Here is a 144,179-nt window from a genome sequence, read left to right on the forward strand (position 1 = left end):
GCAGCCGCTGAGTCCCGAGAGGGGAAAGTTCACGCGAAGAGAGAAAGAGCCCGCAGGGAGAGGGAGGCCGTTTGCGTCCCGTCGTGCGCGTCATCATCCAAGGAGCGCCGCTGACCCGTCGCTGCTGCCAGGGCCCGTCGCCATCACCGTCGCAGGCTTGAGAGGGGGAAAACGAGCAGAACGCAAGGAAGAGGAAGAGTTTTCGTCACTATTGTGTGCCCAGTCATCGCTGCTGCTTCCAATCCTGCTGTTGATGCTGCTGCCACTATCACCATTGAAGCTCGCCAAATATGCTCCTACTTCTGGTTTCTGAAATCTGACCAGAATGCACTGCTGCTGTTGGGGTTGCAGGAAAGAATAGCACGAGCGAGAGAGAGAAAACAAGGAGGTTATCGCTACGAGTGTGGCTGTCGGAGGAGGAGAGAGCTGCACCGCCGTGCTTGGCCAGCAGAAAACCTCGCTCCCGTTGCTGGGAAACTCTCCCGGTAAGGGATTTAAAGCTTTAGTTTCTTTTCTTTTGGATTACGGGAAGGTTTTTAATGTCGTGTGGTTGTTACAGTCGCCATCACTGAGGTTTTGCTAGTGAATGTCACTTGGGGTTATTGTTGGAGCTATTGTCGGGTTAATTCGGAATCGCAGCTGCTTCATTTTGTTATTTCAGTAAATAATTATGTTTTGAAAAGTCTCGCGTTAGTATTCTGTTGTGTTTGGTTAAAGAATCTGAGTTTTGGTAACGTGGGGTCGAGTCCTAATTTTTATATGTTGCGATTAGAGTCGTTGTGGTTGCTGAGAAAGTGATTTGGAGCGGAGGTTACGGCTGGCATAGTTGCGGGCCAAGAGAAAACGAGTTGTGATGAGCTTGAGTTTTCGAGTTTCGACAATCGAGGTAGGGTTTTTCTAAAAAGCTATTTTATATCTGGAATTGTTATAAACTGATATGGATGTGAGGATTATATACTTTGTAGTGATTGTATAAGTCTTAAGTATTGTCTGGCTGTTCTGGATGAATATGATTATATGTTTGATTGGATTATTGCTTGGTTTTGATAAATAGATTGTTGCTGAACTGTTTCTTTAAAGTTTTGGAAATGAGTTTAATCAGTTGACAATGATTTGATCTTGAGACGGTTTCCTTGAGATATGAAAATGAGGTGAATGTTAATGCGTAAGATAAAATCTCAAGGCCAAAACTCAAAGATATGTAGTTTATAGTTGATGCGTGAAAGAAGAAATAGAAAAATCTCCCATCTAAACTAACAATTGTAATATTTTTGCATGAAAACAGTATTAGCATGCATACCAATTTGATATAGTAATCCATTCAAGTAGAACAAGCAGTGTTAAGCAGAAAAGAACAAGCACATTCAAAGCAGAAATAGCAGAACAATATTACATAATGCTGGATCTGTAAGACCCAGAACTTTTGAAAAGTCTTATTATGAATTAATTTCAAATCATATATTTATCTACAGTTGAATTTCAGAAATCATGTTATTAAAGATTATTAAAGTAAATTTTCAAATAATTGAATTTGAAATAAGTTAAGATCCTTATTCAATTTTATAATTATTTAGTTATTTCCTATATTTAAATTATAACATTAGTAGTTATGAGGTAATGAGAATTTTATATGATTTAATTCAAATATTTAATATTTTTATAATTCGATACTTTAAGTTTTAGAAATAAAAGAAATTAATTTTATTATCTCATAATTTCGATTAAGGTATTTGATTTTAAATTAAATAGTATCTTAGTAATTTTAAAGTAATTTTAAAGTAATTTTGAAGGATTTTAATTAGAGTTTAAATGAATATTTTATGTCCCAATTTTATTAATTTACTACTCCATCCTCCAATTTTACCAAATTACCTACATTAGCCATAAAATCTCTAATTTCCACTTTTTTCCCAAAATTAAACCTAACCCTAATTTTTCCCACTCACACTCTTCCTCACTCAACACCCACAACACAATAAGCAGCTGCTGCCCCCTACCCTAGACACACACACGCAGAAAAAAAGGGAAAAGAAGGAAACAAAGAAACAAAGAAAGAAGAGGGAGACTGAGCTGGAAGAAGAGAATGAGAGGGAGAAGGGCTTGGTGCCGCCGGCAGGGTACCGCCGTCGTCCAGCTCAACGCCGCCGTTGCATCTTGCTTGCGCTGTCATTCAGGCCCATCGCCATCCAGCCGTCGCACCACCACGTCACCGTCATCGCCGAGTTGGAAGAGAGTAAGTGTTGCAGCCGCTGAGTCCCGAGAGGGAAAAGTTCACGCGAAGAGAGAAAGAGCCCGCGGGGAGAGGGAGGCCGTTTGCCTCCTGTCGCTTGCGACATCGTCCAAGGAGAGCCGCTGACTCGTCGCTGCTGCCAGGGCTCGTCGCCATCACCGTTGCAGGCTTGAGAGGGGGAAAATGAGCAGAACGCAAGGAAGAGGAAGAGTTTTCGTCACTGTTGTGTGCCCAGTCATCACTGCTGCTTCCAATCCCACTGTTGATGCTGCTGCCACTATCACCATTGAAGCTCGCCAAATATGCTCCTACTTCTGGTTTCTGGAATCTGACTAGAATACCACTGCCGCTGTTGGGGTTGCAGGGAAGAAGAGCACGAGCGAGAGAGAGAAAACAAGGAGGTTGTCGCTGCGAGTGTGGCTGTCGAAGGAGGAGGGAACTGCGTCGCAGTGCCTGGCCACCAGAAAACCTCGCTCCCATTGCCGGGAAACTCTGTCGGTAAGGGTTTTAAAGTTTTAGTTTCTGTTCTTTTGGATTACGGGAAGGTTTTTAATGTCGTGTGGTTGTTATAGTCGCCATCACCGAGGTTTTGCTCGCGAATGTCCCTTGGGGTTATTGTAGGAGCTATTGCCGGGTTGATTCGGAATCACAGCTGCTTTATTTTGTTATTTCAGTAAGTAATTATGTTTTGAAAAGCCTCGCGTTAGTATTCTGTTGTGTTTGGTTAAAGAATCTGAGTTTTGGCAACGTGGGATCGAGTCCTGATTTTTATATGTTGCGATTAGAGTTGTTGTGGTTGCTGAGAAAGTGGTTTGGAGCGGATGTTACGGCTGGCGCAATTGCGGGCCAAGAGAAAATGAGTTGTGATGAGCTTGAGTTTTCGAGTTTCGACAATCGAGGTAGGGGTTTTTCTAAAAAGCTATTTTATATCTGGAATTGTTATAAATTGATACGGATGTGAGGATTATATACTTTTTAGTGATTGTATAAGTCTTAAGTATTGTTTGGCTATTCTGGATGAATATGATTATATGTTTGATTGGATTATTGTTTGGTTTTGATAAATAAATTGTTGCTGAACTATTTCTTTAAAGTTTTAGAAATGAGTTTAATCAGTTGATAATGATTCAATCTTGAGACGGTTTCCTTTAGATATGAAAATGAGGTGAATGTTGATGCGTAAGAGAAGAAATAGAAAAATCTCCCATCTAAACTAACAATTGTAATATGTTTGCATAAAAGCAGTATTAGCATGCATACCAATTTGATATAGTAATCCATTCAAGTAGAACAAGCAGTGTTAAGCAGAAAAGAACAAGCGCATTCAAAGCAGAAATAGCAGAACAATATTATATAGTGTTGGATCTTTAAGACCCAAAACTTTTGAATAGTCTTATTATGAATTAATTTCAAATCATATATTTATTTACAGTTGAATTTCATAAATCATGTTATTAAAGATTATTAAAGTAAATTTTTAAATAATTGAATTTGAAATAAATTAAAAATCTTATTCAATTTTATAATTATTGAGTTATTTCCTATATTTAAATTATAATATTAGTAGTTATGAAATAATGAGAATTTTATATGATTTAATTCAAATAGTTAATATTTTTATAATTCGATACTTTAAGTTTTAAAAATAAAGGAAATTAATCTTAATATCTTATAATTTTGTTTAAGGTATTTGATTTTAAATTAAATAGTATTTTAGTATAACAAATGATATTTTAAAGTAATTTTTAAGGATTTTAATTAGAGTTCAAATTAATATTTTATGTCCCAATTTTTTAATTTACTACTTGATAAATTCCAATTTTGTGGTTTATCTTGTGCTTAATTTGGGGGATTTTATCACCTTTTCTCACATTTATTCAATGAAATAGCATGGTTTTGCAATTCTCCCTTATTTTTGCTTAAATGTGAAAACATGCTTTTTAGGCCTTTAAATTGGTGATTTTAATTCACTTTAATTCCATTCGATGCCTTGATGTGTTTGTTGAGTGATTTCAGCTCATAAGGCAAGTGTTGGATGGAAGAAGTGAGGAGAAAAGCATGCAAAGTGGGAGAACTCATGAAGAAATAAAGGAACCGCAAAGCTGTCAAGCCTGACCTCTTTGCACTCAATCAACCATAACTTGAGCTACAAAGGTCCAAATGAGGCGGTTCCAGTTGCGTTGGAAAGCTAACATCCGGGGCTTCGAAATGATATAAAATTTGCCATATGTTACTTCGCGTTCAGGGGAGCGCACGCGCCATGTACGCATGCGCGCCGATGCTGCTCGTGGCCCACTAAAGATGAAATCGCTTGGGGCGATTTCTGAAACACTTTGGGCCCAACCCAACTCATTTCTGATGCTATTTCATGCAGAATTCAAGCTTGGGCAAGAGGGGAGCAATTGTTTGAAGTGTTAGTATCATGTAAAGTAGTTTCTAGAGAGAGAAGCAAACAACGTCGTTTCACCAGTATTCAGCGTTGAATGTCAATTCATCACTCCGTTTGTCGAGTCACTATTGAAAAGCGTTTGAGGGACCATTATAGTACATAGAGATCAATCTTGGAAACAATAATAGCGCAATTGAAATTTCAAAAACTAAATCCATACATGACATAAATACTCTAATTGATGGAAATAAGAAGGTTAAATGTTGTTTGGATTTGTAATTTAAAATCGGACAATGTGTGATTTCTTTTTAGTAAGTTTGGCATTTCGTATAAGTTTAGCAATTCTAAGAAAATATAGTTATAATTCATTCTAATTCTATTTTTTTTATTATTGTTCACGGTATTCTCTAATTTGACTAGTAAAGGATTAATTTACTGCGAATTTGAGTTCTATTTAAAAGATTGTCATTAATTAATAAATTACTACATATATAAAACGAGATTAAATAATATTTCAATATTATTTTTAATTATTACTATATTTTTCTTGATATACCTTTTATATATATTTTAATAGTTATTATATGTGTTGTTTGTAATTATTTTAAGACTTATAAATTTGCAAGTTAAAATTTGCATAAAAATAATTATACAATAGTTAAGGATAAGAAGAGAATTAAAATAGTATTTATTTTGATGGATAAATTATTTACATAATTGTTCAATTACGTATTTTTTTTGAATAACTATTTTTATAATGGTTTTAACAAATAATTATGTTTTTAAATATAACAATACATAATAAGATACATGTATACATTTTTTGTATCAGTAATATATTAAGATCAAATTTATAAAGTAATATTATTAAAATAAGCGCAATATTTTAGTTAATTTAGGACATTTTAATACGTGTAGGTGCATCTTATGTCCTTATTCGCACATTACTCTCTTCAGGACAAAATTCTCACATTTTTTTTTTTCGTTTTTGAATATTTCAAATAGAAAGAGAAGAAAGCGACACGTGGCCCTAGTTTCCCTGTAGGTGGAAAGAAAAAACTGTTATATATGGTGTGCCTCCTTGACTCAGCCACCAACCATGGCACCCTAACCATTCAATCCTCTCACCAACAACTTCATCATTCTCCACCCATTTCCATTTTCTCTCACTCTCTAACATACACCACTGCAAACACAGTATTACACTTCACTCACAGTCACTGTGCGTGTACCGCTACTCCCACTTGCATAAATCACACAGTAGCAACCCCAACAGTACATGATCCACGCCACACCATGGCTTCCGCCTGCGTCAACAACATGGGACTCGTCCCGCCGCCCGAGAACTTCTCCTACGGCAGCTGGCTCAGTCCCCGTCTCTCATTCAGCAAAGAGGAACCTTCTGGATCCAAGTCATCAGACCCGATCCACGACCCGGATCCAGAACCCGACTTCGAGTTCCGCGGTCTCGACGGACCCCCCGCTGCGATGCTCTCCGCCGACCAGCTCTTCTCCGACGGGAAGCTCGTACCCCTCAACCTACCATCCCTAAACAGCACCACCACTACCAACCACAAAAACAACCCCTCCTCATCGCCGGAAACAACCAACATTCGCCGGAGACTCGATTCCTCCTCCTACTCCGCGGCCGGCGACTCACTCACCGGCGCGGATCCTTACCTCTTCTCTCCTAAAGCCCCGAGATGCTCTAGCCGCTGGAGGGAGCTCCTCGGCCTCAAGAAGCTCTACCAAAGCACAACCGTTTCATCTAAAGCGACGACGTCGTCGTCTTCGTCATCTAAATCATTGAAACTCTTCCTCCACCGTGGCGCCGCCTCGAAAACGACGTCGTTTTCCTCCGAAAACGCGCCGTTGCTGACGAAGGACCATTCAGATTGTGAATCCCTCTCAATCTCTTCCTCACGCCTCTCTCTATCATCCTCTTCCTCGGGCCACGAGCACGAAGAGCTTCCACGACTCTCATTAGACTCCGAAAAACCAAACCCTAACACAAACCCGAACCCGATCTCGCTCCATCGGAACCCGAACCACCCACGGATCCGGCTCGTAAAGCCCCGGGCGAACTCATTCGACGCGAAACCGGGATCTTCGGACCCGCACACGACGAACCGGGTTGGCCGGAGCCCGATCCGAAGATCAGAATCGGGTCCCGGAGCTTGCAGTAGGGGCGTGTCGGTGGACAGCCCGCGGATGAACTCTTCTGGCAAGATCGTGTTCCAGAGCTTGGAACGGAGCTCAAGCAGCCCAAGCAGCTTCAACAATGGCGGCCCAAGGTTCAAGCAGAGGGGAATGGAGCGGTCCTACTCCTCCAACGTTAGGGTCACTCCAGTTCTCAACGTTCCGGTCTGTTCTCTCCGTGGCAGTTCGAAATCCGGTTCGGTTTTCGGGTTCGGGCAGCTTTTCGGTTCACCACAGAAGAAAGAAGGTGGTTCAGTTGGCAATAATAATGTTGGAGGAGGGAGTAAGGGTAGGAACCGTTGCGATCGAAATTGAGTCAAATGACACAAAACAAAGAAAAGTAAATGAAAAGAAAAGGCGAAAAGAGAGGGTAACAGTTGCTTAGGGTTTAATTTTTATTTTGATCCTTTTTTCTGGTCCTTTTTTTTGTTACTTCTACTAATTAATCTGTGTTGTTTTTTTGGTTCTTCTAATGTTTGGAATGGAGATATTGCAGGGTATTGGTGATTGATTCGGAGAGGGGGAAGGGACTAGTTGCTTTTTTTTTGGTTGTTTTTAATTAACAGGAGCCTTAGATTCATGTAAATAATGGTCAATTTTAGATGATGCTGATAATTATGATGATGTTTTTCCTGTTTTTGTTTCTAACTTTGTTGAGATTTTTCCAGTGCAATTCTATGGCTGCTGCTTGTAATTTTTTCTGACCAGGAACACATGGAATGGAATCTACAAATTCTCTTTTGCTCTTTCTTTTTGCTAATTTATTTACTAAATGTGAATTTTTATTTTGTATTTTCTTTTTAAAATATTCAAGATCTGTAGACTGTAGTAGTATACAGTAGTAGCATCATGTTGTGCTTATCTAGTCTGTCCGCATCTAAGTTTTTTTTTACAGTTTTTAATTGATCTTTTCCTTTTAAACATATTTTTTCCTTTAGTTGTTTTTAGTGTGTGAAGTTTTGGGAAATGATGCTAAGATTCAAACAAAGGCGCCAGCTCTGCTGAATTATTTTATTGCACGTCAGTCTGATCCCAAACCTTCATGTCTACTACTATTTTATTTTTTTTACAGTGTTTGCATTCAAACTCGATTATTTACGTATGCTAAATGACAAATATTATATATATATATTGGGATTTTATTTTAGTGGTAGAATTTACTCACTGGGCTGAGTGGTCGGTGGTCCACACATGAGCTGAGTGTGTGACCTTGATGGAAGATTCAATTGAGGTGGGTCAAGTTTCTTTACTTTTAATCAAAATGTGTACTTTGATTGGGGACATGGTATAAGTTCCCAGAAGGGATTACCATCCTTCAATGAATAATTTAACATGATCTCACCATTAAGTTTACTTTTTGTGTGTGTCCCAAGATCTTGGTGGATGGATGGGAGAACATCCACAAATTTGGTCATCTTTGTTCTCACATGTTTGTTTTTCATTTTTATCTTTTTGATAAAATTGTTTCACTTCAATCTCCCATTGAAGTGAAAAGATCTAACACCCAAGAGACATGATTATCCTGGTATGGGTCCATCTCTAATTAGATATGGTAGGTCCACTTGCTGTGTGCTGCAAAGCAATATATATGCTATCCAAGTGCATTATTGAAGGATATAATGTTCAAAAGTTCATTGCCTTTGGACCCCTTCTCTTCTTTATCTTATTCTCCCCTTTGTGATGGAAATGGTTTCTTGTTCCGTGGTACTATGGGGCTAGACATGGTATCACTTGATTAACATTGAATTAGACCTTATCTAGTTAGTTGCCTTTATTGATTCACCATTCATGAATAAGCTTCCACATATCAATTCCTACCCGTTTGGAAGATTTTGAACGCTTCCTTTCCCTCTCCTACAGGACTTGGACAATAGACATCAACCTAACAATTCTCAACAAAAGAAGCCATATAAAAGAAAACAAAAATACAAGGAAAGGAAAATCGTAATCACTCTTCAATGTTTCTCAATGGCATTTTTGAACAGAAATATGCTAAAAGCCTAAAACCACGTGGCTAACATGTTGCCACACTTTTGAGCCTACCCACCGTAAGCCAGATCACATGTGGATGGTTCTGCGGGGTTTAATTATTTAATTGAGTAATTTCATATTCGGCTCTATGTATAATGAATGATAATGAATGATGACAGTATTGGTAATAAATTTTAATCAGTACTCTTCTTTTAAATCTACACAATGCAATCTATACAAATCGGATTATAAAATGAATCTTGGCTCGTTAATGACACCCTTATAAGAATGTTTTCGAGTAACTTGTTAATATAATAGATAATTCTTTAGTTATAAATGAATTCTTAACTCTTTTTTTCACACTTAATTTCTTAGCATGTTATAACTTATACGTATTATTGTTCTTCCACTAGTTATGCCTTTACTCATCGAAATAAAAAGCAAAATGTGAATTATCAATTATGTGCATACTAATATCGTTTGTAAAAGGTCTTTTCGTTTTTATTTTATTTTATTAAAACACTAACGTGGATGGGATCATAGCTTATCATCGCGAATATTAATTTTTTAATTGTGTAAAAATATTTATATGGTCCAAACACGAGTTCGTTTTGCACAAAAATCTCATTTGTCATTGTCCAGCAGAGGGTGCCGTGGTATTTGTCTAGCGGAGTCCCGTCCCATCTTTCACTTGCGCATGCTTTGGGGTTTGGGCTTAGGGTTGGCGCTATGCGGTGGCTATGGAAACTAATCCCCACTATTGATTTGACATCTTTGCATCCATGGCATAGGTACATAGCATTAGAACCTATGAATCATTTTGTTGGGTTGTATAGCTTTGCAAACTAGTAGCATTGTAGCATAGCTAGTAGATTTGCAACTTTCAAGCCTATAATTGTAGCTCATCGACACCAAAGTAAGCCGTAAGATACCCAACCTACCTTTGGCTGCTCATAGATAGCATATGCAGTGCTAATGCCACATTGCATTGCAGTAATGGATTTGTTAACTTATAGTTCCCTACTCAAATTTTTTTCTGGGTTTTAATCAAGCTCAGATTTTGATGCACTATATGATATGATACGGGTGTGGTGTTTGACCAGTCATAAGTGGTGGTACTCCTATTATACCACCCATCACATTTGTTCCCATTCGAGTTTGGGCTTTGTGACAACGTGAAAATGGATGCACCTGCCGTCACATCTTTTGATAATATATAGTTATTTTGCTTCGGGGTATATTGGTGTGTCTCAATACGGCAGCATCACAAGGGGGGCAGTTGTGTCCTTTCACCATTGGAGGAAAATGCTGTGGCCTTTGTAATGTGGCCTGTGGGGTCACTTCACTACCCTAAATGAAACCCGGTATCCAAAATAAACCCTGGATTCTTGCCAAGTTTGCTCATTAAATCCCCGTTCTTAATTGCCCCATGGAAGCCCTGGTCAGGATGGTGTGATGTGACTTATAATAGTTTGGTTCTTTTGGTTAGTGAGCTCAACTTTGTCATTACTTTCTCTTCACTTTATATAGGATTGAGGATACGTGCAATCATGTCCATCTTGCGAGGTAAATCAGCTGAAAAGCAGCCCCAGGGGAAATTAATGGAAGAGAACAACAATGTCTAACCCAGTAACAGAGGCCCCCCCCACAACTGATTAAATATTCAATAAGGGAGCGTATAGTTTCTTTGTTACGTAACGGGGGCGCGTATTTAAAGCGTGATCTTGGTGATCCGATTCTGTGTCACATAGCATATATAATACAACTTGGGTTTTGTTTGCAATTAAATAATTAAAGAGCCTGCCTGCAAAAGGCTGAAGAGAGTTTTGGGGCATCAAAGAAAGAACGTGCTAATGCACAGTCCGGGGCCTCTACATAGATTCCCCTTCCTCCAATACCTTCGACCCTATCATATGCATCACTGCCCCCCTAAACCTTTCTCTCTCTTGTATACGGAGAGTGTGGGTCATTTTACAAAAAAAGGCATGAGAAAGCGTGGGTGGCTGGGTGCTCTTGCTAAAATGCCAACGGCTAAGAAAAACGGGTGGGGTTGGTTGGTATCTAAGATGAGGAAGACAGACAAATAATTAATAATATCTTCATGGTAAAGCTATATATTAGTTAACATGCAAGTGATTAAATTAATCAAATTAGTACTATTATTAATTAGTCCTTTTCACTTTCCACAAACTTTTCTTTTTGACATAGAATTTGGGAAAAGATATGGCTTGACTTGGGAATATATCCCTATCCTTCATTTTGATCTGCATTCCAGTGTCTTTCTTTACCAGATTCAAGACCAAGTGCATGGATGATGTTTTATTAATAGAATAATGCTTATTTCCTATATGAAGTACGTACTACAGTGTGGGGGCATGTGAACTACAGAGGTCACATCACAGTATCTATATGAGCTGGACTGTGAAGTATAATTTGTTGTTGTTATGTATGCTAGAGTATGCAATAAACAGTGATGGGTTTGGGTCCCTTTGGAATTTTGTACACCATGGACAACTTTTTACGGTTTTACCGCAGATGAATCAGAAGGGTTATTTTTATTTCAGTTTATGCAACAAAGCGACAATAGTAAACCAAGCATAACTGAGGCCAATTGTTCCAAGTAATAAAGATTTGGTAATGCATCCGAAAATTTGCATGCCTCATCAAAATTGTTCGAATCTCCTGCTCCTATATATATGGCTATATGCATTGCACTTTTTTTTATCTTTTTGGTTTTTTTGGGGGGGGGGGGGGGTGGTGATAGGGGTTCGGATATATGCATTGCTTATGAGCCTATATATCCCCATCTATGGTGGACCCTAGAGTTTAATGGAACTGGGTTGAACATTGTTTCAGTAGTTCAGGAAAATTAAATGGGCCAATTTGTTACCAACCAACAGGGCATGCTACTTTAGATGGGGCACCTGCAAATAAGCCCCACCGTGTTATGGTTTCCTGTTTTCTTCATTTTATTTCGTTTTGTAGCTGTAGGGAATGAGATGACTGCTTCATGTATTAAAAGGGATACATATGAAAATACAATGACTTGGATTATAAATACCATAAAAGGTGATTAAATTTACAGATCCTTAAATGCAACAAAACTATCTGCAAGCAAATTGAATTGAGTGCAATTACTATACATTTGCAGTATAAAAAATTTTATATGGTCATCCAATTATATACTTGAGTTTGAGATTTTTAAGTAAGAGTGACTGAATCAAAGATTATCCTTCCAGCAAAGAGAGCTAGATCCCAAGGAAGCCTAGTTTAAAGTTATCGCAATTCAATTTAACACAGATTTCATTAGTAAATGAATTATAACTCTTTTTTCTTTATTTTAGAATTTAGATTGTACCAGATTTAACTAACAGGGAGTTAGGGTCATACCGTGTTGCTCTAGGCATGAAGGGAGTTACGATCACGAAACAAGCCATCCTCATCCATATAATGGATCAATGACCGCTTCAACTCCCTTTAGAAGTCTTGATCATACTAAAAAATTAAATATGAAAATCAAAAGTAACTCCTTGATCGTACTGGAAATTAAGCAATAACACTGATGATCAAAAGCAACCTGAATACACACTTGTAATGAATGCCAATTAGGAATCTTTAACTGACACCCATGCAAATACATGCCTAAGAATAATACAACTCAAGGGGTTAAGGGTGCATTACAAAAGTACACGTATGGAGATTGGAGACAATTGAAGTTGATCCAGATGTTGACGTTTCACTCAGAACCTTCAGGGGTTGTCTTCTCTGCAAAATCACAAATGAAACATCTTGGTAAACTACTAAGAATACCGGTCAAAAAAGGGATGAAGGTATACAAATTATTGTAATCAATGCATATTAGGAATCCAATGCTAGTCTATTGTTTGAAGGAGCAAAATGTGGCACAAGCCACCCATAACTGCAAAAATTAGTCTTATAACAAGTACTTAGACAATACTATCCAACTCTACATGTTTCAAAATATCTTATGAAATGTTTGCTTTCCTAGCACCTACAAAGGCATAATCTACACTTTGGTGAATTATCAGTGATCTGAATCAGATAGCCATATGCCTGGCTTTTCTGGTCAGTTTGTCTAGTAGCCTACCCACACCAGTTCAAGGTACCTTTCCTTTTACAGAGACAGTACCTCAAGTCCTTTGGTCCTCGTTAGCATGACATTGTAGACACTAACTAATAGGGATGTCAAATCTTTGGAGGATCTAGCAGGTAATTTAAGCATACAATGCAATCTGACTACTTTCCATATCAAGCCAGAGCAGCCACGAGGCTTCTGGGCTATCTGATATGATTACTATTATCATGGTGAGCTGATTGATCTGTGCTATGTCAGCTATACTGATTGATGACAGTGTTTTTACTCATGGCAAGTACATGTGGGGTTCAAGAGTTTTCTTTCAATAATAAAGCTCAATGATAGAGTAATGGGAAAAAGTTGTCAAGGAACTTTCTCAGTTTCTCTTACCAAAAGGAAGAAGGAAGCAAAGGTAATCCTGAAGTCGTACATGGTAATGCACTTCAGCTAATTTACATGACGCGACAGAAGCATTATTAATCCCGAATATATACAGGCTTTCTATACGTACTTATGTGAAGGGAGTCTTTAGTATTTCATTTATAGAGGGAAAATACATAGTCTTGGGTTCTAATTATCTTTGATGGCTACCAAGCTAGTAAGCATAGACAATCTATTCTCAGAAAACTTGCTTTCTATAGAGAAATCCAGTCAAGATGATATATGTGAATAATAATCAGATTCAAACTAAGAACAATGATAATGCAATGCACAAGAAATAGATGAAAAGATGATATAATATTAGCACTCAGAACAATGATAATGCAATGCAGAAGAAAGAGATGAAAAGCTGATATATTATTAGCACAAATTCTGAATCATTTGAGTAGAGCTACCATGCCCGCAGTTTAAAAGGAGGACAAAATTATAATAGGTCATCTCAGAGTCATCTCATTTTCCATTTTCCATGTTTTTAGCTTTCTAACTACTACAAGTATGTAATACAATGACTTGTAATATAATGTGGAAACTTCTCAAAATAAAAACTGGTTAGGAACAATAAAACTGCATATGATGAAAGGGGATGAATAATTATATATATGAAGGAAAAAAAAAAAAAACGAGGATATATGTTTTTTGTACCTAATCTTTTCGATAAGTTTCAAAATTGCCCATAACGTTTAACTTATTTCAATTTTGTCTCTAGCATTTCTAATATGTTTCAGTTATCCCATTGGGGGTTAGCGCAACGCTATATTGACGTGTTAGTGACACATCAACTTATGATTGTCACGTCATATGATGTGAATGTCCAAGGATAGAATTGAAATATATTTGAAATATTAGAGATAAAATTCAAATAAGCACGTCAATTTATGATTGTCACGTCATATGATGTCAATGTCGAAGGATAAAATTGAAATAAATTAAATGTTACCAATTTGAAACTTTTTGAAAATGTTAAGAGACAAAAATTATACTTTTATCCAAAAAATAAAAAACCAAAACTAGCACTAGTTAATATTAAGAAATGACTATAGAATTGGGCCTCTGGAGACAAGTATATACCATGAGTGGTGCCAATTGACATTATGCGGTCTATGTTATCAATCCGCCCTTGTATGGATTTTAGAAGTAAATTCAGTGATGAAACTCTCTTCCTAATACTAGAAATCTTAGCAGCATGTTGCATTATGAACGGTAAAGGTGCATCTTCAAGTAATTGATCAAGTTCTGCCAAAAGAAAGATGGATTTCGAGTCAGCAAATTGTAGACAGAGATTTAAGAAATGACATTATGGCATGACAGCAAATGGAACCAAAACAGGTATAATACAGAAGCTAGTTTAGCATGCCAACCAAGTGCATATTGCCAAGGAACAAGTTTTTATCATCATGCAGACAAGGTATATGTAAATCTTACTAGAAAATTGAAGTAATATATTATTTTCTTATGCTGTGGAAATATCTAAATCTGATTTCTGGTGCCCTAATCTTCTGGCTTAGTTAATTTTAGTACTGTAGTAGTCCTGCAGAGGATTGACGCTTCATGGTAAAGCATTCACTTAGATCAAATGAAATGTATTCTGGTGTTAGCAATGATAAGGTTAGCAAAGCTATATAAAGCCAGGACTAAAACTAACTTAAACTATCTTCTATTTGCTAAGAGACTTAATTTAACCGATACAAAAATCCATCTTCTGATACTTGTCAGAAGAACAAAAGTATAAAGTACATTAGTACTATAATAACAAGGAAAGATCTAACCATATAAATTAAAACCTTGATAGGCGCTCCATGCCTAGTATAAATTCAGAAAAGGAATAATTTAAAAGTTAAGTTAAAGGAAAACTGCGTAAAGGTAGTTATTCTATTCAAAAGCTTTATATAACCGCAATTGCGTTATTTTTTTGCTTGAAATTTAAAAGACCAAATTATAACAAAAGGGTAATTTTGAGAATATATATTATGACCAAGTGGCATTTTTTTTCCCTGGTAGGAATATATATTGTGTTCAAGTGGCAGTTCTTTTGCCCCAGCCACTTTGTTAGTGATAAATATAAAGATAAAAAAGATTAATACTATGATAACAAGGACAGATCCAACCATAGAAATCATACTTTTGTTGACCCTTGGGAATCTGAATATACTACTGACTTGTTTGGTTTACATTCCTGCAAATGGACAAAGGGGAAAATTACCTTCCTGAGGCAGGCAACTTTGCATGAATATTTGTTTTACTTTCATAAGAAGGCCTTTGGTAAGGTGCAGACCGAAAAACCAGACAGGGGCAAAAGATGATTCATCTTCATATGTTACACACAATATTCTTTATTCCCAGTGTGTATGTAAGATAACAATCATGTCCTAATCTCTCATGCCATTTCTGAGTTTCTAAAATAAAGATTAAAAGAAAATACCGCAACACAAAAAGCCCTCCCCAAGCAGTGAAAGTGCCTAGTTGCCTCACTGTTGTCTTAGGTTTGAGTGATTCCGAGGCAGTCAACATGGCTGAGACATGCACAGTAGTAGTGGACTGACTGTTTCTCTTACAAGTTACAACCTCATAACTAAACCTCAGAACTGCTTCTATAACTAGAGAAGTGGATATTCCTTTATTATGTCCCAGAATCATGCTACTTTTGGTTCAATAGTAGCTTGAAAGAAGAACACTGTTTAGACAGTTAAGAGACAATGTTACTACTTCATTGACCAATTCAGATTTTCACCCATGACAACTCCTTACTGTAACAAAGAAAACAAATGACAATACTTTTGAACTCAACAACCTGTCAATGTACATACACAAAATTGCATCTGAGACACAGGTCACAGAAAACACATTATTTGATTTATCGTTTAAGGCCACACTTGATATTTCTCCCAGATTTACCAAAATCAAATTTGCAATTACACTAATTATCCAAGTGACTGCAAAGTGCAAACTACCAACAGAAGATTAGTATTGATTTTGCATAATTGATAATTTATTATAAAATTTAAACACTAATTACACGACCGTATCAAAATTTAAGTAAGAAAAATATAATTATAACCAAAGCAATATAAATTATAAACGGATTCAATTTCTTAATTCTTATGTCAGGTCGCTAATAATTTTCAATCAATGACTAACACTTGCTATTCTTCAAAATTCGAATCACACGAAGCTTAAAAGATAACGTAACAAACTAAATTAACCAGTTGTAAATTGTAACAACCTCGAGTGAGACGATCGATGGCGGAGGAGAGCTGGTCCTGGCTGCCAAGAGTTTCTCGTGCTCTGAAATCGAAGTCCTTGATGACGGACGAGAGCATCGATGACAATCCCTTCGCCAAAACCTCGGAGCTTCTCTCGAGTGGATCGTCGTCGTCACCGCCGCCGGTGGTGCAGGGCTCTGGTTGATCATGAACCGCGGCCATGCTTCTCTCGCTTTCCTCAGCCAAATCGCGGTGATTGCTGCCGGAGCTAGATTCCATTTCTTGTTCGATGGAGTGATTTGGCGTTCACAACAGAAGATTCATCGGAGTCGCCGGAGCTTCAAGAGTTTCGGCGACGGTGGATTATATCGGAATGTGCAATGGCGGCAGAAGTGGCCGAAGTGGTGGTTTCGCGACGAAAGTATCAGTGGTAAAATGGTCTGTATTGAGTAGTCGTCAATAGTGTTAATATTTTTAGGTAAAAAGACAAGTCGGTTTGGGAAATACCAAAAAGTTACTTTTTTTTTTCAATTTTTGACTTATAGAAAATTACATTAATATATTTGGTACAATATTTTAGATAAATTTTTAACTTTTTAAAAAGTTATTTAAGAATTTTTTTGAAGAAATTAAAAAATGTGACTTCTCCTATTTTCAAAAGTTATTTTATCATTTTTATTTAATATACAACTTTAAAACAATGACTTTCATAATAACTATCCAAACTCAAAATAATTTATTTAAAAATTAATATTAATAAAAGTCCTTAAATTTTAAACTCCTTTTTCAAAAGAACTTATTTAAGAAGTTTAGCCAAACAGATCCTTTAAGTCTATGACATTTTGTGCGGCACATATTGTCATTTTCGAAGATTAGAAAATATATTTAGTACGGGTGGGCAAAAAAATCTACCTTTTTAAATTTTAAACCACATTCAAACCAAACTATTTAAGTCACCAAAAAAAAAAACTAAATTATTTAAAAAAATCAGTTTTAAATAAAAAAATCTAAACCCAATTGAATCTTTTTTATAATTTGATTTTCAAATCCAAACCATTTAAACAATTTTAAATCCAATCCAAATCTATATCTAAATTAAAATTCAAAATAAAAAAAAGTCCTAATCTAAGTAAATTAAAAACTACGGACAAGTACATAAGCAAACCAATAAATTATAGCATATGCTGCATGTAGTAAATAATTGATGCACCAATTAAGCAAAATATCTTAGTTTAAGTGCCTGTTTTTTACTAATTATGAAAGAAGATAATTATCCGAAATCATATCCAGCCATAAACTCTCTGTAAGTAAAAAAAAATGCAATAATTTTTTTTGAGATTCTTGCCATGGAAAAAAACCATCGTACTAATAATATGTGCCGAAAACAAATGAAATCTTGAAGAAAAGTAACATGCAATATATATAATAATTTCAAATATTGTTTGTAGCTCCTATTATGATAATTAGGTATATTTGGTATGTGCCCCTCCCTGTATTAGGCTTTGTACAGAAGTTTTGTTTTTTTATATTTGTAATTCCACTTCATTTCTGCAGAGTTTTGGAAATAAGAAAATGCATATAGATGTGAAATAATAGCTGTGAATATGTAAGTGATTAACTATTGTCATCAGATTTATAAAAAATCAAATTCTAGCTGTAATGAATCTATATATTTTAAATGATTTTAGTATTAGTTTTATTTTTAAAAATATTATGATTTAAAAATTGAATTTTTAAAAATTAGTTTTAAAAGTGGATTTTTTGTTAAAAAATCTGATTTAAAAATTAAATTTTTGAAAACTAATTTTAAAATTGGATTTTTGGTTGAAAAAACTGGTTTTAAAACTAGATTTTCAAAAGTCACCAAAAAAAAAAACTAGATTTTCAAAAACTGGTTTTAAAATTGGATTTTTGTTTAAAAAATATGGTTTTAAAACTGGATTTTCAAAAAAAAAAACTGAATTTTAGATTTGGATATTAAAAAACCGGATTTAAAACCGGTTTGTAGATAAAATTGGATTTAAATTCTAAAATCAGTTTAAAATCGGTTTTTGTTTTTTCAAATTTGTTTAGAATCGGTTTCTCTCTTCAATCCAGTTCCAGTTTGGTTTCATGAACCACAAAACTGGTTCTGAAGTGGATCCAGTTTGGATTTTGAAAAATCCAAACCATGTCCACCCCTAATATTTAGGTAATTGACCTTTTGAAAAATTGGACATCTAGTTCCCTCTATTGAATAGGATCCACTAAATCCAACAAAAAAAAAATCTGACTTGACTCTCATTAAACTGATCTGACCGTTACAAAGTCTTACGTGGAGGTAGAGTTTTTAAAATGGGAATAAATTAGTCTCCCTCCTTTAAAATGATCCTATTTGGTGAGTATCCCTTCTCTTAAAGATCTTCTGGTCTTGCGTTTGCTCCTCCCTGCTGATACTACTCGTGTGCTGCCCTACTCGCCGCTGTTATTCTATTACTCCTGTGTTGTCCTGCTCGTTGGTGGAGGGTCCTCATGTTTCTTAGGATTTTGTTCTTGTTCTTCTTTTTTGTCAAAGCTTGCTTTTCCTCCTCCAATGGTGGATTTGGCACCAACACCGCCATAGGCAGTGGTCAAATTCAATCCAATAGCATTTTATAAGAAAAATTCTCACTCTCACTTTTTATTTTCGATGCCATTGGCACAAAAACAAAGTCAGAGGATCAATGGCAGCTCCCGACAAATGCTTCCTCGTCACTGGTCTCCCTTTGAATCATCATCATCTAATTCCTAATTTGACTTATATTCAATTGCAGGATGTTGGAAAAAAGTACTCTCATAATCAGAGTCTCCGAGTCCCTTAAAACTTCCCATTTAAACCTCAAGTTTCAGGGCTTCTATACTCATAAACTACCCAAATTCTTCTTCGTTTCTATGAATTCATGACATGGTTATCAAAATCATGTAATTGTTTCTTCTTTTTTGCAGGTGAAGTTAGAAGCTCAGGTAAAAAAGTTGGTTTTAAAATTATCACTCTTGATGGTCACATATGCCCACTTGCCTCCACCACTATCTCAACGTACCACCCACCTTTCTTCATCTTGAGATGGTGCTTGAGTGTATTCATTTTTCATTCTTCGAGCTTGGAAGACTGAAAATTTGTAACGATAAGGAGCAGAAGCATAGGTGGGGGGATGGTTGTGGAAGTTGCAGCGGTGAATGGTGGCGGTGGGAAAGGACGAGCCTTTGAAGTGGAGGGGTACTATTTAAAACGGCATCATTTTGAAGGAGGGGGCACTAATTTGTACTCTTTTGAAAACTCTCCCTCCACGTAGGACACCGTAACGACTAGATCAGTCTTATGGGAGCCACGCCAGAATTTTCCGTTAAGTTTGGCGGGACTCTATTCAATGGAGGGATTTAAACGTTTAATTTTTTAAATGATCAGGGACTTAAATGTATTTTCTAATTTTCAAGGACGAAAAATGTCTGTGGGACAAAAAGTTAGGGAGTTATTTGTCCTTTTCTCATATTCTTAACTTACTTTCAAGTTGGAAAGCTATTTGTCCCATTAATATCAATAATGCTCCGCATCCATCTAATTTCCCTAGCCAAGTTAACCAAGTTCTTTTTCCTTTATGCGTCCGCCACCTTTTAACATAGAGTAGCTTCCTCAACGTAGAATTTCTCTTTCGCAACGCAAAACTTCTGTTCATTCTTCTTCCTCAACGTAGAGCTTCTCTTCCTCAACGTAAAGCTTCTCTTTGTTCTTCTCTACTTTGATTTTTCTGATTTTCTTCTTCGTTTTCTTCTTCAATCTGCATTGCATTTATGTTCTTCGCTTTCTCTCTTCAATATGCATTGCATTTATGTTCTTCGTTTTCTTCTTCGTTTTCAGATTTCAGATTTCTTTTTCGTTTTCAGATTTCAATAGTATATCAAAACAATGAATGCTTCAAGTTCAAATCAGTTGAATCAGAGCGATTTAGATTATTCTTCTGAATCGAATCAAGTGGACGAGGTTTGGATTATTCAATTTTGCATTGAATGGAATGGAATATAATTACTAAATCCAGTTGTTTATGAACACAATTTTCTGTTCATTTGGTATTGTACATTAGTTTCATTTTGATAATATTTTCGGTTCATTCTAGACGCAGGTATTTCTGAATTTGAAATTATAATGGACAATTTTCGGTTTATTTGGTTTTATACAATGGTTTTGCTTTGATAATATTTTTGTTTCATTCTGAATTGAATGCAATGTAATGCAATTGAATAAAGTGATAATGAATAGAATGCAGGAGTTTCTGAATTTACAGAATGCACATGTTTCAGTTCATTGGTTATTATAGAATGCACATGTTATGACAATATTTTCAGTTCATTTTACAGTCCAGATGTGTTGTGGATGAACAATTTGTCCCAAAGGTTACGATGACTTTCAAGACACTGGAAGAAGCTGGAAAGTTCTACAATGATTATTCCAAACTTGTCGGTTTTTCTACGAAAATAAGAAACACCACTTGGAAGGGAGATGAGATTAAGAATCAACTAATTACATGTACTAGAGAGGAAAAGTGGAAATCCAAGATATCTCTAACTCTGAAGACAAACCCCTCAGCTGGAATAAACTGTCCAACCAGGATTTACGTACATATATTGAAAGACGTTGGTCTTTAGATAATTTCTAAAGTTGTTATGAATTATTCACATCTTTGCTGTCCAGATCGAGTAGAGATGCTTAAACAACACATGGAGCTAAGTATGTTTGTGCATCGTACCATTGAAAACAATGAGGAAGCCAGAATCAGACCGAGTAAAATATATCAGTCATTTGTAGTAGTAGCGGGCAATCATCATGAACTAAGTTTTATCGAAGAAGACGTGAGGAATTACATTATGAGGGAGATACGGAATGTTTCCAAACAAGAGGATGCCAAAGAATTTGGCAAGTACTTATTAAGAATGAAAGAGAAGAATCAAAATTTCTTTTTCGAGCTTAACTTTGAAGCTGATCACTCCATCAAAAATGTATTTTGGGCTAATGCAAGAAGCAGGGCTGCATACGAGTATTTTGGAGATGTTGTTTCATTTGATACCACTTACAATACAAACAGGTATTCGGCTCACTGAGATATAGTTTTTGGTTCATAGAGCCAACACATTTCAGTTCATAACTATTGTGAGTGTCCATTTTTGCAAGTACAATATGGATTTTAGTTCTTTTGTGGGTGTGAATCACCACGGTCAATCGACACTTCTCGGATGTGCTTTGTTGCAAAATGAGGACATCCAGTCATTCAAATGGTTATTTGAATGTTGGCTTCGTTGCATGGGAGGAAGGCACCAAATGTAACACCCTAATATTCAAATCCTTATGCTCGAGTCATAAGTCAATGATATTACAGTGGTACGACTCTCATGTGGATTTTTAATACATAATTATAAGTATAATTGAAAGGAGTATTAATCGAGAATCCTGAAAAGAGTAAAAATAAAATCACGAAGTCGTATCGCTCACATATCGGTAACTAAAAGATAAAGCGTGATGTCGAAAGCGATATACAGCTAAAGGCATAAAGGAGAATAAGAGAAAGACAGTATATAGATATATAATATAAGTAAATAGCCACTAGTCACAACCCGCGAAGTTTAGGTTGGCTAGGGTACAGTATGAAAGTAGTTGACAACAATATCTCCTAATCTCTCCAAAAGGAAACATAAGAGCCTCTATAGGCAAGTTTAAAAGAGTTCAATACATAATATAAGCTTTTCAAAATAAAGGTGGAGAGATTCTAAGCAAAATATAAAGTAGAGAATATAAAGATCTTCGCCATCTCTCAGATGAACCACAACTTACTTCTGAGCACCTGGACCTGTATCTGAAAAACAAGAGATACATACGGAATGAGAACCCCAGACCTATGGGTTCCCAGTACAGTAAAAGTGCCAAATAAATACAATGCATTGTAATAAAAACTCACTAAGCATCCTAAACTTCCTTTCACCAATATTCATCCTATGTTCTCGCTAATCCATAAATAGGCAACTGTCATAAGGGAATACTAAATCTAATTCCTCTTCCCCATGTTTTCCAACTTTCTAACTCTCCAACGAATCAGAACTAGAAACAAAACCATCACCAGTTATTCTGTTTCAGCAATTCTATATCAATACTTCATATTCTCACTTGGAGCAAGTGAAATCACTTTACTGCGTCTACCCAGGGAGCTCAAATTGTCTCATTTTCTACCTAGAGCAAGTGAAATCACTTCACTGCGTCTACCTAGGGAACTCAAATTACCTCATTCAATAATCATCATTTTAAATTAATCACATCATTATTCCATTTCAACAAGAACAGCCCTCAGCGTCAATCGACACTAGCATGAGGGACCTCTCAGTTGTACAAACACAATCAATACAGACAAGTAATACACAATTAAGGTACAAGTAGAACAGGTAGCATATAGTCAGGTAGCATAGCATATATGATATAGTAATCTAAACAAATAGGCAAACCCAAACAATTCAAACATATGCAAATGATGTATGCCTGTACTATGGCTGATGAGTCTCATCTGTCGGTTATAAAGCCAACCTGACAAGTCCTGGTAGCTAACCATTGGACTGTCCCTATGTCGTGCATCCCCAACTCGAGTTATTCACAATCATAATCATAATCACACAACACCCACACTAGTGTTTATCCACAAAGGCGAGCTCATCCGGGACTTTCACAGTGTCTGGCCACACTTACGACATAGGGTCAGCAGAATCTTTGATCTCAACTTGGAGCAAGTGGAGCCGACCCACTGCATCTACCCAAGGAAATTCGAGACTCAGATAGTTTCAATCCCAAATCATACTCGACTGAGAGCAAGTGGGGGCTAACCACTGCATCTACCCCAAGAGTCTCAAAACCAAACCCGGAGCAAGTGGAATCATCCCACTGCATCTACCCAGGCAGGTATGTCTCACCACATTTTGGAGCAAGTAGATCAATGCCACTGCATCTACCCAGGCAGGTATATCTCGCCACATCTCGGAGCAAGTGGATCAATGCCACTGCATCTACCCAGGCAGTTATATCTCACCATATCCCGGAGCAAGTGGGGGCAAAACCACAACCCTTGCGTCTACCCGGGGAGCCTCTATACTAACCAACCTAGAGCAAGTGGGGCGCAACCACAACCTTTGTATCTACCCAGAAGGTACGTTCTCATATGCCCAAGAGGAACCAAGGAGGGGATCCTAACCTCCCACCATCTCGCTGGGGGCGATTTTACAATACCAGGAAGAACAGGGAAGGGGATCCTCACCTTCCTTCATTCCTCTAGGGTCGCACTTTCGAGAAAGAGAGCTCAAGATAATACAATCATTCAAAGTCATATTTTCATTTTCAGCCATAAATCAATATTTATCATAGCTATCCGGCTCATAACATAACCCATAACCAGCAAATATTCATTATTAAATACAGCCCTTTGGCTCACGGCATACACTGTACTCCCATCATCACCCTCAGCAACTCATACAATCATCATTTCTCATCATTCATCATTGATTCTCACTTTACTTCATCCACAAGTTACCACATGTCCTAGCTTCTTTTCATTACTAGACATACTATAATGATTTAGGACTTAAAGGTGAGAATAGAGGCTTAAAAGTCTGAAATTCGGCTTTAAAAATTCAAAATCAACTTTTGCTGAAAACAGGGTCACGCATGCGCGTCGCCCACACGTACGCGTGGAAGGTGGAAAAGTAGAGTGACGTGTGAGCATTGACCATGCGCGCGCGTGAGAGTTAGAAAAGCCGAGTGACGCGTGCGCATCAGCCACGCGTATGCGTGGGTGCGTTTTGTGCTCCTCGTACAAAACCAGCACAGTACCCGCGCAACTCTCTGGATTTTGTATGAGGCATTCGCATTAGTGCAGCGAGGCGTACGTATTGTCCAGGCACACACGTGAGAGAGTAAAAATCGTGAGTGACGCATGCGCGTCGGCCATGCGAGCGCGTCGGGGTACGTTTTACCAAAAATTTTAATAAGTTAAAATGTTGGAGAATTACATTTTTAAACCCCAAACTTCCAACACACATAAATTCTTCTACAAAATTCCTTTTTCAACCATTTCTGAACCGTTAGAAAGATCGTTGAATAAACTTTTATAAAAATCTAACTTTGAAGAATTCCAAACTCTGTGGACCGAGTTACTGACTGCCAAAATTGGTCAAAAATCAGTTTTTACTGAAAAATAGAAATCACCAATTTTTCCAATGTTCACAAGCCAAATTCATTTTCACTCATCCAAATGACCACAACCCAACTACATTCACATAATTACACTCAACCAAAACCAAACCTACCTCATCTACATAATTTCACCCAAAACTATCAAATTCCACACCTCAATTCCTCAAACCATATTATTCAATGACCAAACCAATTATTCACACATTCAATATCTAAAATCCATCCAATCTCTTATATCATCACACAATACACACATCAACTTACCTTTCTTACCTCTTTTCGGCCTCCAGCCTAAGACTCACGGCCTCCGGCCCAAATTCATAATTTAAATGCATATTCCACAAACCAATATTCATTATCCAATTCATCAAATCCTCAACACACCAAACATACAAATTCACACAATTCTCAACCCAATCATTAATTTACATTACATATCAACTATACATATTAGTACCAAGCATTTACACAATCCAAGCTTAATCCTAGGGGCATCTAGCCTAGAAATTCTCATCACACCACACGGTACTTAAATAAAACTTAAACCGAAAATAATTGAACTTCTTCTTGAGAATCTCCACCAACCCTTAGCTCTAAGCCTCGCCAAAGCTCCTCAAGCAACACGAACCTCCCAATTGTGCACCAAAATCACCCAATACTCTAACATAATCAATTTTCACACTTATAATCAACCTAGAGTTCATGAAATTGATAAATTACAAGGGTTTGAGTACTTCTTACCTCAGCCCATATGAAATAGGGATAGAACCCACTTAGAATCTATGTTAGAGTATCCCTAAACAACCAAAGTCACAAGATTTTAACATTAACTACCCAAAAACACGTAACAGTGGGGAATTTCGAAAACTGGATAGAGATGAATGGAATACTCACCACAATAACTACATAGAATCGAAGAAGATGAAAAGAGAGACGCGTGACCGTAAACGACTTGTCAATCGGAGTTCCGGAGAGAAAGTTATGGTGATTTAAAGTTTGATGGAGTTAGGATTTTCTCTCTTCTTCCTCTCTTCTTCATTTCAGCCCCCCACACCCCCCTTCTTTAGGGTAAATAAGCTGAAATGCTTATAACTAATGTTTATATATGTTGGGTCTTGGGCCTACTTGGGCCCGGTTCACTTGGTTTGGTCCGTTGACCCAATTTTGGGCCAAAACCTCTAAGATTAGAGTTTTAAATTGTATTTTAAATATTTTTATCTTCCCAAATTATAAATTCTTATTTCTTAAAATTATTCACTTATAATTAATTTTCTCAGCCATAGTACCGGACAAATCGCAGCCGGTACTGCCGGTCAAATTTCTATTGCGCATTTTTATTCAGAAAACTATGTTTTCTGCCTCAGAAAAATTCACTGAGTCCAAATATTATATTTAAATTATCAAATTCTGATTACTAAATTTTCTAACCATATTCGTCCCTATTTAATTTATTATTTAATTAATTACGGTTTGACCGAATTTTACACCAAAAGGAATTCTTACCGATCAATGTGCATCGATGCAAAGGGCTATTAAGACCTGTATGCCAACAACAATTCTCTGGTGGTGCATTTGGCATATCATGAAGAAGATTCCAAGCAAATTAAATGGCTACAAGCAACACAAAAAAATCGAACAAGAGATGAGTCATGTTGTTTGGAACTTGTTTACAAAAGACACATTTGACAGAAATTAGAATCATTTTGTCACAAAGTATGGTGTTGGAGGCAATAAGTGGCTTTCAGGTAATCGAGGTTTCATTCGAATTATTTGATGTTGTTACTTTTTCGGTGAAATTGAGTATAACTTTCAGATTATTTGGACGTCTGATTTTGGTTTATTTTGTAGAGCTATTTGAAGATCGTCATTTATGGATTTCAGTTTATCTCGATCACCACTTTTGGGCTGGGATGAGAAGCACATAAAAGAGCGAGAGCAATGAGCATGCATGCTTTTTTTTAACAAGTTTATCACACGCAATAGCTCCTTGATTCAATTTGTGACGCAATATGATAATTGCCTAGGAAGTAGAGAGCAAAGAAAGAGCGAATTACATGCTGCAGATTTTCACACGGTGATACTGTGTGCAACAAAATCAGCAATAGAGGCTCAATTTTAGCACGTGTATACTTAAGAGAAGTTCAGGGAAGTTCAAGCACAATTCAGAGGAAAGGTAAATTGCATCACAAGATCAATGCATTCCACTCTAGGTTTTACGATATACGAAGTTGTAGAGTAGGTTTCTAACTCAATATTCAACAAGTTTGTTGTTACATACGACGTAGTATCACGCAAAGTAAAGTGTCAGTGCTTGTTGTTTGAGTCAAGGGGTATTATACTATGCCGTCATTCTCTGAGTGCCTTAAACTTTGAGCGAGTAGATAAAGTGGCACCAAAATATATATTGAAACGCTGGAGTAAGAACATAAAGAGGAGGCACACACATATCAAGAGCAGCCAAGACGAGCTTCTATTGGAGACAAGAAGCAAGAGATTCGATGATTTGGTATTTCGGTCGCCCAATATTTGTGAATTTGCATCAGAATCCGAAGAGCTGACTGAAATTCTGCACCGGGCTTTTGATAATATGATGGTTGAGATGAAAGAATATCAAGCGAAAAGTAAAGGTAAAAGTTCGTTATCTCACGAAGACGCAATATTGAGTGATGTTAACGACCTACAAATCCCACCACGTGTTAGAACAAAAGGCCATCCTAAGAACAGACTGGGATCAAATATGGAAAAAAGATCACAAATGCAACAAAGAAAAAGAAAAAGTCAGCTCTTAACAAGGTAACATTGATTTGCTTTTAATTAGGGAAAAATTCGCCTGTGCATTTTGCTAATATATGATTTTATTTTCTTTTTGCAGTTGAACCTTTTAGATGGTGGATCAATAATTCAGTCAAGCTCCAGCCTTTATGATGCGTAGGATATGAATTATCCTAGAGAGGATTATAGGAGTTTCAGTTTTTATTAACATAAATTTCGATTCATATATGACTAAATTTCGGTTCATCTGGGTTCTAGTCATATAATGAGGGTTAATTTCGATTTCATGTTATGTTTTATTGAATAGTCACTTTTTTGTTTTCAAATTTAGCTTCTACAATTGTGTTATGTCAAACAATTTATGTGTTTCTGAAATTGAATAGTCATATATACATTTTTTTTGCTTCATTTCGTGTAACAATTTCGGTTCATTTGTGTTTTTGGTGTTCTTGATGTTTGATAAATACATTGAATCCATTCACTGTGAACCTAGATTCGTTCAATACAGCCCAGACAGTTCCAACAAATATATGCATTAAAGAAGAAGTGTTTGTTTTTTACAACGGGTTAAAAAATTAGTGTTAATTACAATTCCTTACAACGAGTCAAGGATTGAAACTATAACCTATTTACTTTCTATATCTCCAGATGAGAATTTACAAAAGGGTTTGAAAGGGCAGCGGATAGCTTTGGGAGTCTTATCGCTTCAGATGCCTCAATGGCTTTATTTCTCAATTTATTTATCTTGTGCAAGAGAATGGTTGGACCATATTCCCGCCTGAAAGTATCTATTTCTTTCTACAATTCAATCGAAAGAAATTACTTAATTTGAACCTAAATAAAATAAGAAATGAACTGAAATTTATCAAATTTAGAATTTACTTACCTATTTACAGTTTTTACATTTATATTTTCCATTTTTGATCTTTACAGGATCAATTGTTTTTAGCCATTTTATCATATATATTGCGCAATCATAACTAAGAAAGAAATAAGAAAGTAAAATATGATTAATAGGAGAGATACAGAAAAGAACAGAAAAACATAGTAATAATAGTACCATAGGAAAGAAAGATATGTATGATGTTTGTTGAATACAGATCAAAATATACGGTGCTTCAATGCCCTCTCTGTCATCCATCAAAGGTTCTGCCCCAGCATAAACCCTCATCTGGGATATTATTAAGCTCTGAAAACGATACAAAAAGTGTACTTCAATTCAGTAATAACTGAATGAAACCAAGCCCACAAACAACACTCAATCAGGCACAATGAGTGATTGATAATGGCTAGAAATAAGAGATAACATACAACAAATTTGTTCAAAGCTATTCTTGATTGAGGTGTTTCATTTTTCTTTTTCTTAACGGGGTCAGGCACATAGAAGGTATTCTTCTTAACGTCAGCAATCCACAACCACCAATGGCCTCCATTGCAAACTGGTGCAAACAACCAAAGTTTGGAAAAAGGATAAAATATTTCAGTCTAAATGATAGCAAATGATAGAATTATTAAAGAAGTTTTAGAAATTACAACTTACAAATGAATGCGATGCCAGTTTTCTTTTGTCCAGAAAAGGGAGGTAGTCCATAAATTCACTAATCTGGTAGGCCTTCTTAGTGTTTGGATCAATGTATTCAACATCGTGGCTCCCCAACATTAAATTATACAAAATGAACCTCAATTAAATCACAAATGAATCGAAATTACGTTAGATTTGAACTTGTAGTAAAAAAAGCTCAATCATCAACAAGATCATCTCGAATTCATACTGGATTCAAATGAACCTCAACTAAACTAAGAAATGAACCAAAATTACATCAGATTTGAACTAGCAGTTATATACATTCAATCAGCAAGAAAGCACATTTCAATTCATTTTTGTATGCAAATGAACTCAATTAAACTAAGAGATGAACCGAATTTCTTAAGGAACGACAACTTTGGTGAATACTTAACAGTAGTATCAAGTGAACCTAACTCAATTTACAAATGAACCAAATTTGGTTCAGATTTGAACAAAACGTCATAAACATTAATCAGCAAGAAAAGCACATTTTAAATTCATTTCTGCATGCAAATGAACTCAATTAAACTAAGAGATGAATCGAAATTACATCAGATTTGAACTAGTAGTTAAGAAAGCTCAATCATCAACAAAAACAAATCAAATTCTTCATCAAAAAATTATTTAAGGAATAAAAATTTTGGCTTACCACAATATCTGTTGGCACACAGTATATTTCTTCATCAAATCTGTGATATTTTCTGTTGTTGAAAAGCATACACATTGCAGAGACCACCTATAGGACAAAAATTTATTGGATATATGGGAATAAAACTTTTCAGAAAAATCATTAATGTTAATATAATAGCTGAAGAAGAATTTACCGTATTTTCTACATTTTGTCCGGGTCTTAGAGACAAGAAGTGGAATCTAGTCCCCTCTAAATGCGCTTTGTGGTCCAACATGAATATTGTATCATACTCATTGGTTGAATCATCTTTGTAAACCTTAACTTGTGTCATCCACTAATAACATTTCTTCCTCAGCTCCTCTGTTATTTTCTTTTCTTTCACCAGAGTCTTGTACCCTTCAGGGGTGCTCAAACTTAGCTCAGCACTTGTTTCCTCAGCAAATTGCAATGCTACTATCAGCCCAGCATCCATCACTGCCTCTGCTAACATTTCAAGTTATGTTACTATGGGTTGAGCGGTTGGGGAACTTAGTTGAGAGGTCGGGAACTTATGCCAAGGCTGAAGGAAGGTGCACCAAAGTCATCTTTCCAATGCCGAGGATGGGGAGAACTGCTAGATAATAGAGGAAAGTTTTGAGTAATAATAAAAAATTATTATGATATAACATCAAAACTAATAAAAATGATTTTAAGTAGAACTTACATATTAAGAGGAGCTTCTTGCTTCGATTTTCTTGCCGGAGTTTCTTCACAGGCTTAGTGTTGGGGTTCCGGAAGGCAGCAAGATTAAACAGAAAAGTGTTCAATAATGATATACCATCAAAACTCATAAAAAAAAATCTTAAGTACAACTTACTTATTAACTGAAGCTTCTTCTATTTGAGTTTTCGAAGGGATAGAAGTAAAGGTCTTTTGATGTTTTATTATCTCTTCCACAAGAGAACTTGGATGAGCCATTGCAATAGGAACTCTAATGAAGGTAAACAAGAAAGAATTTAATATTCAATTATTAGAATAGGAACTGAGAAACTGAAAGCTACACATTGATTAGAATAGAAAAGTAAGTTAAAAAACTCACATATCCAAAGGTTGAGACAACGTTTTTTCTCAAACCACAAGGATTTGTTGTTGAGGATTAGGTGTCGTGCTACTGATAATTAAACGAAAATTTTGTGTGATTAATTAAACAAAAATTATTACCTAAATTAAAAAGACTAATGTAAGTATTTGAACTTACATAGTTGGAGGTTGTAAACTCTGTTTTTCCTTTTTTTCATGCCATTTTTTTCTTCTAAAAAATGTAACCGGGGTTTTAAGGGTATTTGTTTCTAATAAAAAAGATACCAAATTAAAATCATCAACCAAGATTAAAAGTAGAGGATTAGAAACACATCAAATTTATTTTTGGATTCAAATAAACCTCAATTAAACCTAGAAATGAACCAAAATTACTTCAAAATTGAACCTCAAGTAAACTCTATTTTTCATGCATTTTTTTGTTCTAAAAATTGCAACCGGGAATTTCAGGAGTATTTTTTCTAATAAAAAATATACGAAACTAAAATCATCAACCAAGATATTCTAATTAAAAGCAGAAGATGTAAATAAAAGTTAAGAGGAATTACTCAGTATTGTGCATTTACAGATGGTGCCAAGCTCGTCTGTGTTTGTAACACAAGTTCGGTTTCGCTACCCAAATTTACAGTCGGCAGTTTAAGCAAAAAAAATAAATATTATTCAATAAATCCAAAGAAATTACATGAGGTTTTAGAAAAAGTTAGCAGAGAAAGAAAAAGAACTTTATATAAGAAACTTAATCTTACGTCTGCGATAAATCATATTGCGCATCCGTTAAGTCACGATCATCTGGAGCAACATTTGTTTTTTTAGCTCCATAATTTTTTCTCTTCGTTATTTTTTCTTTTTGTTTTCTTTTTTCAGCACTCGTCTCCTCTACTTGTTCACTTCTGAAAATTCATGCAATAAGTTTTGACTTAAAACCAGGATGAACCTTAATTAAAAAAGAAATGAACGAAAAATTATTTTAGATTTAAACAAGCAGTTAAATAGAGTCAATCATCAACAAAAATACATCAAATTTGTATTGGTGACAAATATCAGAGCTGTAACTAACTTAACAAGCATACATGAACAATTTTCAGCAAATCTAAGTGAAACAAAACCAAATGAACCTCAAATAAATGTAGAAATGAACCGAAAATAATCATTTCCAAATTTTACTCTTCTTCGGATTCAATTTTGCTTTCCGAATCTGTCAGAACAATCTTCCTTTTTTTGGTTTGTTTTTTCGCCACCTTCTGTGGTTTTTTTCTTTTCTTTGGTGGTGTTTCTCGATTTTTTCTTCTTCTCTGCAATATATATAGAAATTTTTATTAAAATAACAACATAAAACTTTAAATAAATAGATAGTTTTTGATAAGCGATGGTGAGAAGTATACTCTGATTCAGAAAAATTGTCTTCTTTCGAAGACGAATGCAAGATGACAATTTTCTTTTTTTCTTTGTTCTTTTTTTCCTTCTTTTTTCCTTCTTTTCTTTTATCTCTCATCCCCTCAATTTTGCTCTTTTCACAAGTCCCTAAAACATAAAGTTATTTAGTTAGCACAGTATTTTTAGAAGCATCTGAACTGAAATTTTAAGGGAAATAATTTTTTTATTTACCATTTTATTAGTTGTTTCCAAAGCAATCCGCTTGACCAGCCTTTTCCATATCCAGTACGCCACCCATGGTGGCCCAAGAGCATCATCTGCTTCTGGTTGAGAAAACTTCATTTTATGAAAATATATTAACATTAAAACGATGATGCAGCCATCAACCGAAAGTTTCTTTCCTGCTCTTTGGATTTTGATCCCCTTGATCAAGAGGCTCAGCACATGAGACGCCCAATTCCATCGTCGAACGGTCTCCACATGAAAGGGCAGGCAGCTTATGGACAAGGGAGACTGTGCTTACTTTTGTAGGCAGCAAGAAGCATTTTTGGACGAAGACAATGAAATTCCTCTTGAATTTCAGGTGTTCTCCTCCCCTTCAACACTTATATCAATGATAGTTTTGTCAACAATCTTCTTCTGTTCCTCACTCAATTTGTTGTATGTAACATTTTCAGGAAAAAAAAGATCCTTTACAATATTTTAATATAAACAAATCAGTCAAACTGAACTCCAAATAAACCAAGGAATGAATCGAAATTACTTAAGGAATAACAAAAAGATCAAAAAGGAAAAATACAAATGTAAAAGATGGAAAGTATAATACCGCCGAAATTTATGCTCAATGCATCTCTTATTTTGGCAGGGGTTATGTATATTTTGCCATAGAGAGTGTCCAAGAATCCATAATAGACATCAAAGCAACAAGTCAATTCCCTCAAGAGCTTATGAGATACGTTCAATTCCAGGATATGTGCTAGTGCGCCGAATCTCATTTATTCATCAATAGTTTTCTTTTCTACACTCAATTCTTTGAACAGCCTTGATATTGATTTTGTTAAGCATCTCAGATAGTGAGTTTTCTGCAAGGATTTGAAACATTATGTTATGATATATTTATAATACAAAAATAGAGTTGATTTAATGTGTATATACTTACATTATAGTGCAACTTTTCCTTTTTTGAGACGGTCATCTTTTTTATTTTTGCTGTAAGAAACAAAAAATTTGGTCAATACTTAACAGGTGAACCTCCTCAATTCACAAATGAACCAAATTTGGTTCAGATTTGGTGAATACTTAACAGTAGTATCAAGTAAATCTAACTCAATTCATAAATAAATTGAATTCGGTTCAGATTTGAACAAAAAATGATAAACATTCAATCAACAAGAAAAGCACATTTCAATTTATTTCTACATGCAAATGAACTCAATTAAACTAAGAGATGAACCACATTTCTTAAGAAATAACAGATTTGGTGAATATTTTAAAGTAGTGTGAAGTGAACCTAACTCAATTCACAAATGAACCGAATTTAGTTCAGATTTGAACAAAAAGTGATAAATATTCAATCAGCAAGAAAAGCATATTTCAATTCATTCCTGCATGCAAATGAACTCAATTAAACTAAGAGATGAACCGAATTTCTTAAAGAATAATAGATTTGGTAAATACTTAATAGTAGTATCAAGTGAATCTAACTCAATTTATAAATGAACCGAATTCGGTTCAGATTTGAATAAACATTCAATCAACAAGAAAATATATTTCAATTTATTTCTGCATGTAAATGAACTCAATTAAACTAAGTGATGAACCAAATTTTTAATCAGAACTAATAAACTAATAGTACAATTTCATTCGATGCCCTACCTACGGAGAAAACAAGAAAAAATAGAATCAGAGAAACTCGATCTACTAAATGAACGAACTTAATCCACTAAACCTTAAATCGAACTAGAAGAAACGTGAGATTTGCGAGAAATTAACTGAACATAGTAACAATAGTATTTTTAGTACCTTGCGAAATCTTTGTTCTTGTTTTTATGTGTTTTTTGTTGATGAATTCAAACGCTCCAGCCAATTCTACAGAGAATACGAATGAGTTTTAAGAGTTTGTGAGAGAGATTTAAAATTAATTGGTTGTAGTTTTGAGTTGCAAGAAGGAAAGTATTTTCATATTGAAGTGCGAAGTAAATTGGTAACGTTTGGGTGGTTTCCGGTATGTAACACGTGTTTTATTAATGAGATTGGATTTTTTAGTATTGGACCTGCTTGGTTGAATTTGGATACAAAAATATTTGGATGTGTATAGCTCAACTACACTAATATTATATTTAAACTTACCCCTTCGTGAACATTAGGGGCGATTAATTTATGAAGAAATACTAGGCGCTAACAGAATTTATTGTTTTTAGTCATTATTTAGTTATTAATTCAAATTTTTTGTCTAATAATCAAATAATATATTTTATCACATACTTTTAAATATTAATAATTAATTAATGACAAAAAATAATAAATTCTAATAACTTTTTAATATTTTTTTAATTTAAATATAAATTTTTTTTTTGGTAAAACACGTGGAAATGGGTTTATATAGAGTAATTATACTGATATGGTATTAGAATAAAACATAGGGTAATTTTTATATTTAATATTATTTTTATATTTTTATTATCTTCAAAATTCAAGTTATGATTTGTTTTTTTATAATATTCTTTATTTTCTTTTTTCACAAAATACAGGATGTAATTTGTGCTTTTTTTATTTTTCATGTACCTGCAAAATACAAGTCGTGTTTTCTAATTATTTTTAAATTAAAAATGTAGGTTGCAATTCGCACCTATTTTTTCTTCTGATGAATCGTTTTATGCAAAATTTAAGTGGCGTTTTAATTAATTTATATTTTAATCTAAAAATTTTGTTTATAAATACTGTTATCATTTTTCTTTTTTATATTTGTGAATTTTTGGTAATAGTGTCAAAAATAATTAAGAGAATAAAGTTGAGGCTTTTGATTGTAATAGAAAGTATTGCAAATTTATGAGTATACTATAGACATCCATGAGGGAATGATTTTTTTGTGTGAATCTCTTTTTTTTTTTGTTACTTCATGCATCATAAATTTTGTGGAGTTACAAAATAGTTTCTGTGTTAACATACAAGGTCACATTTTAAAGAAGATGAGTAATATTTTATATAAGAATTCTATCATAATATTTGGTGGGCTAATACAATTTTAAACAATGGCTATTACTGACAACGCATGTACGTAATAGATATTTCGTATCTATCAACAAACTCGATTTAAAGTGCCATTAATAGAGTTGTACGTTAATTTTGAACAACATATATGTGTGAATGTAGTTAACCACGAGTTGGATATGGATGAAATTAGAGACATAGCCGAGAAAAAAGATAACAATGACAGTGAATAGGAATTTGAAGCCAACTACTAAGTCAATGACGAAAACAAGAATGGGGATAAGGCAAACAATCCAGCGGTGCAAAATGAAGTAGATATACTTGTCAATCAGCAACCCTTCAATGTTCCATCTTTTATGTGAGTTTTGGATCTCAAAGTCATGTATGCTACAAAATTTTCTGAATATGCGAATGTTGGTAACAATAATTCGCATTTGATTTGTGAAGGCAATGGCAGAAGACGTTGATTTTAGTATTAGCATGGAATTTGATTCTAGAGAGTTGGAGATCTCTGCAATCAAGAGTTATACTATTTTTAGAAGACTATGAAGCACAAACACGGACACAGACACGGGACACGACACGATAGCGACACAGCGACATGCGAATTCTAAAAAGTTGTCGGACACAAGGACACGCATATATTAATAATATAATATATTCATTAAATAGAGATATGTCTTAATAGAGATATTTTCAAAACAACCATATGATATGCATTTCTTCCTAAAGTATATAGGTATTCAAAAGATAAAATCCTAAACTCCTATGTCTTTATAGAGATAGTAAGAATTTTGTACATCACATGTACAAAAAAAAAGGTTATCTAAAGTCATATTATTTCTCCATCATATATGGTTGATATCTTCATCATTAGAAAAAGTCACTCTTTCCAACTCCGGTTCATCAAGAGAAAGGTGAGAAACTTCAAGAAAACCATTTTCTTTATCAATTGGTGAAAAAGCATCTCCAGCAATATCCCACATCATAGTTTCTCCTTTATTGTATTGTGGAGTTTTTTTTTTTGAAAGAAGACGAAGACTAGTGTGGACAAATACTAAATTTTCTGCATGTTTAGGCTTCAACTTGTTTCTTTTTAGGGAATGGACAAAAGAATATGTGCTCCAATTCCTTTCACAACAAGAAGATGAAGATGGTTGCCCTAGTAGCCTAAGATCAATTGATTAAAGAAATTTTGCTTTACCACCATGAATTAGCCACCAAGACTTTGCATCAACTATGCTTCTATCATTCAAAGAGTCATAATCATCAAAGACACCTCTACCATCAGAAAAGCTTGCAAATTCAATGTTTACCTTTCTCCTCTCTTCTTCATCAGAAAAATACCTCTTCAAGCATTTAACTCTCTCATTAGTGATCTCAATATCTTGATGAGGAGAAACTCGTGTAGGATCTTCTCTCAACCATTGGTGGCTATAATACTTATATAATTAGTGTTTAAGCAGAAATTAATAATGATTCAATTATCTTCACTAATAAATAAAAGTTATAAACAATAAATATAAAAAGTTACCTTGGATTCAATGAATGTGCTAAACAATGAAGAGGTGTGCTACTTTTTGTCCATCTTTGAACTAATATTGAGCGCACAACATTGTAGAAGGACGATGACTCTTGTTCATCTTTTCTTTCATAGAGATATATAGCACTTTTTACTTTCTTGATAATTAAATCCCACATCTTGTGGACCAAATAAAGAATAGGTGCATCCGTGCCTGTACTTCTTAAAACATCATAAATAGGATTTGTGAAAGCAAGAATATAATCATTTTTTTGCCACCAATTTTTACTCAAAATCTTTTGTGTAACAAACTCAGCTTTGCCAATATTATCTTCCTTGTATGAAGACCATTTCTCACTTATAACCATCTCTTCGAGGCCTTGCTTTAACCACCTAAATCTTTTTAGCATCACAATATTAGAAACAAATTGAGTAGGAGCAACATTAAGCAACTTCAATGTATTAAATTCATTGTAAATAGATAACCTCATATGATGATTAACAATGAAATTTTTTAAAAAGAAACATCTTCAGCAATTTGAGTAATCCATGAGCATTCTTGATAAACAAAATTATTCTTCTCTGTATTCTTAGCTGCACAAATGTCCTTTAAAATAAGGTTGAGAGTATGAATAACAGAAGGAGTCCAATAAATAGATGAAAATTCAGCTTCAATCAAGAAACCAGCCACTTTATAAACCGGCGCATTATCAGTCACAATCTGCACTACATTTGAGAGACTGACTTCTCTTATCATATCTCTTATTTGCTTTGCAACAATTCTTGTCTTTGATCTCATCTGAATAATCTACATCTTTCAAAAACATTGGCCCACTTTCTGTTACAGCCATCAAATTAAGAAGAGACCTGACGTTGCGAAAATTGGCGAGTTAAGAATTTATTATAAGAGATACGTTGCAAGTACAGTTCTTAACCAATCAAAAATCCACTTATCAATTTAGAAGGGTTGTCACAAAATTAAAATTAAAATACTGGGAGTATGAATCTCAGGTCGTCTCCCAACGAGTTGCAGAAAGATGTGCTATTTTATTAATCAGATGTTTTCAAAAATGGTTTGAGTTGATAAACAGGAAATTAAATTAGAGGATTTATGTAATTTTAAATAAAAACCTTGACTGGGAGTAGATTAGTTGGAAGCCCTATTCTTGTCGGAGTACTCTTAAGATTAATTGATAATTGAAGGTTGTTCTGCTTAGTTATCCCGTACTAGGTAGAGGAAAGTCAAGCAAGTTGGAAAGCTATTTCTGGTCACAAGTCCTAATCTTCTCCCTTGGGAAGGACTAGTGTCAATAACCAGAGGGTGATCCAACAATAAACCTAATTACAATTTTTCTTTTAAGTAATCCAACTCAAGGTTTCTTTTCAATCATCTCCCAATCAAGTTATGGAACTACTCGCTCATTGTGAATGTAAATTTCATAACATAAGAAAGGGAAGTAAAGGAAGACATGATAAATAATAATTAAAAGATCAATTAAAAATAAAAATAGTTCTTGTATTAATAAATTCTAAAAATAATCCAATAATAATTCTAAATAAATTGAAGACATGGAAGAGTGAGAGACAAGTAAGGAAACAAACTAGAATGGCGAAATCCTTGACGGAGTTAATAACTCTTCTCAATGTTCCAATCCAAAAAGCAATCAAATCAAATCCTAAGAACTATGAATATGTAGAGAGAAAACCTAGAGGAGAGGTAAAATCAGATCTAAAACTAAAACTATGTGGAATGAATGTTGTTTTGTCTCTGCATGTTCCCTGGCTCTAATCTACTTTTCTGGGCCGAAAACTGGGTCAAATCAGAGCCCAAAATTGCCCCTAGTGAATTCTGCAGATCGCGCATGTCACACGATCGCGTCATCTAGGCGTTCGCGTCATCCAGTGTTTTGCCTAGCCACGCGTGCGCGTCCTCCACGCCTTCGCGTCACTGGTGCAGTTTCCAATCTGTGCGGTTGCGTGAGCCATGCGTCCGCGTCACTGCAATTTCCTCTATATCGCGCGGTCGCGTGAACCATGCACCTGCGTCACTTCTCGCTGGTCATCTCCTTAATTTCTTGTGTTCCTTCCATTTTTGCAAGCTTCCTTTCCAATCTCCAAATCATTCATGCCCTATAGAGCTTGAAATACTTAACACACAGATCACGACATCGAATGGAATAAAGGAGAATTAAAATACAAAATTAAAAGTCTCTAGGAAGCAAGTTTTCAACCATAAAGTATTTTTAGGAAGGAATTATAAATGCATGCTTATTTAATGAATAAGTGGGTAAAGATTTGATAAAACCACATAATTTAAACACAATATAAACCATAAAATAATGGTTTATCAACCTCCCCACAGTTAGATATTAGCATGTCCTCATGCTTAGTTGAAGGAGATAAAATAAATGAGTAGGAACATGTAAAACTCATGCAATGCAATGCAACCTATATATATGAATGCAACTATATGATTCTTGTCTACCTGATTAAAAGTGAATAAGCTCTTCAAGACAATCACAAATCAAATTCCACTAATTCAATTCTTATACAGTAAAAATAGATAAAAATGCAAGAAGGTAGCTCATGAAAGCAGGGAACATAGAATTTAAGCATTGAACCCTCACTGATGATGTATGTACGCTCTAATCTCTCTAATGTATAGCGTAATTACTCTATCCTTCTCTAATCATGCTTTCTAATTTTTGTTCTTCATCTAACCAATCTACAACATTTAATATACCAATGCAAACATCATGAGGTCTTTTCAAGGTTGTAATGGGGCCAAGGTAAGGGTAAGGATACACATATGGTTAAGTAAGCTTTATAAATTGAATTTTTAATTAACCTAAGCTTTAACCCACACATATGTACATTCTATATAACTTAAATCTCATACCTAGCTACCCAAAATTTTTCTTTCACATTCCTTACTCATGTATTAATTTTCATTTTAATTTTATCATACATGCATTGATCTTTAAATTCTTAACTTAACATTGGGGTAATTTTGTCCCCTTATTTAATTATTGAATATTTTTGAATTTTTTTGAACATAAATATAAAAATAAACATAGCTTATCAATGCACATAGATGTTTAATTCTTATAGTTTCACATGAGTAGGTACCCAAATTCCCATTATATCATTATGACACGTTCCCTTATTATCTTTTGTTCCCACAATTTCCCATACTTAATTAACACATAATTCTATCTTAAGCTAACCAAAGATTCAATTGGGATATATAATTGTTTTTCCTCTCAAGGCTAGTAATGTGGTAAAATAAAGAACAAATGGGCTTTAAAGGCTCAAAGTGGCTAACAAAGGTAATTGGAAGGGTAGGCTTAATTTGGATAAGTGAGCTAAACAAATAATGGCCTCAATCATATGCAAGCATATAAATATATTAAACATTGGACATATAGGATGAAACAAAATATAAATTACAATCATAGAGAAGTAAACACACAAGAATAGAATAATTATGGTTAAATAATGTAACCATGTATAAAGGCTCAAAGTCTCACAGGTTGTGTGTTCTTTAGCTCAAAAACCATGTTCCAAATATAACTTCAAGCAAATTTAACACAAAAGTTTAAATTAAAATTAGTGAAATTTTGTTCTAAAAATAGGGTCTTAGAAGAAACTTATTGTCTTTTCAATCAAGTAGAACATGCATGCGACTATCCTATTACTATGCAATTTATCCTATTCTACAAAATAAAAACTAACTAAATATCCTATTTTATTGGTGTTAGGGAAGAGAAATTACCTCCGGAAGTCAGGTACTAACCGACCTCCCCACACTTAAGGCTTTGCACCGTCCTCGGTGCCATCTGTCAGGAACAAAGGTGGGCTGGTAGCAGTATCTCCACAGTCGGGACCGTCATGGCTCCCAGTGTTGGTAAAGGAGGTGGAGTCCTGGGTATCCGAGTCTTTGTATTTTCCCTTAAGTAGCTCCTTGAGGTATGTGAATCGGCGCTTGTTACGGCGCTCTCTTAGCTTTGCTTTGTGTTCCTGCCGATCCAACCTTTCAAGTATCTGATGGAACAGTTGAGTGGTTGTAGGTGCTTGTGGTGTTAAAGGGGGAATCTCTTCAGCCGGTTTATTAGGCTGGCTTGTAGTGGCTGCTGAAGGAATGATATATTTCCCATTAGGGACATACTGATCATCTCGTGGAAGCATGGCTTTGGTGTCCCCAGCTCTGTAGGAGACTCCAGTTGCTGAGACAAGATCTGAGACCAAGGCGGGAAAAGGTAAGTTGCCCGTAATTTGTACATGTCCCATAGTACTCCGGATGTGTCTTGGTAGGTTCAGAGGTTGGTCTGTAAGGATGCACCATAGTAGAACGGCCATGTCTGCAGTGAAGGAGGACTCGTGGGTGCTCGAAAAGACGTAATGGGACATAATCTGTGCCCATACTCGAGCCTCCAAGGTAAGTGCGGAAGCCGATATTCCCTTAGGGCGGGAACGATGGTATCCGTATATCCATCTGCTGCCAGGTAGTGCGATAACTCTGAGAATAGCGTCCCAGTTAAATTGGTACATCTGGCACTTGAGTGCGGCTTCTTGAAATGCGTCCAGTCCTTCTGGAGTAGGGGGAAGATCTAAAGCTCGTTGAATGGCCTCTTCTGTAATGGGGACTTGCTTCTGTCGGACATAGACAGACTGTAGGGTTGGCAGGTGGAAATTGGAGTAGAACTCTACTACCCAAGAAAGATTAACCTGCCGTGGCTGTTTCTGGAGGAAACCCCATTGTCTTCGTGCAATTTGTGGCTCAACAAATTCAGTAATATGGTTTGGGAGGGTAAGAAGGTGTTCGTTGTTGTAACTCCTTTCTGCCAGGATGGGGAACATATGCTCACAGTAGCGATTGGTAAATCGCGCAGTGTTCTTTGCTGGGAAGGCTTTTCTTTATCATCAACCTTTATAATCCTCTTAATTCTTTTCGTTGATGGTTTAACTGCAGTTGAAGAAGGCTCTCCCACTAGTGCTCGTTTTGTTCCTCTCCTTGCTGTTGATTTGGGAGTAGCTTTCTCCTTGCCTTTCTTGGTGGCTATCCTGAAAGGGAGAAAAGTGAAAGTATGTTAAAATGTTAAGGGGTAGAGTAAGGAAGAGGATGGTAGGGGTGGTAATCAATGCACATTAAAAAAATGAATGATGTGAACACATGGTCATGACAACATGTGGAAAATCAACAATGGAAATATAACGAGTGCATATGAGGACAATTAAATGCAAGGTGTTTATTGGCATGCCGGCAAAGGCATGAGTAGCATAGATCAAGCATTCAATGTCCAAGTTAGATTACCACAGAATTCAAACTAACAACTTGTTTGTAATAACAATTATATTAAATTAATAAAATATAAAAAATAATTTTGTGAAAAGCAGGCATTAAGATTAGTAGAGTAAAAGAAATAAAAAAATAGTGCACAATGCCATACGGGCATTCTCACAAACACATAGCATGCATGGTAAAGAAGCTATTGAAAGTATTAAATTGAACATGCAAGCAATGCTTTAAAAATTAACATATAATTGCCAAACAAGTTATTAACAATCCACAAGCAAACAAAAGGAATAATAACGACCCTTACTAAATATCTAACACCAATTAAAAAGAAAGAAAAAGAAAACATGAATAATGAAAATAAGAAGAAAAAGAAAAGAAGAAGAGAACATAAATGAAGAAGAATAGAAAAGTAAGGAGGGAAGAAGAAAAGAAAAACCTTGTTAATGGTGATGAGAGAGAGAAAGTAGAAAGTGAGAAAGAAGGAAGGAGGAAGAAAGGGAAAGAAAATAATGAGGGGGGAAAAGAAAAAGTAGAATTTGGGGAAGAGAAAGATAAGATATTTTGCAATTTAGGATAAGCTGTGCAGTGCAAGCGACGCGGACGCGTGGGGACGCGTTCACGCGACTTGCGCTTAAATTAATCGACGCGGTCGCGTCGGTCACACGGACGCGTGACGAGTCTTGTGCTGTTGGCGCGAGGGCAGCCTCGCGCTCGCACAACTCTCTGTTCAAAACTTATTTTTGCCAAAATCCAGGGTGACGCGGTCGCGTGGTCGACGCGATCGCGTGAGTGGCCATCATTGGGATATGACGCGGACGCGTGAGCCATGCGTCCGCGTGGTAGGGTTTGTGTGTTCAGCACCAGTCCAGCACCACTCTTGCACAACTTTCGGTCATGCACCCTTTTTTTACGTCGAATTTCAGGTCACGCGGCCGCGTGAGTGACGCGGACGCGTGGGAGGCATGTTTCCCATGTGACGCGGTTACGTCAGCGACGCGGTCATGTGGGGTGATTTGTGCCAAAGGCACCCCTCCAGCCACGCTCCCGCGTGACTCTCTATTCAATTTCTTATTCTCTCTGAGCCACCTGTGACGCGGACGCGTCGGCGATGCTGTCGCGTCGCGTCTCTTCCTCGCCCCCTTTTTTTTTATAAAAATAAAAGTAAAAATGTGCAAATGCAGATGCAAACTAAATGTGCTAATAAAGAGAAGAGTTATTGGAAAAAGAAAACTAAGAATAAAGAAAGGAACGATCATACCATGGTGGGTTGTCTCCCACCTAGCACTTTGCTTTAACGTCCGTAAGTTGGACGCTCCATTAGCTCAGTCTTCTGCTGTGAGCGGATCTTCCAAGAGGAAGATATATAACTCCTTATTTTTTGTCACCTTCTCACCATGATATAGCTTCAAACGATATCCATTAACTTTGATGAGTTTAGGGCTTGAAAGGTGACTTAGGTGAAAAACTCCGTACGGCTCAGCCTTCTCTACTCTATATGGACCTGCCCATCTTGATCTCAACCTGCCTGGCATGAGCCTCAGTCTAGATTTGTAAAGGAGGACTAAGTCCCCAGGTTGGAACTCTTTCCTCTTGATGTGCTGATCATGTACAACCTTCATCTTTTCCTTGTACAGTCTTGAGTTCTCATAAGCTTCCAGGCGGAGGCTTTCCAATTCTTGCAGTTGCAACTTCCTTTCAGCTCCGGCTTTCTCAAATCCCATGTTGCACTCTTTTACTGCCCAAAGGCTTTGTGCTCTATTTCAACTGGGAGATGACAGGCTTTTACATAAACTAAGCGAAAGGGACTCATCCCAATGGGTGTCTTGTATGCTGTTCTGTATGCCCAAAGTACATCTTGTAGCCTGGTGCTCCAGTCTCTTCTATGAGGTTTGACTATCTTTTGCAATATACGCTTTATCTCTCTGTTTGACACCTCGGCTTGCCCATTAGTCTGAAGATGGTAGGCTGTTGCTACTTTATGAATTATCCCATGCTTCTTCAGTAATCCTGTTAGTCTCTTGTTACAAAAATGGGTGCCTTGATCGCTCACGATTGCTCGTGGTGATCCAAAGCGACAAATAATGTGGTTTCTAACAAAGGAAACAACAGTGTTAGCATCGTCAGTGCGGGTAGGAATTGCTTCCACCCATTTGGAAACATAATCTACAGCTAACAATATATAAAAATAACCATTAGAATTTGGAAATGGACCCATGAAGTCAATGCCCCAAACATAAAAAATTTCACAGAAAAGCATAATTTGTTGAGGCATCTCATCTTTCTTGGATATATTACCAAATTTTTGGCATGAAAAACAAGATTTACAAAATTCAGCAGCATCTCTAAAAAGAGTAGGCCACCAGAATCCACAGTCTAAGATTTTTCTAGCTGTTCTTTGAGGGCCAAAATGTCCTCCACTCTCAGATGAGTGACAGGCCTCTAAGATGGACTGGAATTCTAATTGAGGCACACACCTTCTAATTACCTGGTCAGCGCTACATCTCCATAAATATGGGTCATCCCATATATAATATTTAGACTCGCTTTTCAGCTTGTCTCTTTGATGCTTAGTAAAGTTCAGAGGAAAAGTGCGGCTAACTAGATAATTAGCTATAGGTGCATACCAAGGGACTATCTCAGATACTGCTTGCAGGTTATCAAAAGGGAAATTATCAGCTATAGGAGTGGAGTCATCCTTAATGTGCTCAAGATGACTCAAGTGGTCTGCCACTAAATTTTGGTTTCCACTCCTATCCTTTATTTCTAAATCAAATTCTTGTAGTAGTAGTATCCAACGTATAAGCCTTGGTTTAGATTCCTTTTTAGCTAATAAATACTTCAGAGCTGCGTGGTCTGAATACACTACTACTTTAGTACCAAGTATATAGGCTCAGAATTTATCCAGAGCAAAAACAATAGTAAGAAGCTCTTTCTCAGTAGTAGTGTAATTAGACTGAGCAGTGTCTAAAGTTTTAGACGCATAAGCAATTACAAAGGGGTCCTTACCTTCACGCTGAACCAGCGCTGCTCCTACTGCATGGTTGGAGGCATCGCACATGATTTTGAATGGCTGGCTCTAGTCAGGTCCTCTCACAATTGGAGCTTGAGTCAGGGTAGTTTTCAGTTTATCAAACGCTTGTTTGCAATCCTCACTAAACTCGAACACAATATCTTTCTACAGTAATCTGGATAAGGGAAGTGCTACCTTACTAAAGTCCTTAATGAACCTCCGGTAAAAACCTGCATGGCCAAGGAATGAACGGACTTCCCTCACAGAGGAGGGGTAAGGCAAACTAGAAATAACATCCATCTTTGCTGGATCTACAGAAATGCCAGTATTAGACACAACATGTCCAAGTACAATACCTTATTTAACCATAAAGTGATATTTTTCAAAATTTAATACAAGGTTTGTAATGACACATCTATCTAATACTCGAGATAAACTATCCAAGCAAAGGGTAAAGGAATCACCATAAATGCTAAAATCATCCATAAAAATCTCCATACAGTCCTCAATAAGGTCAGAGAAAAGACTCATCATGCACCTTTGGAAAGTAGCTGGTGCGTTGCACAAGCCAAAGGGCATTCTCTTATAAGCATAAGTCCCAAAAGGACATGTAAAAGTAGTCTTTTCCTGATCTTCAGGAGCTATATGAATTTGGAAATAACCTGTGTAACCATCTAAAAAGCAATAATGCGATTTACCTGACAGGCGATCCAGCATTTGATCAATGAATGGAAGAGGATAGTGATCCTTACGAGTGGCCTGGTTTAGGCGCCTGTAATCAATGCAGACCCTCCAGGCGTTCTGTACTCTGGTTGCTATGAGCTCTCCATGCTCATTCTTTACTGTAGTGACTCCAGACTTCTTGGGCACCACTTGTACTGGGCTTACCCATTCACTGTCTGAGATGGGGTAGATGATATCTGCCTCTAGTAGTCTGGTCACTTCCTTTTTGACAACCTCTAAGATAGTGGGATTCAGTCTTCTCTGGGGTTGACAAACAGGCCTAGCTCCCTCTTCTAAAAATATTCTGTGCTCACAAACTTGAGGGTTGATGCCTACTATGTCTGCCAAACTCTACCTAATTGCCTTCTTGTGCCTCCTCAGCACACTAAGTAACTGCTCTTCTTGTTGAGAAGTGAGTTCCCGTGCAATGATAACTGGAAACTTCTGCTTGTCCTCAAGGTAAGCATATTTGAGGTGTGGAGGGAGGGGTTTTAATTCTAACTTCGGCTCGTGGCTAGGCTCTGGATTGTCTGGAGTTGGTGACAATGGTAAAATACTTTCATTGTCCTCAGAAAGTGTCCCCATACTCGGACCTTGTCCTATGTACTTCTCTTCTAACTCCTCCTGGTGAATTTCAGCTACGGTTTGATCTATGATGTCACACTGAAAGATTTAATGATCTTCTGGAGGGTGCTTCATAACTTCATTCAGATTGAAGCTTACCACTCGGCCGTCTATTTCAAAAGAGTATGTTCCTGAAAAAGCATCCAATTTGAACTTCGAGGTCTTCAGGAAAGGTCTTCCGAGTAGGATTGATGATGGATTCTCTGAGTCATTTTGGGGCATCTTCAGGATATAAAAATTAATGGGAAAAGTGAGCCCCTTAATGCCCACTAATACATCTTCAGCAACTCCAGCCACTGTAATAATGCTTTTATCTGCTAACACAAAATGAGCTGCCGACCTTTTTAAGGGAGGGAGTCTCAAAATATCATATATAGACAAAGGCATTATACTCACACATGCTCCTAAATCACACATGCAGTCAGAAAATACCACACCACCAATAGTACAATTAACCATACATGGACCTGGATCACTACACTTTTCAGGTATACCTCCCATTAAAGTAGATATAGAACTATCTAAAGGAATAGTTTCTAATTCATTAATTTTGTCTTTATGTATACATAAATCTTTTAGAAACTTTGCGTATTTAGGTACCTGTTTAATAACATCAAAAAGGGGAACAGTTACCTCAACCTTTTTGAATATTTCTACCATTTTGGGATCAGGTTCCAATTGCTTCCTGAGCTTCCTTGAAAGTTGTGGAAATGGGATAGGAATGGCATTTTCTACAGTGTCTGCACCCTTTGGTGCTTCTTCCTATGATTGAGCTTCTTCTTCTTCAGCCAAGTCCTGTATGTCCTCTTCCTCCTCAATATCTTCTATTTCCACTACCTCTTCAGCTGAGGTGTGTTATGGTGGGCTTGACTCCTCCTGATTCCTCTCTTGTAATGTGGTTCCGGACCTTAGGGTGATGGTATTAATGCCACCCTTTGGATTGGGTAAGGGTTGAGAAGGAATTCCACAGGAGCTTTCCTGTTGAGTGTTTGAAGTATTGGGTGGTGCCAGCTGAGAGATGAGAGCTTGTATAGCGGATGCTAGGCCATTAAGTGAACTTTCCACGTTCCTTTATCCTTGTGCAATGGATTGAAGAGTATCGTCACTCAGAGAGGAATTAGATTGAGTGATCTGCGGAACTTGTTGTTGGTTGTGTTGTGGTCCTTGGGACTGCCTCAGGTGAGGTGCTCTGTAAGGCTGGTTCTGGTTCTGCTGCCTGTTGTTGTTATTATTCCACCTCTGATATCCTTGATTGTCTCTGCCTCCTCTGTTATTGTTGTCCCTCCAATTCTGGTTAGAATTGTCCCTCCAATTCTGGTTAGAGTTGTCCTGCCATCCATGGCTGTAACTGCCACCTTGATTGTACCCTTGGTTGGGGCGGTCATAGAAGTTATGAGTGGCTGCCACAATGTTGTCTTCTTGCTGGAGCTGTGGACATTCATCAGTATAATGGCTGTAATTGGCACAGATCCCACACACTCTCTGTGGGACTAACTGTTAGCTTTGCTATGCTTGTTGTTGACTCAACTGCATCTGCTTCAGTAAGTTGGTCATTTCACATATACTCTGAGCCAGAGCAGTAGTTTCTTTGCTAGAAGATACCTCTGCAACAGCCTTTGAGCGGCTTTGTTTCTGCCTGTGATTCCGAGTAGATTCAGCTAAGTCGCTGATCAATTGCCATGCCTCATTAGTGGTCTTGTACTTTTTTATAGACCCATTGCTAGCACTTTCCAATGTGGTCTTATCTTGGGGCCTCATGCCCTGTGTGACGTAGCCGAGCAACACTATCTTGTCAATCATATGGTGGGGGCATGCTTCCAGAAGGTTGTTGAAGTGCTCCCAGTATTCATAGAGAGTCTCGGATTCGTCCTGAACAATCATGGAAATGTCTTTCCTTAGTTTGTCAGTAACTTCAGCTGGTAAGAATTTTTCCAAAAATTCTCTTCTGAGCGTATCCCAGTCAGAAACGGTTGTTGCGGGTTGAGTGTAGTACCACTCTCTTGCTTTTCCCTCAAGAGAGGACGGGAAAGCTTTCAACAGAATAGAAGTTTCATCTGCACCATCGCGCCTGACAGTAGAACAGGCTGCTTGAAAATCCCTCAGGTGCTTGATAGGCTCTTGAGCAGGTAAGCCATGAAACTTAGGCATCAAGTTGAGCAGTGCAGCCTTTATTTCAAAGTTTGTAGCCACTGCTGGGTGATGCACTTGAAACGGTTGCATTGTGAAATCAGGGGCTCCAGCCTCCTGGATAGTAATTCTCCTAGGTGCTGCCATGTCACCTACACGTAAATCAACCGAATCAGCAGAAAGGGAGCTTGTTTCTTCCTCAAGTGACATTTCAGATTCGCCCTCAGAGAGGACTAACCGATGCCGAGCTTGCCTTATTCGTAACATAGTTCTTTCAATCTCAGGATCAAATACTGGCAAGCTTGGATCAGGAAGTGAACACGTCATTTAACGAAAGAAACATGTAGCTCATAGTAGCAAAAATAAAATAAAATGCAAATAAATAAATTCCAATCAATAACTTAGCACTCTATTGCAACTCCCCAGCAACGGCGCCAAAAATTGATGTGGCGGAAATTGGCGAGTTAAGAATTTATTATAAGAGATACGTTGCAAGTACAGTTCTTAACCAACCAAAAATCCACTTATCAATTTAGAAGGGTTGTCACAAAATTAAAATTAAAATACTGGGAGTATGAATCCCAGGTCGTCTCCCAACGAGTTGCAGAAAGATGTGCTATTTTATTAATCAGATATTTTCAAAAATGGTTTGAGTTGATAAACAGGAAATTAAATTAGAGGATTTATGTAATTTTAAATAAAAACCTTGACTGGGAGTAGATTAGTTGGAAGCCCTATTCTTGTTGGAGTACTCTTAAGATTAATTGATAATTGAAGGTTGTTCTGCTTAGTTATCCCTTATTAGGTAGAGGAAAGTCAAGCAAGTTGGAAAGCTATTTCGGTCACAAGTCCTAATCCTCTCCCTTGGGAAGGACTAGTGTCAATAACCAGAGGGCGATCCAACAATAAACCTAATTACAATTTTTCTTTTAAGTAATCCAACTCAAGGTTTCCTTTCAATCATCTCCCAATCAAGTTATGGAACTACTTGCTCATTGTAAATGTAAATTTCATAACATAAGAAAGGAAAGTAAAGGAAGACATGATAAATAATAATTAAAAGATCAATTAAAAATAAAAATAGTTCTTATATTAATAAATTCTAAAAATAATCCAATAATAATTCTAAATAAATTGAAGACATGGAAGAGTGAGAGACAAGTAAGGAAACAAACTAGAATGACGAAATCCTTGACGGAGGTAATAACTCTTCTCAATGTTCCAATCCAAAAAGCAATCAAATCAAATCCTAAGAACTATGAATATGTAGAGAGAAAACCTAGAGGAGAGGTAAAATCAGATCTAAAACTAAAACTATATGGAATGAATGTTGTTTTTTTTGTCTCTGCATGTTCCCTGGCTCTAATCTGCTTTTCTGGGCCGAAAACTGGGTCAAAACAGAGCCCAAAATCTCCCCCAGCGAATTCTACAAATTCTGCAGATCGCGCATGTCACGCGATCGCGTCATCCAGGCATTCGCGTCATCCAGCGTTTTGCCTAGCCACGCGTGCGCGTCGTCCACGCCTTCGCGTCACTGGTGCAGTTTCCAATCCGCGCTGTCGCGTGAGCCATGCGTCCGTGTCACTGCAATTTCCTCTATATCGCGTGGTCGTGTGAACCATGCGCCCGCGTCACTTCTCGCTGGTCATCTCCTTAATTTCTTGTGTTCCTTCCATTTTTGCAAGCTTCCTTTCCAATCTCCAAGTCATTCATGCCCTATAGAGCCTGAAATACTTAACACACAGATCACAGTATTGAATGGAATAAAGGAGAATTAAAATACAAAATTAAAAGTCTCTTGGAAGCAAGTTTTCAACCATAAAGTATTTTTAGGAAGGAATTATAAATGCATGCTTATTTAATGAATAAGTGGGTAAAGATTTGATAAAACCACACAATTTAAAGACAATATAAACTATAAAATAATGGTTTATCAAGGCCTCCTTTGGAGATCACTCCATCCATCATTTACAATGCTCACTCTCTTTTCACTCCATGAATTTTTAGTAGGTTCTAGCATTCTCTCTACATGTTTCTTCTCTTTCTCAAGCAAAGTTGTCCTCAATTTATTATATACAGGAGGAAGATAACCATCAATATAATTATTAGTAGCATAAGAAAAAGCTTTGACAAAATACGGATTTTTTGCTAGATGAAAAGGTAATCTAGATGGAAAAAAAAATATTCTAGCAATATGTAAATCTAGAGTCTCCCTTGCATTCACATTAAAAGCTTTCTCTAAAGGTCCAGTAGCTCTTGTTTTTCTTGAATCAAGTTCACTTGCATTAGATAAGGGTGGAAGAGGAATTGACTTAGCCTTTTTACTTTCATGCAACAATGTACTTTCACTATCAAGTTTCTTAAGTTCTTCAAGCTTTGTTGATGTAACTTTTGCCCAAAATCTAATTCATTTTCCTAAAATCTTCAATAAATGTGCTCTTATTCTAGTATAAGAACCACTGAATAAAACCTTGCAAAATTTACATTGAAATTTAAGATTTCTACCCCCTTCAATTTTATCTTTCTTTGTTACAAATTTTCATAAAGGCTTATGAACACTTTCTTCAAAATTGTTTTGAACATTCTCTGAACTCATCTCTCACAATACTACAATAATTTAAGAACCAAAATTATTTTTTTACAATTTAATTTCTAGAGCAAAATAGAATAAAAAAAATATAAAGAGAAAACAAAACCAAAGAAAATTAATATATAATATTAAACATTTGTGTAAATTTTTATTGCTATTTATTCAGTTCTCCATCCAATTCAAGATAAACAATAATATGAACAACGATGTTATATCAACAAAGTAAGCTGAGTTCATTCCCAACTATTATTTACTAAAATATTCAACACTTGACAAACATATAAGTTCATTTTTGACAATATTGAGAAGACACTAAATTTGACACTTAATTTTTGATTTCAAGCTTTTGTGCTATTTCCAAAACCCATGCTATATATGTGTCACAAACTATGCTTGTGATTATGTTACTCTGACCATCCCTAGAATTAATGTCCCTTATAAGCATTTCAAGATCACTAGGCATGGTTCTCACCGTTAAAACAATTAAACCAGCCACGTCACTTCTATCATCTTCAGGTCCTAACTCTTAACCCATCAGGAAGTGAGACTAGCTCCACTTCTAAACCATCAAGAGCAACCTTACCATTCATTGCATTAAGAACTCTGTTGTGGTTGAGCTCAGTATTCACAAAGGTAACTTTGCAGCCATGTTGAACTAGTTTGTGTCATAAGTGCATTAAAGGGTTCACATGCCCCTGTGCTGGAAATGGTAGAACTAGAACATATTTCAGACCCATCTTTCTTATTATATATGCTAAAAAATACATTAACAATCAGTCCAGTTTTTTTCCTCTTGTCTTCCTTTTGTGTCTTTCTATTACTTTCTAGTTTCTAATCTTCTCAGAGTTTCTAATCCAGTAAACAATTTTGAAAAAAGTCTCTAACAATACCTAATTCCAGAAGCACAAAACAAAACAAAACTAAACCAAGGAGATGCACAGGATAAAATAGAAATCCAGAATCAAATGGAAGCACAAAATTGACAAAACAAATCAGAACCAAAGAGAAGCACAGAGGCCAGAGCAAAATAGAAATACAGAACCAGAAATTGATTGATGAAAAAATAAACATTCTCCTTTACTTGAAATGGAGGATGCAGAAGAGCACGGCAGAAGAGCACGAGGGCAGGGCAATGGTCACGGTAGAAGTGGCGACCGGGGAGGCGGCAAACACGGCAGCGAGAATTGGAGTAATGATGACAATAAGTGGTGGCTGGAGAAGCAGTGAACGGCAGCGAACAGCAATGACAAGCACCGCAGAAGAAGGGGCGGCAGTAAAGAGGAGATGCTGAGATTAAGAGTGAGTGGGTATGGAGAGGGACGACGAACATCCACGGCACTGACGATTGGAGGTGGTGGCGATGACTGGAGGTGGCAGTAGACTAGCGGTGAGGAGAGGGTGAGCGGGTGTGGAGCCACTGAGCCGGAGACAGGTATTGGGGTGGAGGTGGAAAGCTAGGTTTTTAACTTTTGTTAAAGTGAAAGGGTAAAACTGAGGAGAACTTTCCAAAATGCTATTGGGCCGTGTCCGTCCATGTCCGGGCCGTATCCAGCTGGCTTTTTTGTTCTTTTGGACAAGACACGTTTGGACACGGGAAACACGCGTGTCGGACAAGTGTCTCCGTGCATCATGTCTGAAATGTGTCCGACATGCTGACACGGTTACACCGTGTATGAGTCTGATCCCATACCTTCTATGCAAAATGCATGAGGTAGGTAATAAATTCTAAAGATAGTTTTTGTAAGTTATAATTTATTTTTTTATCTGCATATTTAACTTTAATAATAATTTTTTATTTATGAATAGAATATTTTCTATTTTAATATATATGATGAATATTTAATTTTATAAATTTGGATTATTGTATAAATATAATTAATATAATATTATTTCTATTACTTTGGCATCAATAATACCCTTATGAAATTTTTTATTGCATAATTTATTTCAACAAAAAAAATTTAATTTATGAAAATTTAAACTTGAGCATTTACTATGGTTATGTTCAAATTTCAATTTATTTTGTCATATTATATAAATATTAAATTTTTTGATTAAACACTTAATTAATTATGATATAATATTATATATAACTTTTATATTGACAATTAAATTTTAATTGCTAAACAAATGTTATATTTTAGGCAATTGTATATTTTTAGGATTGTTTAATTATGTTTATTTTTTTTAAAAGGATTGTCATTATTTGAGAGCAATTAATATTTGTGATAGTCTAAAATTGACAAAATAAAAAATACAAGATATTAATACTTTGTTTCAAAATATAAATATTAAAGTAAATATATATGCTTATGATGAATGATTATAATTGGAGATTTGGAGGCCTTTATTTTATTTTAATATTTTTTAAACATATTTGTCTTACTTAAATTTTATTTTTTTTTATTGATTGCTATTTTTTTAGTATTATAACTTGAAAAAAATTGACATGTGTCTAAAAAAATAAACAAAAAAGATTCCTTTAAATAAAAAAAATTATGTTGCTTTGATTTTTTTTGCATCATATCTTACATTTTTACTATAATTAAAAATTTTACAGATACAACAAATTAACTTTTACATTATTAAATATATTATTAGACGTAAATTATTAAATATAAATTATTAAAAAATATATAATACTTATTTAATGAATATAATCTTATTTAAAAGTATCTAAGTTATTTTTAAGTGATAAAAGTGATATGCTTCAAAAAATATTTGTATATAATTTACTAACAAATGTAAAACCCGAGAGATCAGTAAATAATTAGCGAATAAATTATTCATTAATCAAGAAAATTATAAAATGAAATTTTGAAGTTTAACATGATAGATAAAATTAAAACGAGAATTTTGACACTAATTTTAAAGAATTTGGCCCGAAATTGAACCGAACAGACTGAACCGGTTGAATCGGGCCCAAAATGGGCCCAAGCCCAACAAGTCATCCCAATATAATTTAAGAGGAAGCATTCTTCTTCCCTCTTTCAGCCTAACCGCTGAAGCAATACTCATGGTGAGGGGGAAGAAGGCAAAACCCTAGCACCTCAATTAAACCACCATAACTTCTCGCTCTAAGCTCCGATCGCCGCATCGTTTGTTGCCACGCGTCCACTGTGTCGAGCTCTACAAATTCATCAGAACAATTTCATAGGTAAGCCACTCTATCACTCTCAGCCTCTCCTTCCCCCAAATTTTCAAAATTATGTAAGTGGTGGTGAGATTTTGCTTTATAAGACCCGATTAGCTAGAGGAAAACGTTTGCTCTTGCTTGTGTGACGCTTTGGTAAGGTGAGAATTTGAGAAACCTATCTAATCCTTTGATTCTATATGTTGGGTATTGAATTTTGTATATGGGTGTGTGAAACATGTATTAGGTATGTATATATATGTGATGTGGAGCTAGTGGAAGCTTGATTAGAACTTGGTTGGCGCTAGAGTTGGATTTTGGGTGTTGAGGGATTGCTCTCTGCTTAAGTGGGTGTCTTGGGAAATACGTGAAAATCATCCAAGGTATGGTTTAGGTTTCGCGTATTTAATATATAATGTTCTGTAAAAATTTAGGCTAGATGACCATAGGATATGTTGGAACGAAAGAAGATGTTCAATGCTTAGCACCTGTGATAAATATGATGATATGAATTGAGTGTATGTTGGAGAGTTACTGTTTATACTGATGATAGTATGTTAATTATTGAATTGGTAAAGGATGATGGGTTGATATAACTATATGTGTATTGAGTGAGTTGTTGATTATATTGTTAATGCAAAATGAGAAATTGAGGTTTGAAATCGTGTATTTATAAAGTGTGGTTGAATGGTGGTGTGATGTGAAGAATGTAATGTTGTGTTGATATACTATGGGATGATATTGTGTTGAATCTCGGTGTAGAATTATGAATAAGTGTTTAGGTTCCATGAAAATTGAGATTTGGAGTTCTTTGTGCAAAATTCATTTTTTGCCAAATTTTGGCGAGTCATAAATTGGCTTTTGGAGACCCAAATGGTTTCAAATTTTTTTCATATAAAAATTGGGTTTGTGAAGTTTATGCCGTTTAAAGAAGAGATGAAAAATATTTTAAAACAAAAAAGTTATGCACGTCGGAAGTTTGGAGGGCAAAACATAAAATTCTGCAGCATTCAGCATTTTGCTAATTCTGCATAGCTTGCGTATGCGACCACTGCACGCGACGCGACCAAACGCTTCGGGTTTGGTAGCTTGCGTATGAGAGTAGTGTGTTTGCGTATGCAAACAATGATTTTTAAGGGGTTGCGTACGCAACCACCTGCATGTGACGCGACCAACCCTTTCGGGTTGGGATACTCGCGTACACTGTAAGAACCGGAGTTTTTCACGAAAAAATATTTTAATAAAATAATTTTAGTATCCGGAATAGATTCAAAATCTAGAAGTTTTAATTTGAAAATATAAAGGTGAAATTTGGTTTCAATGAATTTTTCTGAGTCAGAAAATGTATTTTCTGCGAAAAACTGAGAACCGGCAGTCGAACCGGTTGAACCGGTTCAAGTCTGTCCGGTACTGTGTTTTGAGAAAAATAAGATTTTGAAAATTGATTTATTGTTTTGAAAGGACAAAAATAATTTAGAAACAAAAATCGGGCGCTAATTTTAAAGGTTTTGGCCCAAAGTGGGCCAAATGGAGCAAAAATACTTAGCGGGTTGGACCGGGCCCAAGTGGGCCCAAGTCCAACATATAAATGCCCTAACTAAGAGGCATTTAGCCTCATTTTTCAGAAAGGAAAGAGAGAGGGACGGTGAGAAGGGAGAAGAGAAGGGGTTTGGGGTTTTCACTATTCACCTAAACCTTGTTTTGATCATAACTTGAGCTACGGAACTCCGATTGACGAGCAGTTTGTAGCCACACAAAGCTCTCGATGAGCTCTTCTTTTCTATCTAAGAAAATATGGTAAGATCTCGAAATTCACTCCCCAGTTTCCTGTCCTAACTTCTACATTTTTAGGGGTTTGGTTTTTGAGTAGATTTTATGGTTTTACTTGTTTAGGTGATCTCTTGTAATAGATAATTGTTGGATTTTACCCCTAATCTCGTTGGGTAAGGTAAGGTTTCACTAAATCCTTGTGTTTATTTGTTTTGTGTATCTTAGGTTTTGATTTTGATATATATATATATATATATATATATATATATATATATATATATATATATATATATATGATGTTAGTTTGAGCTTTGGTGCTTGTTGGAGCTGGCTTGGATTTTTGGAAGTTTGTTTGGACTCAAAGTGGTGTTTTGTGTATATTGGGAATCGGCCAAGGTATGGTTTCAGTTTCCTTTATGTAATATGTAATGTTTCTGGACACTTAGGCTAGTTGACCTTAAGATAGGGTTGAATTAAATAAATGGTGGATTGGATTATGTATGTGGCATGTGAATTGTGATGAAAATTTTATGAGTTTTGTATGTTAGAGTTTGATTATGATTTTGATGAGAAAATTGATGATTGGTGTTGCTTGATGATGATTGATTGATGTTGTAGTAGTGTTGTGTGGAAGGAATTGGAATGATAACGATGATGATTATATGATTGATTATGATTGTTGATATTTTAATGACTATGAAGGTTGATGAGGAAGGTAAGATTTATTGTTGTGGATGAGGGTTATTGGTGTTAATGATATATTATGATATTGGTTGATGTTGGTGAGTGTGTATGTTGATTGTGGTAATATGAATGTTGATAATAATTGATAATGTTGAGGGTAATTGATGAGGAGTATGGATATTGATTTTGATGACAATTGGTGAAGGACGTTAGTTTTATGAGAATAATGTGAGGGGTAAACACTTGATGAATTGGGTAATGTTAGATATGGTTTGGTGATGATTATTGAAATTGATGAGGAATTGTAGTGGTTGTTGATGTTGTTGTTGTTGGTTGATGATGATTATGAGTGTTTTTGATGGTTTTGGATGATGAGGATTTAGGGTTTTGACGGTGTTGAATGGGGTAATTGAGGTATTATGGTTGGTTGAGTTGGGAGAGAAATGGTATGGAATTTTATGTTGTTTTGGTATTGCTTGGGTTGTGATTGGTTTGGTTTTGGATTGGGAGTTTTGGTAAAATTAAGGTTTTGAGACTTTTGGTAAAATGAAAATTTTAGTGAACTTCCATGAATCATATCTTGAGCTACCTTACTTGAAATTCAATGCTTTTTATACCAAATGAAAGATGATTGAACAAGCTTTAAAATGGTTTCAGTTTTGTGGAAATCCGATTTTGGTAGAGGAAGATATGATTGTGGGAAGTTTGGTGTCAAAATCTGAAATTCTGCAAAGTTGCAGAATTTGTGATTTCTGGTATATGCGCACGCACAGCCTTGTGCGCACGCACACCCCTGTGAAAATTTAAACATGTGCACACGCACAGCCCTGTGCATATGCACACGCAGGGGAAAGCTTCCTGTTTAGAGTGCTAGCACAGCTTGTGCGTGCACATAACCAATGAAGTTTTACAACCTGTGCGCACGCACAGCCCTGTGCGCACGCATGCGTTGGGAAGGGCAGTCTGTTGGAGGCGTTCGCACGCCTTGTGCGAGCGGACAGAATTGTAGAAATTTGTACCTATACGTACGCACACCTTTATACATATGCACATCTTTTAAAAAATTTTCTAGACGTGCGCACGCACACCCCTGTGCGTACGCACACGTCCTGTTTTTCAACTTAAACTTTGTTTTCAACTATTTCACCTTTCCAACAAGTTTGTAAACTTCTGTGACACCTATTTAAGACTCTTTGGCTTATTTCGGGTACCAAAACAATGGGAAGGTCCTAGGAGATTTAAGTTGGATTTTACCTTGAAAAGTTAGAGAACGGAGGTTTAGGTTTTTGTTGTACTGATGATGAGTTGGGTTGAGAGAGAAGGAAGAGTAGTGAACTTGGTTATTACTGACAACGAATTTAGGAACTGATGAACTAATGAGTTCAGAATGGAAAATTTATGAATTGATGATGGTTGTGATGAGTTGAGAACTTGGAAAGGAATGATGAAATTATTGAATTATGTGGAGAGTGTGCCAGGCACTATATCCTTGGAATGTTGAGAATCGATTAAATGAAAGTGGGTTGAGATGAGCACTAGTGATGGCTGGTGATGATTGAGGTGGATGGACTTGTTGGATGTGGAAAGTGTGCCAGGCACTATATCCTTGGAATGATTTATGATGAAATAGATGTTGTTGTTGTTTTCCTTTTCTGCCGCAAGAGTGTGCCGGGCACTATATCCTCGGAACGATAGTGTGCCAGGCACTATATCCTCAGAACAAAAGCGTGCCAGGCACTATATCCTCGGACATGGCAGAAAGGCGACATCTGAAAGGATGTGTCGGGTTAGCATTTATAGACCGACAAGTGATATCACGAGCCAATAGGACAGGCATTCATCATGTGCATCTACTATGTGATTTGTTTGCTTTGCCTAATTGTATATCTTGCCTAAATGAATAATATGCTTATTTGCTAGATGTTTTACTTGATGTACATGTATATTACTTGTGATTTACTTGCTTGTATTACTTGTGATTGACTTGTGTTGAGGAGGTTAGGTAGGCGGTGGCGATGGGATCGCACGGAGGATAGGTTGGTGAAGGCTGTGGGACAGCGATGATTAGTATTAGTTAGAATTCCCCTAAGTTTAGATAACCCTATTTTCGGTTTAAGTTCCTTATTTATTTATTTTATTCTAAGCTTGAATATCTGTATGCGATATGAAGTTCTAGGATTGCCTTCGGCGTCCCGGAGCCTTACATCTTACATTATTGGGCACCGTTACCATACTGAGAACCTCCGGTTCTAATACCATATTCTGTTGTTATTTTTCAAATGCATGTCGCACCCCACCTCGGTGAGTTGCTATGGTGGTGATAGAGCGGAGGATCTCTATCCGTTTTGGAGTCTTTTTGCTTATTTTGTATTATCTCTCACTTTTGTATTTACTTTTGCCTAGAGGCTTACTTTGAGAGAAAAACTTGTATAAGCTGTTTTAACTTTCTGATGTCTGTAACGTCTATATATGGCTAGCCGGCTTAAACTCCGCGAGCCATGGCCAGATTTTCATACTATTATACTCTTATATTTTGTTATATTTTATCTATTTCTTGTGCGTTAAGTTTGTAGCTTTGTGAGTACGTTTTGCGCTTTTCGAATCCTGTTTTTGAGTCGTATCCTTCATCGGGCTTCTAGAATATGTTATTTCCTTCTATATAAATATGTACAAGCCTTAGGATTGTCATAACCTTTAATTAATCTTTGCCTTACGACTAGAGGTAAGGCTTAGGGTAATTAGCGTGTTACATACGCGAGCAGGTAGCTTGCGTACATGGACCACGCGTACGCGTGACCCCTATACCAGCAAATTTGGGTTTTATGTTTTTAAGCTGAATTTTAAACTTTTAAACCTTTATTTTCATACTTTTAGTCATAAAATATAGTAGTAAGCCTAGTAATTATCTAAAGTTAGGAAATGGAGATAACTTGGGGGAGAAGTAAACCTGAAAAATGACTAATTAAGGATGAGTTTGTGTTTGGGTGGCAAGTTGAGGACGGAAGTTCCCTCTCTTGTCGTGATAGGGATATGGGGAAGGTGGAAAGGCACTCTCCTTTGTATTGTTTCTCCCACATTCTTCTCTAGTTGCAAGGTGGAAAGGCACACTCCTTCAATGTGGAAAGGCACTTTCCTTCGTGAAACCTCCAGGAGAAGGTGGAAAGCCACTCTCCTTCGTTTATGATTGATAAACCACTATTTTATGGTTTATCTTGTACTCAATTGAGTGGTTTTTATCAACTCTTTACCCACTTATTCATACTATTTGCATGGTTTTACATTTGCCTTCCCAATTATGTGCTTTGATTGAAAACATGCTTCTTTGGTCCTAATTTTGATATGCTTAAACCTCTCTTATTACCATTCGATGCCTTGATATGTGTGTTAAGTGATTTCAGAAATTACAGGGTAGGAATGGCTCAGAGGATGGAAAGGAAGCATGCAAAAGTGGAAGGAATACAAGAAGTTGGAGAAATTGCTAAGCTGTCTAGCCAGACCTCTTCTTACTCAAACGGCTATAACTTTAGCTACAGAGGTCCAAACAATGCGGTTCTAGTTGCGTTGGAAAGCTAACGTCCGAGACTTCGATTTGATATATAATATACCATACTTGCCCTGACGCTAGGTGACACGAACGCGTGCTCTACGCGGACGCATCGCAGTGGCGAAAATCAGCGTGACAGATTTCTTCTCCAGCGATTTCTGGGCTGTTTTCGACCCAGTTTGCGGCCCAGAAAACACAGATTAGAGGCTATAAAGTGGGAAAATCCATTCATTCATAAGAGGAAGCTCACAATACACAATTTTAGTTTTAGATGTAGTTTTTAGAGAGAGAGTGTTCTCTCATCTCTCTTAGGATTTAGGATTAGGATTTTTCTTACTTTCAGGATTGTTTCTTTTTATCAGGTTCAATTTTTCTTTTATTTTCCCAATTTAATTTATGAACTTTTCCATGTTACATTTGATATCTTTATTAGTACAAATTGAGGTATTTCAGTTTATGATTGTTTTATTCTATTTATGAATGCTTTTAATTTAATTTAGAATTTTCCCTTTTGGCTTTGGTTGAGTCATTGGAGACACTTGAGTTATCAAACTCATTGTTGATTGAAAATTGGAATTCTTCAAGAATTAATTCGAGATCCAATAACTTTAACTTTTCCCAAGGAGAGACTAGGACTTGAGGAATCAGAATTAATTCATCCACTTAACTTACCTTCATAGTTAGAGGTTAACAAAGTGGGAGAAAAATCCAATTCTGATCACAATTGATAAGGATAACTAGGATAGGACTTCCAGTTCTTATACCTTGCCAAGAGTTTTTATTTTATAGTTATTTATTTATTTTACTTGTCATTTAACATACTTCTTTCTTACTTTCAAAACCCACAATTTACAAGACTCATAACCAATAATAAGAACACCTCCCTGCAATTCCTTGAGAAGACGACCCGAGGTTTAAATACTGGGTTATCAATTTTAAAGGGGTTTGTTACTTGTGACAATCAAAACTTTTGTAAGAAAGGTTGATTTCTTGGTTTAGTAACTATACTTGCAACGAGAGTTTACTATAACCTCTATACCATAAATCTACAGCTCTTCAAAATGGCGCCGTTGCCGGGAAATTGCAAACGTGTGCCTTATTATTGGTTATTGTAAATATTTGCTTTTTGCTTGTTTATTTGTTTTTTATTTTTGCTTTTTTTCACAAATTAAGAGGTTATTGGTTTTTATTTAATTATTAAAAATTTTTCAAAAATTTTTTTTCTTGGTGTTCATCTTGATCTTCAAGTTGTTCTTCGTGTTCATCTTGACCTTCAAGTTGTTCTTAGTTGTTTTCTTCGTTTTGATCTAAAAATTTTTAAGTTTGGTGTCATTTTATTGTTTTTCTCTTTCCTTATTGAATTCAGAAATTCAAAATTTAAAAATCAAATTTCAAAATTTAAATTTAAAAATTTTCAAAATTCAATTTTAAAAATTTTTCAAATTTCAAATATCAAATTTCAAATTTCAAAATTTAATTTTCAAATTCAAAATTTAAATAACCTTTTAATTTAAAATTTGTTTTTATTTTTGTTTTTAATTTTTATTTGCTATTTTGAATTCTCACCCCCATCGCTTTGAGTTTGGTTCTAATGCTGTTGTAAGGAATGGAAATTATAACAGGAACATGCATCAAGGTCAAAACAATCAGAGATGGAAGGAGCCAAGAGGATCTGATCAACCCTTTAGGCAACAACACCTTCCAGGATACCATGGACAAAGACCATCCTACAATGCATGCCAAGACAATAGATATGGTGGACCCCCTTATAGTTATCAGCAAGCTCCATCATATGCCAATGAACCACCTCCTCAAAATAGCTTTGGACCACCATACTCACAAGCCCCTTACCACCAAACACCCTCATATGATCCTAACCCTTATCCACCATACCAACCACCTTATGAGCCATATGAACCATATCAAGAACCACCACTTCCCTATGTACCATGTCCATATCCATCACCTCAAGACTCAACAGAGCATTTCAAGGAAGCAATGGAAAGACTTAATGCAACCCTTCGCCAGCTGGACCAAGCAATAAATCAATTACCTTCCAAACGTTCGGACATTCAGGGAACCCCCATGGCTTCATGTGGGCAATCTAATGAAGAATGTAGCATGAAGGAGATACTAGAAACTCCAGTGGATAGTAAGGAGCATAACTTTGTACTGGAACAAGTGGAAAAAGCCGAAATTATCGAAGAAGAAGAATTGGTTGCAGACTTATGAGATGCTGAACCTCTGGTGCACGAATTGTGAATCACACTTTTCACAACTCGTACCACTAACCAGCAAGTGCACTGGGTCGTCCAAGTAATACCTTACGTGAGTAAGGGTCGAATCCCACGGTGATTGTTGGTTTGAAGCAATCTATGGTTCTCTTGTAAATCTTAGTCAGGAGGTCAATTATAATTATCAGTTTGAATTATGAAAAATAAAAGAGCACTAATTAAATACTTGTTCTGCAGTAATGGAGAATACGTTGGAGTTTTGGAGATGCTTTGTCTCCTGAATCTCTGCTTTCTCCCTGCCTTCTTCTTCATGCACGCAAGGTTCCTCCTATGGCAAGCTGTGTGTTGGTGGATCACCGTTGTCAATGGCTACCATCCATTTTCTCAGTGAAAAGGGTCCAAGTGCGCTGTCACCGTACGACTAATCATCTGTCGGTTCCCACTCATGCTGGAATAGGATCCATTGATCCTTTTGCCTCTGTCACTACGCCCAGCCCTTGTGAGTTTGAAGCTCGTCACAGTCATTCAATCCCTGAATCCTACTTAGAATACCACAGACAAGGTTTAGACTTTCCGGATTCTCAAGAATGCTGCCATTGGATTCTAGCTTATACCACGAAGATTCTGATTAAGGAATCCAAGAGATATTCATTCAATCGAAGGTAGAACGGATGTGGTTGTCAGGAACGCATTCATAGGTTAAGAATGGTGATGATTGTCACGAATCATCACATCCATCATATTGAAGTGCGAATGAACATCTTAGATAGAAACAAGCGTGTTTGAATAGAAAACAGAAATAGTTGCATTAATTCATCGAAACACAGCAGAGCTCCTCACCCCCAACAATGGAGTTTAGAGACTCATGCCTTCAAAGAGTACAAAGTTTAGATCTAAAATGTCATGAGGTGCAAAATAAATCTCTAAAAGTTGTTTAAATACTAAACTAGTAACCTAGGTTTACAGAAAATGAGTAAACTATGATAGATAGTGCAGAAATCCACTTTTAGGGCCCACTTGGTGTGTGCTGGGGCTGAGACTTAAGCTTCTCACGTGCCTGGGCTGTTTTGGGCGTTCAACGCCAGGTTGTAACCTGTTTCTGGTGTTGAACTCCAACTTGTAACTTGTTTCTGGCGCTGGACGCCAGACTACAACATGGAACTGGCGTTGTCATCTATACTTGAGCAAAGTATGAACTATTATATATTGCTGGAAAGCCCTGGATGTCTACTTTCCAACGCAATTGGAAACGCGCCAATTGAACTCTTGTAGCTCCAGAAAATCCATTCCGAGTGCTGAGAGGTCATAATCCAACAACATCAGCAGTCCTTTTTCAGCCTGAATCAGATTTTTGCTCAGCTCCCTCAATTTCAGCCAGAAAATACCTGAAATTATAGAAAAACACACAAACTCATAGTAAAGTCAAGAAATATGAATTTTTCCTAAAAACTAATGAAAATATACGAAAAACTAACCAAATCATACTAAAAACTATATGAAATTAACCCCAAAAAGCGTATAAAATATCTGCTCATCACAACACCAAACTTAAACTGTTGCTTGTCCCCAAGCAACTAGACAAATAAAATAGAATACAAATAAGTCACGAAGCAACAATATCTCAGAGTTCTTGAGTGAAGCTCAGATTCTAATTAGATGAGCGGGACTAGTAGCTTTTTGCTTCTGAACAGTTTTGGCATCTCACTTTATCAATTGAAGCTCAGAATGATTGGCATCTATAGGAACTTAGAATTTAGATAATATTATTGATTCTCCTAGTTCAGTATGTTGATTCTTGAACACAGCTACTTTATGAGTCTTGGCCGTGGCCCTAAGCACTTTGTTTTCCAGTATTACCACCGGATACATAAATACCACAGACACATAATTGGGTGAACCTTTTCGGATTGTGACTCAGCTTTGCTAAAGTCCCCAATTAGAGGTGTCCAGGGTTCTTAAGCACACTCTTCTTTTTGCTTTGGACCTTGACTTTAACCGCTCAGTCTCAAGTTTTCACTTGACACCTTCACGCCACAAGCACATGGTTAGGGACAGCTTGGTTTAGCCACTTAGACCAGGATTTGATTCCCTTAGGCCCTCCTATCTACTAATGCTCAAAGCCTTGGATCCTTTTTATTACCCTTGTCTTTTGGTTTTAAGGGCTATTGGCTTTTTATGCTTGCTTTTTCTCTCTCTCTTTTTTTTGTGTGCAAGCTTTGTATTCACTTCTTTTTCTTGCTTCAAGAATCATTTTTATGATTTTTCAGATTATCAATAACATGTCTCATGTTTATCATTCTTTCAAGAGCCAACATATTTAACATTCAAGAACATCAAATTCCAAAGACATATGCTCTGTTCAGGCATTCATTCAGAAGGCAGAAAGCATTGCCACCACATGTAAATAATTAGAATTTCTTTTATTAAAAGTTCGAAAAATATTGCCTCCTTATTCTAAAGAAAATCTTCTATTTTATTCATGTTTAATGATGATGAGAAAAATAAATTATAGCTTAATTGGAGATAAAATAACTACTAATTACTACTATAACTTCTAAGGTAAAACTCAAATAAGAATAATTATCACAGAGTTAAGGCTAAGATTAGAACTCAACAACCTTGAGTTTGGGATGTGGATGTTCCTCTAGTCTGTGGGGTGCTTGGTCCTTCAAGAGATAACTTCTGACGCTTCAGTTCCTTTAAGTCATGCCCTTGCTCTTCTTGTTCCCTGAGCAGTTTGCAGAGCATACTATTTTGATTTTGCTGTTCTTCCTTTATTTGGTCCATAGATTCTTGCAACTTGGTAACAGATGCTTCAAGCTGTTCCCAATATTCAAATTGAGGGACTTCCAGGAGAAATTCTTGCGCCCTCCTCTTGATGGGGTCATCCTGCACTTGTTGTTTTTCCATTGTGGTTTTAGTGATTGGTTGCTCCACTGAGATGTACTCCGTTATTCCCATCCTTACTCCAGCATATTTGCAGAGCATAGAGATTTGGCTTGGATAAGCCAACCTGACATCTTTGGAGTTCTTGTTTGCAAGTATGCAAAATTCAGATGGAATCAGTTGATGAACTTCCACTTCTTTTCCCAACATAATGCAATGGATCATCACTGCTCTTTTAACGGTGACTTCAGAACGGTTGCTAGTGGGCAATATAGAACGCCCAATGAAGTCCAGCCATCCTCTGGCGACTGGTTTGAGACTTGAGTTGATTTGGGACACCCTTGCTGCTGGTGGTCCACCTGGCTCCAGGGATGCATATATCCTCTAGAATCTTATCTAGGCCCTTGTTTGTTCTCATCATTCTCCTATTGAAGGAGTCTGGGTCATCTTTCAGCTGAGGTAGCTTAAAGATCTCTCTGATTTTGTCAGGGTGGATGTGAACAATCTTTCCTCTGACCACAGTCCGATAGTCATAGAGGGCAGTTTCAGATATTCTCTGCCTGTCTGTTTGCCACAGATTAGCATAGAACTCCTGAACCATATTCCTTCCCACTTTTGTTTCAGGATTAGCTAGGACTTCCCAGTTCCTGTTTCGAATCTGCTCTTGGATCTCCGGATATTCATCTTCTTTCAGATCGAACTTGACTTCCGGGATCACTGATCTTAGACCCATTATTTTGTAGTAATGGTCTGAATGTTCTTTGGTTAAGAACTTCCCTTGATTCTAAAATGGTTTTGGAATATACTCTTTCTTGCCTCTTGGAGTGGGTTGTTTTCCTTTAGGAGCCATGATCTTAGTGGGTATAGTTTAGTGATCACGGATAAACACACCAAACTTAGAGGTTTGCTTGTCCTCAAGCAAAAGAAAAGAAAGGAGAGGGATAAAAAGAGAGCTAGTGTCGAATGGTGGATGAGAGGAGGGAGGCCGAATGTGGATTTAAAAGGGAGGGGGGTGGGTTTTCGAAAATTTTAAAAAGATAAGATAGAAGATATGATTTAAAAAAATAAGTATGATATGAAAAGATGTGATTTAAAATTGAAAAGATATGAAAGATATTTGAAAAAGATAAATTTGGATTTTGAAAAAGATAATGTGGAGATTTGAAAAAGATATTGATGAGTTGAAAAGATTTTAGAAGGAAAAGAGATAGATTTGTTTTGGAAAATTTAAAAAAGAGTTGGATTAGATTGAAAAAGAATTTGTGTTTATGGATTAAGATACATTTGATATTTTTAAAGTAGGGTTTTTAGAAATTAGGATTTTTAGAAATTAGGGTTTGTAACATGTTTATGCAAGAAATCATGAATTGAAACATGAAAATTAAAATTAAAATAAAAAATGTGAAATAAAAACGAATTTACCTCCTCCCCACCATCCTGGCGTTAAACGCCCAAATGCTGCATGTTTTGGGCGTTTAACGCCCATATACTGCTTCTCCTGGGCGTTCAACGCCCAGCTGTTGCTTCTTTCTGGCGTTGAACGCCAGGAACTCCTTTGTCACTGGGCGTTTTTCTGAACGCCCAGGATGTTGTAAATTCGGCGTTAAACACCCAGAAGGTACTTCTTTCTGGCGTTCAACGCCCAAAAGATGCTTCTTTCTGGCGTTTAACGCCCAGATGGCTATCCTCACTGGCGTTCAACGCCCAGTGGATGCTTCTTTTGGGCTTTGAACGCCCAATTGTGCCTTTTACTGGCGTTTTCTTGCCAGTGAGCCTTTTTTTTCTCTGTTTTGTGTGCTGAATCCTTTTGTAACCCTGTGAACCTATGTAATTGACTCTTTACCTTATTAACATTGAACTTATATGCTTTAAAAATAAATAAATAAAATCAAGAATAGGGCAAAATAACAGAAAAAGTTTTGCCAATGGCTGGGTTGCCTCCCAGCAAGCGCTTCTTTATTGTCTTTAGCTGGACCTTGCTAAGCTTTTAATCTAGCTTCAGCCTTGAGCACTCTTGCTCAACATTGCCTTCAAGATAGTGCTTGATTCTCTGTCCATTAACAATGAACTTCTTATTAGAATCAATGTCTTGAAGCTCCACATAGCCATATGGTGATACACTTGTAATCATATATGGTCCCCTCCATCGGGATTTCAGTTTCCCAGGGAATAGCCTGAGCCTAGAGTTAAACAGCAGAACCTTTTGTCCTGGTTCAAAGATTCTAGATGATAACTTTCTGTCATGCCACCTTTTTTATTTCTCTTTATAAAGCTTGGCATTTTCGAAAGCAGTGAATCTGAATTCCTCTAGCTCATTCAGCTGGAGCAATCTTTTTTCTCCAGCTAATTTGGCATCAAAGTTTAGGAATCTGGTTGCCCAGTAGGCCTTATGCTCCAGTTCCACGGGCAGGTAACAATCCTTACCATACACTAGTTGGTACGGAGAGGTCCCTATAGGAGTCTTGAATGCTGTTCTGTAAGCCCACAGAACATCATCCAAGCTCCGTGCCCAATCCTTTCTACGGGTACTTACAGTCCGTTCCAGGATCCTTTTTAGTTCTCTGTTAGAAACTTCAACTTGCCCATTTGTCTATGGATGATATGGAGTCGCCACCTTGTGGCGAATCCCATACCGGACCATGGCAGAGTAAAGCTGTTTGTTGCAGAAGTGAGTGCCCCCATCACTGATTAGTACCCTAGGGACACCAAACCTGCTGAAGATATGTTTCTGGAGGAACTTCAGCACTGTTTTAGTATCATTGGTGGGTGTGGCAATGGCCTCTACCCATTTTGATACATAGTCAACTGCCACCAGAATATAAGTGTTTGAGTATGATGGTGGGAAAGGCCCATGAAATCAATACCCCATACATCAAGCAACTCAATCTCCAATATTCCTTGTTGAGGCATGGCATAACTATGAGGAAAATTACCAGCTCTCTGGCAACTGTCACAGTTACGTACAAATTCTCGGGAATCTCTGTAGAGTGTAGGCCAGTAGAAACCACATTGGAGGACCTTGGTGGCTGTTCGCTCACCTCCGAAATGACCTCCATATTGTGACCCATGGCAATGCCATAAAATGCTCTGTGCTTCTTCTCTAGGCACACACCTACGGATTATTCTGTCTGCACATCTCTTAAAGAGATAGGGTTCATCCCACAAGTAGTACTTTGCATCAGTAATTAATTTTTTCTTTTGTTGCCTGCTGTTCCCTTGGGTATGAACCTTGCAGCTTTATAGTTTGCAATGTCTGCAAACCATGGTGTTTCCTGAATGGAAAACAAATGCTTATCAGGAAAAGTTTCAGAGATTTCAATAGAGGGAGAGGATGCCCCTTCTACTGGCTCTATTCGGGACAGATGATCAGCCACTTAGTTTTCTGTCCATTTTCTGTCTCTTATTTCTATATCAAACTCTTGCAGAAGCAATACCCATCTTATAAGCTTGGGTTTTGAATCCTGCTTTGTAAGTAGATATTTAAGAGCAACATCGTCAGTGTACACAATCACTTTGGATCCAACCAAGTACGATCTAAACTTGTCAATGGCATAAACCACTGCAAGCAATTCTTTTTTTGTGGTTGTGTAATTTTTCTGGGCATCATTTAGAACACGGCTAGCATAGTAAATGATATGCAGAAGCTTGTCATGCCTTTGCCCCAATACTGCACCAATGGCATGATCACTGGCATCACACATTAATTCGAATGGTAATGTCCAGTCTGGTGCAGAGATAACTGGTGCTGTGACCAGCTTAGCTTTCAGAGTTTCAAACGCTTGCAGGCACTCTGTGTCAAACACAAATGGCGTGTCAGCAGCTAGCAGGTTGCTTAGAGGTTTTGCAATTTTTGAAAAATCCTTTATAAACCTCCTATAGAATCCTACAAGCCCCAGAAAGCTTCTGATTGCCTTAACATTGGCAGGTGGTGGTAATTTTTCAATTACCTCTATTTTAGCTTAATCCACCTCTATTCCTTTGTTCGAAATCTTATGCCCAAGGACAATCCCTTCAGTCACCATAAAGTGACATTTTCCCAGTTTAAAACCAGGTTGGTCTCTTGGCATCTTTTCAGAACAAGTGCTAAATGGTCAAGGCAGGAGCTGAATGAGTCTCCATATACTGAGAAGTCATCCATGAAGACTTCCAGAAATTTTTCCACCATATCAGAGAAAATAGAGAGCATGCATCTCTGAAAGGTTGCAGGCGCATTGCATAGCCCAAATGGCATCCTTCTGTAAGCAAACACTCCAGATGGACATGCGAATGCTGTTTTCTCTTGATCCTGGGGATCTACTGCAATTTGGTTGTAGCCTGAATAGCCATCCAAAAAGCAGTAGTAATCATGACCTGCTAGCCTTTCTAGCATCTGGTCTATGAATGGTAAAGGAAAATGATCCTTTCTGGTGGCAGTATTGAGCCTTCTGTAGTCAATACACATGCGCCACCCTGTAACTGTTCTTGTAGGAACCAGTTCATTTTTTCATTATGAATCACTGTCATGCCTCCCTTTTTTGGGACGACTTGGACAGGGCTCACCCAGGGGCTATCAGAAATAGGATAAATAATCCCAGTCTCTAGTAATTTGGTGACCTCTTTCTGCACCACTTCCTTCATGGCTGGATTCAGCCGCCTCTGTGGTTGAACCACTGGCTTAACATCATCCTCTAATAGGATCTTATGCATGCATCTAGCTGGGCTTATGCCCTTAAGATCACCTATGGACCACCCAAGAGCTGTCTTGTGTGTCCTTAGCACCTGAATTAGTGCTTCCTCTTCCTGTGGATTTAAAGCAGAGCTTATGATCACTGGAAAAGTGTCACCTTCTCCCAGAAATGCATATGTCTCCAACTTGTTGATGGCTCCATTAAATACCCATCAGGCGTGATTGAAGACATGATTTTCAGGGTTGGGCCATTCGCCTTTCCCACTGACTTTGTAGTGCTGGAAATGGAGGAGCACAAGAGTGCTACTCTCATTCTAGAAAGACCTTTCCTAGCAACTGGACGAACACTCATTGATGTCCAAAAGGGGGAAGTAACCCTGAGAGTCAATGAGGATGAGTTTAAGTTGAATGCTGTCAAAGCCATGCAGCATCCAGACACACCAAAAGACTGCATGAAAGTTGATCTCATTGACTCTTTGGTAGAGGAGATCAACATGACTGAGAGTCTCGAATCAGAGCTGGAAGACATCTTTAAAGATGTTCAGCCTGATCAGGAGGATTTAGAGGAATTTAAAGAGCCTCTGAAACTTCCTCAGGAAGAGGAAAAACCTCCTAACTCCGAGCTCAAACCATTACCACCATCTTCAGTTAAACCAAGCTTTCTGATGGTGGATGCAGGTATTAGGTTGATGCTTGCCCCAAGATCACATAAAGCTGTCTTGGTGCAATTACCTTCTAATATGCATGGTATCAGAAAGCTCCCAGGGTCTTTAAGCTTTTCAGGAAAGCTTTTCAGAATGACTGCACTGCATTCTTCAGTGAGGAGAACTCTTTCAGTTTCTCTCCAATCCTTCTTATGACTCAAGATCTCTTTCATGAACTTGGCATAAGAAGGTATTTGTTCAAGTTCCTCTGCAAACGGAATCTTTATTTCAAGAGTCCTGAGGTAATCTGCAAAGCGAGCAAATTGCTTATCCTGCTCCTCTTGGTGGAGTTTTTGAGGATAAGGTATCTTGGCTTTATATTCCTCAACCTTAGTTGCTGCAGGTTTATTTCCTACAGAGGTGGTTGGAGAAGCCTTTTTAGAGGGGTTGTTATCATCACTTATGTATGTCTGATCCCTCACTGGCATTTGAATGCCAGGGTTAGAAGCTGGAGTGACGTCGGACGCCAACTCCTCACCTGTTCCTGGCGTCTGAACGCCAGAACTGTGCTTCTTTTGGGCGTTCAACGCCAATTCCTTGCTTGTTTCTGGCGTTGAACGCCAGGACTGAGCATGGTTTGGGCGTTCAACGCCAGCTTTCCACCCAATTTCTGGCGTTTGATTGCCAGAATTATTCCTCTCCGGGCTCTTACTGTTCTCAGATGGATTTTGGGTAGTTTGCTCATTTCTTGGCTTCCTGCTACCTTAAGGTGGGGCATCTAATGTTTTCCCACTTCTCAATTGAACTGCTTGGCATTCTTCTGTTATTTGTTTTGACAGCTGCTGCTTTGTTTGCTTTAATTGTACTTCCATATTTATATTAGCCATTCTTGTCTCTTGTAGTCTCTCCTTGAATTCGGCTAACTGTTTTGTTAGAAAATCCAATTGCTGATTGAATTCAGTAGCTTGTTCTGCAGGACTCAGTTCAGCAGTCACTGTTCTAGCCTCTTCTTTCATGGAAGGTTCACTGCTTAGGTACAGATGCTGATTTCTGGCAACTGTATCAATGAGCTCTTGAGCTTCTTCAATTGTCTTTCTCATGTGGATAGATCCACCAGCTGAGTAATCTAGAGAAATCTGAGCTCTTTCTGCAAGCCCATAATAGAAGATGTCTAACTGAACCCACTCTGAAAACATTTCAGAGGGGCATTTTCTTAGCATCTCTCTGTATCTCTCCCAGGCATCATAAAGAGATTCATTATCTCCTTGTTTAAAGCCTTGGATGTCCAGCCTTAGCTGTGTCATCCTTTTTGGAGGGAAATATTGATTCAGGAATTTTTCTGACAGCTGTTTCCATGTCCTTATGCTAGCCTTAGGTTGGTTATTTAACCACTTCTTATCTTGGTCTTTTACAGCAAATGGAAACAGTAATAGTCTGTAGACATCCTGATCTACTTCCTTATCATGGACTGTATCAGCAATTTGTAAAAAGTGTGCCAGAAACTCTGTAGGTTCTTCCTGTGGAAGACCGGAATACTGGCAACTTTGCTGCACCATGAAAATGAGCTGAGGATTCAACTCAAAGCTACTGACTCTAATGGAGGGTATACTGATACTACTCCCATATGAAGCAGTAGTGGGGTTAGCATATGACCCCAGAGTCCTTCTGGACTGTTCATTTCCACTTAGATCCATGATGGAGAAAGGGAGATGATGTAAAATAGATAAAAAATATTTTTATTTATTTATTTATTTATTTCAAAAATAAAATAAATTAAAATAAAATAAATAAAAATGGATGAAGATTTTCAAAAATGAAGAGAGAGAGAGAAAAAAATTGTTAGGAAGTTTTGAAAAAGATATGATTGAAAGGATTTGATTGGAAAAGATATGATTTAAAAAAGATATGATTTTTAAATTTGATGACTAATTTAATGCTAATTTTTCGAAAATTATGAGTGGAATGAAGAAAAGATATTTTTTTTGAATTTTATGATGAAAGAGAAAAACACACAAAAGACACACAACTTAAAATTTTTAGATCTAATGCTCGTTTTCGAAAATTTTGGAGGGAAAACACCAAGGAACACCAAACTTAAAAATTTTAAGATTAAAACACAAGGAAGACTCAAGAACACTTTGATGAATCACAAGAATAACAAGAACATGAAGGTAGAATACCAAACTTAAAATTTTTAGAAAACCAAAATAAAATTTTCAAAAACCAAAGAAAAATCAACAAGAAAATACCAAACTTAAAGTTTGGCACAAGATTTAATAGAAAAATTATTTTTGAAAAAGAAGATTTTGAAAAGAATATACCCAATTACCAAGAACATAGACTAACGCTCTAGCCAATTGGGCTGTAAATGTAACACTTGTTTTGAAAAAGTATTTTTTAATAACTAAGAATGAAGTTTTTTCGAAAACTAATGTTTTGAAAAGGCACAAGAAAAACAAGAAAAGAAACAGAACAAGAAAAACTAAAGATCAAATAAGAAAAATAAACAAGAACAACTTGAAGATGAAGAAAGAACAAAGAACACAAATTTTGAAAATTTTAAAAGAATATAAAAACATGCAATTGACACCAAACTTAAAATATGAAACTAAACTCAAACAGAAAACTCAATTATCAGTTTATAAAATTTTTGAAAAATTTAAAAAGAGAAAATAAGGATTTTAAAAGAAAAATTTTTCCTAATCTAAGCAACAAAATAAACCGTCAGTTGTCCAAACTCGAACAATCCCCGGCAATGGCGCTAAAAACTTGGTGCACGAATTGTGAATCACACTTTTCACAACTCGTACCACTAACCAGCAAGTGCACTGGGTCGTCCAAGTAATACCTTACGTGAGTAAGGGTCGAATCCCACGGAGATTGTTGGTTTGAAGCAATCTATTGTTATCTTGTAAATCTTAGTCAGGAGGTCAATTATAATTATCAGGTTGAATTGCGTAAAATAAAAGAGCACTAATTAAATACTTGTTCTGCAGTAATGGAGAATATGTTGGAGTTTTAGAGATGCTTTGTCTCCAGAATCTCTGCTTTCTCCTTGCCTTCTTCTTCACGCACGCAAGGTTCCTCCTATGGCAAGCTGTGTGTTGGTGGATCACCATTGTCAATGGCTACCATCCGTCCTCTCAGTGAAAAGGGTCCAAGTGCGCTGTCACCGCACGGCTAATCATCTGTCGGTTCCCACTCATGCTGAAATAGGATCCATTGATCCTTTTGCGTCTGTCACTATGCTCAGCCCTTGTGAGTTTGAAGCTCGTCACAGTCATTCAATCCCTGAATCCTACTCGGAATACCACAGACAAGGTTTAGACTTTCCGGATTCTCAAGAATGCTGCCAATGGATTCTAGCTTATACCACGAAGATTCTGATTAAGGAATCCAAGAGATATTCATTCAATCGAAGGTAGAACGGAGGTGGTTGTCAGGCACGCATTCATAGGTTGAGAATGGTGATGACTGTCACAAATCATCACATCCATCATATTGAAGTGCGAATGAACATCTTAGATAGAAACAAGCGTGTTTGAATAGAAAACAGAAATAGTTGCATTAATTCATCGAAACACAGCAGAGCTCCTCACCCCCAACAATGGAGTTTAGAGACTCATGCCGTCAAAGAGTACAAAGTTCAGATCTAAAATGTCATGAGGTGCAAAATAAATCTCTAAAAGTTGTTTAAATACTAAACTAGTAACCTAGGTTTACAGAAAATGAGTAAACTATGATAGATAGTGTAGAAATCCACTTCTGGGGCCCACTTGGTGTGTGCTGGGGCTGAGACTTAAGCTTCTCACGTGCCTGGGCTGTTTTGGGCATTCAACGCCAGGTTGTAACCTGTTTCTGGCGTTGAACTCCAACTTGTAACTTGTTTCTGGCGCTAGACGCCAGATTGCAACATGGAACTGGCATTGAACGCCAGTTTAGGTCATCTATCCTTGAGCAAAGTATGGACTATTATATATTGCTGGAAAGCCCTAGTTGTCTACTTTCCAACGCAATTGGAAGCGCGCCAATTGGACTTCCGTAGCTCCAGAAAATCTATTCCGAATGCTGAGAGGTCAGAATCCAACAGCATTAGCAGTCCTTTTTCAGCCTGAATTAGATTTTTTCTCAGCTCCCTCAATTTCAGCCAGAAAATACCTGAAATTATAGAAAAACACACAAACTCATAGTAAAGTCCAAAAATATGAATTTTTCCTAAAAACTAATGAAAATATACTAAAAACTAACCAAATCATACTAAAAACTATATGAAATTAACCCCAAAAAGCGTATAAAATATCCGCTCATCAACCTCCATGGGAAAGTCAAGACATAGAACCTCCTTCCAAGACGGTTGCATTTGATGTTGAGGAGGGTGTACAACCTCCAAGGCATATCATGGTTAAGGACTTGGAAGTGGTTGATCAAGAGATGGAGATTCAAGAAGAAGAAGCACAACCTCCCATACACTTGGTAAGTAATGAAGAAGAGATTGAATTGGAAGAAAGCTACCAAGAGGAAGAGGTTGAAATTAAAGAAGTTTGCAAAGAGGTGGAAGTTGTCAAAGAGCACAAGGGAGTGGAGCTTGAAATCACCTTGCCAAAGTTATTAGAGACCCCTCCCCCTAAGTTGCCATCATCCTTCACAACATTCAAGTGGGTAAAATTCATATCCCTTAGCTTTCTAATCCCAATTGAATATGAGCTACTGGAGACAGATGGTCAACTTAGAGCTCTTTATGGCATTAAGAGTAAGAGGAACATGGCCAGTGGTAAGAATTGTCCTGCAAGGTTCATTATGGTTGGAAGCTTTAAGTTTAAATGCAAAGGTTGGTGTAAAGCTCAACTGCATGGGTCTAGGAAGTTGTTTGGCCGCTTTAGTGAGAATTCAGATTGCTTGCTACTCAGAGGGAATCATAATGATCAACAAAAGGATGGGTGTAAAAGCAAAGTTTGGGACCCTGGAATTCATTCCAGCAATTAACACTCTTGGGGCCTTGTCACTTGCTTTAACTTACTTGAAGGCTTTCTGCGCCTAGTTTGGGATCCCGGAGGCCATTGGAATTACAAACATTGGTGGAGATTCCTGGATGAGTTCAAGCATAAGCCACCATAACAGGAAGCTCATCAAATGTCCAACTTAAGGACTTTAACTAAAAGTGCTAGGTGGGAGATAACCCACCATGGTATGATCGTTCCTTTTTCATTTTTTTTATTTCGTTTTGTTTGTTTTCGAGTTTTATTTTATTTTATTGTATTGAACCTGGAGTTTTGCATAACATTCATATTAGCATTGCATTCTACATTTTTTATGCATAAAAAAAAGAAAAGAAAAAATTTCGCACGCGATGCGACAGCGTCGCCGACGCGTCCGCGTCACCAGTGCGTTTGGAAGAAAAGGAAAGTGAACAGAAAGTCACGTGAAAGCATGGCTGGAGGCGTGCCTTTGGCACAAATTAATCCACGCGACCACGTGGATGACGCGTTTGCGTCATTAGCGAAATAGCCTCCCCACGCGTCCGCGTCACCCACGCGAACGCGTGGCTCTGTAAAATCGACGTAAAGGGGTGCATGGCAGAGAGTTATAATGGAGCGGGGCTGGAATGGTGCTAGCAACACAAGCCCTACCACGCGAACGCGTCACCCACGCGTCCGTGTCATATTGGAAATAAGGCCACCCGCACGATTGCGTCAACCACACGACCGCGTCACCCAAAAAAAAAATTTGGCGAAAAGAGTTTCAAACAGAGAGTTGTGCGAACGTGAGACTGCACTCGCGCCAATCGCACAAATCAGGCCATGCGATTGCGTGACCCACGCGTCCGCGTCACCTGACCTTATCGCGCACCACGCGACCGCGTCACCCACGCGTCCGCGTCGCCTGCGCTGCACAACTTATCCAGATCAGCGCCAAATATCATATCTTTTCTTCCCCCAAATCCTAATTTTTCTTTTCCATTCTTATTTCTTTCTTCTTTTCTTCTTCCTTCTTTACTTTCATTCTCTTTTACTTAATTGCATACTTTCATTCATTGCATTTTAATTTTGTGCATATTTTTATTTTCTTTTCTAAATTTATTAATTTTTTTCCATTGGTGTTACAATTTTCTTATTCAACTGTTGCATCTTTTCTTGAATTTATTTTGGTGCTCAGTGACTTGTTTTACACTGTTGGGTAATATTATTTAAGTCAATGCTAATCTTTTATGATATTTGTATTAATTTTGCATTGACATTAATTTATATTGTCTTGCACTCTCTTCCCCATTGTTATAAATTTTGTACCACTGGTATGCCATGGCTTCTATTATTTTCTCACGTACATGTTGAAGCTTCCATGTAAATGAGACCCTTATCATTTGGCATTAACCCACCCATACTTTATTTATTTTCTTATCTTTATTTCTGGGTTACTGTTCTTCCTTTTCTCTTCATTCAGGCTGGCCACCGAAGACGGAAAAAAGGAGAAACTTCTAAAAGGGGAGACAAACAAGTCCATCTGCACAATCCTTGAAGAAAAGCATCAGTTGGAACAACCCGTCCACCTGCACATCTCAGTATGCACCGAGGACGGTGCAATCTTTAAGTGTGGGAGGTCGATACCGATCTCCATGGGTTAGCTATTTTCTTCTTTTCAACACCATTGTTTTATTTTCTTTATTAGTTCATTGTTGCATTGCATAATAGATTGCATGTGTAGTTGATTTTATGCATTTAGCTACTGCTTGGTTGAGAAATAATAAGTTTCTTTTTAAAGACCCTATTTTTGAAAAATTTTCACTAATTTAAAATCAAAATTTTTGTGTTAAACTTATCAGAAGTTGTATTTGGAACATGGTTTTTGAGCCAAAGAACACACAACCTGTGAGATTTTGAGCTTATTTATATGGTTACATTATTTAACCATAAATTTTTATTCTTATGTGTTTTCTTCTCTATAATTGTAATATTTGCTTTGTTCCATTCTATATGTCCATTATTTAGTGTATTTATTACATGCTTGCATATGATTGAGGCCATTATTTGATTCTAGCTCACTTATCCCAAATTAGCCTACCTTTTACATTATCCTTGTTAGTCCCCTTGAGCCTTTAAAATCCCTCATGTTCTATAAACCACATTACTAGCCTTAAGCAGAAAAACAAAATAAAAATCCCAAGTTGAATTCTTGGTTGGTTTAAGATAGAAATTGTGTAATTGTTTAAGTGTGGGGAACCTTATGGGAACATGGATGATAGAAACAAAGGTAGAAAGTCAAAAAAAGAATAAAAATATTTCAAAATAAAATTTTGGAAAGCGTGCTCATGTGAAATCAAAGCAATTAAATTACCATGTGCATTAAAAAAATTATATTTTATTTCAATACCCAAATAAGGGGATACAAAAGAATTCCCCAAATGAAAAAAAAAAAAAAAGCAATGCACATGGGATAAAAATTAAAATTAAGGCATGAGCATGTAACATAAAAAGTGGGAAAATTTGGGTAAATAGGTAAAGAAACCTTTGAATTATAAAGTATGTATATGTTAGGTGAGATCTTAGACTAATCAAGGATTCACTTTATAAAGCTCACTTGGCCATACATATATCCTTACCTTTACCTCAGCCTCATTACAACCTTAAAAAGACCTCATGATGTTTGCATTGGTACATTAAATATTTGTTGATTGGCTAGATGAAGAACGAAGTTTAGAAAGCATGATTAGAGAAGAGTACAGTGAATGACCCTATACACTTGAGAGACTAAAGTGATATACACTACCAGTGAGGGTTCAAGGCTTGATTCTATGTTCCCTGCTTTCATGAGCTGTCTTTTTACAAGTTTACTTGCTTTTTATTGTACGATTTGAATTAGTAGAAATTAGTTTGTATTTGTTCTTAAAAGATTTATTTACTTTTAACCAAGTAGGTAGAAACATTTTTGCATATAGTTGCATTAGATAGGTTGCATTTCATACATTCTATCATTCCTCTTTATCTTTATAGCTTCTCTTGAGCTTAGCATGAGGACATGCTAATATTTAAGTGTGGGGAGGTTGATAAACCACTATTTTATGGTTTATCTTGTGCTCAATTGAGTGGTTTTTATCAACTCTTTACCCACTTATTCATACTATTTGCATGGTTTTACATTTGCCTTCCTAATTATGTGCTTTGATTGAAAACATGCTTCTTTGGTCTTAATTTTGATATGTTTAAACCTCTCTTATTACCATTCGATGCCTTGATATGTGTGTTAAGTGATTTCAGAAATTACAGGGCAGGAATGGCTCAGAGGATGGAAAGGAAGCATGCAAAAATGGAAGGAATACAAGAAGTTGGAGAAATTGCTAAGTTGTCCAGCCAGACCTCTTCGCACTCAAACAACTATAACTTTAGCTACAGAGGTCCAAACGACGCGGTTCTAGTTGCGTTGGAAAGCTAACGTCTGGGGCTTCGATTTGATATATAATATGCCATAGTTGCCTTGACGCTAGATGACACGAACGCGTGCTCCACGCGGATGCGTCGCAGTGGCGAAAATCAGCGTGGCAGATTTCTTCTCCAGCGATTTCTGGGTTGTTTTCGACCCAGTTTGCGGCCCAGAAAGCATAGATTAGAGGCTATAAAGTGGGAAAATCTATTCATTCATAAGAGGAAGCTCACAATACACAATTTTAGTTTTAGATGTAGTTTTTAGAGAGAGAGGTTATTTCCTCTCTCTTAGGATTTAGGATTAGGATTTTTCTTACTTTTAGGATTGTTTCTTTTTATCAGGTTTAATTTTCCTTTTATTTTCCCAATTTAATTTATGAACTTTTTCATGTTACATTTGATATCTTTATTAGTACAAATTGAGGTATTTCAGTTTATGATTTTTTTTTATTCTATTTATGAATGCTTTTAATTTAATTTAGAATTTTCCCTTTTGGCTTTGGTTGAGTCATTGGAGACACTTGAGTTATCAAACTCATTGTTGATTGAAAATTGGAATTCTTCAAGAATTAATTCGAGATCCAATAACTCTAACATTTCCCAAGGAGAGACTAGGACTTGAGGAATCAGAATTAATTCATCCACTTAACTTACCTTCATAGTTAGAGGTTAACAAAGTGGGAGAAAAATCCAATTCTCATCACAATTGATAAGGATAACTAGGATAGGACTCCAGTTCTTATACCTTGCCAAGAGTTTTATTTTATAGTTATTTATTTATTTTACTTGTCATTTAACATACTTCTTTCTTACTTTCAAAATCCCCAATTTACAAGACTCATAACCAATAATAAGAACACCTCCCTGCAATTCCTTGAGAAGACGACCCGAGGTTTAAATAATGGGTTATCAATTTTAAAGGGGTTTGTTACTTGTGACAACCAAAACTTTTGTAAGAAAGGTTGATTTCTTGGTTTAGTAACTATACTTGCAACGAGAGTTTACTATAACCTCTAAACCATCAATCTACAGCTCTTCAATGATCCTCCTAGAGATGCGCAACCTAGAGACCAATGTCTGGGTTAGCTACCAGATGTGTCGGGTTCTGGCAAAGTAACCGACATGTGAGTTCACGTCCAGTAGGATAGACATTCATCATATGCACATGTATGCTTTGTTTGATTGTACATTAATTGGGATTGCCTAAGTGATTATAATATACTATTTATTGTATTTGCTATCTGTATTACTTGTATTCTACTTGTGTTTGGCATTATTTGCTTGTTTGTCTTTGTAACTTCACAGAAGATGGAGGAATGGAGGAAAGGCAGAGATATTTAGGATTCTAGTTAAGTTTTAGTTAGATTTAAGAATATGGTTAAGTTTAGAAAGCCTTAGAGAACCACCCTGATTTATGTTTTCTGTCTTAGTTTCTTTAAGCTTTATAATCTGAGTGTCAGCATTCTAGGATTGCCTCTGGCATTCTCATGACCTTATATCTTATGTGCGTAGCACCTTTACCATGTTGAGAACCTCTGGTTTTCACCCCATACTGTGTTGTTGTTTTTCATATGCAGGTCGAGAGGCTCCTTAGTAGGCGTCTGAAGTTCTGCAGCGAAGTGTTTTCTAGGATGTTATTTGGGTGTATATTTGTATATTATCTTATGTATTTAACTCTCTGACAACATACTTTACTTTTGTACCTCTTAGAGGTTTATGGAGAACTAGGGTTTTATGTATGTATTTTGGGCTTCGGGTTATGTATATAAGTATGTAAATATTTTTCGGTCAGCCTTAGATTCGCAGGCTGAGTTAGGAGCTTATTATTTTGTACTTTTGACCCTCTATTCCTAGTTTCTGTTATCTTATTTTTGTTAACCTTAGATTTCTTGGCATGCAAGTTTTCTGTTTACGTGAGCATTACGACTTTAGTTTTAATCTTTCCTTCAAAGGCTCCTAGATATAAAGCTTTTCAACTATATATATACTTTTATTTTTAGAGGTCGTAATACCTCACCACCTCATTTTTATGACTTAAGCATAAAACTCTGTGTGGTAGGGTGTTACAACAAATATATTTGATATTTACCAAATTTTATTTTTAATAAAAAATATTATTGTATTAAAGTGATGCATTTTAAGGGTGTATAAATGTGATTTTTATTAAAAAAATTACAAGATAACAAATGCTATTTTATTTTAATTTTATTCTTAACACTCAGTTTTAATTTTCTCCTTGAGTTTTAACATGTTTCAATTATACCACTAGAGTAAACAATATTAATCATAACTAATCAATTAATTATTTGATTTGACCAAGATAAACATTAAATTATTTAATAAATAATAAATAAAAAATCAAATAAATAAATTTAATTTAAATTATTATCTTATTATTTTCTATATATATGAATCAGAATATGCTTCTATGTAGTTTGATTAATAGTTTTTAAAAGAATTAATCTATTTTATTTACTAATATTTCAAATTTTCTATAATATTTTCATAGAACATGGTTAATATACTTCTTCATAATATTTTTCTTAAATTTTTAATAAAAACATATATTAATTTTTATTTTTTATCTTTTATATTCATTGATTATACTAAACTTTTTTCACAGTATATTTTTTATCGACTACACGCATTGTCTTTTCTATCTTCTTCTATTTATTTTGATTATTTTTTTACTTTATTTTTAGTTGTTTAATTTGGTTTTACTCCTAATATGTTTATTGTAATTCACTTCATTTTAGTCTCAATTTCATAATTATCTTTTAATTATATAAAATTTAATAATTTTTTTTAAAATATGCTTAAATATATTATTTATTATATACAACATTAGGATGAACACATAAATATAAATTGAATATATAATTTAATTTTAAGTTAAACTAAAAACTGAATGAACTATTAGAAAAATATAAACTAATTTTGTTTTTAATTTCTCTATAATTTTATAGGTAAAAATTTCTCTATAACTACTAGCATCGCAGATAAAAATTATTATAAGTCTCTAGAAAATAAAATATACATATAAGATAAATAACATATATGTAATTCCAAAGTTATTACATAGACTATGGACAAATTTCTAAAAAAATATTATGGATCAACATGTAATTTTTTAATATTTTTTATTTTTATTCTAAAATTTTTCATACTTATCAACATAAGTTGTCTATACACCACTTCTAAAAGTACTATGATTTCACTAGTTATAATGTGATATTAGTCGTTGTTATATATATGAAAAATGTGATTCATTTAGTGTTTATACATTTATCTTCGATTAATATTGTTATAATAAGGATATATGTAATTTTATGAGAACGATATAACCTACACTTTGGTTATATGAGAATTTACTGAGTGGCTATAATAGTTCCATGTTATGAACCAACGAATGCTAGCAATAGGGATGATGAAAAAACCAGCCGAAATAGGTATTTGTAAAATCCGAGAGATTAGTAAATAATTAACAAATAAATTAGTTATATTCTAACAAATTAGAAAAATGAGATTTATAATTTAATGGGGTAGAATTAATTAAAATATAAATTTTGACACCAATTTTAAAGAGTTTGGCCCAAGATTGGATCGAACAGGTCAAACTGGACAAACCTGGCCCAAAACGGGCCTAAGGCCCATGTATATAAAGCCACACTTCAGCCATTTTTCCCCAAAATGAAGAGAATCACGCTGAAGGGGAAGGGAGATTGAAGAACCCCAAAAACCTAACTCTTCCTCAATTTCAATCTCAAATAACTTTTGATCTGGAGCTCCGATTGTCACACCGTTTGCGGCCACGTGACTTGCGCGACGAGTTTTACAAAGTCCAGTTCTTGATTAGGTATGAAGCTCACTTCTCATTTTCAGTTTCCTTATCCCCAATTTTAAAACTCAATGAGAATGCATGTTTAATTTTGTTTGATTTCGGTGTTTAGGTTCGAATTAGCTTGTCAGTTTTGTCAGGTTTAGCTCCCTTGGATGTGAGTAAGATAAGCTTCTTCAATATCTGGGTGTAATGTTGAGAAAGGGAATTCAATATTAATTATAGTGGAAATTATGTTGTTAGATTGAAAATTTGTTGAGAAGTGGAATTAATTTGAGGATTTGGAAGCTTGAGATTGATTTTAGAAGCTAGGTTCGTTGGTGAGGGGCAATGTTGATAAGCTTGTTGTGCAGGAACGCTTGAGGTGTTTTGGATTTTACGAGGAATCGGCCAAGGTATGGCTTTGGTTCTCATATATAATATATAATGTTTTGTGAAAACTTCGGCTAGATGACCATAGGATAGGTTGAAATGCATGATTGTGTTAAATTTTTAATATCCTTGATGATAACTGTTGAACTAGGTTGAGTATGAATTCTGGCCTTTGATGTTGCGGTGAGAATGTAGTGATGCATGATGATTTTAATGATGAATGATGAGGATGATGGGAATGAATATATATGTGATGAATTATTATTGATGAGTTTATTGATTTAGTTGGGAAGTTCATGTATGAGATTGTTTAAAATTGAAGTATGATTGGTTGTGGTAGGATGTGGGGCTGTGTTTTTGTGACATGGTATGTTTTGGTGTTGATTATGAGCATAGAAAGTTGGTTATGAATGGTGAATTGTTGAAAATAGAGGTTAGAGTATTTTTGTATAAACTTGGATTTCGGACCCCCAAATTGTTTTAAACTTATTTCATATGAAAATTGGATCCGTGAAGTTTACGCCGTTCGAGGAACGGATGAAAAATGTTTTAAAAAGAAAAAGTTATGCGCGTCGGAAGTTTGGAGTGCAAAACTGAAAATTCTGCAACATTCAGCATTTTTGCCAATCTGCAGATCTTGCGTACGCGACCCCCTGCACGTGACGCGACCACCCCTTTCAAGTTGGGTATCTCGCGTACGCGAGCATGGTAAAATGAGTCCTTGCGTACGTGAGCAAGGTGCTTGCGTACGCGACCCCCTGTTTTTCAGCAAATGAGTTTTTGTGTTTTAAACTTAATTTTGAACCTCTAAACACTACAAGAAAAAGTAATATTTGTAACAAAAAAAATTGTTACAAAAAATCGAAATTTTGAAACAAAAGGATTTTGTAACAAAAAAAGGGGCCATTGCAATATGTCTCGTTACAAAAAGTTTTTGTAACAAAAAATGAAACTGTTACAATTCAAAGTAATATTTTGTAACAAATTTTTCTGATACAAAAAACCAAAAGTCGTTACAAAAGTGATAACAAATTTTGATCTTCAAAACATTTTTGGTGACAATATATTTTTTCCTATCATAAAATTGTGTTACAAAATGTAACTTGATTTTGTAACATTTTTTTCTTTAGTTAGAAAAGCAAAATAATTATTTTGTAACAGCTTTTTTTAATACAAATTGCATGCATAATTTACCAAATTATTTTTTAATTAACTGATATATTAACTATTTTACTAAGCAAGTGAACATTTATATAATATGTAAAAACATACATAATTTAAACGTGCTTCATTTAACTAAAATTGTTTTAGAACAAAATAACATTAGTGAGTACATTGATTAGTTCTACAAGTTATATTTCTTGCACAAGTTCAACCAAAAGTAGTCTAACATAGATTAGTGTCTCTATGAATCAAAATATTCTTGAGCCCTCAAGGTAGCATGCTGTCACCATTTTAGCACTCCTGTAAATAAAAAAAAAACCGAAACAAAAAATTAGAAACAAGTTAAGATATAACACTAATTATAATTTTTTCCATTAACTTTTATCCAAAATATTCTGAAAAATTTTGGCATAACCTCCCTAAAACTTGGATATTTTCACCGTCTACGGTTCCATCAAAAACAACTAATTCACTACTTATTTCTCAGCCAATACATAACCAAATTTATCAAACCAAATAATAGGGACAATATTCTTGAAGTGACACAAATCAGTTTAATTTGAAGCCATATCTGTTAACTAAGGTAATGAGGTTGGAAATGGACAAAGGATGTAAAAGAAAACCAAATACACTACCCAGAGCTCAAACTCTCCTGTCAGGAAACAAAGTTGAACATGATCGAGTGAATTGAACATGAACTCTGGAATGCTAGCTTCCTTAGCATTGATACAATGAAGAAGTTACATCTTTAATCCATCTCCTCCTCCACTACAATTCCTTTTCATAGACGGATGACTCACAAGCACAAACTGTTGAGATCATAAATTGTAAGTCCAAAGATATCTTGTTCTGTCAAACAAAAGGTATACTTACCAAGTAATTATGAATAATAAATTTCTCTCCACATTTGATAGAAGTTTTTACTCATCTCCATAGTACAAGTTTTCAAAACCACTAACCAATGCAATAAATAAATAACTGTGTAAAAAACGTACATGTGAAATCACTTGAAAGTGGAAGCCACTATCAATACAGAGTGCATACCGTGTTACATGTGCAACATGTCAAGTTAATCTTCTACATAATGTTTCACATGCTCTCCTCCATTATTAGAACCAGTTAACTAATTCGAAGCATGAAAACAAATTAAATTAAACTAATGAAAGAATAAAGGCAGAGACTCATAGAGTGATTAGAGTCAACCTGAGAGATAGGAACTTAAAACACTTTAATTTGTTTTGGGAATAGGAGGGCCCGGCTTAACGTATTCCCCATGTAACACATTGCTTGCTTCCTTTCCACAAACTCTCTTTTTTCTAAGTTCAAAAGCAGAGACCAATTAAAAGTGCTTTATCAAGCGTAGAAGTAAGCTCAATTGAGTGCCCCATCCTCTCTCATCTCCAAAGTACTAGCAAACAAAGGGAACTTCTTTCATTTTTCTTTTCTTTTCTTTTTTTGGTTGTGAATTATATTCTCCACGAGATGCAATTATCTTCCACTTGGAAACATCGATATTATATAGAAACGATGTTAAATCTTCATTTCCACTAGAATCTATTTTATCACAATTTTAAATCCAAGACTTTGATTAGTGAAAACTAACATGCACCAAAAGAGTTAGTTCCACTGGTTAAGGAAACATGTTTGTTGGAATTTTTTAATTTTCAGGTATTAATATAAATTTTAGTTTTTATTGTTTAATGTTTAATATTTAGTGGAATCAGCTAATTTGTGAACGAAAGAAAAGTAATTATTGAAAAAGACTAAATAGTTTTTACAGCTCATCCAATTTCAGCAAAAAAGTTTCACGTTTTCCACAACTTGAACAGTTATAAACTTCAATTATGAATGTTTCAGGCTAACAAACAACCACAGAATTTTATAGAAAAATTTAACCAGAAACGTTAAGAAAATTAGTCAGATCACAGCTATTGAGTAACAAAAGATGTATTTGTCAATAAGAACCTGAGAAGGATGCTAGGGGAATCAAAAGAAGGAATTCATTGAGAATGTAGTTTAAAAGCATCTAAATTTAGCATAGATCTGGAATCATTTCATCACCAATTATAAAAATTTAATCGTGCAGAGTTGCTAACTTCACAAAACAAGGAAGCCCAATATTTTCTCATCTATTAATTTGTGTAAAAAGAAAAGGGAAATAAAAAGAATAAAAAATATCTCACCAGTTTCGACTGAGAGCCTCATCAGCAAGATAGCCGGTGAAGATTCAAAGACCTTATTGACATAGATGATGGGGTGATAAACCCCAATTTTGTGTTTTATATTGTGTAGAATTTGGGGGGTTTTATCAATATTTTTCACACTTATTCACAGAAATTGAATGGTTTTGTGTTCTCTTTCTAATATTGCTTCATGATAGAAAATATGCTTCTTTTGCTTTAAAAATGCCATATTTTGATCCTCTTTTATCACCATTCGATGCCGTGATATATTTGTTGAGTGATTTCAGAGTTTGTAGGGCAAGAATGGCCTAGAAAAGAGGAAGGAAGCATGCACAAGTGGAAGGAACATGAAGAATTGGGCTTTGGGAAATCAACCTCGACGCGCACGCGCACCGTACACGCACGCGTGGATGCAAGGAGTTGAGTATGGCGTGCGAAGAGTGGCGCATCCGCGTGGATTGGCGAAATCCCCATCGACGCACACGAGTGCATGACGCGCACGCGTGGATCGCAAAATTTAGGCGACGCGCATGCGTACATGACGCGTACGCGTGACGATCTGCACGTGACCTCATTAAAGAAATCGTGCCTGGCAATTTTTGAGGCTCTAGAGGCCCAAATTCAAGCTGAATCTGCATGGAAAAGACCCAAAAATTCTAGGGGAAAAGGAGGGGGGATCATTCATTACACACTTAGACATAATTTTGGCTAGTTTTCTTTGGTTCTTGTTCCTCTAGAGAGAGAAACCATTATTCTTCTCTAGATCTAGTTTAATTTGATCTTCCCTTGTTGAATTCTGAATTGGATTTTGTTGATTTCTAGTTTTGATTACTTAATTTGAATTCTCTAGTATAATTTTGTTTAGATCTTATGTTAGATTGTTGTTCTCTTGTTATTTCCCATTTTCTATTCATCTTATGAGCTTTGTGGATCTTGAATTTCTAATGATACATTGATGTTCTCCATGATTAATAATGTTGTTTGAGTAGTTCTCCTTTGATAATTGTTAGCGGGTGCTTTTAATTTCTAATTTATTTGCAATTTGAATATGTCTTTTATTAATGCATACCATGTGTTTGATGAATTGTTTCCTTTGATTATGGAGTAGTTTTCTTGACTCTTGGCCTAGGCTAAGAGAATTGGGTAAACTTGAGTCATTGGGTCTAATTGATTTGGTGATTTGAGAACCCTTAGTGGTCAAGTTGATACCCATCGACACTAATCCACTACTAAGTCAATTGGTAGTTGGATTGGGACTTATGAGTTGAGATTGATCAAGCCACTTGACGTACCTCAAGCTTAGGAGTAAACATTATGTACTTAAAGCTCTTGGAGGTAGACTTAGTGAGTTTGGTTCCTCATAATTGTCAAGATATGGTTATTAGATAAGGATGGTGACCCCAATTCCTATGCCTAGCCAAGAGTTCTCTTTATTATTCACATTTGAAAACCAAAAATTTCAATTGCATTGACTTTAGTTATAGTTACTTGTTTAGTTCTAGAGTAGAATTACATTGGATGTTATCTAGTTAAATTGAAATTGCTCTGATAAACCCCGTTTTCAGGGTGACGTCAGGATTTTTGCCAGTGAAGAATGTCATAAAAACAGTTGCGTTGTAGATATAGTCTCTAAACCGACAGAAATCCCTTCGTACAAACGTTTTGGGTGTCACAAGTAACAAACCCCTTTAAAAATTGTTAACCGAGTATTCAAACCTCGGGTCGTCTTCTCAAGGAACTGCGATGAAGTATGTTCTTATTATTGGCTATAAAGGTTGTAAGCGGGGTTTAAAAGATGAGAAACAAATAATTTGAATGATAAATAAAGTAAATGGCAATCAAAATAAATAAATACTGTAAAGCAAACTTTTGGCAAGGTAAGAGAGGTTGGAGGTCCAACGTAGTTATCTCTCTCAACTATAATGAAAGTTGAATCTAAACTCCACTTGATCAACCTGTACTAGGGCAAAGGAAAGTCAAGGGACTAATTAAATTGACCTTTGAATCCTATTTATTTCCTAAGAAAAGGTTGGGATTACTTAAGTTCAGCTCAATTAGCAAGATAACGATTATCAATTATGTTGAGTTTAATAACTGTTGAGTTACTGAATTCTTAACCAGAACCAAAAGGGAAAAAAGTAAAATTGATAGAATAATAAAAATATCCTTAGATGGGAAGCAATGGTAACTTAAATCAAAGAGAACAATCATAAACTGAAAATACCTCAATTATCATTAATTCAAATAACAGTTTGCAACATGGAAGAAATTCATAAATTCACTGATTAATTCAAGTGCTGGAATAAATAAAAGTAAAAGGAAGCTAAAACAAAGGAATGTAAAACCTGGATTGAGAGTCACTCTTAAAACAAGAAGAAATCCTAAATCCTAAAAGAGAGAGAGAGAGAGAGAAAATCTCCCTCTCAACTAAATCTAAATCATTGAAAAGTAAAATATGCGAGCTCTCTTTGAATGGATGCATTCCCACACTTTATAACCTCTGGTCTATGCTGTCTGTACTTGGATTTGGGCCAAAAGGGGCTTCAAAAATCGCTATGAGCGTTTTCTGCAATTTCTGGTGCGTGGCCTCTGTCACGCGTCCGCGTGGGTCACGCGGTCACGTCATTTGGAGCTTTTCCTTGCCACGCGGTCGCGTCAGTCGTGTGACCGCGTCATGTGCGTTCTGCTTAAGGCGCGCGGTCACGTCAGTCATGCGGCCGCATCGCTGCTGATTCGTGCTTGGCATGCGATCGCGTCATCCATGCGATCGCGTGGATACCAGTTTCCTTAAAGCTCCGTTTTGCTTTCTCCTTCCATTTTTGTATGTTTCCTTTTCCGTCCTTTAAGTCATTCTGCCTTAGAAAATCTGAAACTAATCAACACACTGATCACGACATCGAATGGAAATAAAGGTAATTAAATTAATTAATTTTAAAGCTTAGGAAACATGTTCTTCATTTACATCACATAATAAGGAAGGGAAAGTAAAACCATGTAATTAATGTGAATAGGTAGGTGAAGGATTGTATAAATCACTTAAATTAAGCACAAAAGAACTCATGAAATATGGGTTATCAACCTCCCCACACTAAAATACTAGCATGTCCTCATGCTAAATCCAAGGTAAATAATTAAGGTTAAAGTGATGGAATGTCATGCAATACAACCTAATTTAAATGCAACTACCTAAATGAATGATGCATCATGCAACTCTAATTTATTCACTCATATATAAAGCTTACATGTAGTCAAGTTATTTCACATTCTCAAGGAGTCATGTATATATATAGCCAACCCTTAAATAATAAAGCATTTTAGCAAATGAGATGGGAAAGAAAACATTGTACAAACTTGCAAAACAATTAGTAAATTTAAGCATAGATATATGTTGATGAGTTATTGAACCCTCACTGGATTTTGTGTTTACTCTCTAGTCACTCAGTGTTTATTGGGTTTATTCACTCTATTTTTCTTTTTATTCTTAATTTCTATAGCTTTGTTTTTCATCTAACCAATCAACAATTATAGAATATAGTCATACCAAAAAGTCATGAGGTCTTAATTGAGGTTGTAATGGGGTCAAGGTAAAGGTAAGGATTTATGTATAGGGTCAAGTGAGCTAATAAGTGAATCCTTAATTAGACTAAGATCTCACTTACATACATATTTAGTAAAAAAATCTCTTTACCTATTTTCCCATATTATCCCACTTATTGTTACATGCTCATGTTTCACTTTTTATTTTTTATCCCATGTGCATTGTTTTTATTTCGCATTGGGGAATTTCTTTTGTATCCCCTTTTATTTAGATGCTGAAAAATAATTTTTTTTAATGCACATGGTAATTGAATCACCTATATTTTCTCATGAGCATGCTTCCCAAATTTTATTTTTATTCCTTTTAACTTTTCTACCCTTTTGTTTCTATTACCCATGTTCCCAAAAGGTTTCCCACATTTGACTCTATTAATGATTTTCTATCTTAAGCTAACCAAGGATTCACTTGGGATTTTCTTTTGTTTTTCTGCTTAAGGCTAGTAATTTGGCTAAATAGAATAAAGGGGTTTTAAAAGGCTCAAGGGGCTAACAAGGGTGATGTAAAAGGTAGGCTAATTTGGGGTAAGTGAGCTAAAATCAAATGATGGCCTCAATCATTCTCTTGGTATGTATCTATTCTATATTCTATAATTGGACATATAGATTAAAGCAAAGGAAAGAACATCAGAATAAAAAGAAATGAAACACACAGAAATGAAATTATGGTTTGAATGCAACCATACAATTTAAGCTCAAGACTCACAGGCTATGTGTTCTCTAACTCAAGCATCATATATCATTTATATATTGTATGCAGGTTTAGTTAAAAATTTCCCTTATTCTCATAAAAAAATTATTTAGGGTAGCTTTTAAAGTTTTAATGTTCCTCCTTGATGAAATGTTGTCAGCTTAACTACATCATGTAATGCTATATATCAGGTTTGTGGATTTAAATCTGTTATGTTCAATTTCCTAGCTTACTTCCTTTTTATGTTTTTCTATTTAAACTATACTATCTTATGCTAAAAAGGGTAAACTATACTAATTAATCCATTAATAAATCAGAATTGCAAACTAAACTAAATAACTAAAATAAACTAAATGGCTAAAATATGAACTAAAGATGCAAAATGCAGAAAATAGAGTAAAAATACATAAAAGCAATGTATAAGTACTCAGAAAATAACAGTAAAAAGAAAAAGAGAAAAATACAGAAAAATATCCAAAATAAAAGAAAAAGTATATAGTGGTTCACCAAAATAAACACCAAAGATGGCGACCTCCCCACACTTAAAAGGAAGCATCGTCCTCGATGCTCAATCAAGCCGGGTGTGAAGGAGTGTCATCACTGGGAGGGATGGTAGCTGGAGTCTCGGTGGTGGTGGTGGGCTGAGGGTCTGGCTGCTGTGGAGGAGGTGCTGACTGGATCGGGATCTCAAGATCCGCAGCCTCAATCTGATGTAGGACCACTGCCTGTGGTGTGGCTGGTGCTGCCTCCTGGGGATGGGTCTCTGCCTCGGGTGCATCCGCCTCCTCCTCAGATGCCTCAGATGGTGTGTCAGGCTCGGAGGGGATGTCACCAGAGCGTATCAGCAGCTTTAGGTGCTCATAGCGCCGCTTGTTGCGACGTTCCATCTGGTCAAGTCGTCAAAACAAGCGGTGCACCAGATGATAGACGGGCTCTGTGGCAGGTGGAGGTGCAGTGGTGGTAGCAGGGGTAGGTGGTGCAGCAGTGGAGGAAGAGGGTCCAGCAGACGGTGGGGCTGACTCATCAGTAGCAGTGAATAGTGGTGGTCTGTGGCCCAAGGCTAAGAAGTTTCGGCTGTGCGAAATGATCTTCCTGCAATCCGCCGCTGGTGGTCTCTCATCGGCAGCCTCCCATGGCACTTCAGCTCGACGGCCAAGCTGTGTAACTAGATATGGAAAGGGGAGGGTGCCTCGGACGTGGACCCTGGCCATATAATGCCGAATGAAACGTGGCAGATAAAGGTCCTTACCCTCCAGCACACACCAAAGGAGTGTGATCATAGCAGCCGGGATCTCCGTCTCGTGAGTACTCAGCATCACATAATTACTCAAGATCTGATGCCATAACTGAGCCTCATCGTTTAAGTATGCTCTCTTGATCCCTCTAGGCATGGTAGTGTCCTGACCCATCTCCCAAGGAACAGTCGGGTCGAGAGCTATCCGTGCCTTTACGGCATCCCAATCAAACTGCATCTGACGCATGTCCTCCTCAGTCTTTGAATAACCATCAGGCTGATCGGACTTGGCTGGGAGCCAGAGAATGTCCTCTAAGGCCTCTTCAGTGACCAAAATTTGTTTTCCTCTCAGTTTCACTGCATCTAGGGTAGTGAGATAGTAGTTGTAGTAGAATTCCCGTACCCAAGATGAATTGACCTCTGTCAGTGTTCTTTCCAGAAAGAACCAGCCCCTTTGCTTGATTTGCTCAGTGGTGTACTGCTGAAGGGCTTCTGGAATCTTCATAGTTTGTTCCAGGTATAGATTTCTGGAGTTTGCAAAAGCCAGGTACTTCAGTTCACAGTACCGGTTTGCAAATTTGATAGGATCATTTGCAGGGAGCAGCTGGTCAGCTTTTTCCTACTGTGTGAAGTTCTTCTCCCGCCATGAAGAATCGTGCATTAGAGCAATGATGGACTGGGAGGAGTCTCCTCTCTTGCGCTTGCCAGTAGCCTTGCCTTTTCCTTTCCTCTGTGAGGCAGACATCCTGAAAAACAGAAAACCAGGATATGGATAAAATAGGAAAGCAAATAGGCAATTAAACAAAGGAAACTCAAAGCGTCAAGGGAGAATTAGAATAAGGAAAATGAGTAAATGAAATGTGATTGAATTTATGTTAAATGGAAAAATAATCAATATGCCATGGTTAGAAAGTTAGAGGAAAGTGAAAATAATCAGAAAAGAGATTAAAAGGGTTAGTATGGTTAGAATTTGAAAAAGAAATTAGTAAATAAAATTAGTGAGTTAGTAAAGTGCGGGTAAAGTAAGTGGCATAGAAAAATTTCATATAACAAGGATTCACAGGTAAGAATAGAAGTACTCATAATCGAACAAGGAAAACAGGGTGATGCTGATTCGAATAGAAATAAAGAAAGCAAAAATTGGAATCAGTGAATCACAAAAGCAGTTTATGAACCAGGAAATCAAAGAGGATAAGAATGTCTGCCATAGCATTCACGAAATGGTTTGGGTAAAGCAGAGTAAAACAGAGTTCAGAAATGCCAAACCAAAACATGAATGAAAACAATTTACAAAAAATTTGGGCAACATTCCGGCTAAAATTGGATTGTCCCGGAAAATAAACAGCAATCATAGCAGTTCATATGAATTAAAAACTTGCTGCAGTAACCAGTAATGTATAGAAATAGGAAAATTTGAGAGTAACAAGCAGCAATTACAAGAAATCATAGCATATGAACGAGGTCACAGGAACAGCAGAATTACAGTTAGGATAAAACATAAACAGGAACAGTGCAAGTAAACAGACCTAGATCCGCTAACCAGAGCCTAAGCTACCTAACAACCTAAAAATCCACTACAGCATGAATATCTATCTATCTTAATTATGAATAGAAATGAAAAAATTATAGAAAAACGACGAACGGATAAAAGGGGATTGCGTTTTGTGGAACCTGGTAGGCGGGAGGGGTGGAACGGGGAGAAGGTGGCTGCGGCGGCGTCCGGCGCGGTGGCAGGGCACGGTGTCACGGTGGCGGCTGATGGGGAAAGGGGATAGGGTCTTAGGGTTAGGGATAGAGGAAGGGGGGTTGTGGTCGCGGAGGGCAGAGAGGAGAGGGGAGGAGAGAGAAAGAAGGGAGAAGAAGGGAGGGGAGGGGGTTGCGGCGGCGGCGTCCGGCGTGGCGGCGGCGTCTGGGTGGTGGCGCAGTGGCGGCTGGGTGGTGCTGGGTGGTGGTTGGAGGGAGAGGGAGCAGAGAGGGAGAAGAGGGTTGGGGGTGGGGGCTCACGATTGATAGGGTTCGTGTGGCTGGGGGGGTTATACTTTCGAATCCACGCGGCCGCGTGGGGAACGCGGTCGCGTGGTTGGGGCGAAAATGGGAGTGACGCGATCGTGTAGGCGGCGCGATCGCATGAGAGGGGGGAAAGAGGGGTGACGCGATCGCGTGGGTCGCGTGATCGTGTCGCTGGAATTCGTGCTAAACGCACGACTCCAGCGCAGTTTTAGCGCAACTCTCTGTCTCCTTTTGGGGTGATGTGCAATTCATGTGACGCGATCGCGTGGGATTGGTATCGTGCAAGTGACGCGATCACATGAGACATGCGATCGCGTGGGCCAATTTGTGCGAAACGCACAAGGGCCGCACGATTCCAGCCTAACTTTCTGTTCGTTGGATCCTTACGCCGATATATAGATCACGCGGCCGCGTGGATCACGCGGTCGCGCGGGTGGTGTTTTTCGCAATATGACACGATCGCATGGAGCATGCGGTCGCGTCGTTCACCCTTGTTTTTATATATATGCATGAGAAATGCAGAATGCAATGATTAACATGAATGCTATGCATGATTCCAGGTTTAATAGATTAAAATGAAAAAGAAAAAAATTGAAAGCATTTAACAAGAAATAAATTGAAGAAGAAGCGACCATACCATGGTGGGTTGTCTCCCACCTAGCACTTTTAGTTAAAGTCCTTAAGTTGGACATTGGAGGAGTATCCTGTTATGGTGGCTTATGTTTAAATTCGTCCAAAAATCTCCACCAGTGCTTGGAATGCCAATAGCCTCCGGGGTCCCAAACTAGGCACGCAAAGCTTCTAAACAGCTTCAAATGTATTGTTAGGCTCCCGGGACGACGAATGTCAGGATATAGTCCAGGATTCCAAGCCTTGCTTTTAAATCCGCCTCCGTCTTGATCTACATGTCTCCATTCGGGCGGGTTAAAGAGTAGAATCTCACCTTGGTGACCAAACGTTTTCCGTGATCCATGTAATTGAGCATGATACCAATCCGTGTACTTCGAAGTGAAGCGTGGAACCTTATTGAGCCTTGTGCACCAGCTCTGAGTACGAGCCATTTCCCTTTTACTCTTAAAGCCGCAGAGAGCTCTAAGCTGGCCATCTGTTTCAAGCAAACCATATTCAAGTGAATAAGTAAAATTATAAGTTAAGGATTGTACCCACTTGAAGCTTGTATTAGGTGGTAATGGCCTTGGGATAGGTGTTTTTGGTGGTTTTGCAAGTTCCATTTCCTTGTGCTCTTTTGTGAATTCCTCCACTTCTTTGCAAAGATCTTCAATTGTATCTGTGTCCTGGTCAAAGTCTTCTATGTCTTCCTCATCACTTGAGTCATAGATTGGAGGTTGAGAGAAATCTACCTCTGCATCATCTTCATATTCACTTGGGGAAGATTCTTCGATCTCAGAGAATTCACTTGCGGATGCAAGTTCATCACTAAGAGAGTTAGACTTGTGACTATCATCATCAAGGGAATTTGCTTCTTGGATTATTCCGTCTGATTCTTCATAAACGACTTGCCTTGGAGAAATATCCTCCTTAGCATCAACTGTAGCATCCTGGACGGAGTTTTCCTCAATTCCGGATTCCCATGGAGGTTCAGCATCTCCTAGATCTTCAACCAACTCTTCTTCTTGAACAAAGTGAGCTTCTTCTAATTGTTCCAGTACAAATTCATGCTTTGTCTTGTCCACTGGAGTTTCTGGCAATTCCTTTGTGCTCTGCTCTTCATTGGGCTGTCCACATGGAGCTGTGGCTGACCCTTGTGTATTTGAGCGCCTAGAAGCCCATTGAATCATTGCTTGCCCCAGTTGTTGAATGGTTGTTTGAAATTTAATTACTGTTTCCCTTAGGCGAGCCTCTGCTTCTTGGGTTGCTGGACTTGGACATGATACAAAGGAAAGTGGTGGTGATAGGGAGCGATTTGATTGGTATTGGGGTAAGGAAGGATCTTATGGTGGCGAATGGTGAAGAGAAGCTTGTGAGTGTGGTGGTTCGAGGTTATGTTGAAAGGATGGTTTATATGCACGGGGTGGGGCTTGTTGGTAGTTACAAGGTTGTCCACCATGTCTTTCAGCTGGGTATGCACTGTAGAATGGAATTTGTCCAGGATATCTCGGAGGGTGTTGCTGCCAAAAGGGTTGATTAGATCCTCTTGGTTCCATCCATCCTTGATTGGTCTGACCTTGATGCACATTCCTACTGTAACTTCTATTTCCTTTAACAATATTAGAACTAAACTCAAAGCGAGAGGGGTGAGAGTTCATAGTAGCAAATAAAGATAAAAAGGAAAAACAAAATTAAATAAACAAGCTAAAGAAAAATATTTACAATAACCAATAATAAGGCACACGTTAGCAGTTCCCCGGCAACGGCGCCATTTTGACGTCAGGATTTTTGCCAGTGAAGAATGTCATAAAAATAGTTGCGTTGTAGATATAATCTCTAAACCGACAGAAATCCCTTCGTACAAACGTTTTGGGTATCACAAGTAACAAACCCCTTTAAAAATTGTTAACCGAGTATTCAAACCTCGGGTCGTCTTCTCAAGGAACTGCGATGAAGTATGTTCTTATTATTGGCTATAAAGGTTGTAAGCGGGGTTTAAAAGATGAGAAACAAATAATTTGAATGACAAATAAAGTAAATGGCAATCAAAATAAATAAATACTGTAAAGCAGACTTTTGGCAAGGTAAGAGAGGTTGGAGGTCCAACGTAGTTATCTCTCTCAACTATAATGAAAGTTGAATCTAAACTCCACTTGATCAACCTGTACTAGGGCAAAGGAAAGTCAAGGGACTAATTAAATTGACCTTTGAATCCTATTTATTTCCTAAGAAAAGGTTGGGATTACTTAAGTTCAGCTCAATTAGCAAGATAACGATTATCAATTATGTTGAGTTTAATAACTGTTGAGTTATTGAATTCTTAACCAGAACCAAAAGGGGAAAAAGTAAAATTGATAGAATAATAAAAATATCCTTAGATGGGAAGCAATGGTAACTTAAATCAAAGAGAACAATCATAAACTGAAAATACCTCAATTATCATTAATTCAAATAACAGTTTGCAACATGAAAGAAATTCATAAATTCACTGATTAATTCAAGTGCTGGAATAAATAAAAGTAAAAGGAAGCTAAAACAAAGGAACGTAAAACCTGGATTGAGAGTCACTCTTAAAACAAGAAGAAATCCTAAATCCTAAGAGAGAGAGAGAATCTCCCTCTCAACTAAATCTAAATCATTGAAAAGTAAAATATGCGAGCTCTCTTTGAGTGGATGCATTCCCACACTTTATAACCTCTGGTCTATGCTGTCTGTACTTGGATTTGGGCCAAAAGGGGCTTCAGAAATTGCTATGAGCGTTTTTTGCAATTTCTGGTGCGTGGCCTCTGTCACGCGTCCGCGTGGGTCACGTGGTCGCGTCATTTGGAGCTTTTTCTTGCCACGCGGTCGCATCAGTCGTGCGACCGCGTCATCTGCGTTCTGCTTAAGGCGCGCGGTTGCGTCAGTCATGCGGCCGCGTCGCTGCTGATTCGTGCTTGGCATGTGATCGCGTCATCCATGCGATCGCGTGGATACTAGTTTCCTTAAAGCTCCGTTTTGCTTTCTCCTTCCATTTTTGTATGTTTCCTTTTCCATCCTTTAAGTCATTCTGTCTTAGAAAATCTGAAACTACTCAACACACTGATCACGGCATCGAATGGAAATAAAGGTAATTAAATTAATTAATTTTAAAGCTTAGGAAACATGTTTTTCATTTACATCACATAATAAGGAAGGGAAAGTAAAACCATGTAATTAATGTGAATAAGTAGGTGAAGGATTGTATAAGTCACTCAAATTAAGCACAAAAGAACTCATGAAATATGGGTTTATCACAGGGTTTATCTTGTGATGAATTTAGAGTATTTTATCAACCTTTTCTCACATTTATTCAATGAAATAGCATGGTTTTGTGATTCTCCCTCCTTTTGTGCTTAAATGTAAAAACATGCTTTTTAGACCTTGAATTTGATAATTTTGATTTGATGGGTTGAAATCGAATTCCAACACCTAAACTCACCGGCAAGTGTACCGGGTCGCATCAAGTAGTAATTACTCACAAGAGTGAGGTCAATCCCACAGGGATTGATGGATTGAGCAATTTTAGTTAGGTAGTTAATTTAGTCAAGCAAACAAATGATGAGTTGAGTGAATTGTGATAAACAGAAGCTAAATTGCATGAAAATAAAAGGGAGAGGGAGAATTGACAGAAAACTAAAGTGCAGAAGAGTAAATTGCATGAAACTTAAAGTACAAGAAAGTAAAAGAGCTGAAACTTAAAGTGCAAGTAATGTAAATGACTGAAACTTAAATTGCAAGAAATGTAAATAGCTGAAGCCTAGATTGCAAGAATTGTAAATTTCTTGAATAGTAAAGGGATGTGGAGTGCTGGGATTTCGAATTTAACAGGTAAATGAAAAATGCAATCAATTAGAGAAGTAGAAGATGAAGTAAGTGCGGCAAATCTAAACTAGAGATGAAAAATTGCTTGAAGAACAAGATAGAGAGTAAACTCAGCTTAATTGTAAAATCTAAGAAAGAAATTCAAGATCCCAGGGGATCAATGAGACTAGAAAGTAGATCTAGATCTCAATTCCTTCCTTGATCAATAAGAAAATAATTTGCAGAAGAAATGTAAATGGAACAGCAAAGACAACTTAGATCTAATTCTTAGAACAATTGAGAAGAGAGGTAAAAGATGATTCTCCAACTTAGAATCAGTGAAGCTCTTCAATCTCAATTCAAATTCCAAGAATAGATAGCAAGAGTTGCAGATGAAATGAAAATAAAGACAGAAAGCTAAATCCAATTCCTAATCCTTAGAATTGTGCAGAAGAAACAAAGGTGAATTGCAGATCAAAGATTGAAGCAGAATTCCTTCAATCTCAATCCAAAATTTAAAAACAGAAAGTAAGAAATGCAGAAATCAAAACAAAGAGAGAGAGAACTCATATCTCAATCCCAATTCCCAAATTCAAAAATGAAAGCTAAAGTAAAAACTAAAATTGAGCTAAATGGTAAAACTAAAAATGAAAAGAAGGTCCTCTCTAAATCAAACTAAGTCCTATTTATACACTTTCTATTTTTGATCTATAGAATTTGGAGTGGGCTTTTCAAATTTGGTGAAGAGTTGAATTTAATTGATTTTTGGACCAAGGTCCCTCCCGGGGAAGCGCTCAGTTGAATGAGCAGACGTAGCGCTACATAGTCTGTTTCTTGGGCTCGTGCCTTCATAGCGTTAAGTTAACTAAACTAACGCAGTGCCTTTGCTTTGTATGTGAGGTTCCCAATTCGAACCATGGTGAATGCATTTTGTGCCCAACTCCTTCATGAAGAGTGGCGCTTAGTTAGAAGAAGTAACGTAGCGCTACTTTGCGCACAAGGTGAGGCTTCTCTTCGAACCTTTGTGGCTCCCAATTGTGCCCATTTTCCTTGCAAGTATAGCGCTCAGTGAAGTAAGGGAACTGATGGCCCCTTATTGCTTGTGCAAGGGTCCTCTCTTCGAGCCTCACTGAAGCCATTTTAGCTTATTTTCTTGCAAGTAGCGCTTCTCTTGGTTCCTCAGGTGCAAGGTTCGAACCTTGGTTGCTTCACTCCTTGGTATTGCTCCTTGATTTTCTTTTGGTTGAGGCACGATAAAGGTAAATGAGTTAACTGAGCGATCCTCATTTTGCTTGCTTCCTTGGGCACTCAGTTAACTTTTTCAACGTAGCGCCATGCCTCTTGCTCTCTTGGTCTTGGGTGATTGGCTTTCTTCACACCAGCGCTCACTTTTTGAGCGTTACGCTCACTTTTTTAGCGCTATGGCATTGGTTGTGCTTGAATGCCATGCTTTCATCCCCTTGGGCCACACTTTAATAGGCACGCTTTCTTGATTTCTTTCTTTTCTTCACCTACAAGTAATCAAAACAACCAATCAAAGCATCACCAAATTCACAAGATTTATAAATCATTTAAAAACTAACTAATTCTAGCTAAAGCCTTATGATTTTGTGTCAAATAAAGGATGGTTGATTGATTCAACAAAACCATGCAAATCCACTTCAAATCACTTACTTACAATGCAAGAAAGTGCATAAAATCTAATGAAACAAGTGAGAAATGCTTGAAAAGCTAGTATAAGATGACTTGTCATCATGATTCACCTTTGATTCCACTAGATGCCTTGATGTGTGTGCTAGTAATTTCAGGTTGAAAAGGCTTAGAATAGATCAAAGGAGTGAAGAGAAAAGCATGCAAAATGGAGAACACATAGAAAAGCCAAAGAATTGGATGAGCTCATGGACGCGCACGCGCAGTGTACGCGCACACGTGGATCGCAAAAACTCAAAGGACGCGCACACATGCTGTACGCGTACGCGTCGATGCTGGCACATGATTTTGAAGTGAAAATGTGCCCAGCGAATTCTGAGAAGCTGTGGGGCCCAATCTAACTCAACTTTGGCGCTAAAAACACTTAAAAGAGCCAAGGATTGAAGAGCAAAGGGGGGGGGGGATTCCATCATTCTACACACATTAGGATTAGTTTTAGTTAGTTTTAGAGAGAGAAGCTCTCACTTCTCTCTAGGAATTATGATTAGGTTTAGTTCAATAATCTTAGATCTAGGTTTAATTCATGTGGTCTTCTACTTCAACCTCTCAATTCTTTGTTGTTACATGTTGTTCTTCTATTTTTTTGTTGTAATTTCTTCTACTTTGGTTCCATACTTGTTGTTGATCTACTTTGTTTCTTCTATTTTCTTTCAATTCAAAAGGTAATTCATGTCAATAATGTTCCTTTTGATTGTTGTTGTTAATTCCTTGCAATAATTGTTGATAGATTTCATTCTTGTTGTCAATTTACTATGCTTTCCTTTTGTGCCTTCCAAGTGTTTGTCAAAATGCTTGAGAGGATGTTAGAATAGAATTTTATGTTCTTGGCTTGGGAAGGTAACTTAGGAATTCTTGAGTTACTAATGTCCAAGTGATTGATAGTTGATAGCCATTGACTCTAGTTCTCATTAATTCAATTAGTGAATAGCTAGGACCTATGGACTTGGATTAATATAGCTCATTTGACTTTCCTTTACTTGTTAGAGGATGACTTAATGAGATTGATCCTTTCAATTATCATAATGTGGTTAGTGATAAGGATAGAGATCCTTGACCACCAAACCTTGCCAAGACCTTTTTGTCATTTGATTTCCTTTATCATTTACTTTTCTTGTTTCCTAATCAAAACCCCAAAATATACATGTCCATGACCAATAACAAGAACACTACCCTGCAATTCTTTTGAGAGACGACCCGATGTTTAAATACTTCGGTTTATAATTTTAGGAGTTTGTACTTGTGACAAACAAATGTTTATATGAAAGCATTATTGTTGGTTTAGAAACTATACTTGCAACGAGAATTCATTTGTGAAATTCTACCATCGAAAATCCATTCATCAAAATGGCGCCGTTGCCAGGGAATTGCAATGGTGTTATGTTATTGGTTATTGTATATATGTAAATATTCTGAATATGTTTTCCTTGGTTCGTTCTTGCTAGTTTTAGGATTTCGGTTTCTTTGTTTCTTAGTTGATTTTATTTGCCTTTTCTTTTGCTATCATGAATTCTCACTTTGGCTATGAGTTTGGTTCTAATTGTGTTGTAGGAAATGTGAACTTCAATGACCACATGTGTCAAGGATGGAATCAACAAAGATGGGAGGAGCCTCAGGAAATTGATCACTCCTATTAGCCACAACCTCCGGATACTTATAGGTATAATTACCATCCTAATGCATGTCAATTCAATGGCTATGGTGAACCTTTTTGTGAAAATCAATTACCATCATCATATGCCTATGAGCCATATCCTCAACATGAACCTCAACCATACTCACAAGCCTCTCTTTACCAAGCATCTTCCTACGAATCCATATCCATCATATGACCAATCACCCATACCATATCTTTGTGACCATTATGAGCAAAAATCTTTAGAACAACCACAACCCTATCCAGATTACTACCAAGAACCACCTCAATACACACCATCTCCATACCATTATCAAGAAGAACCACATTTCTACTATGAACCCTTTCTCCAAAGTGATGAACCTTCTTATCCACCCCAACCCCCGATAGATGATTCTCTCACCTTGCTACTTCAAAGACAAGTGGACATGCAAAGGAACACCTTAGAGTTTGTGACCAATTTGACTAAGGTAGTGCATACTTTAGCCTACCAATACTTGAACACTCAAGGTGCATCCGTAGCCATATGTGAAGAATACAAAGAAGAGCAACACACGGAGGAGAGATTGAAAAGTCCAATGGAGAAGGAGGAGTTAGGTTTTGTATTGGAACAATTGGAGAAACCTACAATTATTGAAAAAAAGGAAGACATGGTTCAAAATTTGGGAGATATGGAACCACCATGGGAGCCTCAACCACCTCTGGAATATGTCAAAATTGAAGAATATGAAGAGGTTGATCAAGAGATGGACTTAATCATTAATGACTTTTTTATCAAAAATTGAATCCTCTCCCATTGGGTGTGAAATTGAAGTTATTGAAGACAACTCCAAACCAAGTAATATTGGTACCCTTGTTAAAGAAATTGACAAGCAAGAAGAAATTGAAAGGAGTTGTCAAGAGGTGGAAACAACTAAGGAAGAGCCTAAAGGAGTAGACCTCACCTTGTCTAAGTGTGGGAAGGTTCCCCTCCCCAAGCCACCTTCCAACACAACATTCAAGTGGGTAAAATTTTTATCCTTAAGCTTTACTTTCTCACTTGAATATGGTGTGATTGAAATGGATGGGCAACTTAGAGCTCTTTGCGGAATTAATAATAAGAAAGAGTTGTGTAGTGGCTGGAAGTTTGGAATTACGCTCATTAGGGTCAAAGCTCCAAAGCATAGGGACCATGATTGGATAGATGCTACTTTGTGTGGGTCTAGAAGGATAATTTGGTGTGCTCAAGAGAATTCTATGTGTCAACCACCCGGACGGAAGAATCATGACAATCAACTTGAAGATGGGTGCAAAGATAAGATATGGGACCCCTGATCGTACCTTGAAGACCAACCTTAGGACCTCATATCTTGGGTTGAACTTTACCCAAGCTTGGTGAAGACGGTTGGAATTTCTGTCAACCATTTGAGGAGCAAAGATCCTTAGAGATTCAAGGATGAGTACACACATAAGCCACCATGACAAAGAGCATCCCAAAATGTCCAACTTAAGGACTTAAAATAAAAGTACTAGGTAGGAGACATCCCACCATGGTAAACTCTTTTCATTCTCTCTTCTTTAATAAGTGATTTGAGTTGCCATTGTAGGTAGCTTTACTCTTCATTGTAGCCTTCTATCAATGTTTTGATTGTAGATGCTTGAGGTGTAAGTTTTGTTTGTTTGCTTTTGTAAATCTTTATTCATTTTTTCATTTTTATTATTGGTCTTCGGTTGTAGGTAGTGTTAGGGTGGTTTTAAGCTGTTTATAGCACTCCTGAAAAAAAAAAACCAGCAGGGATGCGTGCGCACGCTGTGCGCGCATGCGTCGATAAGGGAACACAGATCCATACATACTTTCAGAGAGTTGGGCCAACATCGCACAAACATTGAGCGTGGGGCACAAGGAGATGCACGCGTACGCACACCTGACGCGTACGCGTCGATGCGTTAACTTAGTTCCCGTACATATGACCCAAGAGTTGCGCTAACTCCAGGCCAGCATTATGCGCCCAGCCCAACTTCTCACCCACGCGGACACGTACGGTATGCGTACGCATCGACACACACTCTCCTTACTTACGCATATACGCGCTTGGCGTTTCCGCGCCCATCCCCTATTTCACCCATCCACGCAGACGCGCACAATACGTGCACGCGTGGATTCAAATCCATTAACCTCAAAGGACGCGAGAGACCCTTGCCATTTGCGTTTTCCCCCTCTCTCTCTCCCAACGTTCCACTCTCTCTCACCACCATCTCTCCTTCCAACCTCCGCCGCGACCGGCCACACTCCGGCGTCCATCGCCGCCACCGTCCAACCGCTCTCTGCTTCCCTCGGCTCTATCTTTCTTTTTCTTCTTCTCTTCCCTCCCACTGCTCGTTCTCCTTCCACCTCTGCCCAATCACCGCCGCGGCTACTCCAGCGCCGCCGGCGACCCCTACAACCTCCTCACATCACCCTTGTCTCCCCTCTCTTCCCATTCCATACCCTTCTTTTACTGCTCATCACCAACATTCTGCTCGGCCCCTGCTCTGTTTTCCTGTTTTTCGCGTACCCTCACTGCCGCCGTGAGCTCCTCTATGCCTCCGCCACTACTGGGCTACTCTCTTCCCCCTCCAATCTCCATTTTTATTTTTGCGTCTGCATCCCAGGTTCACCATACCCTGCCTCCACTGCTCTGTTTCTTACTGTTTTAATTAATTTTGGTTGTTGTTATTAGTTAGCTTCGTAGATTAATCTATTTAGCTTAGGTTAGTTAGATGTGCATGTTGTTAGGTAATTAGGTTGTGGTTAGAGGATTCTAGGCTTGATAAGTGCTCAGTTTCTGTTTATTTTCTGACTGTAAACTACTTGGTTACTATTTGGTGATGTCTATATACATATTGTTACTGCTATGCTGCGTCAATGCTGCCTTGCTGCACTTTATTTGTGAAATTGAGCTTGTTGCTGCCTGAACTTATGCTTTGATATATCATATGTGTTAATTTGCTGCTTTTCGCTTTCCGGGAATGTTCAATTTACTGCCCGAATGCTGTCCAAATTTTTGGAAATTGTTTTGGTTTTAAACTTGCTACCTAGAATTAAATTGGACAGTTTTGGAATTGAGTTTTACTCGACTCACACCAAGTTCAATTCCTAGGTCCTTTTGGTTAGCAATTCCGTGTCCATTTTGTTTCCCAAGATATGTATTGATTAAGTTGATGTGTGAACCTTCATGTGCTTTCATTTTCAGGTTAAATCAAATGCATTTTGACTCATACTGAGTTTATCACTTGATCTTGACTTGCAATTTTTGACTATGGTTCATTCTTTTGCAATAATTGGTACATTCCACTTGTGTGACACTTTTAACTCAAATTGGTTCTTAACCTGTTTTAGTTCCATAAAGTGCATATTTCACTCTCTCTATACCAATTATTACACATTTAGTGACCATGGGCATTGATTGATGATTTGCTTTTCAATTCTATGCTTTTGTGCAATATTTCATATTTCATCATCAATGACTGCATCATCCTCATGATTGTGAGCATGCTTGTTTTATATACTTCTTTGAGCTTCTCTTGGTTAAGTTCTATCATTGTCATGCCACTAATATGTCACTTAGTTTTCAAACTTTTGACCCTTTTTAACATTCTAACCTCTTTTTAGTTTCTCACTAACACTTATATTCTTTTGGGCGTGATGATTATGGTTACTTCACAAACAAGAATTCTGTTCTCATTGCATGACTTCTTGGTTGCAATTCGATTTGAATTCTGAATTTCGATTGCTTGCATTCCAAGTTTTCATTCACTTTACCTCACTTCATGAATATGTCTATCATCTTGCCTTCTGTATATGGTTAATGCTATGCTTTGTTTTCCTCTCTGTGGCTTAAGTGTTTATACCCTGTATATCTCTTTTTCAGGATGGCCGATAGAGGAAAAGACAAAGTTACTTCTAGAAAGTACAAGAAACCTCAACCCTTCACTCTCCCCCCTACTATGACTATACAAAGAACCCTCTAAATGATGAGGACAAAGCTAACTAGTAACTGCCGGCCACCGACACAAATAAGTTCCCTAACCTCTATTGCGAGCTCCGCTTTCCGACATACCGGAAGAAGAATCTAAATATAGAAAAGAAATTGGTCCTCCCAACTGATGTGAGACGAGCCATTACGACACATATTCAGGGGATGGGCATGGGCTTTATCGATAGGGATCTAGGCAGGGTGAAGTCCTCTTGGGTGAAGGAATTTTACTGTAACTTCTTTAGACACACCCTTGAGTCAGTTCACCTGCGAGGCGAGCAGGTATTGGTTACGGAGGCAGCTATTCAGGATAGACTCGGTTGTCTGCCTAGGACCGGTCCCACGGATGCCATTGAGCAGGTAGAGGTAGCCATACATTGTATGGCTTTTGACTATGATGCCCTGAGGGATGTTATTGCTATCCCGGATGCCCCTTAGGTGATGGACGCTGACAACAGAAAGCCCAAGGGGATGCATTTTGTTCATCTGACTAGGGAGGCCAGGACGTGGCAGCAGATCTTTGCCCATTACGTCATGCCGACCACCCACTTCACTGAGATTCCGATGGATATGCTGGTCCTGATCGGATGCGTTATAGAGGGGAAGGAGGTATACTTCCCTCGATTGATCAGGCGATACATGTGGTGGGCACATGTCCGTGGCTTACCTCCCTTTCCTACCTTGGTCACCACGATGATTCAGCTAGCCGGCGCCCCGTGGGAGGTAGATGATGAGACACCACCCCCGGTCCACGGAAAGGAGGAAGTGATTCCGTGGGGGGAGTGGGTGCACGAGAAGCCCCCATCTCGGCATCGCTCTAGAGCCAGAGCCAGAGCAGCAGCGACACTTGGCCTGTCCTCTTCCTCAGCCCCAGCAGCACCGACAGCACCACTACCACCAGCTTCCCAGCCGACCTATCTGTTAGTCCAGCACTTGATCCGCTTTATGGAGTGCAGTGAGCGCCACATTATGCGACGCCTGGACAGAATGGATCGGATGTTCATGGCACTAGACGTTGAGTTACCCCCTCTTTCCGAGTCTTCTGCATCAGAGGAGGAGCAGGCCGAGGAGCATGAGGCAGAGCCAGCTCAGACAGAGGCACCATCACAGACACAGGCCACTCTGGAGGTTCAGCAGCCCCCTGAGGAGCCACAGCCTGAGACCCAGCCAGATGCGACAGTTAACCCTCACCATGAGCTCGAGCAGTAGCATCGAGGACGATGCTCCATTTTAAGTGTGGGGAGGTCATCTTCGTCGCTGTCGGTGGAGTAGCTATTTTGGATGATAAGTTCGGACAGTTATCTTTTATTTTGCGTTATTTTAGTACTTTGCACTCTATTTTGACTGCACTTTTGTTATTATTGTATATGTACTTGTTACTTTTGATAATTTTATTTTAGTTGTTACTTTTATCTTAGTGTTACATTTTGCATCTTAGTTAGTAGATATTTCATATTTTTAGTTAGATTTGCTTTATGTAGTTGTTTTAGTTTTGGTTGTGATTTGAAAATTGCGGATTATTAGAGCTTGGTTTACCCTTTTACATAAAAAATTTTTTTTGATTAAAGAAAGGGATAAATTAAGGAGATTTTAAATTTCTAAATCACAACATTGCATTTAGGATAAGCTTAGTCAAAACAATGAATTTTTCAAAGAATTTATCTATAGGGCACCCCCTAATTAATTGAGAAATTTTTGTGGAAATTGCTTGAATCATATACATTTTGTGAATGTTTTGAGCTAAGAATACAAGCATGTGAGATTTGAGCCTAATGATGTGGTTACATCCTATAACCATTTATTTTCCTTCTTGTGTGCAATTGTTCTCTTTCTATGATTGTGATCCTTTATTTGCTTAATTCTATATGTCCATTATTCCTTGTATTCATGCATTTATATGATTGAGGCCATTGTTTTATTAGCTCACTTACCCAAAAAGCCTACCTTTTACCTTCCATTGTTAGCCAATTTTGAGCCTATACTTAACCCAATTGTTCTTTATTTTAGCACATTACAAGCGTAAAGTGAAAAAAAATAAAAGTCCCTTGTTTGGATCTTTGATTGGCTTAGGCTAGTGAGAGTGTTCATTATTCAAGTTTGGGGAGGTTTGGGAACATTGGTTGGGAATCAAGGATGCTTTGTATTTTATATATTTGGGAACTGGGTACATGCTCATGTATTAATAAAATGTTAGACCTTATGCATTGGTGCTCTTGAAAGAAAAATGAGAAAAACAAAAGAAAAAGAAAAGAAAAAGATAAAAAGAAAAAGAAAAAATATGGAAAAGAAAAAATATATAGAAAAAGAAAGAGAAAAGAAGAGAGAAAAGTAAAAGAAAGAAATAAAAAGGGGACAAAATGCCCCAAAGCAAAAGTCAATAAGAATCAATGCATAAGTGTTATGAAATGAAAAGAAAATGCATGAGTATGTGAAAAAGTGAAAGAATGGGTAGTTAGGTTAGAACTTAATTATATAGGCTATTATATAGGTTAGGTGGGAAAGTCTAGGTTAATCAAAGATGCAATTCTAGTCCACTTAACCATATATGACCCTACCTTGACCCTAGCCCCATTACAACCCTTGAGAAAGTCCTCATGATAATTGTATGTATGCATTGAGTAAATGTTGATTGTTAGATGAAGAACAAATCTTGGAAAGCATGATTAGGGGGGGAATTGAGTGAATCAACTCTTAAACACTTGAGTAACTAGAGCGGATACACATCCGGTGAGGGTTCGATCGCTCAATTACATGTATTCACCATACTCATTCTTATTCATGCAAGTTGGTAAATCCCTTTTGATAATTCAATACAATTGTGGGTTGGATTTGATTCTCATTGCTTTAGCCCTTATGCTTACATATGCTCTCTTAGAAGTTGATTTGTTTTGACCAAGCATTTGCATTCATGTAGGTAGTTGCATTTAGATAGTTTGCATATAGCTTAGTTCCATTGCATAAATGTCATACCCTTTACTTCATTCTTGGTATAACATGAAGACATGCTATGGTTTAAGTGTGGGGAGGTTGATAAACCCCATTTTCAGGGTTTATCTTGTGATGAATTTAGAGTATTTTATCAACCTTTTATCACATTTATTCAATGAAATAGCATGATTTTGTGATTCTCCCTCCTTTTGTGCTTAAATGTGAAAACATGCTTTTTAGACCTTGAATTTGATAATTTTGATTCACCTTTGATTCCACTAGATGCCTTGATGTGTTTGCTAGTAATTTTAGGTTGAAAAGGCTAGGAATGAATCAAAGGAGTGAAGAGAAAATCATGCAAAATGGAGAACACAAAGAAAAGCCAAAGAATTGGATGAGCTCATGGATGCGCACGCGCAGTGTACGCGAACGCGTGGATCGCAAAAACTCAAGGGACGCGCACACGTGCTGTACGCGTACGCGTCGATACTGGCACGTGATTTTAAAGTAAAAACGTGTCCAGCAAATTCTGAGAAGCTGTGGGGCCCAATCTAAGTCAACTTTGGCGCCAAAAATACTTAAAAGAGCCAAGGATTGAAGAGCAAAGGGGGATTCCATCATTCTACACACATTAGGATTAGTTTTAGTTAGTTTTAGAGAGAGAAGCTCTCACTTCTCTCTAGGAATTAGGATTAGGTTTAGTTCAATAATCTTAGATCTAGGTTAATTCATACTCTCTTCTACTTCTACCTCTCAATTCTTTGTTGTTACATGTTGTTCTTCTATTCTTTTGTTGTAATTTCTTCTACTTTGGTTCCATACTTGTTGTTGATCTACTCTTGTTTCTTCTATTTTCTTTCAATTCAATTTGAGGTTATTCATGTCAATAATGTTCCTTTTGATTGTTGTTGTTAATTCCTTGCAATAATTGTTGATAGATTTCATTCTTGTTGTCAATTTACTATGCTTTCCTTTTGTGCCTTCCAAGTGTTTGTCAAAATGCTTGAGAGGATGTTAGAATAGAATTTTATGTTCTTGGCTAGGGAAGGTAACTTAGGAATTCTTGAGTTACTAATGTCCAAGTGATTGATAGTTGATAGCCATTGACTCTAGTTCTCATTAATTCAATTAGTGAATAGCTAGGACCTATGGACTTTGATTGATATAGCTCATTTGACTTTCCTTTACTTGTTAGAGGATGACTTAATGGAATTAATCCTTTCAATTATCATATTGTGGTTAGTGATAGTGATAGAGATCCTTGACCACCAAACCTTGCCAAGACCTTTCTGTCATTTGATTTCCTTTATCATATACTTTTCTTGTTTCCTAATCAAAACCTCAAAATATACATGTCCATGACCAATAACAAGAACACTACCCTGCAATTCCTTTGAGAGACGACCCGAGGTTTAAATACTTTGGTTTATAATTTTAGGGGTTTGTACTTGTGACAAACAAATGTTTGTATGAAAGGATTATTGTTGGTCTAGAAACTATACTTGCATCGAGAATTCATTTGTAAAATTCTATACCATTGAAAATCCATTCATCATGCTCATACCTTGCTTTAGTTGTTTGATTTAGTTTCTTGTACTTTAAGATTTCTTGCTTATCAAGCTTAGTAGTTAAAATTCTTGATCATGACTCCCAACCCTGGAATTCTAACCAATGTTGATGCACATGTTTATCCATTCCTTGTGAGACGACCCAATGTTTGAATACTTTGGTTTACTTTTATTGGGGTTGAACTCTGTGACAACCAATCCTTTAAAATTTGATGGAGAATTATTAGTTGGTTTGGAACTATGCTTACAACGAAGTTCTATTTCTATTAAGAGAAATTCTAGACCACCAATAATTCTTACGTCAAATTTTTGGCGCCGTTGCCGGGGAGTGGTTGCAACGTATGCCTTAACATTGGTTATTTGAATATGTGAATAGTGTAGATAGTCTACTTGCTTTCAATACTTAGTTGTAGTTTAGATTTCTTTTATGCATGTGCTATAACTTCCAAGTTTGATGACTCGGTCTCAACCGAACTCTAGTTTAGCCGAGCTTGACCTTGAGATTGAAAGAACTTTGTTACACACTCGGCAAGCTAGACGGCGGTTGGACTATACGGCTAGTGCTTTGGCTTTTCTTGAGGAGCATACCGAATCACTAGACGGAACTGAGAGTGACTTGGAGTCCGCTACTTCCTACTCTTCTGTTGGCACCACTAATACATCTTTGCTTCCCACAGGTGAACGAAACATGGCAGAACCACGCCGAATCACCTTGCATGAACAAGGGGCTCCAGATATCATACTTCAACCTTTGCAAGCAAGGTATCCTAATCTCGACCCAAACTTTGAGTTGAAGAATAGCTTGATAAATCTAATCCCCAAGTATCATGGGCTTCCGGGTCAAGACCCCATTCGCCATCTAAGAGATTTCCAAGTTGCTTGTTCTACAGCTCGAAGACTTGGGGCCGATGAAGTTGCTATTATGGTTTTTGCTTTCCCCCTCTCTCTTGAGGGACAAGCAAAAACGTGGTTCTATTCCCAACCAGATGAGATTGTGACCAATTGAGATTTCTTGAGAAGAGAGTTTCTAGACAAGTTCTTTCCGCCGGAGAAGACCGACTATATCCGGAAGGAAATCTCAGGTATAATGCAAAAGGACCAAGAAAGCTTGTATGAGTATTGGACTAGATTCAAAAGGCTATTGGAATCTTGTCCACACCATGGATTGGACACTCATTTGCTTATCAGTTACTTTACCAGAGGTCTTTGTGCGGAAGATAGAAGATTGCTCACCGCCGCTAGTGGTGGTTCCCTTTCCAAAAACAAGACGGCGGGAGAAGCTTGGAGCTTGATAAATGATGTTGCCGAGGCCACACAACTTGTAAGAGTAAGGAGCAATCCCCTCAAAGGTGTAGTGGAAGCATCCCCTTCCAAAACAAGCTTAACCAAGCCACTTGGGGATATGACCACTATCCTTACGGAGATGCAAAAAGAACAAAAGCCATTCTATTCCATCCAAGCCATCCAAGCCCCACCCCAAGTTGCCCAACTTGAAGGTCCTTCTAGGATTTGTGGTTTATGCTCTAGCACCACACATTATACCAATCAATGCCACCAAATTCAAGAGGAATATGCCCTTGCCGTGGCCAATGTGAATTATAACAATCGTCCACCCTATCCCTCTCAAGCCCAAAACAACTACTCTCATGGCAATAACTCCAATTATGGGTGGAGGGACAATCCACAAGAGAGCAATCAAAATCAAAGATGGAACAACTCTTCTTCTCACAACAACAACAACCAATCTTCATCCCAATACCACCATAATAATAACAACCACCAAGCCAACCAAAATCACCACAACTAAGCATCCCATCAAAACCAAAATAACTACACCAAGTACCAAGCACCACATCAAAGACAACAATCCAACCAATCCTCCTCCTCTTCTACCAACCAAGTTGATGAACTTAGAGCTACTATGGAAAAACAGGAAGAGAATAACAAGGCTCAATTTAATACCTTGAGTGCACAATATGGTAGCATGAGTGCTCAATTAGCCAATCTCACTGATATGATTTCAAAGTTGGCCTTATCCTCCTCTAACAACACCAACCAACCCTCAAGCTCTTCTAACCTCCCATCCCAACCCCTTCCAAACCCAAAGGGCGGCCTCAATGCCATTACCCTACGGTCGGGAACTACATTGGAGGAGATACCTCCTAGGGTCATGGAAGACATTCATGAGAAAGAAGTGGTTGTTGAAGTTCTACATGAAGAAGAGGAGGTAGACACAAGGCATGAGGAAGAAGAAGTGAGCCTCAAGGAACCCAAGAGGAAGGCTTTAGTGGATGAATCCATTCCTATCCCATTCCCTTCCATGGTAAAGAAGGCTAAGAAGACTCCGGAGTTTGATTTAAACATGCTTCAAGTATTCAAGAAGGTTGAGGTAACCATCCCACTTCTTGATGCCATTCAACAAATTCCGAAGTATGCAAAATTTTTAAAGGACTGTGCACACATAAGGATAGGATAGGTGAGTTGGAGACATTATCATTGGGTAATTCCATTTCTTCATTAATGAAGCCTATTCCGGAAAAGTGTGGCAACCCTGGACCATGTTTGGTGTCTTGTTGCAGTGGTGGAGTCGCTTTTCATGACTGTATGTGTGATCTAGGGGCTTGCATGAGTATCATGCCACTTTCTATCTTTGTGCGGTTGAATTTAGCTCCATTAAAGAGGTCGGCGGCCAAATTTGCGTCAGCCGACAAGAGTGTGATTACCGTAGTGGGAATAGTGGAAGATGTACTTGTGGCAATCAAGGATTTGGTGTTTCCAGTTGATTTCTACATCCTTAAAATGCCTCCAACAGATAATAGAAGATCTTCCTCTGTTTTGCTTGGTAGACCTTTCTTGAAGACCTCTAAGTTCAAATTAGATGCCTTTACCGGCACATACCTTTTGAAGTAGGAGACAAGCCTATCAAGTTCAATTTGGAAGAAGCCATGAGACACCCACCCAAAAAGCATTCCATTCTCCGATGTGATGTAATCGATGAGGTAGTAGCGGAGGTACAAAGAGAGGATAACAACAAGTTGTGCTACCCTATTATTGAGGAGACGGATAACCATGAGGGTGAACAAGAGAAAGTTGTTGAGAATGTACTCCAAGAGCTTGATGAAAAAGAACCTCAACTTAAGGCAAAAAGTGAATTGAAACCTCTTCCATCTCATTTGAAGTATGCATTCCTTGAGAACAACCAAAAGTTTCCGGTCATTATTGCTAGTGAGCTTTCGAGTCAAGAGGAAGAGAAGCTCCTAGAGATCCTAAGGAAACACAAGAAAGCAATCAGTTGGAGCTTAACCGACATTGTGGGGGTCGACCCCCGCACATGTATGCATCGTATTTTTCTCTAAGAGGGAGCTCGGCCGGTGAGACAACCCCAAAGAAGGCTCAACCCGACTATCCTAGATGTGGTGAAAAAGGAAGTCACAAGGCTACTTAATGCGGGTATCATATATCCGATTTCTGACAGTGAATGGGTGAGCCCGGTCCAAGTCGTCCCAAAGAAGTCAGGAATCACTGCGGTTAAGAAGGATGATGGTGAAGTGGTCACCAAAAGAGTGCAAAATGCTTGGCGGGTGTGCATCGATTATAGCAAGTTGAATGCCGCTACGAGGAAGGACCACTACCCTTTGCCCTTCATTGACCAGATGTTGGACCGATTGGCAGGTAAATCTCATTATTGCTTTCTTGATGGATTCACTGGCTACTTCCAGATACATATTGCTCTTGAAGATCAGGAAAAGACCATATTTACTTCTCCCTTTGGAACCTTTGCTTATAAAAGGATGCTATTTGGGCTATGCAATGCACCCTCCACTTTTCAGCGGTGCATGACGAGTGTCTTTTCTGATCTTATGGAGACTTGTCTGGAAGTCTTTATGGACGATTTTAGCGTATATGGTACCTCCTTTGATAGTTGTTTGGAGAACTTGGCCAAGGTCTTGGAAAGATGTGTCAACACTAACCTTGTTCTCAATTTCAAAAAATGTCACTTCATGGTGAGACAAGATATAGTGTTAGGACACATAGTTTCTGACAAGGGCATTTTTGTGGACCCGGCCAAGGTTGATGTTATCACCAGTTTACCTCACCCCTCTTCTGTGAGGGAGGTCCGTTCCTTTTTGGGGCATGTAAGATTCTATAGGCGCTTTATCAAGAATTACAGCAAGGACTCCAGAAGGACATGGATTTTGAGTTTGATAGTGCTTGTGCGGATGCATTTGAGGAGTTAAGAAGAGTTCTTACCACGGCACCAATTGTGAGGGGCCCTAACTGGACGCAGCCATTCGAGATAATGTCTGACGCGTCAAATCATGCTGTAGGTGCCGTGCTTGCACAGCGCGATGGTAAACTCCCTTATATCATTGCTTATTCCTCAAAAACATTGGATGCGGCACAATCCAACTATACCACTACGGAAAAAGAACTCCTAGCTATTGTTCATGCCTTAGATAAATTCAGATCTTATTTGCTAGGGTCCCAATGAGTAAATTTTTTGATGGTATAGAATTCACAAATAAAATCTCGTCGAAGTATAGTTTCTAAACCAACAATAATCCTTTCATACAAAAATTTGTTGGTCACAAGTAACAAACCCTTAAAATTAATAACCAAAGTATTCAAACACCGGGTCGTTCTCCCTAGGAATTGCAATAAAGTGTTCTTGTTATTGGATATGAAGTATGTTTTGGGATTTTTGAGTTAAGAGACAAGAAATATAAATTCCAAAGAAATAAACTAACACTAACAAAAGCTCTTGGCAAGGTATGAGAACCAGAAGTCCTATCCTAGCTATCCTTATCAATTGTGATGAGAATTGTCCATTGCTCCTACTTAGTTAACCTCTAACTATGAAAGAAAGTCAAGTGGATGAATTAACTTGATTCCACAAGTCCTAGCCAAATCATAATGAAAGACTAGCTTTAGTGGCATTCAAGTCAATTAGCAACTTCTAATTATCAATCAACAAAGGAGTTTGATAACTCAAGAGTCACTAATTACTCTACATAGCCCAAGAGGGGAAAAATCTATTCTAAAATCCAACCAAACATTTTGTCAAGCACTTGGAAGACACAAAAGGAAAGCATAGTAAATTGCAAGAAAAGTAAATCTACACTACTCAATTGCAAGGAATTAACAACAATAAGACAAATCAACAATAAAGGAAATCAAAACATGAATTGCATTAAAAGGAAAATGGAAGAACAAAAATGCATCAACATAAAAGTAAAGAATTACAAGAATTAAATGCTAAACTAGAGAGAGGAAGGGTAGAAGAAGAATAAATTGCAAGGAAAAGTAAATCAAAGCATGAAATTAACCTAGATCTAAGAAATTCTAATCTAGATCTAACCTAATCCTAATTCTAGAGAGAAGTGAGAGCTTCTCTCTCTAGAAACTAACTTTCCCTCTAAAACTAAACTAAACTAAACTAATTGGTCACTAATTAGTTCATTCCTCTTCAATCCTTGGGTTAAATAGCATCAGAAATGAGTTGGATTAGGCCCAAAATGCTTCAGAAATCGCTGGCCACGAGTTGCCTTTAGTGAGTCACGTGCCATCACCGATGTGTACGCGTACATCACACGTACGCGTTCTTATACGCCAGGAAAATATGACAAATTTTATATCATTTTGAAGACCCGGATGTTAGCTTTCCAACGCAACTGAAACCGCCTCATTTGGACCTATGTAGCTCAAGTTATGAGCGATTAAGTGCAAAGAGGTCAGGGTTGACAGCTTTACAATTCCTTCATTTCTTCATGCTTTTTCTTCATTCCCTCAATCCAATATTTACCTCCTAAACTTGAAATCACTTAACAAACATATCAAGGCATCTAATGAAATCAAGGTGAATTAAATTTAGCTATTTTAAGACCTAAAAAGCATGTTTTCACACTTAAGCACAATTAAAGGAGAATTTACATACCCATGCTATTTTAGTGAATAAATGGGAGAAAAATTGACAAAACCCTCTAAATTCAACACAAGATAAACCCTAAAAATGGGGTTTATCAGGTCCAAAATAGTGGTATATACGGATCATGGAGCTTTAAAGTATTTGTTGACAAAGAATGAGTCGAAACCTAGGCTCATACGTTGGATCTTGCTCTTGCAAGAGTTCGACATTGAGATTAGGGATCGAAGTGGGTCTCAAAATTTGGTTGCAGATCATTTAAGTCGCCTTGAAAATATTAAATATGACCCATTTCCGATTGATAACTCATTCCTTTTGGATAGTTTGCATGCTGTTTCGGATAGCTTTCCTTGGTTTGCACCAATGGCGAACTACTTGGTTGCTAAGATCTTCCCTCCCAACTTTTCTAAATACTAAAGGGACAAGTTGAGGAGTGATTCCAAATATTACATTTGGGATGACCCTCTCTTGTGAAAGAGGGGAGTAGACCAAGTAATTCGAAGATCTGTCCGGGAATCCGAAATCCAACCCATTCTTGAAGCTTGCCGTTCATCCGAGTGTGGCGGCCACTTTGGCCCACAACGGACGGCTAAAAAGGTTTTGGATTGTGGATTCTGGTGGCCAACCTTATTCAAGGATGCTAACCAATTCTGTGTGTTATGTCACTGATGAGCGGATAATTTATATGCTTTTTGGCCTTATTTTTAGTATGTTTTTAGTATGTTTTAGTTAGTTTTTATTATATTTTTATTAGTTTTTAAATAAAAATCACATTTCTAGACTTTACTATGAGTTTGTGTATTTTTCTGTGATTTCAGGTATTTTCTGGTTGAAATTGAGGGAACTGCGCAAAAATCTGATTCAGAGGCTGAAAAAGGACTGCAGATGCTGTTGGATTCTGACCTCCCTGCACTCGAAGTGAATTTTCTGGAGCTATAGAAGCCCAATTGGCGAGCTCTCAATTGTGTTGGAAAGTAGACATCCTAGGATTTCCAGAAATATATAATAGTCCATACTTTGCCCGAGATTTATGGCCCAAACCGGCATTCCAAGTCATCATAGAAATTCTGGCGTCAAAACGCCAGAACTGGCATAAAAGCTGGAGTTAAACACCCAAACTGGCACAAAAGCTGGCGTTTAACTCCAAGAAAAGTCTCTACACGTGAAAGCTTCATTGCTCAGCCCAAGCACACACCAAGTGGGCCTGGAAGAAGATTTCTGCATTAATTACTTATTTCTGTAACCCTAGGCTACTAGTTCTCTATAAATAGGACCTTTTGCTATTGTATTTTCATCTTCGGATCATCTTGGTTCTTCTGGTTCCCTCTCTGGGGCCGAAGCTAATGAACACCATTATCACTTTTGTATTTTCAACGGTGGAGTTTCTACACACCATAGATTAAGGGGTGGAGCTCTGCTGTTCCTCATGAATTAATGCAAAGTACTATTGTTTTTCTATTCAACTCAAGCCTATTTCTTCTCTAAGATATACACTCGTTCTTCAACCTGACAAATGTGATGATCCGTGACACTTATCATCATTCTCACCTATGAACGCGTGCCTGACAACCACTTCCGTTCTACTTGCAATAGCTTGAGTGCGTATCTCTTAGCCTTCTAGTTCATGACGCATGGTTGCCTCGCCTGACAACCGAGCCTTCCATTCCATGAAATCAGAGTCTTCGTGGTATAGGCTAGAATCAATTGGCAGCATTCCTGAGATCCGAAAAGTCTAAACCTTGTCTGTGGTACTCCGAGTAGGATCTGGGAAGGGATGACTGTGACGAGCTTCAAACTCGCGAGTGTTGGGCGTAGTGACAGACGCAAAAGGATCAATGGATCCTATTCCAACATGATCGAGAACCAACAGCTGATTAGCCGTGCGGTGATAGCGCATTTAGACCATTTTCACTGAGAGGACGGGAGGTAGCCATTGACAACGGTGAAACCCAACATAAGCTTGCCATGGAAAGGAGTATGAATGATTGGAAGAAGGCAATAGGAAAGCAGAGGTTCAGAAGGAACAAAGCATCTTCATACGCTTATCTGAAATTCTCACCAATGTATATTTTATTCATCTTTTAATTATCAATTCTCCATAACTATTTGAATCTGCCTGACTGAGATTGACAAGATGACCATTGCTTGCTTCAAGCTGACAATCTCCGTGGGATCGACCCTTACTCACGTAAGGTTTATTACTTGGACGACCCAGTGCACTTGCTGGTTAGTTGTGCGGAGTTGTGACAAAGAGTTGAGATTACAATAGTGCGTACCAAGTTGTTGGCACCATTGATAATCACAATTTTGTGCACCAAGTTTTTGGCGCTGTTGCCGGGGATTGTTCGAGTTTGGACAACTGACGGTTCATCTTGTTGCTTAGATTAGGAAATTTTATTTTATGTTTAAGCTTTTTACTTTTTATTTTTGAAAAAAATTTTCAAAAATACAAAAAAAAAAATTCTATTCTGTTCTTCAAAATTTTAAGAATGAATTCTAGAGTTTCATGATGATTTGTTAAAATCTGGTTGGTTGTGAAACCATGTCTAAACTTTTGGACCGAGGTTTCAACTTATCATCACAAGAGCTTGTTGATTTCTATCAATAGATTGAAAGTAATGATCTGCTAAAGCTTGGCTGGCCATTGGCCATGTCTAGTGTTTTGGACCAAAGCTTTCACTGAAAGCTTGGCTGGCTAGTAAGCCATGTCTAATTCCTGGACCGGAGTGTTAGACTAACATTGCATGATTCCTGGAATTCTTATTAAAAATTTTGAATCTCTTTATTTTCTTTTCCATATAATTTTCGAAAAATCACAAAAAAAATTACAAAATCATAAAATCAAAAATATTTTATGTTTCTTGTTTGAGTCTAGTGTCTAATTTTAAGTTTGGTGTCAATTGCATTCTTCAAATTATCAAAAATTACATGCATTATGTTCTTCATTAATCTTCAAGATGTTCTTGATGATTTCCTTGTTTTGATCTTTAAATTCTTTTGTTTTGTGTGTTTAGTTGTTTCTCATATGCATTCTCAATCTGTTGGTGTTTCTAATATGAAAATTTCTAAGTTTGGTGTCTTGCATGCTTTGTTTATTTGATCTTAGTTTTCCATGATTCGTTTCATTTTGTTGTTTCTCATCATTAAAAAAAAACAAAAAAAATTTCAAAATTATGTCTTCTCAAGTTAATAATACAGAGAATTGAAGATTCAGGACATGCAGCAGAGGAATTACACAGAAAAAGCTAGGCATTCAAAACGCCCAGTGAAGAAGGAAAACTAGCGTTTAAACGCCAGCCAGGGTACCTGGCTGGGCGTTAAACACCCAAAAGGGTAGTATTTTGGGCGTTAAACGCCATAATGGATACCATTCTGAGCGTTTAACGCCAGGATGACACAAGAGGTAAGATTTTGTTTTTAATTCAAATCTTTTGCAAATTTTCATAATTTTTCAAAATCAAATCTTTTTCAAATCATATCTTTTCAATCATATCTTTTCAAAATCAATTTCTTTTCATTTTATATCTTTTTTTATGTTCGAAAATCCTTGCTACAATTAATGATTTAATTCAAAATTTTCAATTTGTTACTTGCCTATTAAGAAAGGATCAAATTTTAAATTCTAGAATCATATCTTCTAATTTCTTGTTAGTCAAGTAATCAACTTTAATTTTAAAACTTTCTTTTTTAATTTGATTTTCAATCATATCTTCTCAATCACATCTTTTTCAAAATAATTTTCAATCATATCTTTTTTATTTCTAATTTCAAAATCTTTTTCAAAATCACTTAACTAATTTCTCAAATTCTAATTTTCGAAAATCATCAATCAATTTTTCAAAATTTCTTTTAATTATTTCAAAATCTTTTTAATTTGTTTTCCAAAATTCTTCCCCTCTTCTCACATCCTTTTATTTAAGGACTAACACTCCTCCACTATCAGCAATTCGGACTCTCTCTTGATAAGTTCGAATTCTCTCCTCTCTACCTCCTTCTTCCATTCATCTTTTCCTTTGACACCTCAAGGAATCTCTATACTGTGACATAGAGGATTCCATAATTTCTTGTTCTCTTCTCTTTCATATGAGCAGGAGCAAGGACAAAGGCATTCTTGTTGAAGCTGATCCTGAACCTGAAAGGACCTTGAAGAGAAAGCTAAGAGAAGCTAAAGCACAACTCTCTGTAGGGGACCTAACAGAAATTTTCAAACAAGAAGAAGCCAGGGCAACCGAAAACAACAACAATGCCAACAATGCAAGGAAGGTGCTTGGTGACTTTACTGCACCTACTCCCGACTTCTATGGGAGAAGCATCTCAATCCCTACCATTGGAGCAAACAACTTTGAGCTTAAGCCTCAATTAGTTTCTCTAATGCAACAGAATTGTAAGTTTCATGGACTTCTATTAGAAGATCCTCATCAGTTCTTAGCTGAATTCTTGCAAATCTGTGACACTTTCAACACCAATGGGGTTGACCCTGAGGTCTACAGACTTATGCTCTTCCCTTTTGCTGTAAGAGACAGAGCTAGGACATGGTTGGACTCAAAACCTAAAGAAAGCTTGAACTCTTGGGAAAAGCTAGTCAATGCCTTCTTGGCAAAATTCTTTCACCCCAAAAATTGAGTAAGCTTAGAGTGGAAGTCCAAACCTTCAGACAGAAGGAAGGTGAATCCCTCTATGAAGCTTGGGAAAGATACAAGCAATTGATAAGAAGGTGTCATTCTGACATGCTTTTGGAATGGAGCATCATAGGTATCTTCTATGATGGTCTGTGTGAACTATCCAAGATGTCATTGGACAGCTCTGCTGGAGGATCTCTTCATCTGAAGAAGACGCCTGTAGAAGCTCAGGAACTCATTGAGATGGTTGCAAATAACCAATTCATGTACACTTCTAAAAGGAATCCTGTGAATAATGGGAAGAATCATAAGAAAGGAGTTCTTGAGATTGATACTCTGAATGCCATATTGGCTCAGAACAAAATATTGACTCAGCAAGTCAATATGATCTCTCAAAGTCTGTCTGGAATACAAGCAGCAACAGGCAGTACCAAAGAAGCTTCATCTGAAGAAGAAGCTTATGATCCTGAGAACCTAGCAATGGAAGAGGTGAATTACATGGCAGAACTCTATGGAAACACCTATAATCCTTCATGGAGAAATCACCCAAATCTCTCATGGAAGGACCAACAGAGACCTCAACAAGGCTTCAACAATAGTAATGGTAGAAGAAATAGGTTTAACAATAGCAAGCCTTTTCCATCATCTTCTCAGCAACAGACAGAGAATTCTAAGCAGAGCCATTCTGACTTAGCAACCATAGTCTCTGATCTAATTAAAACCACTGAAAGTTTCACGGCTGAAACAAGATCCTCCATTAGAAATTTAGAGGCACAAGTGGGTCAGCTGAGTAAGAAAATTACTGAACTCCCTCCTAGTACTCTCCCAAGCAATACAGAAGAGAATCCGAGAAGAGAGTGCAAGGCCATCAATATTACCCACTCGGCCGAACTTGGAGAGGAGGAAGAGGCAGTGATTTCCACTGAGGAAGACCTCGATAGACGTCCACTGGCCTCCAAGGTGTTCCTAATGAGGAACCATGGGAATCTGAGGCTCATACAGAGACCATAGAGATTCCATTGAATTTTACTTCTGCCATTCATGAGCTCTGATGAGTATTCTTCCTCTGAAGAGGATGAAGATGTTATTGAGGAGCAAGTTGCTAAGTACCTTGGAGCAATCATGAAGTTAAATGCCAAGGTATTTGATAATGAGACTTGGGAGGATGAACCCCCTTGCTCACCAAAGAACTAGAAGACTTGACTAGGCAGAGATTACCTCAGAAGAGACAGGATCCTGGAAAGTTCTCAATACCTTGTACCATAGGCACCATGACCTTTGAGAAGGATATGTGTGACCTGGGGTCAATGATAAACCCATATTTTATGATATATATTGTGCTCAATTTAAGTGATTTATTCAACCCTTCACCCACTTATTCATGTAAATTGCATGGTTTCACTTTCCCCTCCTTATTATGTGATATATGTGAAATACATATTTCCTATGCTTTGAAATTATTTATTTTAATTACCCTTTATTACCATTCGATGCCGTAATTTGTGTGTTGAGTAGTTTCAGATCCTCTAAGGCAGGAATGACTTAAAGGATGGAAAGGAAAACATACAAAAGTGGAAGGAAAGCACAAAATGGAGTTTTTGAAGAAACTGGCAGCAACGCGAACGCATGGACGACATGGCCGCATGCCTAGCGCGAAAAGCAGCGACACGAACGCATGACTGACGTGGACGTGCGCCATGAGCAGAACACAGATGATACGTACGCGTGACCGAAGCGAACGCGTGACAAGGAAAACTCCAGATGACGCGACCGCGTGACCCACGCGGACGCGTGACAGACGCCACGCACCAGAAATTACAGAAAATGCTCCCAGCAATTTCTGAAACCCTTTTTGGCCCAGATCCAAGTCCATAAGACACAGATTATAGGTTATAAAGTGGGCAAATGCATTCATTCATGGGGATGTCTTCAATTATTCACTTTTCATAATTTAAAATGTAGTTTTTAGAGAGAGAGGTTCTCTCCTCTCTCTTAGGTTTTTAGGATTAGGATTCCTCTTAAAGGATTTAGAATTTCAACTCGTCATCAGGTTCAGTATTCCTTTTACTTTATATTTCTCTTTTACTTTCAGATATTTTAATGCTATCATTCAATTACTTATGTTGCCAGATTGATTTATGAACTCTTTATGGTTAGATTGATTTTCTCTTATTTAATGCAATTGAGGTATTTCATATCATTGATTCTTATTTAGCTTTTTATGTTATTGGCTTTAATTGATTAACTGGAAGCTCTTGAGTTATCAACTATCCGTGATTGGTTGTTATGTCGGCTAAATTGACTGGTATTCCACTAACTCTAGTCTTTCCTTAGGAGTTGGCTAGGACTTGGGAATCTAACTAATTAGTTCACTTGACTTTCCCTTGCTTTCATATGGGTTAACTAAATGGGATTAACTTCCATTCTCATAGGAGTAACTAGGATAGGACTTCCGAATTTTCATACCTTGCCAAGAGTTTATTTTACAGTTATTCATTTATTTTACTTGTCATTTAAATTAATTGCTCCTTACTTTCAAAACCCCCAATTTACAAAACTCATAACCAATAATAAAAACACCTCCCTGCAGTTCCTTGAGAAGACGACCCGAGGTTTAAATACTTCGGTTATCGATTTTAAAAGGGGTTTGTTACTTGTGACAACCAAAACTTTTGTAAGAAAGGTTGATTGCTTGGTTTAGAAACTATATTTGCAACAAGAATTTATTCTGAAATTTAAACCATAAATCTTCAGTTCTTCAAAATGGCGCCGTTGCTGGGGAACTGCAAATGTGTGCCTTATTATTGGTTATTGTAAATATTTTTCTTTTATTTGTTTATTTGTTTTTGTTTTTCCATTTTTATTTTTTTATTAGCTACTATGAATTCTCACCCCTCTCGCTTTGAGTTTGGTTCTAATATTGTTGAAGGGAACGGAAGTTATAGCAGGAACATGCATCAAGGTCAGAGCAATCAAAGATGGATGGAGCCAAGAGGATCTGATCAACCCTTTAGGCAACAACATCCTCCAAGATATCATGGGAAAGGACCACTCCACAATGCATACCAAGCTGATAGATATGGTGGACCCCCTTGTAATCACCAACAAGCCCCACCCTGTGTCTATAGACCACCCTCTCAACGTAGCTTTGAACCACCACACTCACAAGTTCCTTTTCACCACTCACCACCGTATGATCCTTATTTACCCCAATTCCAATCCAATTACTCCCTAACACCACCACTTCCCTATGTACCATGTCCATATCTATCGCCTAAAGAATCACATGCTCGCCTCAAGGAAACAGTAGATCAACTTCATACAACCCTTCATCAGCTGGAGCAAGCAATACATCAATTATCTTCCAGACGTTTAGACACTTAAGGAACTCCAATAGCTTTATGTGGAGAATCTAAGGACGAACGTAGCATGAAGGAGACACTAGAAACCCCAGTAGGCAGTAATAAGCATAACTTTGTTTTGGAACAATTGGAGGAAGCTCAAATTATCCAAGAAGAAGAAGTACTGATTGAAGATTTAGGAGATGCTGAACCTCCATGGGAATCCAGAGTTGTGAGAAATTCCATCAAGGATGTTACAATTGATGCTTAGGAGGATAGTGCACAACCCCCAAAGCAAGTATTTCATGAAGAACTAGACGGAATAACCCAAGACGTAAGTTTCCTTGATGATGACAGTCTCAAGTCAAGTTTTCCTAGTAATGAACTCACATCCGCACGTGAATTCTCTGAGATTGAAGAACCTTATCCAAGTGAATACGGATATGATGTCGAGGTAGATTTTTCTCAACCTCCAACTTATGACTTGAGTGATGCAGAAGATATCGAAGACTTTGATCAAGACGTGGTTGCGTTTGAAGAAGTTTGCAAAGAAGTGGAGGAATTCGCAGAAGATTACAAGGGAGTAGAACTTATAGAACCACTGGAAACACCTATCCCAAGGCCATTACCACCTAATACAAGCTTCAAGTGGGTACAATCCTTAACCTTTATCTTTACTTTCCCACTTGAATATTGTTTGCTTGAAACAGATGGCCAGCTTAGAGCTCTCTGCGGCTTTAAAAGTAATAGGGAAATGGCTCGTACTCAGAGCTGGTGTACAAGATTCAATAAGGTTCCATGCTTCAATTCGAAGTGGAAGGATTGGTATCAAGTTCAATTGAATGGGTCACGGAAGACGTTTAGTCATCTTGGTGAGAATACAATTTCTAAACCGCCCGGATGCAAGCATATAGATCAAGACAAAGGCGGATTTAAAAGCAAGGTTTGGGATCCTAGAATCTATTCTGACATTCGTCACCCCAGGAGCCTGAGAACCTGTTTGAAGCTGCTCAAAGGCTTCACATGCCTAGTTTGGGCCCCGGAGGCTGTTGGCATTCCAAACATTGGTGGAGATTTCTGGATGAATTTAAGCATAAGCCACCATAACAGGAAGCTCATCCAATGTCCAACTTAAGGACTTTAACTAAAAGTGCTAGGTGGGAGACAACCCACCATAGTATGGTCGTTTCTTTTTCAATTTTTATTTCGTACTGTTTGATTTTATGTTATATTATTTTTATTGAACCTGGATGTTATTCATAGCATTTGCATTAGCATTGCATACTGCATAATTGCATACCTGCATATATGAAAAAAAAGGGGCGCGACGCGACCGCATTGCTAACGCGTTCGCGTCAGTTACGAAAACTACCTCCCACACGTTCGCGTCACTCACACGGATGCGTAATCTGGAAATCAGCGTAAAAATCTAACGCCCAGAAATCTGGGCTGGAATCGTGCGGTTGGTGTGCGTTTAGCACAAAACGGCCCACGCGTTCGCATTCCTGACGCGAACGCATCACTTGCAAAACACCCATCCCACGCGAAAGCGTGAGCAACGCGTTCGCGTCGCGTGGATATTATGGCACCCCAATGGAGATAGAGAGTTGCGCTGAAACGACGCTGGAATTGTGCATTTAGCACAATTTTCGTCGACGCGGTCGCATGCCCCACGCGACCGCGTCATTCATCCTTTTACCCATTCCATGCGATCGCGTCAACCACGCGACCGCATCCACCCCATTTCCCCCTAGCCACGCGATCACGTGCCCCACGAGTTTGCGTGGATTCAAAATTACTAACCCAACCACGTGAAACCCCTTATTTCCCCCCGCGTCACCACTCTCCTTCCCCAACCCCCTCTTTTTTCTCTCCCTCCTTCCTCTGCACCCATCGCCACTGCCAACCACCCTTGGCCGCCGCACCAGTGCCAACTACCCAGTCCAACGCGACGCCCACCCCCTCCCCTTCTTCCTTCTCCCCTCTTCCTTCCCTCTCTTCTTTCCCTCCGCCACTGCCCCCCACCGCGAACCACCACCGTCCGCCCGCAGCACCACCTCCCACCATCACAACCACCCTCCGCCCCACAACCCTCGAACCCCCATTTCCCTCCCTGTACCCCAACCCTAACCCAGCACCACCAAACCACCACCGCGCCAACCACGGTTCACCGCCACACCGCCCTACGCCACCGCTGCATTGCCACCAACACCACCCCACTCCCACCATCTCTCTTCGTTCCATTCTTGTGCCTCTAACCACCAGGTTCCGCCGAACGTCACTTTTCTTTCATTCATAGTTAGTTGCATATTTTTCAGTTTACGTTTAAAATTAGGATAGTTAGAGATATATGTTTGTAGTGGATTCTAGGTGGTTAGGTAGCTAGGAAGTGGTTAGTGGATTTAGGCCTGATAATTGCGTTGTTCGTGCTTCTTGTTTTATCAATTTCGCAATTCTAATGTTGCTATGATGTTCATACTGTTCATATGATGTTCGTTACTGTTTCGTGCTACTTTTTACACTGCTTTTTCATGTTCATATTTCGTATATGTAATTGCAGCTTTGTTTAAATTTATATGAACTATTCTGCTTGCTGTTTATTACCCGGAAACATCCAATTTTAGCCGGAATGCTGCCCAATTTTCTGTAAATTGTTTTGATTTTCATTCATGTTTTGGTTTTGGCAATTTGAATTTGGCATTACTTAGCTTTTCCCAAACCACTTCATGAATGCACGGGCCAGCATTCTTATTCCTTTCGATTTCCTGGTTAATAAATTGCACTTTTGATGATTCGATTTTAATTTTCGCTATTTTTATATCTTTATGAATCATCATCAGTAACCTGATATTTTTTGAATATGAGTTGACTAGTCTTTGAATTTATGAATTTCTTGTTACTTAGGAAACAATTCTCAATGCCACTTACTTTAACTTTCTTTCTCCTAACTCACTGCTTTCCACTTTTTCACTTTTCACCAATTTTAACTTTTTAACTTCTCCCTTTGCTTTTTAACTAACTCCTTCAACTTTTTCACTCATGGCATGATCATTGTTTTTCCTAATTAACAGGTATTCTACTTATAACATATTTTGGATTGTAATTTCTCATATCCGTTTTTGAACTTCGAAACAATCTAGAATGCACAATTATTCAACTCATTTCATAATTCTACTGCTCCTTTGCCACTATGTGCTTATCTTGTTATTTGCCTACTTGTTTTCCTATTTTTATTATATCTTAGATTTCTGTTTTTCAGGATGTCTGACCCTCAGCGTAAGGGAAAAGGCAAAGCCACAACTGACAAAAGGAAAAGTGGTGAATCCTCTATGTCAATCCTGGACATTATGCATGATGACTCCTGACGGGAAAAGCACTTTACCCCGCATGAGAAGGCTGACCAGCTCCTCCCTGCCAATGATCCCATTAAATTTGCAAACAGATACTGTGAGCTAAAGTATCCGGTGTTTGCCAACTCCAGAAACCTGTACCTGGAGCGAACTCTGAAAATTCTAAAAGAACTACAGCAGAACACTTCCGATCAGATCAAACAAAGAGGCTGGTTCTTCTTGGAGAGAAACTTGACAGAGGTCAATGCTTCCTGGGTAAGAGAATTTTACTGTAACTATTTCAAGACTTCCCTGGATGCAGTGCACCTCAGAGGGAAACAGATACTGGTCACTGAGGAGGCTATTGAGGATATTCTGCGCCTTCAGCATAAGTCAAATTAGCCTGACGGTTACCAAAAGGCTGAAGAGGACATGCGCTTCATGAGATTTGACTGGGATGCTGTCAAGCAGAGGATAGCCCTTGATCTGACTGTCCCATGGGTCATGGGTAAGAACACCACAATGCCTAAAGGAATCAAGCTTATGTATCTGAATGATGAGGCTTGGCTCTGGCACCAGATCCTGAGCAACTTTGTTATGTGATGCACGAAAAACTTGTCTCATAACAAATTTCCTTCGGCAAGTGTACCGAATTTGTCGTCAAGTAAAAACTCACAATAGAGTGAGGTCGAATCCCATAGGGATTAATTGATCAAGCAACTTTAATTAGAGGAATGTTCTAGTTGAGCGAATCAGAATTTGAGTTGAGAATTACAGAAAATTAAATGGCGGGAAAGTAAATAACAGAAAAGTAAATGCTAGAAATAAAGAGCTGAATGTAGATGACTAGAAGTAAATTGCAGAATCTTAAATGGGAATGGGGAAATTGTTCATAAAAGTAAATGACTGAAATTAAAGAGAATGGGTAAGATCAGGAATGGGGAGTTCATTGGGCTCAGGAGATGTTGCATTCTCTGGATCAATTTCATTTTCATCTCTTCCTCAATCAATGCACTCATTGATCTCCTTGGCAATCTTAAGTGATCGAATTACAATTTCTTGTAATTCAATCTCTCAAATTTTGATCAATAGCCAGTTCCTTGGTCAATTGCTCATGAGAAGAGATGAAATATGGTCACTGATTATACCACATGCATTTCCCAAATCAAGTGTTGAGAGGATTATAGTCAAATATCCATCCAAACCCAATTTGGTCCAACATGAGAAAGCATTTCTAGCATGATCTCTTCATTCCTCTTTCAAGGTTCAAAAGAGATCTAAGTATGAATAGCTTCTTTTACAAGGTAACTACCCAATTGGATGAAGATCGAAAGCTTTCAAGTAAAATCAAGAGAAAAGATAGAAGAAGAATAATGAAAACTAGTATTGATCCATCAAATTACAACAGAGCTCCCTAACCCAATGAAAGGGGGTTTAGTTGTTCATAGCTCTAGAAAATGAAAACAAAGATGGAGAATACATGATGAAACTAGAAGTGCAGAGAAAGTAAAATACAGAGAGTAGTTCTATGCCAAGAGGCTCCCTATAATTTCCAACTCCCAATTTAATTCAAAGCTACTCCTATATATACTACTCTTCTGTTCTTCTAGTTGGCTCTTCAAGTCTTGGGTATGGGCCTTTGGATCTTGAGTTTGAAGTAGTTCTCTTATTCATTGGGCTTGGCTTTACTTGCAGAGAAAAAGTGTGAAGTGGGCAGAGACTTTAGCTCAGGACGTTAGTGGTGTTAACGTTCAGTGAAAATATGGGTTCGAGAACGTTAGTGACAATCACCTTTTTCACTAACATTCCTCACCAAAGTAAGAGCCACGTTAACTTCAACCTTAGTGGCAGAAACGTTGCCACTAACGTTGCCTCTTTGTCCTTCGCACACGTTATTGGTACTTACCTTTCCCAATAACGTTGAGAAGTCTCCCCCTTCTCTACGTTAGAGTCCACGTTAACTTAGTTAACGTGGCTCTTTTAACGTAGGCTTGCCAATCTTCGAGAACATTAGTGACACTTACCATTGTCACTAACGTTCCAATGTGCCCCTATTTCTCACGTTAGAGTCCACTAACTAGGTTAACATGGCTTCTAACGTGGCCATGCTAGCCATCTCCAACGTTAGTGACAAAGTTGAGTGTCACTAACGTTGGCTCATCATTCCCTTATCCATGTTAGTTTCCACGTTAACTAAGTTAATGTGGGAGTTAACGTGGCTCATAGTGGCTTGTGTGGGCTCATTCCAACGTTAGTGACAATGTTGGGTGTCACCAACGTTGGCTATCACCTCACTTCTTCACGTTAACTAGTTAACGTGGGAGTTAACGTGGCTTATTGGGGCTTGTGTGGGTTCCTTCCAACGTTAGTGATAATGTTAAGTGTCACTAACGTTGGCTCCATTTCCTTTCTTCTATGTTAGAGTTCACGTTAACTTAGTTAACGTGACTCTTAACGTGGGCAATGATGGCTTTGAGAGCGTTATTGGCAATTACTTTTCTCATTAACTTTTCAAGTTACTCCCATTCCATGTTAGTGTAACTAACGTAGCCACTAATGTGGTTCTTCTTTGCTTCCTTTGTCCTGAAATCAAGCAATAAAGTGCATCAAAGTTCTAATCCAAGTCATAGGAAATGCAACATCCAATTTGTCATTAAATTCATGCAAAATCCTCATGAAATCATGTAAGGTGCACAATGTATGCTCAAATCAAGATGTAAGTGAATATCTACCCAAAACTAACTTATTTCCTAAGGAAATGCATGAAACTACCCTAAAGCAGTAAAGAAAAGGTCAGTGAAACTGGCCAAAATGCCCTGGCATCACAACACCAAACTTAAAGCTTACTTGTCCCTAAGCAAGTACTGGAACAAGAGAATGATGAATAGAATACCAAGAGAAATGAATCATTCTTGTGGAAGTCATGTCCCTGGTTTTATGGTGGTTTTATGCATAGCAACTTAGGTTCATTCCTGGCTTTCAGACCTTTATCATGTCCTAGAATACTCACTGTGATTGCATCCCATGAGACTTTTATTCATTGATCCTTTTATTGTTATTTCAGGGATTATTTGTGTTCTTAGGCTAAGTGCTCTGTAAGGGGGCGACTCTTTAAGATAAGCTTTCAGCCAACACTCCCGAACCAGTTGGTTCAAGGTGCTAGGTGTTAAGACACCCCTAAGGACTTACTCCCTCAAGTCTCTTTCCCGCATACATACACACCACAGGCATATAGTTTATTTATTTTCTTTTCTTGAGACCTTGGTGTCCAGCACCTCTTTGGGTTACTAAATGCTCTATAGTGAAGGTTACTCTTGATAGTGGACTTTCAGCTGATAATCCCGAGTTAGTTAACCCAAGTTATCAAGTGATAAGGCACCCCTAAGAGCTTATTCATCCAAGTAGATCCCTCATACAGGAGCACCACAGACACATGCCTCAAGATTAAAACCATTGGTGCCTAGCCTTATTGCTTACTCTTTTTTTTTTTTTCAACCTTTATTATTCTTTCCCTTTTTCTTATTAGGATCTTCATATTTAGCTAGTCTCATGGGGTGTGTCTCAAGCAAAGTATTCATGACAGATAGTTGTCCTCCCACCTTGTGGTTGAACCAACTTAGCTAACTTATGACTATACCATAAACTCATGAACTTACTCCATAGTATGAACTCCTCTCTGGTCTTTAAAAACACTCATTCTCTTTTCATTTGATTCAAAGGGGAAAGCATACAAGTAAGCAAAGTAAGGATGCAGTGACACAAAGACCAGCAAGCATAGACATCTTCAACACAAAACTTAAGAGACAGAATTTAAAAAAAAATTAAACTAACATGGAAGCAAGTTCTATTTCATACAAGATCTTCCTTATTTAAAGCATAGAAAAAGATGGACCAAAGAAGGAACTCCACCACCTTTTACTCTTGTGGATGCCCATGTTTTCCTCCTTGTTTGTCTTCTTTGTGTCCTCTTGCACTCGCATCCGTGCCAATCTTGCTTGCTTCCAATCCTCAAGTGCCTTCCTCACTGATTCATGACTCTCTTCCACCTTTTGTCTTTCTTCTCGTGCTAATTCATCCCTCATTTCTTCATACCTTGTGATTCCTGGATGCAATATAGGCAGTTGTCCTACCAAGTAACCAAGCTTGGCTTGAGTATTTATATGATGCCCAGTCTCGCTCAGGTAAACTCCTTCTGTGAATGCCCTTTGCTCGTCCAATAGTTCTGCCTGTTCTATTTGTCTTCGATGCATCTCATGTATATGTGCACCTTGATGTGCTTGGATGTTGATTAGCCTCTGGATGGATTCTCGTTGCTCATTTTGTCTTTGTTCCATCCTGTGGAATGTTTTACTCCATTGTTGTCCTTGACTCAGTTGCTGATCCATCATTTGCTTTTGCCACTCCCCTTGTTGAGTCATCCATCTTGAGAGTGATTCCTCTTGCTACCCCATCATCTGTAGTTGAAGCTCTCTCTGTGCTCCTTGGCTTTCCAAATATTGTTGAGATAGCCCATCAATGGCTTCCTGCAATTCGTGCATATCCAAGGTGGCTGGTGCTTGTTGCTCCAAGACTTGTCCTTCCACTACTTGAGGGGCTAGCCTCTTCTTTTGCTTCCTTTGAGGCAGGGGGGATGCGGTAGCATGCATTCGTTGCACGGTTATTGGAATGCCCTCTTTTATCCACACGGGGTCCTCATCTTCAAACACCACCCCAGCTTTCTTGCATAGTCGGTAAATAGTGCTGGGGTAACCCAACGTTCCTCTTGAGTCATTTTTCTCTGCCATTTTTCTAATGCCTTCTGCTATGAGTTCATGAACCTTGATCTCTCCTCCTTTGAGTATACAGTGTACCAGTGTGGCTCTCTTGAGGTTCACCTCCGGGTTATTCGCTGCTGGGAGGATGGACCTCCTTACAATTTCGAACCACCCTTTTGCTTTCGGGGTGAGATTTGCTCTCTTGATGAACCTTGGTCTCCTATCTGCATATCTTTCCCAGTCAGCTCCTGGTACACAAATGTCTTGCACAATCTGGTCATGATTAGGGTTGTTGTCCATTCTTGAATGGTAACTCTCTTCTACAAATGGTATGGACCGCAGCTTTAATGCCCTCATGACACTCATGGGACCAAAATCCACAATCTTTCCTCTCACAAAGCTTGTATATGACTCATCTGCCTTATCATATCGGACCGCATTTGCATAAAACTCTCTTATAAGATTTGCATTCACCTTAATGACGGATCAGTGAGGAGCTCCCATCTTCTCTTTTCTACCTTCTTTGTGATTTCGGGACACTCAGTTTTCCTAACTTGAAATCCCAGCTCATAAATGATCTCCTTATCCACCATCCACCCGTATTGCAATGCATGGTGCAAGCTTCTAAATTTCTTTTCATCATACGGGTGTTGCTCCATAGGTTTCTTTCCCTTCCTTCTTTTAGAGCTCGAAGATGTCATGAATGAGGGTTAATGTATGAAGTTGGCAATGGTGTGGAGACTTTTGGTTGTTTAGGGTTGAATGCAATGAAGGGAGTGAAAGGGAATCCGAGATGGAAATATGTGAAGAGTAGGAATTTGAGTGTGAGGGGTACGTATGCACTAGGACTCACTTATATATGGAGATTGTGAGTGAATGGAGGGTGTGGATTGATGGAATGGTTGCTTGATGGACGGTTGGGGTTGTACATGGAGAAAGGACAAGGATCATCACTTTATGAGGTTTATTGGTTCGGTCTTCAAGAGTCTCCTTTCTTCAATGTTGCATGGCAATATTTTCCAATGCATTCCTTCTTGAGACAAGTGTGTAGTTTCTCTTCATGAAGTGGCCGAACCTTTCTCCTTTAATGGTCCAATCAATCTCCTTCAATGCTCCTCTCCTTTTCCCTATAAAGATCAAATACAAAAAGTAAAAAAAAAAAACAAGTTAAACTTTACGGCTAGAATAATAAAAAGAAGAAAAGATTTTGTTTATTCATGAACTCCAACTAACTAACTAACTGTGTATCCTTATATGCACATTGGTGGCACCATGGGGTGACACCAAACTTAGTTTGGAGCACTGTGATGAAAAGTTCTGTTCAAAGCTCCAAGACTAGCATGCTCTGAGTTGCATCCATGCTTTCTTGGCATGCTTTGAACACCAAACTTGTTCTTCACTATATACTGCATAACAAGGATTTCACCAAGTGTTTGTCGAGTTTGGGTTGGAATTCATGAATATTGACTTATTCATTATTAAAAACATATAGAACATGGGTTGCCTCCCATGAAGTGCTTCTTTAGCGTCACTAGCTTGACGTTTCTCCATCATCAGGGAGGTTGATAATGCTTCAAGTCCTCCCCTCTTGCCTTGGACTTATATCCATTGGTTGTATCAATGATTTCTACATGTTCCAAGGAGAGAACTCTGTTGATAGTGAAGACCTTAGGTAACTGAGATGGTACAGTGGGGAGATCAGGGGGATATCTGGGAAGTAAGCTGAGATCACTTTATCCCCTGGAGAGAAGTCTTCCATAGGGATCTTCTTGTTCCTCCACCCCCTTGGTACCTTCTTCTTTGTCCCTTTTGATGTTGCCTTGCTCTTGGTGACTTCTTCTTCTAAGGGAATTTTGTTGTTGTCTTCACATGTCTCTGGTGGTTTAGGTTCCTCCAGCTTTTCCTTGAGTTGTGACAACTGCTTATTTCCTTGTTCATCAACCAAAGGCTTTCCCAGATGGGCTGGTTGTGCTTTAGTGCTTGCTTCCTCTGTCAGCATCTCATTATGATCTTTGCTTGGTTCTTTGTTCTCTTGGTCTGATTCTTGTGAGAGTTTGAAGACATCAAAGCTGAGTCGTTCATCATGGATCCTCAATATTAGCTCCCCTCGCTCCACATCTATGAGTGCTCTGGCTGTAGCTAGGAATGGTCTTTCCAATATGATTGGGTGAGTGTGACTCTCTTCCATATCCAAGATGACAAAGTCTGTGGGAAGAAAGTACTTCCCAACCTTTACCAATACATTTTCCACCACTCCTATTGCTTGTTTTTGAGTTTTGTCTGCCAGCCTTATGACTACATCTGTGGGCATTATCTCATTGATCTTCAGCCTCTTCACCAGGGATAAGGGCATTAAGTTGATGCTTGCTCCCAAATCGTAGAGTGCTTTATCAAACATTGATTTTCCTATGGCACAAGGGACATGAAAACTCCCTGGATCTTTTCTTTTCGTAGGCAGCTGTGGTTGAATGAGGGCACTGCACTCCTTGTTCATCACTATAGTTTGGCCTCCCTTGAGTGAGCTTTTCCTGGGAAGCAGCTCCTTCATATACTTGATGTATGCAGGCATTTGTTGAATAGTCTTGATGAATGGTATGTTGACATGCAGAGATGCAAACAAATCTAGAAACCTTGAGTATATTCTCTTCTCCACAGCACCATTGAGCAGTTGGGGAAAAGGTGCATAGAGTCTCAGTAGCTCCTGTTGTGAGATTTCTGGTTCTTGATGATCTTTTTCCTTCTTCTCTACTAAGGTATCTTCAGGTTGTTCTGACAGCTTGCTTGGCTTGTCCTCAGTCTCCTTATCACTTATAGTGACCATCTTGCAATCTTCCCATCTTACCTTCTTTGTTTCACCTCTCGGATTCTTCTCTGTGTCACTTGGGAATCCATCTGTGGGTTTGGGAATTTGCTCAGAGAGATACCCCACTTGAGATTCCAACCTCTTGATTGTGTCTTCCTGGTTCTTGAAACTGGCTCGCACTTCCTCCTTGAACACCTTGTTGTCTTGAATCTCCTTGCCTATGCCTTCAAGTAGATTCTCAATCCTTGAGAGTCTGTCATCAAATGATTGTAGATCGTGATTAGAGGTGGAAGGATGAGGTAAGTTATTTTGGTTTTGATGTGGATGTGGAGAGGTATTGTTATGGGGGTGTTGATATGGTCTAGATGTGAAATGTTGGTGGCTTGCATTGTTGGGATTTGGGCGTCTTTGATCAAGGCTTTGGTCTTGTTGATTTTCCCACCCAAAGTTTAGGTGATTCCTCCATCCAGGGTTGTAGGTCTTGGAGTATGGATCATGGTTTTGCCTAGGTGAATTCCCAATGTAGTTGACTTGCTCCTGACTTCCCTCTGCTTCTTCATTTACTTCTTCTTGGGTTGTTGATGAAGTGGAGATTGCTGCTACTTGGTTCATCTCCATCTTCTTGGTGAGGTCAGCTAGCTGCTGGGTAATGAGCTTGTTTTGGGCCAACAGAGCATCTACATTGTTTAGCTCCATCACTCCTCTCGTGTTCCCTCTTTCGGAAGCATAGAAGTAGTCAATCTCTGCTACAGTTTCAATGACATCTATGGCTTCCTCAATGGTCTTCTTCTTGTTCAAAGATCCTCCAGATGAATGGTCTACTGCCTTCTTTGATTCATATGACAGGCCTTCATAGAAAATGTGCAGCTGCATCCATTCGTTGAACATATCTGGTGGGCACCTCCTTGTTAGGTCCTTAAACCTTTCCCATGCTTCATAAAGAGTCTCACCATCTTGTTGCCTGAAAGTTTGGACCTCAGCTCTCAGCCTATTGATTCGTTGAGGAGGGTAAAATCTTGTTAAGAATTTGTTCACCACATCTTCCCAGGTTGTCAAGCTCTCCCTTGGGAAAGACTCTAGCCACTTGGCTGCCTTATCCTTGAGTGAGAATGGAAATAAGAGCAGTTTATAAGCGTCAGGATGAACACCATTAGACTTCACTGTGTCACAAATTCTTAGGAAGGTGGTCAGATTTTAATTGGGGTCCTCTTAGACACTCCCTCCGAACGAACAGTTGTTCTGAACAAGGGTGATGAGCTGTGGTTTTAGTTCAAAATTGTTGGCATGGATGGTTGGCTTTTGAATGCTACTTCTACAATTTCCTGGGTTCGGATTGATGTAAGAGCCTAAAACTCTTCTATCCTCCCCAGCATGATTTTCTCGACCTCCTCTGCCATGGTTGTGAGTCTCTTCTTCATGATGGTTTTCCATGTTTTCTTCCATGTTTGGTTCAAAGTATTCCTCCTCTTCCTCAGCACCAACTACTCTTTTTCCTCTTGCTTCCCTTCTTAATCTCAAGAAGGTCCTCTCAGGTTCAGAATCAAAGGAAGTTGAAGCCTCGCTTCTTCTCCCTGTCATACAACCAACAAGTACAAGCAAGGAAAATAGATGCAGAAAGTATTTCTGTCTGAATTACTGTTAATGTGAGTGATGCAATATATCAAACAGTTAGCGGGTTAGTGGAATGAATTGTAAATAACAAAGAAAAAGTAGGGGGAAGGGAAGAAATTAACTAAAACAGAAAGTAAATTACTCAAACAGAAAATTAAATCAAACAAAACAAAAATACTCAATCTAGTTATCTTCCAATTTAATCATTGTTGATGTACAATCAATCCCCAGCAACGGCGCCATAAACTTGATGCACGGAAAACTTGTCTCATAACAAATTTCCTTCGGCAAGTGTACCGAATTTGTCGTCAAGTAAAAACTCACAATAGAGTGAGGTCGAATCCCACAGGGATTGATTGATCAAGCAACTTTAATTAGAGGAATGTTCTAATTGAGCGAATCAGAATTTGAGTTAAGAATTGCAGAAAATTAAATGGTGGGAAAGTAAATAACAGAAAAGTAAATGCTAGAAATAAAGAGCTGAATGTAGATGACTGGATGTAAATTGCAGAATCTTAAATGGGAATGGGGAAATTGCTCATAAAAGTAAATGACTGAAATTAAAGAGAATGGGTAAGATCAGGAATGGGGAGTTCATTGGGCTCAGGAGATGTTGCATTCTCCGGATTAATTTCATTTTCATCTCTTCCTCAATCAATGCACTCATTGATCTCCTTGGCAATCTTAAGTGATCGAATTACAATTTCTTGTAATTCAATCTCTCAAATCTTGATCAATAGCCAATTCCTTGGTCAATTGCTCATGAGAAGAGATGAAGTATGGTCACTGATTATACCACATGCATTTCCCAAATCAAGTGTTGAGAGGATTATAGTCACATATCTATCCAAACCCAATTTGGTCCAGCATGAGAAAGTATTTCTAGCATGATCTCTTCATTCCTCTTTCAAGGTTCAGAAGAGATCCAAGTATGAATAGCTTCTTTTCCAAGATAACTACCCAATTGGATGAAGATTGAAAGCTTTCAAGTAAAATCAAGAGAAAAGATAGAAGAAGAATAATGAAAACTAGTATTGATCCATCAAATTACAACAGAGCTCCCTAACCCAATGAAAAGGGGTTTAGTTGTTCATAGCTCTGGAAAATGAAAACAAAGATGGAGAATACATGATGAAACTAGAAGTGCAGAGAAAGTAAAATACAGAGAGTAGTTCTATGCCAAGAGGCTCCCTATAATTTCCAACTCCCAATTTAATTCAAAGCTACTCCTATATATACTACTCTTCTATTCTTCTAGTTGGCTCTTCAAGTCTTGGGTATGGGCCTTTGGATCTTGAGTTTGAAGCAGTTCTTTTCTTCATTGGGCTTGGCTTTACTTGCAGAGAGAAAGTGTGAAGTAGGCAGAGACTTTAGCTCAGGACGTTAGTTGTGTTAACGTTCAGTGAAAATATGGGTTCGAGAACGTTAGTGACAATCACCTTTTTCACTAACGTTCCTCACCAAAGTAAGAGCCACGTTAACTTCAACGTTAGTGGCACAAACGTTGCCACTAACGTTGCCTCTTTGTCCTTTGCACACGTTATTGGAACTTGCCTTTCCCAATAACGTTGAGAAGTCTCCCCCTTCTCTACGTTAGAGTCCACGTTAACTTAATTAACGTGGCTCTTTTAACGTAGGCTTGCCAACCTTCGAGAACGTTAGTGACACTTACCATTGTCACTAACGTTCTAATGTGCCCCTATTTCTCACGTTAGAGTCCACGTTAACTAGGTTAACGTGGCTTCTAACGTGGCCATGCTAGCCATCTCCAACGTTAGTGACAAAGTTGAGTGTCACTAACGTTGGCTCATCATTCCCTTATCCATGTTAGCTTCCACGTTAACTAAGTTAACGTGGGAGTTAACGTGGCTCATAGTGGCTTGTGTGGGCTCATTCCAACGTTAGTGACAATGTTGGGTGTCACTAATGTTGGTGGTGCACGAAATTGTGATCTCAGGCAATGGCACCAGAAACTCTGTACGCACGTCTTAATAAATCGTTTTTCATTCACAACTTTGATACAACTAACCAGCAAGTGCACTGGGTCGTCCAAGTAATAAACCTTACGTGAGTAAGGGTCGATCCCACGGAGATTGTTGGTATGAAGCAAGCTATGGTCACCTTGTAAATCTCAGTCAAGCGGATATAAAATAGTTATGGAGTTTTTTAACATAAATAATAAATAGATAGAAAATAAGGATAGAAACACTTATGTATATCATTGGTGAGAATTTCAGATAAGTGTATAGAGATGCTTTCGTTCCTCTGAACCTCTGCTTTCCTGCTGTCTTCATCCAATCAGTCTTACTCCTTTCCATGGCTGGCTTTATGTAAGGACATCACCGTTGTCAATGGCTACTTTTTATCCTCTCTGGAAAATGGTTCGATGCGCTGTCACTGCATGGCTAATCGTCTGGAGGCATCACCCTTGTCAATGGCTGCATCCCATCCTCTTGTGAAAATGGTCCAAATGCTCTGTCACAGCATGGCTAATCATCTGAGGTTCTTGATCATACTGGAATAGGACTCACCTTCCTTTTGCGTCTGTCACTACGCCCAGCACTCGCGAGTTTGAAGTTCGTCACAGTCATTCAATCCCAGAGTCCTACTCGGAATACCACAGACAAGGTTTAGACTTTCCGGACTCTCATGAATGCCGCCATCAATCTAGCTTATACCACGAAGATTATGATTAAGAGATCCAAGAGATACTCATTCAATCTAAGGTGGAACGGAAGTGGTTGTCAGGCACGCGTTCATGGGGGAATGATGATGATTGTCACGTTCATCACATTCAGGTTGAAGTGCGAATGAATATCTTAGAAGCAGAATAAGTTGAATTGAATAGAAAAACAGTAGTACTTTGCATTAATCTTTGAGGAACAGCAGAGCTCCACACCTTAATCTATGGAGTGCAGAAACTCTACCGTATGAAAATACATCAGTGATAATGGTTCAAGCATGGCCGAATGGCCAGCCCCCATGAAAGTCTAAGATAGCATAAAACTGATCAAAGATGTCTAATACAATAGTAAAAAGTCCTATTTATACTAAACTAGTTACTAGGGTTTACAAAAGTAAGTAATTGATGCATAAATCCACTTCCAGGGCCCACTTGGTGTTTGCTTGGGCTAAGCTTGAATGTTAAACGTGTAGAGGTCAATCTTGGAGTTGAACGCCAGTTTGTAACATATTTCTGGCGTTCAACTCTGGCTTGTGACGTGTTTCTGGCGTTTAACTCCAGACAGCAGCGTAGAACTGACGTTCAATGCCCTTTTACGTCATCTAAACTCGGCCAAAGTATGGACTATTATATATTGCTGGAAAGCCCTTGATGTCTACTTTCCAACGCAATTTGAAGCGCGCCATTTTGAGTTCTGTAGCTCCAGAAAATCCACTTTGAGTGTAGGGAGGTCAGAATCCAATAGCATCAGCAGTCCTTCTTCAACCTCTGAATCTGATTTTTGCTCAAGTCCCTCAATTTCAGCCAGAAAATACCTGAAATCACAGAAAAACACACAAACTCATAGTAAAGTCCGGAAATGTGAATTTAACATAAAAACTAATAAAAACATCCCTAAAAGTAACTAGATTCTACTAAAAACATACTAAAAACAATGCCAAAAAGCGTATAAATTATCCGCTCATCAGTTGGCTATCACCTCCCTTCTTCACGTTAACTCCCACATTAACTAAGTTAACGTGGGAGTTAACGTGGCTTATTGGGGCTTGTGTGGGTTCCTTCTAACGTTAGTGACAATGTTTGGTGTCACTAACGTTGTCGACCACCTTGTTTCTTCACGTTAGCTTCCATGTTAACTAGGTTAACGTGGGAGTTAACGTTGCTTATTGTGACTTAGCCAACGTTAGTGATAAAGTTGAATGTCACTAACGTTGGCCTCCCTTTTACTTCTTAACGTTAGAGGCCACGTTAATCAAGTTAACGTGGCAACTAACGTGGCCACTTATGAGCTTGGTCCAACGTTAGTGATAATGTTAAGTGTCACTAACGTTGGCTCCATTTCCTTTCTTCGATGTTAGAGTTCACGTTAACTTAGTTAACGTGACTCTTAACGTGGGCAATGATGGCTTCGAGAGCGTTATTGGCAATTACTTTTCTCATTAACTTTGCAAGTTACTCCCATTCCACGTTAGTGTTAACGTTAGTGTAACTAACGTAGCCACTAATTTGGTTCTTCTTTGCTTCCTTTGTCCTGAAATCAAGCAATAAAGTGCATCAAAGTTCTAATCCAAGTCATGGGAAATGCAACATCCAATTTGTCATTAAATTTATGCAAAATCCTCATGAAATCATGTAAGGTGCACAATGTATGCTCGAATCAAGATGTAAGTGAATATCTACCCAAAACTAACTTATTTCCTAAGGAAATGCATGAACTACCCTAAAAACAGTAAAGAAAAGGTCAGTGAAACTGGCCAAAATGCCCTGGCATCATTATGCCGAGCACTCATGAGACAGAGCTGCCTGCCACTATGATCACCCTTCTCTGGTGTGTGCTGGAGGGTAAGGACCTGTATCTGCCACAATTCATCTGGCACTATATGGCCAGGGTCCATGTCAGAGGCACCCTTCATTTCCCTTACCTGGTCACCCAGCTAGGCCGTCGAGCTGACGTGCCTTGGAAGGATGCTGATGAGAAGCCACCTGCTGCAGACTGCAAGAAGATCATTCCTCACAGCAGGAAGTTTCAGGCCTTGGGCTACAGACCTCCATTCCTTACTGCTTCTAATGAGACAGCCACACCTTCAGCTGCCCCTTCTTCTTCCACTACTGCACCAGCCCCACCCACTGCACCTTCAGCTGCTCCTGAGCCTATCTATCATTTGGTGCATCGACTCTTCGCCCGCTTGGATCGTATGGAGCATCGCAATAAGCAAAGCTATGAGCACATCAAGTTGATGATCCGATCTGGTGGTGACATCCCCTCCGAGCCTGACACCCCTTCTGATACATCTGAGGTGGAGGAGGACGATCACGAGGAGGAGACACCTACCCAGGCTACACAGGCAGAACCAGAGCAGGCTGCACCACAGCAGGAGGTACCACACCAGATTTAGGCCGCAGATGCAGAGATTTCTATCCAGTCAGAGCCTCCACTGCAGCAGACAAATCCTCCTACCCTCATCCAGTCTGCAGATACTCAGGCCACCACCGAGACTCTAGCAGCCCATCCTTCCAGTGATGACACTCCTTCGCACCCAGCTTGAGTGAGCATCGAGGACGATGCTTTATTTTAAGTGTGGGGAGGTCGACATCCCTGGCGTATTTCTTTTTGGTGAACCACTACAGACTCTTTCTATCTTATTCTATCCATTTTTCTGTATTTTTATCTTTATTTTTATTTCTCAGTACTTATACATTGTTCTGTTGCTATACTTTTACTCTATTTTCGCATTTTGCACTTTAGTTTATACCTTAGCCAGTCAGTTTAGTTGCAATTCTAACTTATTAGTTATAGAATATGTGGATTAATTAGTATAGTTTACCCTTTTAGCATATGATAGTTTGGTTTAAATTGAAAATAAAAGAAGTAAACTAGAGACTTTAGTAATTTAAAACAATCCACACACCTTGTATATATAGCATAACATGTTAGTTAGTTAACAACATTTCATCAAGAAGGAACACTAAAATTTTAAAAGCCACCCTAAGGTTTACATTGAGAATAATGGGAACTCTTAAATTTCACTTGCATGACATGAATAACTGATATATGATTTTTGAGCTGGAGAACACACAGCCTATGAGTTTGAGCTTAATTGTATGGTTACATTCAAACCATAATTTTTATTCCTGTGTGTTTTACCCTTCTTTTTCATTCTGATGTTCTTTACTTTGTTTTAATCTATATTTCCAATTATAGAATATAGATACATATTAAGAGATGATTGAGGCCATCATTTGAATTTTCCTCACTTATCCCAAATTAGCCTACCTTTTACATCACCCTTGTTAGCCTCCTTGAGCTTTTTAATCCCCTCTTGTTCTATAAACCACATTACTAGTCTTAAGCAGAAAAACAAAATAAAAATCCCAAGTTGAATCCTTGGTTAGCTTAAGATAGAAATTGTGTGTTGTTTAAGTGTGGGGAACTTTATGGGAACATGGATGATAGAAACAAAGGTGAAAAGTTAAAAAGAATAAAGATGTTTCAAAATAAAAAATTTGGGAAGCATGCTCATGTGAAATCAAAACAATTGAATTACCATGTGCATTATAAAAAAAATTATTATTATTTACATTTTCAGTATTTAATTAAGGGGATGCAAAAATTCTCCAATTGCAAAAATAAAAAGAATCAATGCACATGGGATAAAATTAAAGTTAATGCATGAGCTTGCAATACAAAGTGAGAAAGTTTGGGCAAATAGGTTAAGAAACTTTGAATTACAAAATATGTATGTTAGGTGAGATCTTAGACTAATCAAGGATTCACTTATTAGCTCACTTAGCCTTATACATATACCTTTACCTTTACCTTGGCCCCATTACAACCTTGAAAAAGACCTCATGATTTTTGTATGTCTGTATTCTATAATTGTTGATTGGTTAGATGAAGAACAAAGTTATAGAAAGTAAGGATAAAAAGAAGAATAGAATGATTAACCCAATAAACACTGAGTGACTAGAGAGTAAACACAAAAAATCCAGTGAGGGTTCAATAGCTCATCACCATATATCTCTGCTTAAATTGTTAATTGTCTTGCAAGTATGTAAAATATTTTTACCCATCTCAATTGTATAAGTGCTTTAAACATTATCTAGAGTTTGGCTATGCATATATGATTCCTTGAGGATGTGAATTAATTTAACTACATGTAAGTTTTATATACAAGTGAATAACAATTAGAATTGCATGATTCATTTAGGTAGTTTGCATTTAGAGTAGATTGCATTGCATGAGATTCTACCACTTTAACCTTACCTTACTCTTTATCTTGGACTTAGCATGAGGACATGCTATTGTTTAAGTGTGTGGAGGTTGATAAACCCATATTTTATGATATATATTGTGCTCAATTTAAGTGATTTATTCAACCCTTCACCCACTTATTCATGTAAATTGCATGGTTTCACTTTTCCTTCCTTATTATGTGATATATGTGAAATACATGTTTCCTATGCTTTGAAATTATTTATTTTAATTACCCTTTATTAGATTG

The 144,179-nt window shown here is 37.7% G+C and overlaps 2 protein-coding genes, 1 non-coding gene and 2 pseudogenes across 7 annotated transcripts; 2 read left to right on the plus strand and 3 right to left on the minus strand.

Annotated features, from left to right (window-relative positions):
- Nucleotides 1-5,524: 5,524 nt before the first annotated feature.
- LOC107612999 (serine/arginine repetitive matrix-like protein) lies at nt 5,525-7,557 on the plus strand. The gene has a single exon (XM_016314814.3). It carries the CDS (start codon nt 5,688-5,690, stop codon nt 7,131-7,133), a length of 1,446 nt encoding a protein of 481 aa, XP_016170300.1. The 5' UTR covers nt 5,525-5,687; the 3' UTR covers nt 7,134-7,557.
- Nucleotides 7,558-7,776: 219 nt separating this feature from the next.
- Nucleotides 7,777-7,855, plus strand: LOC148548357 (small nucleolar RNA Z122). Its single transcript, XR_015898599.1, has one exon. It is a non-coding gene; the product is annotated as a small nucleolar RNA Z122 (small nucleolar RNA).
- Nucleotides 7,856-11,671: 3,816 nt separating this feature from the next.
- LOC107613000 (SNARE-associated protein-like protein) lies at nt 11,672-17,003 on the minus strand. Of its 5 annotated transcripts, XR_015895496.1 has the most exons (5): nt 16,547-17,003; nt 14,395-14,559; nt 12,471-12,554; nt 12,180-12,284; nt 11,672-12,054 (listed from the first exon to the last, which is right to left on the minus strand). XR_015895496.1 is itself a non-coding variant. In XM_016314815.3 (3 exons), the coding sequence occupies exons 1-3, from the start codon at nt 16,803-16,805 to the stop codon at nt 12,526-12,528; spliced, it is 453 nt and encodes a 150-aa protein (XP_016170301.1). In that variant the 5' UTR covers nt 16,806-17,003; the 3' UTR covers nt 12,327-12,525. The 5 variants fall into 5 exon arrangements, 1 of the variants encoding a protein (XP_016170301.1); XR_015895495.1 differs by having other exon boundaries at nt 11,672-12,274; XR_015895493.1 differs by having other exon boundaries at nt 11,672-12,284.
- A 19,574-nt stretch (nt 17,004-36,577) lies between these two features.
- LOC107611106 (uncharacterized) lies at nt 36,578-99,919 on the minus strand (annotated as a pseudogene).
- On the minus strand, nt 42,518-48,104 carry LOC148548358 (uncharacterized; annotated as a pseudogene).
- Nucleotides 99,920-144,179: the final 44,260 nt, after the last annotated feature.

The sequence above is a fragment of the Arachis ipaensis genome, chromosome B8 (assembly GCF_059453495.1).
Source record: "Arachis ipaensis isolate K30076 ecotype BB chromosome B8, ASM5945349v1, whole genome shotgun sequence".
Lineage (NCBI taxonomy): Eukaryota > Viridiplantae > Streptophyta > Magnoliopsida > Fabales > Fabaceae > Arachis > Arachis ipaensis.

Coding starts and splice junctions, on each gene's coding strand:
- LOC107612999 (XM_016314814.3), top strand. CDS start 5,688: ATGGTGTGCCTCCTTGACTCAGCCACCAACCATGGCACCCTAACCATT.
- LOC107613000 (XM_016314815.3), bottom strand. CDS start 16,805: ATGGAATCTAGCTCCGGCAGCAATCACCGCGATTTGGCTGAGGAAAGC. Junction 14,560..16,546: donor CATCGATCGTCTCACTCGAG/GTTGTTACAATT, acceptor TTCTTTTGGCAG/AACTTGATCAATTACTTGAA. Junction 12,555..14,394: donor GTCAATTGGCACCACTCATG/GTATATACTTGT, acceptor GTGATTTTGCAG/AGAAGACAACCCCTGAAGGT.